The following is a 128,083-nucleotide window of genomic DNA, read 5'->3' as shown; positions in this document are numbered from 1 at the left end:
ATTCCAGTGATCCCAAGGGAATTCGAGGGATCCCAAGGGAATTCGAGGGATCCCAAGGGAATTCGAGGGATCCCCAGGGAATTCTGCTCACAGCGAGGGAGGAAAATGTCCCTGTGCTGTGTCCTGGCCGTGTCCTTCACCCCGACAAACAGAGATCCGGCACATCCCCGGAAAAGCCAATCCCATGGAAACGCTTCCCAAAAACCCTCGGAGATGCCCCCAAAAAGCGGAACAGGACCCAATCCCATGGAAATTCTCCTCAAAAAAAGCCGGACAGATCCCAAAACCCATGGAGATGTTTGGGGTGGGAATCCCACGTGGATTGGCGGGATTCCCAGCTGGAATGGTTTGGGAATTGTGGATTTTTATGGATCCCATTCCAGGGGGCTGGAAATCTCCAGGAGAAAACTCCCTGGAAATCCTAATCCAAATTTTGAGCCTCCAGGAGTTTTCCCTCTCCCCGCGTGGCTCCTGATTCCCGGCGTTATTCCAGAGGCAGATCCCGGTGGGATCCCAGGGAAAACCGGGAAAACCCCGCCAGCTCCGGGAAAAGCCGGAGTGGGGCCGAGCCTCGGGAAATGGGAATTTGATGCCGGTCTGGGAATCTGGTCCTGGAAAAACGAGCCAGAGGGGCGGGAATTCTGTGGGATTGGGGAATATCGGGGACAGGAGCGGGAACGAGGCCGCTGCAGCCTCGCGGTTGGATTTTATCCCATGAAAATTCCCGGCTCATCCCAGAGATGTCGGGCTTGGATCAGGGAATGGCTCCAGGCCGAGCTGGAGCCGGCACAGGCGGGGCCGCTCCGCCCTTTGAGCAGCGTCCGGGAATTCCAGCCTGGGATCGGGGATCTGGGAAAAACAAACCCGGGATCGGCTGGGGACACCCGGGATAGCCTGGGGACACTCCTGGGGACAGCCGGGATCACCTGGGGACACCCGGGATCACCTGGGGACAGCCGGGATCACCTGGGGACACTCCTGGGGACACCCGGGGACACCTGGGACACACCTGGGGACACCCGGGATCACCTGGGGACACCCGGGATAGCCTGGGGACACTCTTGGGGACACCCGGGATAGCCTGGGGACACTCTTGGGGACACCCGGGATCACCTGGGACACTCCTGGGGACATTCCCGGGGACACTCCTGGGGACACCCAGGATTTTCTGGGGACATTCCCGGGGACCCCTGGGATCTGCTGGGGACACTCCTGGGGACACCCGGGATCACCTGGGGACACTCCTGGGGATACCCGGGATTTTCTGGGGACACCCGGGATCACCTGGGGACACACCTGGGGACACCCAGGATCACCTGGGGACACTCCTGGGGACATCCAGGAGCTTCTGGCTCTCCTGGGACACTCCTGGATCTCCTGGGAACACTTGGGAACACCTGGGTCACTCCTGGGACACCCGGGATCTCCTGGATCTTCTGGGACACTCCTGGATCTCCTGGGAGCACTTGGGAACACCTGGTACACTCCTGGGGACACCGGGGACACTTCTGGGACACCCGGGATCTCCTGGATCTCCTGGGGACACTTGGGAACACCTGGGTCACTCCTGGGACACCCGGGATCTCCTGGGGACACTCCTGGTGACACCCAGGACCTCCTGGGGACACTCCTGGGGACACCCGGGATCTCCTGGGGACATCCAGGATCTTCTGGATCTTCTGGGACACTCCTGGATCTCCTGGGAACACCTGGGGACACCTGGGACACTCCTGGGACACCCGGGATCTCCTGGGGACACTTCTGGGGACATCCAGGAACTTCTGGATCTTCTGGGACACTCCTGGATTTCCTGGGAGCACCTGGGGACACCTGGGACACTCCTGGGGACACCTGGGATCTCCTGGATCTCCTGGGGACACCCGGGATCTCCTGGGGACATCCAGGATCTTCTGGATCTTCTGGGACACTCCTGGGGACACCTGGGTCACTCCTGGGACACCCGGGATCTCCTGGATCTCCTGGGACACTCCTGGATCTCCTGGGAGCACCTGGGGACACCTGGGACACTCCTGGGGACATCCAGGATCTTCTGGATCTTCTGGGACACTCCTGGGGACACCTGGGATCTCCTTGATCTTCTGGATCTCCTGGATCTTCTGGGACACTCCTGGGGACACCCAGGACCTCCTGGGGACACTCCTGGAACACCCGGGATCTCCTGGATCTCCTGGGGACACTCCTGGTGCCACCCTGGATTCCCAGATCCTGGCAAAGGAGAATCCATGTAATTAACTCATTAATTAATTAATTCCCTTTTCACCCATTTTCCCGCCGCTCTCGAGGTTCCTTCCCCCCTTTCCGGCTTTCCTGGGAAAACGAAGCCTCCCAGCTCCGCCTTTTTCCCGGTTTTTCCCCCCGATGGAGACTTTGGAAAAATGCGGAAGCCCCGCAGAAATATTTTCCTTTAAAATCCCCTTTTCCAAGGGGGATTTCTCTCCCTTTAAAGAGAGATTCCTTGGATAATCTCTTGGAAAAATAACGCTCATTACCTCGGGATCTCCCATGGAAAACCTTCCCACATCCATCATCTTCTTGGAATTGCAGGAGGATCCAATTTTTCATTAAATAAATTCATCCCCAGGCGCTTTTGGGGTTTTTTTTTGGGTTTTTTTCCCATCCTTGTGGTGAAAATCGGGATTAAATCCTTCAGGTTTTCCTCCTGAGCAGCCTCTGAGTGATTTTTTCCAAGGAAATTTCTCCTTCCTGGATGTGTCCCGCTCCAGAAATCCCTAAAAAAAAAAAAGAGATTTTTTAAAAAATAATTAAAATTAAAAAAGGACTTTTGGAGGAGAATCCCAAATAAATTATTTTTTTTTTTTTTTTTAAAAAGGACTTTTTGAGGAGAATCCTAATTAATAAAAATTGCTGATTGCGGCGATTTTCCAGACGGAGTTTCCATGGAGAAAATGGGATTTTTTTATCCTAAAAATCCGCTTTTTTTTGGGATGCTCCTACAAAAAAAAATCCCAAATAATCCCAGCGCTCATTCCCGAGGGAAATCGCGGCATTTATCGAGCGGGAACATTCCTTAGGAAACCATGGAGATACCCCTGGAAATTGAGGAGCGGAATTCCCACCGGGAAACCTTCGGGAAGCGGGATCGGTTTTTGTCCGCCAGGCAGAGCCGGGAAAAGATGGGAAAATTGGGGGAAAAATGGGAAAAATTCCCAATTTGACCCCAAAAAAGGGTTTGGATCCCTCCTGGAATGGGAATTTTGGGGTGATGGGTGGGGATAGAGAAGTTCCCTCACCCAGGACAGTCCCTGATCCATTACTACTACTATTATTATTATTATTATTATTATTATTATTATTATTATTATTATTATTATTATTATTATTATTATTATTATTATTATTATTATTATTATCATTATTATCATTATCATTATCATTATTATAATAATTCTAATTATATTTATTTATATTTATTATTGATAATAATAATCGTCATCATCACAACTATAACATAATAAACAGAATAATAAATAGAATAACTATATTAATATTATAATAAATATTATAATAAATATTATAATAAATATAAAAATTATCATGATAATTATAATAATGAAAATGGCAATAATAATGATAATGATAATGATAATGATAATGATAATGATAATAATAATAATAATAATAATAATAATAATAATAATAATAATAATAATAATAATAATAATAATAATAATAATAATAATAATAATAATAATAATAATAATAATAATAGTAGTGGAGCTCTTTGTGGTTTCACCGCCCAGAACTACAGGAAAAACTCAATTTTTTCCTATTTTTTTTAAATTTTTTTGCCCTAAAAGTGCCTAATCTCCCCCAATTCCAGGAGATCCAAAGGGGGGAAGGCGGGAAAACAAACGCGGGATTTTCCTGCGGGTTCAACTCCCGGATTTTCCCCTTCCCCCAGCACCGACAGAGCAGAAATATTCCATTTCCAACTTTATTCCCGTTCTCCTTCCCCCCAAATCCCGGGAAAAAATCAAATTACAGCGGCAGGAATGCGCTGCCGGGATTTCCCCCCCAAAAAAACTCCGGGAATTGGAATTTTCTGGGAAAGGAGGAGACTGATTTTAAACCGGGCTCAGAATCCGGGCTCAGCCTGAGGGCGGATTTTAAACTCGCTCCTTCCCCTCCTCACTTTTTCATTTTGGGGTGGATTTGAGGAGAAAAACCCCAAAACCAGCGGGGTTTAGGCGCGGCTTTAGGCCGAGCTCAGGGGGAGCCTGAAATTGGGCCGGGCTTTAAACAGCGGGGCGGGTGGGACGGGACGGGTTTTGGGGTGGGGGCTTCTCTTCCCGAGGGGTTTTGGGGTTTTTGGGGTGGGGGCGGCTCCTCCCGAGGGGTTTTGGGGTTTTTGGGGTGGGGGCTTCTCTTCCCGGGGGGTTTTGGGGTTGAGGCTTCTCCTCCCGAGGGGTTTTGGGGTTTTGGGGTGGGGGCTTCTCCTCCCGGGGATTTTGGGGTGGGGGCGGCTTCTCCCGGGGATTTTGGGGTGGGGCTTCTCCTCTCGGGGATTTTGGGGTTTTTGGGGTGGGGGCTTCTCCTCCCGAGGGGTTTTGGGGTTGAGGCTTCTCCTCCCGAGGGGTTTTGGGGTTTTGGGGTGGGGGCGGCTCCTCCAGGGGGATTTTGGGGTTTTGGGGTGGGGGCTTCTCCTCCCAAGGGGATTTTGAGGTGGGGGCTTCTTCCGAGGGGATTTTGGGGTGGGGGCTTCTCCTCCCGGGTGATTTTGGGGTTTTTGGGGTGGGGGCTTCTCCTCCCGAGGGACTTTGGGGTTTTGGGGTGGGGGCTTCTCCTCCAGAGGGATTTTGGGGTGGGGGCTTCTCCTCCCCGGGGATTTTGGGGTTTTTGGGGTGGGGGCTTCTCCTCCTGAGGGGTTTTTGGGTTTTTTGGGGTAGGGGCCTCTCCTCCCGGGGGCTTTTGGGGCCTTTTCCAGCCTCCAACAAAAGGCAGCGCTGGCGTCACGTCCCGCTGAGCTCCCGAAGCTTTTTAGGGAAAACCGGGAATTCTCGGCCCCAGAGCCCAGAGCCCGCCCGGTAATTAAGGGCTGGTGTTAATTAATGAGGGAGGCTGGGAGGGTCCCAGTCCCGACCCCACAGAACTCGGGGGGGGTCGGGATGAGCCCCCCGAGCCCCCCTTGGAGGGAAAATTGGGAAAAGCGGCTCCAAACCCCACGGAGGGATCGGGATGAGGCGTGGGGAGCGTTGAATTAATTAATTCACCTATTAATTGACTGATTTATGGCCTTTATTTTTTTTATTATCCCGTTGATTTCTCGATTAATTTGTCTGGGTTTTTAATTTCCCACATTAATTTTTGAAACTTCTGTTTTTCAATCTTCATCTCATTTTAGTTGTTATTTGCGTTCCTCTTTATTCCTTTACATCACGATTCATTTTGATCCGCGTTTCTTTTTATTTTTGTAATTAAATTTTTTCCCCCCCAATCCTATTTTACCTCCCATTTAATTAATTTTTGGGGGTAAATTTTATTTTATATTTTATTTTATATATTATTTTGTATTTTGTATTTTATTTTGTATTTTATTTTATTTTATATTTTATTTTGTGTTTTGTATTTTGTATTTTATTTTATTTTGTATTTTATTTTATTTTATATTTTATTTTTTATTTTTCCTTTTATAATTTTATTATTAGCATTATTTTATTTTAGTATTTTATTTTTTATTTTATTTTATTTCTCAACCCACTCCACAATCCCCCCACCCCGAGCCGGGCTCAGCCCATTCCTCACCCTCCTTTTCCCTCCTGGAATCCCCTTAGGGGCAAAAAAAACCCCCAAAAGACCCCAAAAAACCAAAAAAAAAAACCAAAAAAAAACCCCAAAAAAACAAAATAAACCAAAAAAACCAAAACCCCGCAATTCCCGCTCTGCTTCACCCCTCTCTCTTTTCCAGCCGCTCCCGGGGCACCCCAGAATTCCGTGAGGAGCCTGAGAAGGACTGAAACCATCCCAAAAAAAATCCCTGCGGGCAGGAGCGCGGCGCTGCGCTCCCATTGGAGCCGGAGCCGCCGCCGATCCCCTTCCCATCAAAGAGAGGAGCCGGAGCCTATCAGAGCCCGCCCGTCCTTCCCACCGCCCCAAGTTCCCCGCTGGAGCAACTTCCAGCCCCTTCCCTTCCTCCTCCTCCTCCTCCTCCTCCTCCTCCTCCTCCTCCTCCTCCATCCCTCCAGCGCTGCCACAACCGCGCCGCGAGGAGGAAGAACCGCAGCGCACGGAGCGAACCCGGGGGGCCGCGGCTCCCCCCGCTCTGCCCCCCTAAACCTGCCCTAAACCAGCCCTAAACCTGCCCTAAACCTGCCCTAAACCAGCCCTAAACCTGCCCTAAACCTGCCCTAAACCTGCCCTAAACCTGCCCTAAACCAGCCCTAAACCTGCCCCAAGCCCAGCCCTAAACCAACCTTAAACCAGCCCTAAACCAGCCCTAAACCAGCCCTAAACCAGCCCTAAACCAGCCCTAAACCAGCCCCAAGCCCAGCCCAGCTCCCAAGCAACTTTGTGCCCGCTCTTCCCGGGTGACATTCCAGCGGAGCGGCCGCTCGGGACGCAGCCCCCAAAAACTTTCCCTGGAATTTCTGGTGGGTGATTTTTCCTTCCCTCTATCCCCACCCTTTTCATTCCCAGCCTTGCAGCCTTCTGATTTTTTCCAATTTTATTTTTTTTTAATATCATTTTATATTTTTTTTGCCTTTTTTTTTTTTTTGATCCGCCCTTTCTTACCACCAGATTTTTTTTCTTTTTAATATTTTTTTTTGACGCTCGGATCTCAGATTTCTCCCTCGCTTTTTTTTTTTTTTTTTTTTTTTTAATTTTTGTATTTTTTTGCAGCCGCTGGAAAAAGGGCTGGGAAGGGCTGGGAAGAGGCTGCTCCCCCCCCTCCCCTCTCCCCGGTTGTGCCCCCCAAAAGCCCCGGAGCCCCCTCGGACGCCCCCCGACCATGGCAGCGCTGCCCGGGACGGTGCCGCGGATGATGCGCCCGGCGCCGGGGCAGAACTACCCCCGCACCGGCTTCCCGCTGGAAGGTAGGTCTGGAAAAGCTGGAAAAGCGCAGCTCCAACCCTCTGGAATTAAGGGGAGTCCTGAGATTTGGGAAAGAGCCGCTTCATCCCTCTGGAATTATCAGGGAGGGGGTCCCAAGGTTTGGGAAAGTGCAGCTCCAACCCTCTGGAATTATCGGGGGGAGTCCTTAGATTTGGGAAAGAGCCGCTTCATCCCTCTGGAATTATCAGGGAGGGGGTCCCAAGGTTTGGGAAAGTGCAGCTCCATCTCTTTGGAATTATCAGGTTTGGGAAAGCGCTGCTCCATCCCTTTGGAATTAAGGGGAGTCCTTAGATTTGGGAAAGTGTCGCTCCCAGCCTTTGGAATTATCAGGGGGTCCTAGGTTTGGGAAAGCGCCTCTCCAACCCTCTGGAATTATCAGGGAGGGGGTCCCAAGGTTTGGGAAAGAGCCGCTCCAACCCTCTGGAATTATCGGGGGGTGTCCTTAGATCTGGGAAAGAGCAGCTTCATCCCTTTGGAATTTTCAGGGGGTGTCCTTAGGTTTGGGAAAGCGCCTCTCCAACCCTCTGGAATTGTCAGGGAGGGGGTCCCAAGGTTTGGGAAAGAGCAGCTTCATCCCTTTGGAATTTTCAGAGGGTGTCCTTAGGTTTGGGAAAGCGCCTCTCCAACCCTCTGGAATTGTCAGGGAGGGGGTCCCAAGGTTTGGGAAAGCGCTTCTCCCAGCCTTTGAAATTATCGGGGGGTGTCCTTAGGTTTGGGAAAAGCTCCTCTCCAACCCTCTGGAATTATCAGGTTTGGGAAAAGCTCCTCTCCAACCCTCTGGAATCACCCCCGGGGGGCTCTTGGGCCGGGGGTTGCGGCTGAACTCCGCTCCTGGGGGGGTTCCCGAAATTCTCCCAACTCCTCAGCCCTTCCCCAGCCCCTTCCCTCCGCGCTCCCCGCCGGATTCCCGGGATTCGCTTTGCTCTTTTCCCGTGTTCCCAGCCTTCCCGGGCATCCCGCAGGATTTTTTTTGGGGCGTTTTCTCCCCCTTTAGGTTTTTTTTTTTTTAACATCCCGACAATTCCAGCGGGGCGGGGAGGGGGAAACAGCCGAACTGCTGGGATGGAACTTTTGGGAAAGGGGGAAAACGGGAATAAAAACCTTTATCCTGAGGGGCTCCTGGAGCAGCGGGAAGCCGGGATGTCCTTGGCCGGAGGAGCTGTCACCCATCCTCCCTCCTCCGTGCCTTTGTCGCGCGGGGGGCGATTATTTCCAGGCACATTCCCAAAAAAAAAAAAAAAAAAAAAAAAGAAAAAAAGGGAAAAAAAAAAAAAAAGCGAAAAAAAAATCAAATTTCTAAGCGGGACCCCTCTGGCTGCGTTTATTAAAAGCGGGGAAAATTTCATCCCGGCCGTGCTCAAGTGGAAAACGGCAAAGGCGAGGAAAACCACGCAGGCTGCAAAACACACAGGGCGCGGGGATTTGCTGAAGTGCTTTTCTGTAGCAAATGAAGTAAAACAGACGGCAAGGGAAAGGATCAAAGGATTACAACAATATTTGCACAACATGACTGGGAATAATGAAAGGAGAGAGCGGCCGGCGCTTTTAGCGGCTCTTGAATGTAAAATTGGCCACTCGAGTGTTATCTGGCGATAATGATACATCCAGGGAGCGCCGGGGAAAAGTGACTCGGAATTAGCGGTGCATGAGTCTGGATAAATCGCCAGGCGGGTTTTGGAATCGATTTTTTTTTTTTTCTTTGTAAGGGGGGGAAAATAATAAATGATATGTGTGGGGAAAAAATAATAATTAAAATAAATAGATATATATATATTAAATAATCGGGCCCCAGCGCAAATCACCCAGCTGAGTTCTGCTCTCCTCCTCTCCCTTCTCGGTTTGATTTCCAGCCTGTGAAATCGTATTAATCTGCCGGATCGGCGGCGCGAGGTGTTGGATAAATTGGGGAGGGGGGAGAAGGAGACGTCGCTGCCCCTCCGAGCCCGCAGAGGCAAAAAAACCCCTCAAAACCCACCCAAAAAATCCTAAAACCACCCCAAAAAAAACCCTAAAACCACCCCCAAAAAAACCCTCAAAACCCACCCAAAAAACCCTAAAACCACCCCCTAAAAAACCCTAAAACAACCCAAAAAATCCCCCTAAAACCACCCCCAAAAAATCCTAAAATCACCCCCAAAAAAAGCCCCCCGAGGGTGTTTCAGAGGTGAATCCCAAAACTTTGTTGGGAAGCGCAGCGCGGTGAATCGGGAAGCGCAGGGAGCTTTTTTTGGGGAGAAAAGGGAAGGTTTTGGGGTTTTTTGGGGAGAAAAGGGAAGTTTTTGGGGGTTTTTTTGGAGGGTTTTGTTTGGATCTTTAAAAGGTCGGGAGCGATTCGGAAACCGAGGTGTGAGATTCCCAAATCGCGGAGGAATTCCCGGGGATGCGCGCACGGCCCCGGGGGGATTTTATTATCCCGGTTTTCGTGGGAGGATCTCCCGAGAGGTGTCGGGATGGACACCGGGATAAACTCGGAGTAAACACCGGGATAAACTCGGGATGAACTCGGGGTAAACTCGGAATAAACACCGGGATAAACTCTGGGTAAACTCCGGGATAAATTCGGGATAAATTTGGGATAAACACCGGGATAGACTCGGGATAAACACTGGGATAAACACCGGGATAAATTCGGAGTAAACTCCGGGATAAACTTGGGGTAAACTCGGGATGATCTCGGGGTAAACTCTGGGATAAACACGGGATAAATTCGGAGTAAACACCGGGATAAACTCGGAATAAATACCGGGATGAAGTCCGGGTCAACACCGGGATAAACTCGGAATAAACTCGGGATGAACACCGGGATAAACTTGGGATACACGCCGGGATAAACACCGGGATAAACTCGGGATACACACCGGGATAAACTCGGAATAAACTCGGGATAAACACCGGGATGAACTCCGGGTAAACACCGGGATAAACTCAGGATAAACTCGGGATACACACCGGGATAAACACCGGGATAAACACCGGGATAAACACGAACCTCAGGGCACAGCCGAAGACTTTCCCCCTTCTTTCCAACCTCCAAATCCCTGGAGAGAATCGGGAAGCGCGGGGAAAACACTCACCGCCATTCTCCCCAATATTTTGACTTTCCCCGGCGATTTTTTTTAAATTAATTTATTTTTTTTCCTCTGGATTTTCCCCCTTTTTCCTCGCAGTGTCCACCCCGCTGGGCCAGGGCAGGGTGAACCAGCTCGGAGGGGTTTTTATCAACGGGCGTCCTCTTCCCAACCACATCCGTCACAAAATCGTGGAGATGGCTCACCACGGGATCCGGCCCTGCGTGATCTCCCGGCAGCTCCGCGTCTCCCACGGCTGCGTTTCCAAAATCCTCTGCCGCTACCAAGAGACCGGATCCATCCGGCCCGGCGCCATCGGAGGCAGCAAACCCAGGGTGAGTGAGCTCACCCCAAAATTCCGCTTTTTTTTTTTAGCCGGGAAGAGTTTTCCGTGTGGTTTTTAAGATGGAAAAAGGGTTTTGTTAAAGCTGAGGGGTTTTTTTTGGGAGAGTTGGAGGTTAATGGATTAAAGTGTTTGGTTTTTTTGTCGTTTCCACGTGCAACAAGTGGCGCGGGGTGTGGGGAGCAGGGAATTGGGATTTATTTGGGAATAGGAAATCCCTGCGTGTCCATAAACACCCCAAAAAGTGTCCCCGGAGCTCCCACCCTGCCCCAAACACCGCGCTTTTAGGATCTGGGGCCTTTCCCAGCTTTATTTCCCTGCTCCAAATCCCAATTTCCCACCCCAAACCTCGGGCTGAGCTGCTCCGCGCTTCTTTGGAATTAAAATTTGAATTACTTTTCCCCCCTCTCCCCTTTCCTCTCCCTTCCCTCCCCGTCTCTCCGTCCCCGCGGGGACACCCCGGGCGCTCCTTGCTCACAAAAGCAGGTCGCGACTCCCGACGTGGAGAAGAAAATCGAGGAATACAAGCGGGAGAATCCCGGGATGTTCAGCTGGGAAATCCGGGACCGGCTGCTCAAGGACGGGCACTGCGACCGCAGCACGGTGCCCTCAGGTGAGAAGGCAGCTTGGCCGCAACCCCTGGGACGCTGGACGGGAATGGTGATCCCGAGGGGAAAAAAGTTATCCCGAGGGAAAAAAGTTTTCCAGAGGGTTGGAAAACCCTCCTGGTTTTGTTTGGATGAAGGGGGAGAATGGTCCCAAGCAAACCCCGGGGTTTGGGGAGGGATTCGTGCCCCGCTTGCTGTGAACAAATCCCTTTTCCCAGGTTTTTCCGGCTCCCTGGAATGCCCGGGGGATGCTGGGGCAGGGGGAGACCCTCAGGGGGAAAGGGGAGCTCGGATTGTCCCGCTGGGATTTGAGCAGCACCGGGAGATCCCGGGATCCAGAGATCCAAGGCCGAGAGATCCATGAGATCCATGGGATCCCGGGAGATCTCGAGATCCCGATAAAGGCAGAGAGATCCATGAGATCCCGGGATCCCGGGAAATCCAGAGATGCTGGTAAAGGCTGAGAGATCCACGGGATCACGGGATCCTGGGAGATCCCAAGATCCTGATAAAGGCCAAGAGATCAATGAGATCATGGGATCCCGGGAGATCCAGAGATCCCGAGATCCCGATAACGGCTGAGAGATCCAAGAGATCCATGGGATCCCAGGAGATCCAGAGATCCAGAGATGCTGATAAAGGCCGAGAGATCCACGGGATCCTGGGAGATCCAGAGATCCTGATAAAGGCCGAGAGATCCACGGGATCCTGGGAGATCCAAAGATCACAAGATCCCAATAAAGGCAGAGAGATCCATGAGATCCCAGAAGATCCAGAGGTCCCGATAAAGGCCGAGAGATCCATGAGATCCCAGGAGATCCAGAGATGCCGATAAAGGCCGAGAGATCCATGAGATCCCAGGAGATCCAGAGATGCCGATAAAGGCTGAGTGATCCATGAGATCCCGGGATCCAGATCGGGGATCCATGGGGAGCGAGGCTGGATCCCAGGGAGGGGTTTGGGGGGCTCCGCAGGGCTCCCGGTGAGTTTTGGAGCCCGGAGCTCCATCCCAGCTGGGAAAAATTCAGGAATTTTGGGGGTGACAGAGAAATTCTGCCCCTGGGGATGCGCCAAGCCCGGGATTCCGGGAGATCCCAGCAGGTGCATTCCCAGGGGAAGAAGAGCGGCATTCCCGGCCGCTCCCACTTTTCCGCAGGCAGCTTATACTCGCCTTTCTGCCTTTGACTGTCCGAGGTTTAGTGAGTTCGATTAGCCGCGTGCTCCGCATCAAATTCGGCAAGAAGGAGGAGGACGAGGACTGCGACAAGAAGGAGGAGGACGGCGACAAGAAAGCCAAGCACAGCATCGACGGCATCCTGGGCGACAAAGGTAGCGCGCGTCCCCGGGGGGACATCGGGGGGGACGCCGAGGTGACACCGAGGGGACATCTCAGGGATATCTCAGGGACATCTTGGGGATATCTCGGGGATATCTCGGGGACATCGCGGTGAAATCGGGGGGGACACTGAGGTGACACCGAGGTGACACCGCGGGGACATCTCGGGGATATCTTGGCGACATCTCGGGGACATCGCGGTGAAATCGGGGGGGACACCGATGTGACACCGAGGGGACCTTGGTGGGGACATCGAGGTGATATCTTGGGGGACATCGCGGTGACATCGTGGTGGCATCGGGGGGGACACAGAGGTGACACCAAGGTGACACCAAGGTGACACCGAGGTGACATCGAGGGGACATTGAGGTGATATCTTGGGGGACATCGCGGTGACATCGTGGTGGCATTGGGGGGGACACGGAGGTGACACAAAGGTGACACCGAGGTGACATCACAGGGACATCGCGGGGACACCGAGGTGATATCTCGGGGGACATCTCAGGGATATCTTGGTGACATCGTGGTGGCATTGGGGGGGACACCGAGGTGACACAAAGGTGACACCGAGGTGACATCGTGGGGACATCGAGGGGACATCCAGGTGATATCTTGGGGGACATCTCGGGGATATCTCGGTGACATTGTGGTGGCATCAGGGGGGACACAGAGGTGACACCAAGGTGACACCGAGGTGACACCGCGGGGACCTCGGGGGGAACACCGAGGTGACATCTCGGGGACATCTCGGGGATATCTCGGGGATATCTCGGGGACATCGTGGTGGCATCGGGGGGGACACGGAGGTGACACCAAGGTGACACCGAGGTGACATCGCGGGGACATCAAGGGGACATCGAGGTGATATCTCAGGGACATCTCGGGGACATCATGGTGACATTGCAGGGGACACCGAGGTGATATCTCAGGGACATCTCGGGGACATCGTGGTGGCATCGGGGGGAACACCGAGGTGACATCTTGGCGACATCTCAGGGATATTTCAGGGACATCTCGGGGATATCTCAGGGATATCTCAGGGACATCTCAGGGACATCGCGGTGGCATCGGGGGGGACACGGAGGTGACCCCGAGGTGACACCCAGGTGACATCTCTGGCACATCGCCGACTCACTTCCAGAACCGCCCTCTTTGCGTTTCCCCCCCTAAAAAACTAAAATTAACCCCCGCGCTGCCAGCGGCGCTGGAGGGAGGAGGAGGAGGAGGAGGAGGAGGAGGAAGAAGAGCTGTCGGTGTTTTTTGCTCAGGATCAATTATCCATAAAAAAAAAAAGCCGGGAATGGCCGGAGGGGAGGGGAAGAGGAACCTCGGAGGCCGTAAATGAATTTGTTAAGCAGATTTCGCTGCCGCCGCCTAAGTGGTCCCCTGGAAGCGGCGCTGACAGGTGACCGATGGAAGCGGTCAATATCAATTAGGGACGGGAGCGCCGCCAGGCACCGGGGGGAGCCCCCGGAGAACCCCCTGAATTATCCCCGGGAAAAAAAAAAAATCCAGGGAAAAAAAAAATCCACAACCAAAAAAAAAAAAAATCACAAAAAAAAAATTACAACAAAAAGAAATCACAAAAAAAAATTACAATAAAAAAAAAAAAGACAACCAAAAAAAAAAAATCACCAAAAAAAATCACAACCAAAAAAAAAATCACAACCGAAAAACAAAATCACAACTAAAAATAAAAATATCTCCAGGAGAAATGATGCTGGAGGAGAGATCCAGGGGAAATTCCTGGAGAGGGAAAGGATCCCGGCCAGGCCCGGGGAGGTTTTGTTATCGCCTCGCCAAAGCGGAGGATGGAAAAGGTTTTTTTTCCAAGTTTTTCCAGCTGGGAATGAGGGGATTGGGGGTGGGAATTGGTGACAACAACAATAGAAAAGGAGGAAAAGGAAGGGAAAAAAAACAAAGTGGAATTTTGCGGGAGGATCGGTGGGATCCGTCCGGGATAAACGAGCTCGGTTTGGGCACGGAACGAGCGCCTGGCGCCGCTTTTTGGGGAGAAAAAAGCGATTTTGGGAGTCCCGGGATTTGGGATTTTGGCGATTTTCTCCCGATTTGGTGCAAAGCGAGGACGCGGCTGAGCCGGAGTTGGGGTTTTTGGGGGATTTGTGGGGTGAGGGGGATTCTCCCCCAATCCCGGCGTGGGAATCGCTTCCAAACTCTGCCCAGGGCTCCCAAATTCCCCCCAGTTTGGGGCTTTTGGGGCAGAAAGAGCCCTCATGGCGAGAGTTGGAAATGAAAGAGCAGAAAAGGGGATTTATTTTATTTATTTTTTATTATTTTATTTACCTATTTTATTATTTTTTAAAAAATTTTATTTTAATTTTTATTTATTTTTTATTTATTTTAAATTATTTTCTTTTTATTTAATTTCTATTATTTTATTATTTTATTTATTTTTATCATTTTTCTTTTATTTAATTTTTTAATTTAATTTTTATTGAATTTTTTATTATTTACTTTTTTATTATTTACTTTTTAATTTAATTTTTATTACTTTTATTTTTATTTTATTTTTATTTAATTTTTAATTGAATTTTTATTTAATTTTTATTTAATTTTTATTTTAATTTTATTTTATTTTTATTTAATTTTTATTTCATTTTTTATTTATTTTTTTATTTAAATTTAATTAATTTTTAATTCATTTTTATTATTTTAATTTTTATTTAATTATTTTAATTTTTATTTAATTATTATTATTTATTTTTTTAGGGACACACATTTTTTTTTTCCCCCCTCCTTTTCTTTCCCCCAACCTTGAAGATGAACTTCACTTACAAAGACCTTCGAGTCCATTGAAGCTTTGTAAGGAAAAAAAAAGATTCCCGACCACAAAAGCAAACAGAAAAAAAAAAACCCAAAATAAAAGAAAGAAAAAGGGGGCGAAAAAAAAAAATAAAAAGGGGAATAAAAAAAAAAGGGAAAAAAAACCCCAAGACTGCCTTAAAAATGAATTAAAGCGATGGGGGAGGGGAGGGATCCATTCTCATTCCAAATTCCGCCAGGAGGAGAAAAAAAACTTTTGGACAAAAGGGCCCCGAGGACGGGAAGAAAAGGAAATAAATTATTCAAAACTCCCCGCTGTTAGATAGTTTTGTAATATTATCGCAGCGGCTGCCGCAGAAAGGCTGAGCCGTTGGACGCTGCGAAAATGTTTTGCTGCGATTTGGGACAAGGGGAGCGATGCTCATTTGGAAATCGGGGTCATTGTGGGTTTTTTTTTTTATTATTTTTTAAGGTTTTAATTTGATTAAAATGTGCGGGAGGAAAAGGAGATTTTGGGGGGGAGGAAGCGGCGCGGTTGGGGGAAAAATATCTTTATTTTTTGGGGTGGTTTGGTGGGGTTTTTGGTGTTTTTTCGCTTAGAAAAAGAGATTAAAAATTAAAAAAAAAATGAAAGAATGAAGGAGAGGGGAGGTTTTTATCCCTGATTAGAGCGCAAAAAATGCGTGTCAAGAGGCAAAACAAAACGCTCCTTTCTCCCTTCATGGGTGAGGCTGCGGACAAATCAAACACGAGCCCCCGATCCTGGATAAAAAAGGGACAAATTTGGGCAAATTCCCTCGCTCGGAGCCTGGGGAGCGCCGCGATCCCCCCGAGAGTGCGGAAAAATCCCGATTTTTCCGCAATTCCCGGATTTTTATAGCCAGGAAAACGCTCCCTCCCTCCAAAAAAAATCAAATTAAATCGAGAATTTGGGGTTTTTTTGGGTCTGGGGGTTCTGCGGTGTCGAGGTTCTAAAAAGAGAGGTCAAAATTCGGAATTTTCCGCGGTGCGAGCGAGGGTTTTAACGCCTGGGAAAGTTTTAATGGGGCTAATTAAGATAATTGATGATTGCGATTGTAAAATAGAGGTTGGAAAACGGAGAGGTTTTTGCTTGGGGGGGAAAAAACCCAAAAAAAAAACCCCAAAAAACCCCAAAAATGTGATTTTTCTGGGGAAAAAATACCCAAAAAATAAACCCCCAAAGTGATTTTTGCTGGGGAAAAATAAAAAGAAAACCCCAAAGTGCGATTTTTGCTCGGTGAAAAATTGAAAAAAACCCCAAAAACGCCATTTTTAGTCGGAAAAACTAGAAAAAAAACCGCAATTTCTGCTGGAAAAAGTCTCGATTCCACACCCCGAGATTAAAACCTCTCCAGACTTTTCCCTCCCTCCACCCAAATTTTTAATTTCCAAGTGCCACCCTCTAAAACCAACCCAACCTCGCTGAATCGAGGAATTTTAATCAATTTTTCCCTCTTGGAACAACGAAAAGGTTGGAAAAAAACCGCGAAAAAACGCGGAAAAAAACTTAAATTTCGCTTTTTTTTAAAAAAAAATAATCTTTTTTTTTTCCTCTCCGTGGCGGGAAGCCAACATTAAACGCTTTTTCTTTTTTAAAGTATGAAGGAAAAAAAAAAAAAAAAAGATTCCACCCCTTGCGCCTGTTTCTTTCTATCGTCTGCTTGGCATTTAATAATGTTAAGACTTATTAGAGGTGGTAATGAAAAGTGTGGATGTTGAATAGGGAGCTGTGTTGGAGAAGGGTGTAATAGCTCCGAGGCATGCTAAGAAATGTATTTATCCCCAATCAGTACTCACTCTCTGAGTTCCCAGCACAAACGTTAAGTTGAAGGGTTTTAAGGCAGATTAAATTGAGCCTTTATTTCTTTGCACTTTCATCTTTAAACGGCTCACTCTGGTTAGCCCTGGGCGGATATTCATGAGGATTCGGGGGTTTTTTTTGGGTTTTTGGGGGTTTTTTTATTCTTTTATTTTTTCTTTTATTTTTTTTTAATTTTTTTTGTTTATTTTATATATATAAGATTATATGTATATTATTTATTAGTATTATTTATATATACTTGTATATATAAGTATATATAAAATTATATATATCTCTATATATAATTATATATAAAATTATATATATATTAATATATAATTATATATAAAAATTTATATATAATTATATACATAGTTATATAGAATTATATATATAATTATATATATAATTATATATCAAATTATATATATAATTATTTACATATACTTGTATATATAAGTATATGTAAAATTATATATATATACTAATACATAGAATTGTATATAAAAATTTATATATAATTTTATACATACTTATATATACTTATATATATACTTATATATATAATTATATATATAATTATATATATAAGTATATATAATTATATATTTAATTATATATATAATTAAATATACTATTATATATACAAATATATATAAAATTATATATAAAATTACATATAAAATTATATATATAATTATATATATAATTATATCTATAATTATATATACAATTGTATATAAAATTATATATATATTTATATTTACGCCTCCTTGTTGACAGTGAGTCTTTACTGCTTGTTGTTATCATTAGAGTTAGATATTATTATTATTATTATTATTATTATTATTATTATTATTATTATTATTATTATTATTATTATTATTATTATTATTATTATTATTATTATTATCTGGGGCTCCCTGCGGGGAATTTGGGGACCCCCAAATTTCGGGGGAGCCTCTGGGGGAGGGGAAGGGGGTCCTGAATGAATCGGATCAGAACCGGGGGGGTCTCTGGAGGGTCCCCCCACCCCCTGCGGGTCCTCGCAGGGACCCCCGGGTTCTGTTTTTGGGGGGAAAAGCGGAATTTGAGGGAATTCTCCACTCTGTGACACCCCTCAAGTTTGTGACCTCGGCTGATTTTGGGGGGAAAAGCGGCGGGATCGGGGCTGGGGTTTGGGGGGAGGTGAAAAAAGGAGAGAGGTGGGAACAGGGTTGGGATTTTGGGGGGAAAGGAGAGCGGTGGGATCGGGATTGGGATTTTGGGGTGGAAAGAAGGAGAACGGCAGCATCAGGGTTGGGATTTGGGGGGAAAGGAGAGCAGCAGGATCAGCGTTGGGATTTGGGGGGGAAAGAAGGAGAATGGCAGGATGGAGGCTCCGATTTTGGGGGGAAAGGAGAGCAGCAGGACCAGGGTTGGGATTTTGGGGAGAATGAAGGAGAATGGCAGGATCAGGGCTGGGATTTTGGGGTAAAAAGAGGGAGAGAGGCAGGATCAGGGTTGGGATTTTGGGGGGAAAAGCGTCAGGACCGGGGTTGGGATTTTTGGGGGGAAAAACGGCAGGATCAGGGTTTGGATCTGGGGAGAATGAAGGAGAACGGGAGGATCAGGGTTTGGATTTTGGGGGGAAAGGAGAACAGCAGGATCAGGGTTTGGATTTTGGGGGGAAAAGCTGCAGGACCAGGGTTGGGATTTGGGGGAAAAGAGGGAGAGCAGCAGGATCAGGGCTGGGATTTGGGGGGAAAGGAGAGCAGCAGCATCGGGGTTTGGATTTTGGGGGGGAAAAGCGGCAGGATCAGGGTTTGGATTTTGGGGGAAAGCGGCAGGATCAGGGTTTGGATTTTGGGGGAAAAGCGGCAGGATCAGGGTTTGGATTCTGGGGAAAGCGGCAGGATCAGGGTTTGGATTTTGGGGGAAAGCGGCAGGATCAGGGTTTGGATTTTGGGGGAAAAGAGGGAGAGCAGCAGGACCGGGGGTCCCCGGAGCTCGGGCACCGCGGGAGGGTCCCCAGGGCCAACCCCCGCTGCCAGCGCCGCTCCCGCCGCGTTTTTGGGGACGGATTTTGGAAGGTCCCGCCCGAACTGAGGGAGCTCGGGAGGAGCAAAAAGCAAATCGGGGACCCCCAGAGCTGGGCAGGAGCAAAACGCAAATCGGGGACCCCCAGAGCTGGGCAGGAGCAAAAAGCAAATCGGGGACCCACAAAGCTCGGGAGGAGCAAAAAGCAAACCGGGGACCCCCAGAGCTGGACAGGAGCAAAAAACAAATCGGGGACCCCCAAAGATGGGCAGGAGCAAAAAGCAAATCGGGGACCCCCAGAGCTCAGAAGGAGCAAAAAGCAAATCGGGGACCCCCAGAGCTGGGCAGGAGCAAAAAGCAAATCGGGAACCCCCAGAGCTCGGAAGGAGCAAAAAGCAAATCGGGGACCCCCAGAGCTCGGGAGGAGCAAAAAGCAAATCGGGGACCCCCAGAGCTGGGCAGGAGCAAAAAGCAAACCGGGGAACCCCAGAGCTGGGGAGGAGCAAAAAGCAAATCGGGGACCCCCAGAGCTCGGGAGGAGCAAAAAACAAACCGGGGACCCCCAGAGCTCAGAAGGAGCAAAAAGCAAATCGGGGACCCCCAGAGCTCGGGAGGAGCAAAAAACAAATCGGGGACCCCCAGAGCTGGGCAGGAGCTTTGTTCCCCGAGCAGGGCAGGGGGAGATGAGGAGCTGCGGGGCCGATTTATCAGCAAACAATCGGCGGAGGGTTTAAAAACCAACACGCGGCTCCTCTGTAAATGTGTGTTTAGAAGCGCGGGGGGGCCCCCAGAGCAGACACTTCATCAAATCAAGGGATTACCAAAGGTTGGCAATCTAATCAAACAGAGCCCAGGCGGGATTTGTGAGTGTTGCGAGCGGGATCAGCTCTAATAATGGGGGGCAGGAGAAGAGATAGGGGAGGTGTCAAGCAATTCATTGGCTTTAGGCTGAGTTATTCTGTGCATATTTCAGGCCGAGAGGAGAGGGGAGAGAGGGAAAGAGGAATGGGAAAAAATAATAAAAAATATAAAAAAAAAGAAAAAATCGAGGAGAAGGGAGAGGGAACGGGGAGGGGGGGGGCCGCGGGATGCGGGCGCACACGGAGCTTACATGTCACAAAAAAAAGCTGAGACAAATGAGGTACAACAATAAACACAGATAACAATTACAAAGGCAAACAGTGGCTTTTGGGGAACGAGAACCTGGGCTACATAAACAAAGTCGGCAAATGTTGGCAAGATAAACTCCTGCCTAAATCGAGTGTGACGGGGAGGAGAGAAGAGAGGAGGAGAGATAAGGCTGGAGAGGGGAATAAACGAGAATAATCGAACACGAGGCGTTTGAAAAAACAAACTTGAGAGGAGGATGCGGCTGGATGGCGCGGGAGGGAGAGAGGGAATATCAGGGAGATGCTGGAGATCCCGGGATTCTTTGGGGTTTGGGTTTTGGTTTTTTTTCCCCCCCCTCCCTTTTTTTGGGGGGGAGAAGAAAAGGATCCGTCCCTGGAGGGGGAGGGTGGGAAGGGAAATGTGGGGATCAGAGGCAGGTGGGGAGACCCGGACGGGAGAGGAAAGGCGACGGAGACTTTTTAATGTGGGATTTGGAGGTGATTTCATTCCCCAGGGCGGGGAGGAAGCAGATCTGGGGAGAAGAGGGGGGGAGATGGAGCCTCCATAGAGAGACCCAGGCAGGAAACGAGCGGGTCTCATCCTAATCCCAAATTTGGGCCCAAATTGGGCCGGGAAAGAGGGGACAGAGATGGAATTAAAGCAGAGAGGGACAGGAATGATCCAGAGGTTGCTGCAAACAAACAGATCCCCCTTTTCCCCCCCCAAAAAAACCCCGCTTTTAACCCGAAATCATCTCCGGGAGCAGCTCTGGGTCTCGCTCTCCCTTGGAGGAGCTTTTCCAAGCGGGAATTGCGCTCGGGAGAGAGGGGAGAGGGACGTGTCTGCAGCGTGGTTAAAGGAATTAGATATTTACCAGTTTGAAATAAGCCTGGGCACGGAATAAAAAAAAAAAAAAAAAAAAAAAAAAGAAAAAGCGGGGAGGGGGGGGGAAGAGAAAAAGAGAGAGAGAGGAGAGCGAAGATGAGACGGGAGAACACTTCAAACGAATTCATCATCTGGAGTGGCGAAGGGGAGATTTAGAGACAGTATTGGGAAGTTATTTAGATATTAATAACATATTTTCCTGAGGCGTCAGGAGTGCCTCCATACGCACTTTTCCCTCGCAGCTATTTGGCTGGGTGAAATATGGGAGACCCAAATGTTGGGGAGAGATAACACAATCAGCCGAGCCCTGGTCCTGCGACTGCATCACGGCGTTAAACCCGGATTAACCTCCCCTTCCTCCCCCGCCGCCCGTTTGGCACCCCCCATCCTCATCATCATCATCATCATCATCCTCATCATCATCATCAGCCCCAAAATTCCACCCCACCCCCGCCAAAAGGTTTTTTTTTCCCCCCCCGCGAATTTTTATTTTTATTTTAAAACCCTCGCGGTGGCGTTTTAAAACACAAATAGCAGCGGCCTTGAAGAGGGGAGGGAATTGCTCCGGCGTTAGGGTGAAGGGGATTTTTTGGGAAAATTGGCATAAAAAGGGGGGAAAAAAACGGAAAAATGCGAATTAAAGTCCCCTCTGCAGAGCTGGGATTTGAGGAGATTCTGTGTTTATGGGCTTGGTTCTGAAAAAGAAGAGGGGGTAAAATCAAAGCGCTTTAATCGGCTGACTCTTCCTCACTCGGTTTTAGTCGCTTCTTTTAATGGGGTTTTTGTTTGGGTTTTTAGGGAATCGGAACTTCAGCCCCGGTTTTTTGGGGCTCAGGAAAGGAGGGATCCGAGCTGAGGGGGGAAATCTCCCAGAATTGGGGTTTGGTTTTTTTGGGGGGGGTCTCCTCCTCCTCTTCCTCCCCGCTCATCCCAGGGAAACTCCGGGATGGAGGAGTTGGGAAGCGCGGGTGAAGCTCCGGGATGGGAGCGGAGCTCGGGAGGGGGAGGGAGGGTCGGGGTATCCCCGTTCCCAAAAAAAATCCTAAACCCCTCCCCATTCTCCTCCTCCTCCTCCTCCTCCTCCTCCTCCTCCTCCTCCTCCTCCTCCTCCTCCTCCTCCTCCTCCTCCTCCTCATTCCCGGCTCATCCCGGGGCCGCCGGGGCCACAAAAGGCTCTGGATGTCGCTAATGCCACTTTATGAAGACATTTGTCACCCGCCCTTGGGGACAACCGGGGAAGGAAGGGCCGGGGGGGCCTGGGGAGGGCGGGAGAGGCCAGGGGAGGTGATGATGATGAGGATGAGGATGGTGATGGTGGTGATGATGGTGGTGGTGATGTTCTGGCGGCAGCGTTTGAGACTGACCCGTGCACTTCAACGGCTCTCGGAGCTGTCGGGAGGGTTTGGAGTTCCTTGGAGAGGGTTTGGAGCTCCTCGGAGAGGTTTTGGAGCTCCTCAGGAAGGTTTGGAGCTCCTCAGAGAGGGTTTGGAGCTCCTCAGAAAGGTTTGGAGCTCCTCGGAGGGGGTTTGGAACTTCTCAGGGAAGGTTTGGAACTTCTCAGAGAGGGTTCAGAACTTCTCAGGAAGGTTTGATGCTCCCTGGAGAGGTTTAGAGCTCCTCAGAGGGGGTTTGGAGCTCCTCAGAGAGGGTTTGGAACTCCTTGGTGAGAGCTTGGAACCCCTTGGGGAGGGTTTGGAACTTCTTGAAAGGGGTTTGGAGCTCCTTGGAAGGGTTTGGAGCAACTCGGGGAGGGTTTTGAAGGTCCTCAGGGGAGCTGCATCCCCTCGGTCCCAAACTCCTCAGGAGGGTTTGGAGCTCCTCAGGAAGGTTTTGAAACTCCTCGGGAAGGTTTGGAGCTCCTCAGGAAGGTTTGGAGCTCCTCAGGAGGGTTTGGAGCTCCTCAGGAAGGTTTTGAAGCTCCTCAGAAGGGTTTGGAGCTCCTCGGGAAGGTTTGGAGCTCCTCGGGAGGGTTTGGAGCTCCTTGGCAAGGTTTGGAGCTCCTCAGGAAGGTTTGGAGCTCCTCGGGCGGGTTTGGAGCTCCTCAGAAGGGTTTGGAGCTCCTCAGGAAGGTTTGGAGCTCCTCAGGAAGGTTTGGAGCTCCTCGGGAGGGTTTGGAGCTCCTCAGGAAGGTTTGGAGCTCCTCGGGTGGGTTTGGAGCTCCTCAGAAGGGTTTGGAGCTCCTCAGGAAGGTTTGGAGCTCCTCAGGAAGGTTTGGAGCTCCTCAGGAAGGTTTGGAGCTCCTCAGGAAGGTTTGGAGCTCCTCGGGAAGGTTTGGAGCTCCTCGGGAAGGTTTGGAGCTCCTCAGAAGGGTTTGGAGCTCCTCAGAAGGGTTTGGAGCTCCTTGGCAAGGTTTGGAGCTCCTTGGCAAGGTTTGGAGCTCCTCGGGAGGGTTTGGAGCTCCTCGAGAAGGTTTGGAGCTCCTCAGGAAGGTTTGGAGCTCCTCAGGAAGGTTTGGAGCTCCTCGGGAAGGTTTGGAGCTCCTCGGGAAGGTTTGGAGCTCCTCAGAAAGGTTTTGAAGCTTCTCAGAAGGGTTTGGAGCTCCTCAGGAAGGGTTTGGAGCTCCTCAGGAAGGTTTGGAGCTCCTCGGGAGGGTTTGGAGCTCCTTGGAAAGGTTTGGAGCTCCTCAGAAGGGTTTGGAGCTCCTTGGGAAGGTTTGGAGCTCCTCGGGAAGGTTTGGAGCTCCTCGGGAGGGTTTGGAGCTCCTTGGCAAGGTTTGGAGCTCCTCGGGAGGGTTTGGAGCTCCTCGGGAAGGTTTGGAGCTCCTCAGGAAGGTTTGGAGCTCCTCGGGAAGGTTTGGAGCTCCTCAGGAAGGTTTGGAGCTCCTCAGGAAGGTTTGGAGCTCCTCGGGAAGGTTTGGAGCTCCTCAGGAAGGTTTGGAGCTCCTCGGGAAGGTTTGGAGCTCCTTGGCAAGGTTTGGAGCTCCTCGGGAAGGGTTTGGAGCTCCTCAGGAGGGTTTGGAGCTCCTCAGAAGGGTTTGAAGCTCCTCGAGGAGGGTTTGGGACATCCCAGGGGGAGCCGCAGGTCCTTGGGACAGTCGGGAAGGGTTTGGAGCGGGAAGGGGCTGGAAGGGAAGATCCCAAGAGCGGGAGAGGGCGGAAGGGTGAGGAAAAGCAGAGGGAGAAGGAGCAGCTCCAGCCCTCGGTCCCGGAGCCTCCCCCGGCACAGGGAGATCCTGGGAATGGGACAGGCGGGAAATCCATCGGGAACAGCATCGGGAATGGAGCTGGGAATGAATATTGGGAATGGAACTGGGAATGAACATCAGGAATGGAGCTGGGAGCAGCATCGGGAATGGAGCTGGGAATGAATATCGGGAATGGAGCTGGGAATGAACATTGGGAACAGGATTGGGAATAGAGCTGGGAATGAACATCGGGAACGGAACTGGGAATGAACATCAGGAATGGAGCTGGGAATGAACATCGGGAATGGAGCTGGGAATGAATATCGGGAATGGAGCTGGGAAGGAATATCGGGAATGGAGCTGGGAATGAACATTGGGAATGGAGCTGGGAATGAACATCGGGAACAGGATTGGGAATAGAGCTGGGAATTAACGTTGGGAATAGAGTTGGGAATGAATGTTGGGAATAGAGATGGGAATGAACATCGGGAATGGAGCTGGGAATAGAGTTGGGAACAGGATTTGGAACAGAGTTGGGAATGAACATCGGGAATGGAGTTGGGAATAGAGTTGGGAATGAACATTGGGAATTAACGTTGGGAATTAACGTTGAGAACAGCATTGGGAATAGAGTTGGGAATGAACATCAGGAATAGAGTTGGGAATAACTTTGGGAATGAATGTTGGGAATAGAGATGGGAATGAACATTGGGAATAACATTTGGAACGGGATTTGGAATAGAGTTGGGAATGAACATCGGGAAAAGTTTGGGATAGAGTTGGGCACAGGATTTGGAATAGAGTTGGGAATAGAGTTGGGAATTAACGTTGGGAATTAACCTTGGGAATAGCGTTGGGAGCAGCACTGGGAGAAGCGTTGGGAATAGAGTTGGGAATATCATTGGGGATATAATTTGGTAGGTAATTTGCGATATCATTTGGAATATCATTTGGGATATCACTGGAAGTACAGTTTGGGATGTAATTTGGGATATCATTTGGAATATCATTTGTGATGTAATTTGTGATATCATTTGGAATACCGCTTGGAATATCATTTGGAATTTCACCTCTCTGGAGCAGGGCAGGGAGATGAAATTTCGGCCGTCGAGAGATTTTGGGAGCGTGGCTTTTTCCGGGGAAAAGTTGGGAAAGAATTCCCAAAAGGAGCCGCCAGTTCTTCCTCGGGAGAGGGGGAGGAGGCGGAGGCAGAGAGGGATGGAGAGGATTTGGGAATGTCCCGGCCCCGGGATGGTCGGGAGCGATCCCGAGGGGATTTTGGGGAGCAGAGGGGAAGTTGGGGCTCCAAAGGGGTGGCGGGGAGGGCACAGGGGTGTCCCCGGCCCCATTGAGGTGTCCCCAGCCCCACAGAGCTGTCCCCAGCTCCACAGCGGTGTCCCCGGCCCCATTGAGGTGTCCCCAGCCCCATAGAGCTGTCCCCAGCCCCACAGAACTGTCCCCAGCCCCACAGAGCTGTTTCTGGCCCCATTGAGATGTCCCTGGCCCCATTGAGCTGTCCCTGGCCCCACAGCAGTGTTCTTGGCCCCACAGAGCTGTCCCTGGCCCCATTGAGCTGTCCCTGGCCCCACAGCAGTGTTCTTGGCCCCACAGAGCTGTCCCCAGCCCCACAGAGCTGTCCCCTGTCCCACAGAGCTGTCCCCAGCCCCACAGAGGTGTCCCCTGTCCCACAGAGCTGTCCCCGGCCCCACAGAGCTGTCCCCGGCCCCACAGAGCTGTCCCCAGCCCCACAGAGCTGTCCCCTGTCCCACAGAGCTGTCCCCTGCCCCACAGAAGTGTCCCCAGCCCCACAGAGCTGTCCCCTGTCCCACAGAGCTGTCCCCTGCCCCACAGAAGTGTCCCCAGCCCCACAGAGCTGTCCCCTGTCCCACAGAACTGTCCCCAGCCCCACAGAGGTGTCCCTGCCCCACAGAGGTGTCCCATAGAGAGAAAGGTGTCCCCAGCCCCACATTGGGGTGTCCCCAGCCCCACATTGGGGTGTCCCCAGCCCCACATTGGGGTGTCCCCTGCCCCACTGGGGGGTGTCCGGCTGCCCCAAAAGGATCCTCCTGTGCCCCATGCAGGGATTCTCCTTTGCCCCTCCCCAGGACGTTCCCTGATCCCAAAGGGCGCTCTCTGCCCCCAAAGGATTCTCCTTGATCCCAAAGGATGCTCCCTGATCCCAAAGGGTGTTCCTTGATCCCAAAGGATGATCTTTGATCCCAAAGGATGCTCCTTGGTCCCAAAGGATGATCCTTGATCCCAAGGGACACTCCTTGATCCCAAAAGATGCTCCTTGGTCCCAAAGGATTCTCCCTGATCCCAAAGGATGCTCCTTGATCCCAAAGGATTCTCCCTGATCCCAAAGGATGCTCCTTGGTCCCAAAGGATGCTCCTTGGTCCCAAAGGATGCTCCTTGGTCCCAAAGGATTCTCCCTGATCCCAAAGGATGCTCCTTGGTCCCAAAGGGCGCTCTCTGCCCCCAAAGGATTCTCCCTAATCCCAAAGAACTTTCCCTGCCCTAAAGAACTTTCTCTGCCCCTAAAGGACCCGCCCCACCCCCAAAGGACCCTCCCCACCCCCAGAGGACCCTCCCTGATCCCAAAGGACCCTCCTCGATCCCAAAGGACCCTCCCTGATCCCAAAGGATGATCCCTGATCCCAATGGACACTCTTTGATCCCAAGGGACTCCTCCTGATCCCAAAGGATACTCCTTGATCCCAAAGGACTCTCCCTGAGCCAAAAGACTTTCCCTGATCCCAAAGGACCCTCCCTGATCCCAAAGGACCCTCCTCGATCCCAAAGGACCTTCCCCGCCCCCAAAGGCCGCTCCTTGGCCCCAGGGATGTTCCGAAGGCACCCCGCTCCATCCCCCCTCCCTGCCCCGGGCCTGGCCCCGGCCGGGCCGGGGGAGGAAAAGGAAAATCCCAAAAATCCCCTCCTGGTCCCCAGCCCGCTGCCCTCGGCAGGTTTTTGTTGCTAAAATTGGAAGGAGCCCCCGGCTGACCCCGGGCGGCCGCCCCGGGCTCGGGGGAACCGCTCAGAGCCGCCTTTGTCCCCAGCCCCGGGATCAAAGCGAGCCGGGGACACCTCCGGGAGCGGGGGCGGGGGTGGGGACGCCTCTTTCCCCATTTTTTCCCCATTTTCCCCCATTTTTTCCCATTTCCCCCCATTTTTCCCCATTTTTTCCCATTTTTCCCCATTTTTCCCCATTTTTTCCCATTTTTCCCCCGTTTTTCCCCATTTTTCCCCGGGAATCGGAGGAAAGCGCCCCTGCCCCGCTGCCTTCCCCCCCCCAGCTCGGGGATTCCCGTCTTTTATTTCATTTCTTTTCATCCCATTCCCATTTTTGTTGGGAATTGGAGCAAAGTTGGTTGCGGCTCCTTTCGGAGAGGAGCTGAAAAGCACCCGCTTGGCTCCGGGCTGGCTCCGAGCTGGGGAGAAAACTCCTGAAAACCAGGAAAAGCTTCCACAACTCCGCAGGATTTGGGGTTTTTTTTTCCTCTCCCGGAGGGAAATAAACGGGAGCCCGAAGTTTGATTTAATCGCCATTAATTCCGAAAAAGTGGGGGCGTAAATGTCGGGGGACATCCAGGGGACATCCAGGGACATCCAGGGACATCCAGGGATATCCAGGGACATCCAGGGACATCCAGGGACATCCAGGGGACATCCAGGGGACATCAGGGACAGCGATCTTTAAACCTGAATAGACCAGGGGGGCCCTCAATTGATGCCCCCCAACTTCTTCAAGGCCCTAAACGATGCCGGGAGCGGATTTTAAAGCAATATTTCTATTTATTTCTATATCTTTATCTCGCTTTCAGCGCCTGGACTTTTCCAGAGGGACTCGTGATTTACTTTTTTTTATTATTTTTTAAAAAATTATTTTGAAATTCCATCCCCACTCCCGCTGTTTGATGCTAAAAAGCAGCAAATTGAGCTATTTGAAGCTTTTTTTTTTTCCCCCCCTTAACTTTCCATCCCTGAGAACGCGGATATTTGGGTTGTACCTGGTTTCTCCATTTTTTTGGTTTTGTTTTTGGGGTTTTTTTTCCCCTGGAGTTTTATTTTTTCCCCCTTAATCTCCTTCCAGCCTCAAACCCTCCCCCGCGCTGTGCTCGCAGCGGGATCGCGGCGATTTCCACGCCCGAAAAAACTTCGGCAAAAAGGAGGAGGAGGAGGAAAGTTTGTCGGCTTTTGACAAACGGTTTGTTTTTGGGTTTTTGGTGGTTTTGGTTTTTTTTTTGCCGGTTTGTTGTGGATTTTATTTGCTTTTTGTTATTTATTTTTGGGTTTATTTTTAACAAACAAACAAACAAACCCAACCGGGCGGGTTTTGCCATCCCGAATTCCCCGCGGGAGGAGATGTTGGGAAGAGGAAGAGAAGGCGCAGCCTGTGCTGAAAGCCAAGGGATGTTTTTAATTTTTGGGGGGAATAAATCAAAATAACCCCCGCGATTCCCAAGGGAAAACGCTCCCAACCTCACGGAGCAAAAAGGGAGAAATTCCCCAATTTTTGCCCTGCTCTGCCAGGGAATAAAGCGGGGATTCCTCGCTCGGGATCAACCCCAAGGGATAAAACAACCCCGAGGAGCAGAAAACATCCCCTCACCCTCAGATCCGCAGGGAACCCCAAATATTGGGATGATTTTTCCCCCCCTTGCCCGGCTGGGAAGGGAAAAATCGGCGCCACATCCTCGCTCCTCTGGCGCTCCGCGACTTTTCCCGGCGATTTTCAACTTTCCCCTCGCTTGAATTTGATTTTTTTTAAACTCTTTTGCCGTCCCACTCCTCTCTCCCCATTATTATTAATTTTTTTTTTTTTTATTATTTTCTTTTCCGCGGGTATTTTTTCCCCCCATCCCCGCTCTGTTTTCTCCCTCTTTAACCCCTCTCCTTTTTTTTTTTTTTGCCTCTCCCTCCTTTCACGGCGAGCGCTCCTTTCCATCTTGCTACACTTTCTAAGTGCCTCAATGCCTCACTTTAGAAATACAAACAACTTTTAGAGATAAAATAACCAAACCAGAATGGGACTTTCAATGGGGGAATAGTTGTTGTCCTTTACCATGGAGTGTGCAGCCGCCTCTGCCTAATCCAGCTTTCATTTTCACCGACAAATGCCAAGAATCTATATCTGTCTCCCAACCCCTCGGGAGCTTGATTACACCACAAAAGGCTGCCATTATCCGCCGCAGAAAACAGGGAGGGGACACGGGGGGCTCGGGCCTCTGAGGATGAGGGCATCTCCAAACTATTGACTTAGTGGATGAAGTCAAGAGCAAACACGCTGAGATCTGAAGGGAGGGGGGAACCGGCGCTCCGGGAGCGGGGAAAGGGGGGGGAGGATGCTCGGGGAAGCGGAAAAAAAGCGGCGGAAAGGATGGCAGAGAGGTTGGGGAGGGTGGGATCCATCTGGGGAAGGTTTTTCTCCTTTCTCGTCCCGGGTGATGCTCCCGTTCTGTCTCTCCGTTCGTCTTTAATTTATTTTTTTTTTTTTTGGTTTGGCCTCGCGTGGTGGTTTTATTTTTTTTTCCTTTATGGTGCGGTTTAATTGTTTTTAATCGAGCTTCCCTACCCGTCCCCCGTGGGGGAATTTGGCGTTTTCCCCACTCTGGGATGAGAGGGGAAAGAGGCAAAAAAACCCCAAACCGCGTTCCTTGGGCTGCTGGAATCCTCACCCCACCCCAAAAGAGCCTCACCCCAAAGTTTGGGGGGCCCGGGGGGAACCTCCAGGCTCCGGCTGCTGGATCCTGATTTTATCCCCGAACCGGGTCAAGGTCTCGGCCGCCGAGCCTCGGGATTTGGGGGGGTTCGGAGGATGAGGAAGGGCTGAACCCCCCCAGTGGGGCCGGCAGGGAGGAGAAGCCGCCCCACAGCGCTGTCCCCAAGCTCAGCCCGGCCCGGAGCCATCCCGGGGTCACCTGCGGATAAATCCCGCACCAAAGGAATCCCTTTAATTACTCCGCCATCCACCGCGCCTCGAAAAAGCCGCTTTTTGGGGGGCGAGAAGCCGCGTTTGGGCTGCTCCGGGCCGAGGAGCCCTAAAACCGCTCCGGTTTAAGGGATTTGGAGGTTTTGGAGCCCTGAGAGCCGAAAATCCCAGACAAAGGGAGAGGCTGGCGGGGAGGTGGGCAGAACCTGGAGGATCCGCTTTAAAACTACAAAAGAGCCTAAATTCTGGGGTTTTTTTAAGCGAAATTCATCCTGGCGGGGAGCGGGCTGAGTTTGCGGCTCTCGCATCTCCGCGCTCAGGGGATTTTCCTCCTTGTCATAAACGCAGCCGGAGAGCCGAGTTTAATTCATTTATTTTTTTTTTAAATTTTATTTTAAAATACGATTTGCGTTTCACGATGTGGAGGGAAAGGCGCTGAAGCCGCTGCCGGCAGCGGGGAGGCTGAGCTGGCATCGGGCTGGAAAAACCTTTTGGGTTTTCCCACCTTTGCTTTGGGAAAATCCGCCGCATTCCCGGTCCCGCGGCCAGTTCGGTGCCTTGGCAGGGAAAGAGCAGCTGCTGGAGAGAGAAAAAGTGTTTAAAAAAAAAAAAGGGGGGGGGAAAAAGAAAAAAAAAAAAAAAAAAAAAAAGAAGAAATCCTTGTAATCTTGGGACGTGCTTAATCTGCGTCTCCCCGAATCCCAAAAGGCAGCGGGCCCCGTCTCTCTGATTTATTTTTACGCTCGCCTCGTTTGCATCCCAAAGAAGTAAACTGCTATTTTTAACCGCCGGTTTAAAGCTTAATTAAAAGCCCCTAAACTGATTGTTTTGAAAATTGATTTAGAGGAATGGCCCCAGGGCTGAGACGCTATCGCAGCCAAGGCGCGGAGCTCGCTGCGGGTTTAACCCCGGAGCCGCCGGTGCGGGGGACACGCGGGGCCGGGGGGGGGTCCCCACGCCCTCGGTGCTCAAAAGCTCTTTGTTAGCTCACCCGGCCGCATCTCCGGCCGTTTCCTGGGGTGACGGCCTTTAATTGAATTAATTACATCGAGGGGAGCTCGGAGATGCCGCTGACATCACCCCGAGGTGCTCCCAAACCCGCTTGTGCTGACGGGTGTTGAGGATTTATTTCTTTTTTGGGGGGGTGCCCGAACCCCTCCATGCTTTTCCATACTCCCATTTTCCCCCAACCCTTGGGAAACTCCAGGAATGATCTTCCGGAGGGGCTTTACCTGCTGGAGAGGGAATTGGGGCTGGAATCTGGAGGAGAGGGAGGGTGGGAAGGGAAGTGGCGTTCCAGCGCCGTAATTAGATGTAAACAAGAATAGAGACGGGGCTCCGTGGTCAGACAACTCGATTGTGAGGGGATTAACACCTCGGTAAACCAATAAAGGCCCCGAGAGGCTGCGGGCCAGGCAGGACCAGCCGCGGCTGATGGGGACACGTCGGGAACTCCCCCCAAAAAACGGCCCCGACACGCGTGGGGCCGCCCCGGCAATTTGGGGAGGCCGGGTTTGAAGGCTCTTGGCGGAGGTTTGGGCTCCTGGCGGGGTTCCGCTGGTCGGGGGGTGATTCCCCGCCCTCCCTCGGGGTGCCCAGGGGCCTGGAATCGTTTCCCGGCACCCCTTGGCCCTGTTAATTAGGGCAATAAATGAGTTAAAGAGGATCTCCCGCCGGCCGAGCGGGGCAGAGCTCCCCCACCTCCACACGTGCCAGCGGGATGGTTCCTCTGGCACGAGGTTCCTGCAGCCCTTTAATTTCTCCATCCCTTCTTAATAACAGCTTAAAAATAATAAAATCCTCCGGAGCCTGCTCGAGCCAAGCCCTGGCGGGCTCAGCTCCACCAGGTTCGCCTCCAACCGGGCTTTTGTGGCCGCTCCTTTCCCTCCCGGCTCTCCCCAGCTCGGCTTTTCCCCCCCCCGACTTGGAGAGGACGGAACTAAATTTTATTTTAAGCAAAAATAAACCCCCCCCTGCTGGGGTGGGTCCGGCTCTGAGGGGCTCGGTGCTACCTGCGAGCCCGATTTCCTTGGATTTCTGCCCCGCTTTTGGGGTTGAGCGGGACGCGAAGGGCCGGGAGTCAAAGCGAGTTCAATAACCCGGTTCTCTTTTGTCCCCCCCGTGCCTTCCCCGGGCTCGGGGCTCTGCGGGCAGCGCCAATCTCGGCTCGCTCCGGGGGCTCGGCTATTTCTTCCTCCCCGATTGCAAATAAGCGCAAGATTAGCACCAGCAGCTGTTTGGAATTGGAACAATGGAGAGACCTAGGAAGTGGAGAAATTGAAAAAGGAGGAAAAAAAAACCAACAAAAAAAAAACACCCTTTTTTTTTCCCTCCCTCCCCTGCTCGCCCGGCTCAGAGTTCACCGAGTCAGACTGCCTGACTCGCCGTGACCTCCGCGGGGCTCTCCAGCACCGGGGGGAAAAGAGGGGGGAGAAAAAGGGGGGAGAGGGGTGCGCAGCGGGGGCTTTAATGAAATTTCCTCCAGAAATTTTGCCTCCAGAAATTTTGCCTCCAAAAATTTTTTCCACCAGAAATTTTGCCTCCAAAAATTTTTCCACCAAAAATTTTTCCTCCAGAAAATTTGAGTCCAAAAATTTTGCCTCCAGAAATTAAGGAGGAGGTTCCGCGAGGTTCTGGACGTTCTGGGGTTTTTTTTTTATAGGGATGAGTTTCACCCCTTCCCTCCTCCTCCTCCTCTTCCTCCTCCTCGGGGTTCCTCCCGGGGCAGCCGGGGAGGGTTCCCCGTTTCGGGGCGCTGCGCGAGGTTTCAGTGGGATCCCCTAATGGATTTGACTCGGAAATCTCGACTCGAGCAGTTTTTTCCTCTCTAAAACAAACTCATTAAACTTGTCAACACTCATTAGGGCCTCGGAGCGCTGAGCGGGAGCCGCCGGGGGCTGCCCGGGGAGGCAGCGCTGGGGAGGGGGCGGCTCGGCCCCGCTCCGAGGCGGCTCCGCGGGGAGGGAGAAGGCGCTGCCAGGAAAATCAACGCCTTAAAAGAGAAATCAAGGGAGGACAGAGGGAGCCGGCACGGGGAGGGGGCCGTGCCTTGGAAATCGGGGCAACCCCGAGCCCCCCCTGCTCGCCCGGGCTCCACAAAGGAGGCGCCGGCTTGAGGGGAGGGCTCCGGAGGGGACTCGGGGGGTTTGGGATCTTCCCGGGGGTTTTTGGGGGATGGATCCGCCGGGCTGCGATTCCTGCGAGTGCCGGGGGAAGGGGGAGAAGGAGGGGGAAAGGTTAGAGGCGGCTCCCGGCCCTAAATCCCCTGGAAATGAGGCTGCTCTCCGAAATTCCTTCCCAATCCCCCTGCCCGCAATATTTGCAGAGCTGTAAAATTAGTCGGGGATCGTCTCAATTCTGCCGGCAGGACGAAAATTGCTTTAGGGGGGGTGGGGTTTTTGGGGGTGGACAATTAAATGTTGCGCTTTTCGCCGTCCCTTTTCAGCAGCGGTTTTGTTTGGGGTGGACCCCGAGTTGGGTTTTTTTGGTTTTTTTTTTGTTCGGTGGGTTTGTTTTGTTTTGTTGTTTTGTTTTGTTGTGTTTTGTTTTGGTTTTTTTTTTTAACGGGTTTATTCCGACGCTTTTCAAGCCTCGCTTCTCCTTTAAGGGGCAAAAAAAAAAAACCAAAAAACAACAACCCCACCACCCCCACCTCGGTTAAAAATAAAAAAAAAATCCCAAAAAAAACCCGCCACCCCTCCTCCGAGCCCTTCTGTTCTTCCCCTTCCCTGAGAATGAGAACATCAGCTATTCAAGCGTATTGATGAACTCCCCCAAAAAGTTTATTAAGAGGGGCGAAAACAAAAGGACTAAAGGCCGCAGGCAACTGGACAGACAGTTTATAAACTGAGCTGCCATTGTCCCCCCGAGGCAGATGCATGAATACCTCTCAATGGGGCCCTTTGGAGTGACAAGATCAAGCCAGACAACAGCATGGTAAAAGGAAGGAGCGCTGCTTCTCCCTCCCCGAGCCCAAAGATCTGCTCCCCCTGCTCCTGCCGCATTCACGGACATCTGCAGGGGGAGGAATAAATAGCTGCTCGCAGCCCCGCGGCCCGGGGGGGTTCGCTGGGCACACCCCCCGGCTCGGCTCTCTGCGCCATATGCTGCGCTCGGCTCCCTCCGGCCAGCGCCGTGAGCCCCGCAAAGATCCAGCTTCCCTGCCCTTCTCTCCTCTGGCCTCCCTTCTGGCCTTTCCCTTCCCCTCTCTCCCTCTCCATCCTTCTCTCCCTTTCCATCCTTCTCTCCCTTTCCATCCTTCTCTCCCTTTCCTTCCCCTCTCTCCTTTCCATCCTTCTCTCCCTTTCCCTTCCCCTCTCTCCCTCTCCATCCTTCTCTCCCTCTCCATCCTTCTCTCCCTTTCCATCCTTCTCTCCCTTTCCTTCCCCTCTCTCCTTTCCCTTCCTTCTCTCCCTTTCCTTCCTTCTCTCCCTTTCCATCCTTCTCTCCCTTTCCCATCCTTCTCTCCCTTTCCCATCCTTCTCTCCCTTTCCTTCCCCTCTCTCCCTTTCCCTCCCTTCTCTCCCTTTCCCTTCCTTCTCTCCCTTTCCTTCTCTCCCTTTCCTTCCCCTCTCTCCTTTCCCTTCCTTCTCTCCCTTTCCTTCCCCTCTCCCTTTCCATCCTTCTCTCTCTTCCCATCCTTCTCTCCCTTTCCATCCTTCTCTCCCTTTCCCATCCTTCTCTCTTCCCATCCTTCTCTCCCTTTCCTTCCCCTCTCTCCCTTTCCCTTCCTTCTCTCCCTCTCCATCCTTCTCTCCCTTTCCATCCTTCTCTCCCTTTCCTTCCCCTCTCTCCTTTCCATCCTTCTCTCCCTTTCCCTTCCCCTCTCTCCCTCTCCATCCTTCTCTCCCTCTCCATCCTTCTCTCCCTTTCCATCCTTCTCTCCCTTTCCTTCCCCTCTCTCCTTTCCCTTCCTTCTCTCCCTTTCCTTCCTTCTCTCCCTTTCCATCCTTCTCTCCCTTTCCTTCCTTCTCTCCCTTTCCATCCTTCTCTCCCTTTCCATCCTTCCCTCCCTTTCCATCCTTCTCTCCCTTTCCTTCCTTCTCTCCCTTTCCCTTCCCCTCTCTCCTTTTCCTTCCCCTCTCTCCTTCCCCTTCCCCTCTCTCCTTTTCCTTCCCCTCTCTCCTTTCCTTCCTTCTCTCCCTTCCCCTTCCTTCTCTCCCTTCCCCTTCCTTCTCTTCCTTTCCATCCTTCTCTCCCTTTCCTTCCCCTCTCTCCTTTTCCTTCCCCTCTCATTTTCCCTCCCTCTCTCCTTCTCCTTTCCCTTCCCTTCATTCTTTTCCTTTCCCTCTCTCCTTTTCCCATTTTCCCACCCTCTCTCCTTCTCCTTCCCTTCACTCCTTTCCATTCCCTTCCCTTCTCTCCCTTCCCTTCCCTCTCTCCTTTTCCTTCCCTCTCTCCTTTTCCGTCCTTCTCTCCCTTCCCTTCGCTCCATTTCCTTTCCTCATCTCCTTTTCCTTTCCCTCTCTCTCCCTTTTCCTTCTTTTTTTCTCCTTTTCCTTTCCCCCATCCCTTTTCCTCCCCACCTTTTCCTTCCCCCTCTCCTTTTCCATCTCTCCAATTTTCCTTCCCTCTCTCTCTCTCTCCAGTTTCTTTCCTCCTCTCCCTTTCCCTTCCCTCTCTCATTTTCCTTCCTCCCATCCCCTTTTCCTTCCCCCTTTTCCTTTTTCCTTCCCCCTTTTCCATTTTCCTTCCCCCTTTTCCTTATTCCTTCCCTCCTGACCCTTTTAATTCCCCCTTTTTCCTTCCCCCTGTCCCTTTTCCTTCCCCCTTTTCCCTTTTCCCGATTTACAGCCCTGCCTGTCCCGGTGATCCCTCGTGGTCAATTAAGTTTGCACCGAGCAATTCCACTTAATGGGCTTTGATGGATTTATTTTATTTCAGGCTTTATTTTATTTCAGGATTTATTTTATTTCAGGATTTATTTTATTTCAGGATTTATTTTATTTCAGGATTTATTTTATTTGACTTTTCCCTCTCCTTTCCCTGGATCCCGGCCCTGTGCTGCCAGGACGAGGGGATGGGGGAGGAAAAACACCCTGAGCATCCCACGGAGAGGGGGCAGGGGATGAAAAACCCTGAAAAGTCCCCAAATCTCTCTTGGTTCCCCTCATTTTTGCCCCTCCAGACCCGGTCCCAGATGGAGGGAACGGGGCCGAGTAAATTTGGGTGGAACCGAGGAGCTTTGGCTTCTCCCAGGAAATTCCCAGGAGCTGTGCGAGCACCTCAGACCGAATTTGATGGAATTGATTGAACTGGGACAAAAAGGACGAAGCTTTGGGAGCTTTGGGAGCTTTGGGAGGTTCCGGTTCAGGATCTGGGGGGGTTTTGTTGCCTGGACAGAGGGAAAAGCAGGAAAAGGGTGACTTTGACACCCCCTTGTCCCTCGGAACGACTTCCAGGGGCGCGGATCCCAAACGGCACCGGGGCAGGGAGGGAATTGTGAAGGGGAGGACAGAGAATTCCCAGCTCGGTTCCCACAGCCAAATGTTCCCCGTGTTCCCATTCCTTCCCATGAATCCCATGGATCCCATGGATCCCATGGACCTCATCCCATCAATCCCATGGATCCTATCCCATGGATCCCATGGATCCCATCCCATTGATCCCATTGATCCCATGGATCCCATTTCATTGATCCCATGGATCCCATCCCATCAATCCCATGGATCCCATGGATCCCATCCATCCCATGGATCCCATCCCATGGATCCCATTGACCCCATCCCATCCCATGGATCCCATCCCATCAATCCCATGGATCCCATCCAATGGATCCCATCCCATGGATCCCATGGATCCCATTGACATCATCCCATGGATCCCATGGATCCCATGGATCCCATCCCATCCCATTGATCCCATGGATCCCATTTCATTGATCCCATGGATCCCATCCCACGGATCCCATGGATCCCATCCCATGGATCTCATTGATCCCATCCCATCCCATGGATCCCATCCCTGGGATTGACCTGGGGCTGGTCCAGGAATGCCCCAAATCCCCAAATTCCACCTTTTCCAGCCCCAGCTGCTGTCCCAGGGCCGATTCCACTCCCAACCCTCCAAATCCAGGTTGGATTTTCCCAAAGGAACTTTGGGAGCTCCTGGAGAGGGGCTGGAGCTGCAGGGGCAGAACCCATGGATTTAATAATCCCAAAAAACCCCAAAACGGCAGCAGGGAGGAGAAAACCACCCGGAAAAGGGGGGAAAATGCCAACCAAAGGGGAAAAAATACCAGGAAAAGGGAAATGTTGGGAATTGGGGAATCCCTGAGGGATCAGCTTTGTAGGGAATGCTGGGTTTGGGGGAGGCTCTGCCCTCCTGGTCCTTATCCCAAGGAGGAATTCCCACCGGAATTCAGGGGGGTTTTGGAAGCGGAGCCGTCTTCCCAAAGGGATGATGCCAAGGTTGGATCGCTCCGGGATAAAACCGAGCGCGTTCCCAACCCCTTATTTGGGGAGAAATGGGAAAATCTGGTTAATTCATGAATTAATCAATTATTAACCCTTCAAGCAAACGCATCCCGGATTTTCTGTGGGATCCTGCTGGCTTTACCGACCGGATTTTCCCGGTTTTTGGCAGCACGTGGGATCCTTCCCAGCCCTCCAAGAGCAGGAATATTTGGATTATTTCCCTCTGGAGTTTCCAGGAGGAAACAAAGAGGGGAAAACAGAAATGGCTGAGGTGACAAAAAACCCTGGATTTGGGGTTGTTCCCACTCCCACAGGGATAAAAAATCCCAAAAAAAGGAAATAGGAACTCCCCACAAAGATGGGAAGCATTTTCCAGGCTGATCCCACCATCCTGGATCCCATTTTGCCGCTCCAGGGATTATCACTTGTTGCCAATCCCAACCCAGCGGGGGTTGTCTGCTATTCCTGATGGTTGGGATTTATCCAGGAATCCCGGCCAGGCCGAGCCCCTGGGAAGATCCCAGACTAAATTAGGGATTAAATAACCTGGGGATGGGGAAAATACAAAATCAGGATTTTTTTTATTTAAAAAAAAAATCAGTATCTGGAGCTAACAGATGGAATTCCTTATTTAGCACAAGCTGAAGTAGATCCGTAAAATTCCCTGGTTACGGAAAAATCCCGGCTATGGAAAAATCCTGGCAGGCACGGGGATGAGGGGGAAAAGAGAACTTCCAATCCATGAAAATCATGGAATCTCCAGGCACCGAATCCCGGTGCCTTTGGCTTGGAAATTCCCGTTTTTAGAGGAAAAAAGAGAAAAAAAGAGGGAACAAATCCGTGTTTTTGCACTGAGAGAAGATGGATGGATGGATGGATGGATGGATGGATGGATGGATGGATGGATGGATGGATGGATGGATGGAAATTCCGTGGATTTTGGGGCTGAGGTTTGTGGCGTGCCCCGGAGCTGGGGATAACCCAAGGGCAGCGCCTTTCCCAAGGTTTTCCTGGAATTCCAGCAGCAAATCCAAAGGCGGAACCTCGTGCAGGAACCCCTGAAGCTCAGCTTTTCATTCTGCTCCAAAACCTGGCGCGTTTAGAGCGGCAAATTCCCGAATTCCCAAATTCCTGTGGCATATTCCCGAATTCCCAAATTCCCGCGGCATCCGCGGGAGTTTTACCTGAAGGCGGAGCGCGGGCTCGGAGATTTGGGAGGAAAATAAAGCCTGGCCTGCCAAGGCTTAGCTCTGTGGGCGGCTTTATCCCGAGGAGCCCCATCCCATCCCATCCCTGAGAGGATTCCCGATGTAAGCAGCATTTTGGGGATTCTCCTAAGAAGAATTCCGGGAATCAGCTCCGTGGAGCTCCCAAATCCTCCTCCAGCGGCGCCGGGAAGAGCCAAAAATCCCGGGAAAAGCCAAGGGAAACCCCCCAGAGGTGTCGGAAGGCGCTGAACTCCCCGGACTGGGATTTTTTGGGATGATTTGGGGTTTTTTTTTAAAGCAGGGCCTGGAGCTCGTTCCTGAATATTCCAAACAAGAGGCTGCTGCCCCCAGCTGGGTTCCAGCCCTGCGAGCAAAGCTCGGCTCGCTCTGCCCGTAATTAATTAATTAAGGACACAATTGAGGGCTCACCTCTGCTCCCGGGGAATGGATGGAGCCCTTCCATAAAGCCATTCCCAACTCCGGCCAACATTCCCGACGGGAAGAGCGAAGGGCCCTTATTTATTCCTTTTCCAGGACAATTTATGCCAAATTTGTTTTTCCCAGTTCCTCTTGGCAGCAAAAATTCCAATCAGGGGCGCAGAGAGGAGGAGGAAGGAATTTTATTCCCATTAAACCCGGAAATCAAAGCACATTCCCCCCCCAAAAATGCCTCAAAAACGCCACATCAGAGCTTTTGGAATCTCCTTTTCCCCCCCCAAAAAAAATATTTTAATTTATAAAAAAACTTTTTGAAGCTTTCCAGGTTCAACGAGCTTTGATGTTGGAAAAGGGCCCCAAAGAGCTCCAGGCCACATCCCAAAAATAACCCTAAAAAAATGGGATTGAATGCTGCTGGGACCACTGGGAATGCCTTGGGAGTGTTGAGGGTGTTCCCGGGTTTATTCCAGCTGGGAATGGGCAGTTTGTGGTTCGGGGCAGAAGGGGAAGACTTTGGGAAGGGTTCCAGGGAAACGGGAGCAGCTGGAAAATCTGGGAATGTCGGCAGCGCGTCCTCGGTGGGGTTTGGGGCGCCGCAACCCAGGGAAAAGGAAAAAAAATCGGGATTTTTATATGGGAGGGAATGAAAGTCCAGAGGTGCCACCTGGAGCTCCCAGTTCCGGAAGGAATTGTGTCTCCTGGAAGGAATTTTGTCTCCTGGAAGGAATTTTGTCTCCTCCACATTTCCAAACTGACTTTGGGCGGAGTCTCGGGGGTCAGAGGGTGAGAAATGGGCTCGTTTTGGGGAATTCTGGAAACTGAGGGAGGATTTGAGGAGGGATTTGGGATCTGGGATCCACAAGCTCTGCGTCTCCTGGGTTTTCCTGCTCTCCTGCATGCGGGATTTTGGTTATTTGGGAAATTATTCCTTTTCCATCTCTGAATCTCTCGTGGACGATGGAGAAATCCATGAAATCCCGGCGGGGAACGCGGGATATTCCATTGGAGATTTCCATGGATCAGAGCAGGGATCGGTTCCTGCGCCCCCCTTTCCTTCCCACATCCCCACATTTCTGGTCTGGGATTCATTGGGGTTGATCCATGGAAAATGGGTTTGTGTTTTCCTGGGGCACAGGAAAAGGCCGGTGCTCACAACCGCATCTCCCGATTAATCCGTGCGCTCCTGGGGGCCGGGAATTCCCCACTGGAAATTCGCTCCCGATTGTTTCGGCTCCCAAACCTGCAACCGCTTAGGTCCGGCTTTAATTCCCTCCATCTGAGCGGCCCCACGGTGGGAAAACCGGGAGATCCTTCCACTCCCACCTCCTGGAAAACTGGGAACAGCTGGGAAAAGGGAGCGTTGGCTCAGTGGGAATCCGCCTGTCCCTGGATTTGGGATCTCCCTGGATACTCTCGGAGCAGAGCTCACACTGGAGGGATTTGGCCATAAGGAGGGGATTTATGGAATTTAAGGAATTTCATCTCTTCAAATATGGATTTAAAAATCCCCGATTTTCCCCCATTCCCAGGTTATTTTATCCCAAACCCAACCCCTAACTCCAAACCCGACCCTGCTCCCTGTGTTCCCTCGGTTTTCCCTAAAAAATACGGAACCGAGTCATGGCTTTGAGGGCTGAAATTCTGGCTCTGCTGCCGGAATGTTCCGCAATCCCTGAGTCCAAGGCCTGGCCGGATGGGCCCTCCAAAGGGTTCCGTGTCCCCAAAGGGTTCCGTGTCCCCAAAGTGTTTGGTGTCCCCAAAGCAGTGTTTGGTGTCCCCAAAGAACTCTTGGTGTCCCCAAAGGGTTCGGTGTCTCCATAGGGTTTCATGTCCCCAAAGGTCTTGGTGTCCCCAAGGGGTTCTTGGTGTCCCCAAGGGGTTCTTGGTGTCCCCAAGGGGCTCTTGGTGTCCCCAGAGCTGCTCTCGGTGTCCCCAAAGGTCTTGGTGTCCCCAAAGGGTTCAGTGTCCCAAACTCAATGTCCCCAAAGGGTTCAATGTCCCTAAAGTGCTCTCGGTGTCCCCAAAGTGCTCAGTGTCCCCAAAGCTCTCTCAGAGTCCTCAAAGCTGCTCTTGGTGTCCCCAAAGCTCTCTCAGAGTCCTCAAAGCTGCTCTTGGTGTCCCCAAAGCTCTCTCAGAGTCCTCAAAGCTGCTCTTGGTGTCCCCAAAGGGTTCAATGTCCTCAAAGCTGCTCTTGGTGTCCCCAAAGGTCTCAATGTCCCCAAAGCTGCTCTTGGTGTCCCCAAAAGTCTGTGTCCCCAAAGCTGCTCTTGGTGTCCTCAAAGCTGTTGTGACTTCATGTCCCCAAAGGTCTTGATGTCCCCAGAGGGCTCATGGTGTCCCCAGAGGGCTCTTGGTGTCCCCAAAGGGTTCTTGGTGTCCCCAAAGGGTTCTTGGTGTCTCCAAAAGTCTCTCAGTGTCCCCAAAGGGCTCTCGGTGTCCCCAGAGGGTTCTCAGTGTCCCCAAAAGTCTCTCAGTGTCCCCAAAAGTCTCTCTGTGTCCTCAAAAGGTTCTCAGTGTCCCCAAAAGTCTCTCAGTGTCCCCAAAGGGTTCTTGGTGTCCCCAAAAGTCTCTCAGTGTCCCCAAAAGGTTCTCAGTGTCCCCAAAAGTCTCTCAGTGTTCCCAAAGGGCTCTTGGTGTCCCCAGAAGGCTCTTGGTGTCCCCAAAGGGCTCTCGGTGTCCCCAGAGGGCTCTCAGTGTCCCCAAAGCCACCGAGGCACCGAGGGAGCTGAATCAGGACAGGACAGATCCCAATCCCATTCCTTTTCCCGGATCCTCTTTGGGGCCGATTCCCCAAACCAGGGACCCCAAATCCCTCCAGCTCTGCCCTGATCCCGGGATTCCGGCCAGGACGGGAGCCAGGCAGGGCGGGATCGGCCGGAATTTTGGGAGCAGGGGCTGGCTGGGGGTGCAGCCACCTGGGAAGTGCTTCCAGAGGCTCTGGAAACCCTTTGGAAGCGGAGCCATTTGGTTGTGATTTGATCCCCCCCCTAGCGCTTCCCACCTCCAAAACTCTGGAGCAAATCCAGGCCTCTGGAAGGCAAAATTATTCCGAAGGGTTCAAAGGAAAAAGGGAAAAGAAAGGAGCCCGATTTTTGTGTTCTTTTTTTCCTGCCGTTGTTGCTTTTTTCCCTTTTCCCAAAGTTTGGAAAGAGCGCCCTGAGTTGTTCTCCAGCATTTTCGGGAGCGTGGCCAGCCCAGCATTGGGAATTTCCCAATAATTCCGTTTGTTCCCAGCAGTCTGGAGGGCAAATCCATTCCCAGGGAATGAAATTTCCCAGCTCCTCGACGAGGAATTTTTTTCTTTTCCGTTCTCTTTTTTATTTATTTTTTTTTTTTTGCGGGGAAGCGGAATTATCCGCTCCCAGAAATATCGGGAATTGCAATTCCCGTTGCAGTTCCACAGCTGGGGGGTTATGGAATAAATTGGGAAGGGATTTTGCTGAGGGAATTCTTGCACAGGGAGCTTTGGGATTGGGTTTTGTTGGAATGTGGGGAATAATCGGCTTCCACGGAGTAAAAGTGACCTGGCTGCACATCCAGAATTTGGATTTTTCCTGCCAAAACGGGAAGGATCCCATGGAGAGGGAGGCGTTGATTAAATCAAATTAAATCCAGGGATTCTTGGGAAGCTGTGGGCCTGCTCAGCCCAGCCCTCCAAGCTCCATATTCCCAAAAGTTTGGGAATTTTTATCGAGCTGATTATGAAATGTCTCATTCCTCTTTCCTGGGCTCCTCCAGGAAGAAAACTCCTGGAAAAAAACTCCGGGTTTGGAATTTTAGTGCCAGGACTGTTTCCTTTTAGGATTCCTGAACTTCTTGGTGCGCTGGGCAAAGGGAAGGGAGAGGCCGATATTTTGGGAATTTTATAGGGATTTCAGCCTGTGGAGCTGTTCCCACATGGAGCCGCATCCCAGGGAATTTTGGGGATCGAGGGGTGGGGGATGGATGGATCTGGGAACACCAGGAACTGCTCCAGGGCATGGAGCTGGACATGGAATATCGGGATTTTCTGGGGAAGGAGGGGTTGGAGTTCCTGAATCTGCAGGGAAAGGAGGGAATTGAAATCCTTTTGGGGTCGGCTTTGCCTTTTCCTGGTGTCCCCCAAGGAAAACCCTTCAATCCCAGCCCCTGGGGAAACCAGGATGCTTTGGGATTTGTGGGGCTGGTGTGGGGTTTTTGGAGCTGGTTTGGGATTTTGGGGCTGGTTTGGGATTTTTGGGACTGGTTTGGGATTTTCAGAACTGGTTTGGGATTTTTCAGGGCTGGTTTGGGATTTTTGGGGCTGGTTCGGTGTTTCTGGTGCTGCTTTGGGGTTTCTGAGGCTCCTTTGGGATTTGTGGAGCTGGTGTGGGGTTTTTGGAGCTGGTTTGGGATTTTTGGCACTGGTTTGGGATTTCCTGCACTGGTTTGGGAATTTTGGAGCTGGTTTGAGATTTTCAGGGCCAGTTTGGCTTTTTCAGGGCCAGTTTGGCTTTTTCGGGGCTGGTTTGGTTTTTTCGGGGTCAATTTGCATTTTTTCAGGACCACTTTGAGATTTTTGGGGCCGGCTTGGAATTCTCAGGACCCATTTGGAATTTCCAGGACCGATTTTGGCTTTTTGGGGCCGCTCCCGGTGCCCGCACGCCCCTGGCAGTGGCAGCCGCCACGAGACGTGGCAGCAATTAAGAACTGAGCGTCTTTCCCAGCAATCCTGGAGCTAAGGAACCACCATGGTCCAGTGCCTCAAAAATCCCCATTAGCCCACGCCACTTATGGCCATAAAATTCCTCGTTTTCTGCTTTTCATCGGCCTCACCCCGGAATCTTCGTTTTGCTTTATTTCTACATTTGCACTCCAACAATGGCAATCAGCCCGTGCCCAGAGTGTTGCAAATCAGAAATTTGTCCACATTTTTTCCACCACCTTCCCGGGCGAATCCGCCTTTTTCCCTGGGAACGGCCGGGAGCAGGCGGGGGAAGGGGCCGGAGATTGATCGGAGCCCTTGGAAATCGCCGGGATTGGGGCAGGGAGAGGGGGAGCAGCGGGAATTCTGCCGTTAAAAGGCAGCTCGTGGTGGCAGGAGCTCCTCTGGAAAACACGGAGCCACCAGGGAGTTTTCCCCAGCCCGCTCGGAGAGTTTGGATTTGGGGTTTTTTTGGGGGTTGGTTTGGGTTTAAAGCAGCCCGTGCTGGTTAAACTGGGAGAAAGACCCACCAGGTTCTGTCTGTGGAGTGAGGGAAAGGAAGATCCGAGGATGTTTTGTTCTGTTCATCGTGGCCTGGGAGGGTTTTGGGGTTTTGAGGTTTTGGGGTTTTGGCAGCTGAGCGCTGCTTTCAGCAGATTTGGGGGTCAGCCCCACAGATCAGTCCTGGGCTCTCTGCAGAGCTGGGAACACCTCCCAGTTCATGTCCTGGAGATGTGACCCCACCTGGGTTGTCCCCGTGGGGACAATTTTGGGGATCAGCCCCACAATTCCACACCCAGGGTCTCTGCAGAGCTGGGGACACCTCCCAGTTCATGTCCCAGAGCTGTGACCTGGGTTGTCCCCGTGGGGACAATTTTGGGGGTCAGCCCCACAAATCCACACCCAGGGTCTCGGCAGAGCTCAGACAGCTCCCAGTTCATGTCCTGGAGATGTGACCCCACCTGGGCTGTCCTTTGGGGACAATTTTGGGGATCAGCCCCACAGATCAATCCTGGGCTCTCTGCAGAGCTGGGGACACCTCCCAGTCCCCTCACTGTGACCCCACCTGGGCTGTCCCCGTGGGGACAATTTTGGGGATCAGCCCCACAGATCAGTCCTGGGCTCTCTGCAGAGCTCAGACAGCTCCCAGTTCATGTCCTGGAGATGTGACCCCACCTGGGCTGTCCCTGTGGGGACAATTTTGGGGGTCAGCCCCACAGATCCACACCCAGGATCTCTGCAGAGCTGGGAACAGCTCCCAGTTCATGTCCCAGAGCTGTGACCCCACCTGGGCTGTCCCTGTGGGGACAATTTTGGGGGTCAGCCCCACAAATCCACACCCAGGGTCTCTGCAGAGCTCAGACACCTCCCAGTTCATGTCCCAGAGCTGTGACCCCACCTGGGCTATCCCTGTGGGGACAATTTTGGGGATCAGCCCCACAGGTCAATCCTGGGCTCTCTGCAGAGCTGGGAACACCTCCCAGTTCATGTCCCAGAGCTGTGACCCACCTGGGCTGTCCCTGTGGGGACAATTTTGGGGATCAGCCCCACAGATCAGTCCTGGGCTCTCTGCAGAGCTGGGGGCACCTCCCAGTCCCCTCACTGTGACCCCACCTGGGCTGTCCCTGTGGGGACAATTTTGGGGATCAGCCCCACAGATCAGTCCTGGGCTCTCTGCAGAGCTCAGACAGCTCCCAGTTCATGTCCCCTCACTGTGACCCCACCTGGGCTGTCCCCGTGGGGATAATTTTGGGGATCAGCCCCACAGATCCACACCCAGGGTCTCTGCAGAGCTCAGACACCTCCCAGTTCATATCCCAGAGCTGTGACCCCACCTGGGCTGTCCTCTGGGGACTATTTTGGGGATCAGCCCCACAGATCAGTCCCGGGCTCTCTGCAGAGCTGGGAACAGCTCCCAGTTCATGTCCCAGAGCTGTGACCCACCTGGGCTGTCCCTGTGGGGACAATTTTGGGGATCAGCCCCACAGATCAATCCTGGGCTCTCTGCAGAGCTGGGACAGCTCCCAGTTCATGTCCTGGAGATGTGACCCTACCTGGGCTGTCCCTGCGAGGACAATTTTGGGGATCAGCCCCACAAATCCACACCCAGGGTCTCTGCAGAGCTCAGACAGCTCCCAGTTCATGTCCCCTCACTGTGACCCCACCTGGGCTGTCCTTTGGGGACAATTTTGGGGGTCAGCCCCACAGATCAATCCTGGGCTCTCTGCAGAGCTGGGAACAGCTCCCAGTCCCCTCACTGTGACCCCACCTGGGCTGTCCAGGTCCATCTCAGGACCAGGCTGTTCCAGGGCACCCAGAGCCCTTCATCCCAGCGGCTGATCCCGAATTCAGCCCCGTGGGGCTCATCCCGCGGGCCCATCCCGGTGTTTCCCGGGAGCGGGGAGCGCTGGCCGCGGCCGGAGCCAGCTGGCAGCAGGGACAGTCACCCCTGGTGACCTCTGAAGGCAGCTCTGAGCAAAGCCTTGTGCTCCGTGCCCTTCCCAGGGAGGTTTGTCGGAATCCAAAGAAACAGGAACAGAGGGAAAAAAAAAAATAAATAAAAAAAGAGGAGATTTTTAGGACTTAGCCGCGGCCTGCCTGGATTTCCCTCTCTGGCATTTGGATACTGGAGAAAAAAAAATGGCTGGGATTTAAAAAGGGCTTGGGGAGGAAAATTCTGGCTGGCGGGAGCAGCCTCGTGCGGCTGCCGGGGGCAGGGGTGACCTACTAAGGGCTTTTTATTCCTCGCCGGCCTCTGGGATATCGGGAGTTGTTCCGCTCAAATCCATCCTCTCGCCTTTCCTGAGCCATCCAAACCCGGCTCTTCCTGCTGGATCCGCCCCCGCTGTCACCTTCTGTCCTCTCCCTGTCCTGCTTTTTTCTGGGATCATGGGATGGGTTGGGCTGGAGGGACCTTTGAGCCCACCCGGTTCCACCCCAGGGATTCCTGCGGCTGCTCCAAGCCCCGTCCTACCCAGCCTTGGGCGCTTCCAGGGATGGAGAATACGCGGCTTTTCTTGGAAATCTATTCCAGGATTCCATTCCAGGCCTCTCTGCCCCCACAGGGAAGAATTTATCCCAAATGTCCCATCCAAACTTCCCCTGTTTCATCTCAAATCCTGTCATTCTCTCTCTTACCCCTCGTACCCCAAATCTCAGAGATCAATGCTGGAAAACACCTTTCATTAAAACTTTTCCCACTGGAGTTTATCCCTCCCTGTCAAGGCATTCCCAGCCCCTCTCCTGGAATATCCTGAGCAGGTTTGGGGGCCAAAACAGAAGGAAGGTGTGAAAATATCCAGGATATTTTCCCTTCCCTTCCCTTCCCTTCCCTTCCCTTCCCTTCCCTTCCCTTCCCTTCCCTTCCCTTCCCTTCCCTTCCCTTCCCTTCCCTTCCCTTCCCTTCCCTTCCCTTCCCTTCCCTTCCCTTCCCTTCCCTTCCCTTCCCTTCCCTTCCCTTCCCTTCCCTTCCCTTCCCTTCCCTTCCCTTCCCTTCCCTTCCCTTCCCTTCCCTTCCCTTCCCTTCCCTTCCCTTCCCTTCCCTTCCCTTCCCTTCCCTTCCCTTCCCTTCCCTTCCCTTCCCTTCCCTTCCCTTCCCTTCCCTTCCCTTCCCTTCCCTTCCCTTCCCTTCCCTTCCCTTCCCTTCCCTTCCCTTCCCTTCCCTTCCCTTCCCTTCCCTTCCCCCCTTTTCCCACATTTTCCCCCAAAATTTGGGGATTTGGGATAACAAGGAATTACTTTCATGTGTTTGCCGTGGGAATATTTTCGATCCAAACCTTAGTCCTGCGCTAAAAATTCCGGACTTTGGGAATACCGCTGAATTTTTTTAAATCCGTAAAACGCTCCCGAGCCGACCTTTTCCGTGGTTTTGATGGAATTTTGAGGGTTTGGAAAGGGAAACTTTGCTGCTGTGGGAATGAAATGGATCCAAGGGCTGCTCCGTGGGAATAAAAAAGGAGAGAAAAGTGGAATCTGGCTTCTCGGAGGGAATTCCATGCCATTCCCGCTTGATTTTTGGGAGTAATTTATGGATTCATCAAAATGAGGAGAATTTATGGATTTGTGGTTGTGGTGAACTGGACTGAACTCCAGAGGAATGTTTGGAGCCAGGCGTTGGAATTTCGGTGGATTTCAGGTTCTTTGCCTGTGGGTTGGGAACTTCCAGGGGTTTCCATGGCTCTGGAATGGTTGGGAATGGTGGGGAATGGAATGGCAGGGAATTCTGGCATTCCCAAACCATTCCCAACCATTCCCAACCATTTCCTGCCATTATAAACCATTCCAAACCACTCCCTGCTATTCCCAACCACTCCCTGCCATTCCCAACCATTCCCAGCCATTCCAAACAATTCCCAGCCATTCCAAACAATTCCCAACCATTCCCAGCCATTATAAACCATTCCAAACCACTCCCAGCTATTCCCAACCATTCCCAGCCATTCCAAACCATTCCCAACCCATTCCAAACAATTCCCAACCATTTCCTTCCATTATAAACCATTCCAAACCACTCCCTGCTATTCCCAACCACTCCCTGCCATTCCCAACCATTCCCAACCATCCCAAACCATTCCCTGCCATTCTAAACCATTCCCAACCACTCCCTGCCATTCCCAACCATTCCCAACCACTCCCCACAATTCCCTGCCATTCCCATCCATTCCAAGCCATTCCCAGGCATTCCCAGCCCGTTCCCTGTAATTCCCAACCGTTCCCTGCTATTCCCAGCCATTCCCATCTCCTGGAAGTTTCCCATTCGCCCCAAATTTCCCAGCTCCCTGTTGTCCCCATTCCCGGGGCAGCGGCGCATCCTCGATTCCCAGGCCGGGAGAGGAAGGAATTCCATCCTCCCAAACCGGGAGAGCCGCGGCGGAGCTCGGAGCCCCAAAGAACCGCGGGGATCCCGAACCCACGAAAACCACAACAAAAAACCCCAAAAACACGAAAACCCTGAACCGTCCACACCGCCGCATCCCCAACCCCGAGCCCTCCTCATCCCTCCCCTCCTCCCGCGGCATCCCGGGCTCCTTCCCGGTGGTTTTTAATATTCAGGCCGTACCTTCCACATGAGCAGTGCTGAAGGGCCGAGTGTCGGGGCTGTCAGCCGCACATTCAGCCGCCCGCGACCCCCTAAGGTGCGGCTCCAAAGGAACCCGCACAAAACAAAACCCCCCGGTTTTGTTCAGCCCAAGGTGAGACAATGCGGGCAGGGCCCTGCTCCAGATGACAGCGCTGATAAAGGAGCGCGGCGCAGGGATATCTTCCTTTCTTCGCGCTCCTCCATTCAATCCTTCTTTCTGTCACTCGCATTCTCTCTTCCCTACATTTCCCTTTCTTCTCTTTCTTCTGGCGGGGACGGGCCCGGGGGTTCAATCGCGGGCGAATGTCACAGCCCCGAGGGGCGCGTCCCGCCCGGGCCTTTCTCCCAAACGCGTCCCGGGGGGTTCCTGACATGAATGGAAAGCTGGGAGCGGGTTTTTTTTCTTGGAGAGGGGGAAAAGCGGGCAGGGGAGGGGGGGAAAAGTGGAGAGAAAGAGAGAGGAGGCGGCGGGAGCGCGGCAGGAGAAGCGGGATCGGCGGTGGGGTGGGAATATCCAGAGATAAACGTGGATTAATTTATAAATGTGTAGGAAGTGTAATGCCCAAATCAAAACGCGCAGGGACGCGGTGAGTGGGTGAGGGATAGAAATTCAGATATTCCAAAAGTCCTCCGTGAGTTTTGCTGCATCCCTGGTTTCCCAGATGGAGCACGAAGGGAGGGGAGGGAAGTGGTGGATTGGGGCCACTGGGATCTGTCCCTGGCACTGGGATCTGTCCCTGGCACTGGGATCTGTCCTTGGCACCGGGATCTCTCCCGGGATCAGGGATATGTCCCTGGCACTGGGATCTGTCCCTGGCATTGGGATCTGCCCCTGGCACTGGGATCTGTCCCTGGCACTGGGATCTCTCCCTGGGACTGGGATCCCTGCCTGGCATTGGGATCTCTCCCTGGATCAGGGATCTGTCCCTGGATCAGGGATCTCTCCCTGGCACTGGGATCTCTCCCTGGATCAGGGATCTCTCCCTGGGACTGGGATCTCTCCCTGGCATTGGGATCTGCCCCTGGCATTGGGATCTCTCACTGGCACTGGGATCTGTCCCTGGCACTGGGATCTCTCCCTGGATCAGGGATCTGTCTCTGGATCAGGGATCTCTCCCTGGATCAGGGATCTGCCCCTGGCATTGGGATCTCTCCCTGGATCAGGGATCTCTCCCTGGCACTGGGATCCCTGCCTGGCACTGGGATCTCTCCATGGCTGCCAGAGCTCTGGAATTGTCCAGCAGCCCCAGGAGCTCCCTCTCCCCGGGACTGGAATCTTTGGGAATCTCCAGGCCTGGAGGGAAGAGCTCCTCCTCCTTCAGGAACCCGAGGTGGGACCAAGGCAGGGGAGGCAGGGGTTGTCACTGATGGGAAACTCTGAGCCTGGATTTGTGGGATGGAGCCTCTGGGAAACTGAGCCTGGATTTGTGGGATGGAGCCTCTGGGAAACTGAGCCTGGATTTGTGGGATGAAGCCTCTGGGAAACTGAGCCTGGATCTGTGGGATGGAGCCTCTGGGAAACTGAGCCTGGATTTGTGGGATGGAGCCTCTGGGCACACGGGGTGGGAAGGAATGGGTCAGACCATGGACAATCCACCCCAAAATGCAGAAAAAACCTCAGCTGGGGCCTCCCCAGAAGCCAAAATGTGGCTGTGGGGCTCCAGCCCAGCCAGCTCTGGGAAAATTCCAGACTGAAAGGCGCTGGAATAGATCAGGGCTGCGGGATGGGATCTGGGGTGGAAGAACAGCCACGTTTCTCCAGAGAAGAACCGAGGTGTGAGGGTGAAACTCCAGGGTCCTTCCCTCCTTCCCTCGGTGGCTCAGAGTGGCTGCCTGGAAGAGAGGCGGGACAAGGCTAAGAGAATATAAGTATTTTCATATTTTAGTAATTTAGTACTTAATATTTAGTATTTCAGTATTTCTTTTATTTTTATAGCATTTTTATTTTAGTATTTAATTTGGTATTTATGGGTATTTTATTTTAGTATTTAATTGGGTATTTATGGGTATTTTTATTTTTATTTTAGTATTTAATTGGGTATTTATGGACATTTTTATTTTTATTTTAGTATTTAATTGGGTGTTGATGGGTATTTATTAAAGGCCTCCCACAGATGCCCCTGGGGCACTCAGGAGCCTCCCAGGCTCCCCCCGAGGTGGACGATGCTCACGGGTTTTTTACACAATTATAAATTTACTCCATTATCGGGGGTCAATCCCCCAATTACAGCTGCAGGTAATGAATTTATTAAAGTTTTAATAACTCATTTTGTTGATCCTTTGCGGGGCCTGGGGCTGTCAGGTGCCCTTGGGTTTGTTTTGTCTGAATAAAACGGGCGAGCAGCAGCTGACAGGCTGCGGGGTTCGGAGCTGGGGACTAGAACAGCGCAGGACCTGAAAAATTTAAGAGCTGAATCCTAGAGCATCGCCCTCCTTCCTTCCTTCCCTGCTTCCCTCCCTCTCTCCCGGGCTGGATCCTGCCACAGGCACGAGGCCATGAATATTGAAGTGCCAGAGGGGCTTTTATGGACTCCACAGATGTGCCGGGACTCGGGGCCGGCCCCAGCACCTCGGGCCGCTTGAAAAGGCCGAACAAAAGCCCGAAGAAAGAGGGCGAGGGGCGGAGGGGGCAGGGAGGCGAGGACCAGGAAAAAAAAAAAAAAAAAGTTGAAAGCGAAGAAAAGAGGGCCGGAGTTGATGGATATTCCATCTGTTTGTGCTCGGGGGATTCACAAAGGCTGCCGGGACGTGGCTCCCTCTTTGCCCTGCCTCCCTCCTGCTCCCGATGTTCGGGATGCGTTGGGTTTGCTCGGGAAGGAGAGGAAAGTTTTGGGGGTTTGGGATGTGTGTGGGGACTGGGCAGTGGGGCAGATCCTCACGAACAGCCCCGTGGATCCCTGCAGGGAATCCCTGGGATCGGATCAGCCCCGTGGATCCTGCTATTCCCACATGGAGCCTCTGGGATGGGATCTGGGATTGAATCTGCCCTGTGGATCCTGCTATTCCCACAGGGAACCTCTGGGATCTGATCTGGGATTGATTCTGCCCTGTGGATCCTGCTATTCCCACAGGGAATCTCTGGGATCTGATCTGGGAACAGATTGGCCCCGTGGATTCCGCTTTTCCTACAGGGAACCTCTGGGATCGGATCTGGAATTGAATCTGCCCTGTGGATTTCAGTATTCCCATGGGGAACCTCTGGGATCAGATTGGCCCCGTGGATTCCGCTTTTCCTACAGGGAACCTCTGGGATGGGATCTGGGATTGAATCTGCCCTGTGGATCCTGCTATTCCCACAGGGAACCTCTGGGATGGGATCTGGGATTGAATCTGCCCTGTGGATCCTGCTATTCCCACAGGGAATCTCTGGGATGGGATCTGGGATTGAATCTGCCCTGTGGATCCTGCTATTCCCACAGGGAATCTCTGGGATCGGATCTGGGATCAGATCCCCCCACCTCTGAAGGAGGACAAGTTTTGGGATATTCCCAGAGTTTTCTTGGGCTCCATGCGTGGCTTTGGGGAAGAGCAGCTGGGTAGGGAAGGAATTCCGTCTCCTTTGTGGGTTTGGAAAAGTTCTCCTGGCCTTCGGCTTCCCGGCCAAGGTGTCCCCTCCCAGCCCCACCCACTGTGGGGGTGAGCGGGGTTTGTTCCACACCTCTCCTTCCCCGGGAATTCAGGAATTCCAACTTTTCCATGGAGAGATGGACAAGGGAGTTCTGGAGGTTGTGCTGGGAAGAACAAAACGGTGGCAGGACAATTCTGCACCGCCTTTTCCGGCTCCCAATCCTGTTCCCTCCCCAGTCCCACACCATCCCCAATCTCACTCCCAATCCTGCTCCCGCCCCAATCCCTCTCCCTCCTCAATCCCGATCCCTCCCCAGTCCCGCTCTGTCCCCAATCCCAGTTTTTCCCATCAATCTTTCCCGGGATAAGATCCCGGAGGATCTGCCTGCCGGTCACCCTGCTGCTCCCCACCCTTCATCCTCCCCACCCAGGAAGGCGCTGCTGGAAATTTCTGCGCCTTCTCCTTTGCAGGCTGCCCGTGCTCAGCAAGGGTAAAACTCCACCAGGTCATTCCTGCCACAAAAATCCCTGGAAATTTGGGTCTCCCCCTGCTCCTGCTGCTGGCAGATTTGCCCACACAAGGACGGGCTGGAAAAAATGGTTTGAGTTTGGGACGAATCCTGGGATTCTCCACATCTTTGGAAAACCGGTGGCACGGGAGCTTTGGGGAGAGTGAGGGAACGGATTATCCGCGATATTCCATCCGGTTGGGAAGGGGAATGTGGGGCTGCGAGAGCGGCAGGTGAGGGAGCTGCTGGTGGGGTGTGCTGGATGTGCCGGGGAGCCCATCCCAGCTGGAAAACATTCCCTGTCCTTTCCCGCATCCCTGCCTGACAGCGGCAGCTGCTCCGGCTGCGAGCAGCTGGTCCCAGGAATTCCCTGGGAGTTTTCCTGCTCCTTCGCTTCCAGCTTTGAGGTCGGGCTCTTGGAGCCGGGCTCTTGGCACCGGGAGCTGTTCCCAGCCCTTCCCGGCCCCCAGGGTCACCGGGGGTGGATCCCGCCAGCTCCGGCGCGGCTGGAAATTTGGGATAACGCCCAGCAGGAGCATTGGGAAGCTTAGGAATGGAGGGGTTTATCCCGATTTTGGTTTTGATTATCTCGAGTCTTTTCAGCCCGAAATCAGCACCACGCTGCGGACAGAGGGTGACAACCCCTCCTCCTCTCCCAAAACCCCGTGGACAAATCAGGGATCCTTCAGCAGGAGCTGGGGAAGGAGGTTTGGGGCGGTTTTCCCTTCCCAGGTGAAGCGAGGGAGGTGAAATTTGGCTCAAATCCTTTCCCGGGTGGTTTTCCCTGTACCTCGGGAGCTCCGGATCGCGGGAGCGGGATGGGAGGAGCAGCCGAGCTCATGAATGATGGAGCAGCTCCGGCGAGGAGCTTCGGGGAATTTGCTGGAGCTTTCCAGATGTGCCTTTGCTCCTGCAAGGCCCAGATGTGCGGGCTCCTACCTGCCCCGCATCATCTGGGGCCCAGATGTGCAGCCCTGCTGCTCTCAGGCACAGATGTTCCTTCTCCTGGAGACTCCAGACCTTCCCTGGAAGCGGACAAATCCCAAAAATCTCCTTTTGAAACAAATTCTGGCTGCACCAGGGAGAACTTCCACATCTTTTAGGATTTTTTTTTAAGATCTTTAAAATGGGGGGCAGAGGGATGGTTCCAGAGGGAACCATCAGGGAATTTCTCACTGATTTTGGAGGAGAAATTCAGGAATTAGCTTTGGATCTAAAAGCTTTTAAGGCATTTAATGGGAATGCCAGAGCCTGAAGGAGGGAAAACCTCTCCAAAGGGTGTTTTTCCCCCCAAAACAACTCCTGGAGCAGAGCTTCCCCTGGCTCCAGCACCTTTTCCAAGATCCCACACTGCATCCTCCCCACAAGCCCCGGGACATAAATGGAATTTTGTTTGGAATGCAGAGGCTTTTTGTGGTGATCTCGGTACAAAGGAGGCGGCTCCGGGGGGATCCGCGCCTCCCACCCCTCAAACTCCCCGGCAGCTGTCGGGAGCCACAGCTGCAGCTCCCAGCGCTGCCAAGAAGAAAAGCAGATTTTTGGGTGATGATAATATAGGAGCCGAACGAAAAAAGGGTGGAAAAAAAAAAAAAAATCGGCTGGAAAACACGGTTAGAGACTTCAGGGAACTTTACGGTCAAGCTGAGCTTACGTAAACCCTGCTTTAATCCTGAATTAGCAAAGGTTGGCCCGAAAGGGAAAGGACTTTGCTGCGAGCACGATTTGGTTCTGGCTCTCAGAGAGGCTGGGTGGTTCCTGTGGAAAACAACAGCCAGGCTCGGAAAGGGAAAAAAATCAATTAATCCGGTGAATCCCTTGTTTTCTTGGGAAAGAGGGAAAAGGTGGCAGGGCTGGAGCTGTCCCCAGCTCAAAGGTTTCCTGTGTCCTGTTGTCCCTTCTCTGCTGCCCTGGACTGAGGGGACATTTTTGTGGTGTGGCTGAGACCCTCCAAAATCAACATCAGCACCCCATAAAACCCCACGTGGAACACCTCTGGAATCTGGGATTGCTCCAGCAGAGCCAACATTGGAGTCCCAGCTCCTCCAAAAGCCACTGAGCACCTGGGGAATATCCACGTGGGGCCTTCTGCTGGATCTCCATCCAAAACTGGGTTTATTTATTCCAGCTCTGCTCCTTCGGGTTCAGGAGAGCCCCAGGAGGCCACAGCTGGTGTCGGGATCAAGGCAGGGAGAAGGGAGAAGGGAAAAGTCCAGGGAAAGTCGAGGTGGAGGAATAAGTGACTGATTAAATATTGGGAGAGGACTGGATGGTGTCTGAATTCCGTAGGGAATCTGGGAGTTGAGGAGCTGAGCTGTCTCCTGCTGAAGCCGAGCTGGAAAGGTCTTTCCCCATCTGGAAAAATTCCCAATTGTTCCTTTTTTTTTTTTTTTTTAAACTTCCTAAGTTTTAAAAGCTGAAATCTCCAACCCCAGAACTTGATAAAACATGGGAGGAAATTGGGCAGCGCGAGTCAAAGCATCATTTGTTGCCAGCATTTCAGTTCCTGCCTTTTTCGGGGCAAAATGGGCAACTCTGAAACGGGAATTTCCAAGGAAAAATGGAATTTCTCCATTTTTCTTTTCTCTGTAACGATTTGAATTAGGGACTACGAGCTCCCCTTTTCCTGCGAGAAGTTTTGATTTCCAAGGTTTTCTTCGCAATGTGGGGAAAAATAATGGGAGGAAATGCCGTAAACAGCATAAAAACAGTGGATGCTTTATCCATGGGCAGCGTTTTTCCTTGTGAGGGTGGTGAGGCCCAGAAAAATTGGGAATTCCCCAGCCCTGGAAGCGCCCAAGGCTGGGTTGGGCTTGGAGCAACCTGGGGTAGTGGAAGGTGTCCCTGCCCATGGAAGGGGTGGAATGAGATGGGATTTAAGGTTCCTTTCAGCTCAAACCAGTCTGGGATTCTGGGATTCCCACAGCTGTGGAGAAAGCCAGACTTGAGGGACTCCTTTTCTTGGATATTGGGAAGAAATTCCTCCCTGGGAGGGGAATGGATTTCCCAGAGAAGCCGTGGCTGCCCCGGGACAGCGGGAGGTGTCCGTGCCCGTGGCAGGGTGTGGCACTGGATAAACTCCGAGGCCTTTCCAACCCAAACCGGAATATTCACAATTCCCAGCTTTATTCCGCCGACTTCTCCGGGCTCTTTAACCCTTCCAGTATTTTTCCCGGTGGGAAACCTCCCCTTGCTGACCTCCCAATTCTCCCTCTCCGCAGGGAACCGCCTGGACGAGGGCTCGGACGTGGAGTCGGAGCCGGACCTGCCGCTGAAGCGGAAGCAGCGCCGGAGCCGCACCACGTTCACGGCGGAGCAGCTGGAGGAGCTGGAGAAGGCCTTCGAGAGGACCCACTACCCCGACATCTACACCCGCGAGGAGCTGGCCCAGCGCACCAAGCTCACCGAGGCCCGCGTGCAGGTAAGGCCCGGCCTAACCATGGACGCCCCAGAGTAACCGCGCGCAGCCCAGCCTAACCCTGTTCATCCCAGTTTAACGCTGCACTCCCCGGCCTAACCCCGCACATTCCGGCCTAATTCTGCTCTCCCTGGCCTAACCCAGCACTCCCCAGCCTAATCCTGCATGTTCTGGCCTAACCGTGCACAGCCCAGCCTAACCCCACTCTCCCTGGCCTAACCCTGCTCTCCCTGGCCTAACCCCACTCTCCCTGACCTAACCCTGCTCTCCCTGGCCTAACCCTGCTCTCCCTGGCCTAACCCTGCTCTCCCTGGCTTAATCCCGCTCTCCCTGGCCTAACCCCACTCTCCCTGGTTTAACTCTGCTCTCCCTGGTTTAACTCTGCTGTCCCTGGTTTAACTCTGCTCTCCCTGGCCTAACCCCGCTCTCCCTGCTCAGAGGAAAACCTTTTCACAGGGGTTCGGACAATCAAACAGATTCTGAAGCAGATCTTTGTTGGAAGCTCCCAGCTGGGCGTGGACCCACCCAGCCATGGGATTCCTCTGGTTTGATAAGGGTGATTAATTAGGATTTCGGACAGGTACAGCCAGTAGGGTGTTCAGGAACTCACCCCACATCAGCCCCAAGGGATTCTTGGCCCCATTTTCTTCTCAGATGGTGGTTGGAAACCAAAATATCCTTCTCCTTGGAAATACAACCCAGCAGCGTTTCGGGGATGCGTTAGAAGCTTAATTATTGTCCTAAAAATCTGGGATAAAGTGTAGGAAAGCCACCAGGAGCTGCGTAACTCCGGGATGGCGTCCTACAGAGCTAAAGGGGGGAAAAACAAAGATCTCCAGGCATCACCTCCCATCGGAGAGGAGCTGGGAATGCTCCAAGGTGGGAGCCGAGGTCAAACCCAGCTCAGCCTCTCGGGCTCTGTGGGTGCCGTCCAACTCATCCACATTCCCACGGATTTTGAGACGCCCTCGGGATTTGGCCCCTCCAGCGGTACCAGCTGCAGGCTTTGCATCCCCGCTGGGAGCAGGAGCCAAACTTTGGCATTTTCTCTTGGAGGCGATCCCTCTGTTTGCCCGGGAGGACTCGGTGCGTGTTTATTCCCGGCTGGAGCGATCCCACGTTTCCCAGCTTTGCCCCGGGGAGCGGATCAGGTTTTGCAAAGTTTGCAAGTTCCCCGTGTGAATTTTCAGAGGAGTTTTGGGTTGTTTTGTCGGGTTTTTTTTTGCCCCCCTCCTTGGATCTCCGGAGAGCACAAGGATGGATGGGGGGTGGAGGGCAGGAGAGGGGAGGAGCGGGAAGGGAGGGTTTGGAGCCGGGAATTCTGACATGGACACGATTAATGGCCCTGGCGGGAGCTGCACACAGAGCCCCCTTATGTGTCCCACATAAAGGCTGGGTCAGCAGCCTGTGCAAACAGCACCGGGATCAGCAGATCCCGGGATAATGGAATCCCTCGGGAAAGACCGGGAAGGGGGAGGGATTGAGGATTGGGAGGGTTACAGCAGTGAAATGGAGACCCCCGCTGTCCATGCTCCCAGCAGGAATCCCGGGCACTGGGGGAGCAGGGAAAGGGCTCTCCAGGCTCTCTCCTGCCAGAGAAACGCTCCTGGAATGAGCTTTTCCAAAGGAAACCAGGCTGGGATTGCCTGTGGGTGTCGACATGAGGATGAGCTCACCCTGGAACCACAACTGGGTTTTGGGGTTTTCCTTTCTGATGTCTGGGAATGGGGGTGGCCCCACTCCTGGTTAAGGATTTTTCCCGAAGGATTGGGAATGGGGTTGGCCAATAGATGCTGTCTCCTTGCTCCAGCTTCCACCTGGGAAATCCTGGATTTCCTGGAGCTGTCACCTCCCTCCAGCTTCCTCCTGAGAAATCCTGGATTTCCTTGGAGCTGTCACCTCCCTCCAGCTTCCTCCTGAGAAATCCTGGATTTCCTTGGAGCTGTCACCTCCCTCCAGCTTCCACCTGGGAAATCCTGGATTTCCTGAAGCTGTCACCTCCCTCCAGCTTCCTCCTGGGAAATCCTGGATTTCCTTGGAGCTGTCACCTCCCTCCAGCTTCCTCCAGGGAAATCCTGGATTTCCTTGGAGCTGTCACCTCCTTCCAGCTTCCTCCTGGGAAATCCTGGATTTCCTGAAGCTGTCACTTCCCTCCAGCTTCCTCCTGAGAAATCCTGGATTTCCTTGGAGCTGTCACCTCCCTCCAGCTTCCTCCTGAGGAATCCTAGATTTCCTGGAGCCATCATCCCTCTAGACTTGGCTGTGGAGACTGGAAAAGGAAATCCAGAAAAATTTAAGCTGTTCTGGCTTTGATCTTGGCCCAGGGAGCTCAGAAGTGTTGGTTCGGTGGCCGTGGAGGATCAGGGATGTTTGGAGCCTGGGAAAGCGGCTCATGAAGGGAATGAAGCCACCGGGGGTCGGAATGTGGTGAATTCCCCCAGTTTTGTTTTGGATGTTTTGCCCAAAGTGCTCTTCCTCGTGTAGGTGGGCGCAAAGCTGGGGATGGAAAATGGATGTTCCCCTGGTAAAGAAGGGGGAAAAACAGAATTTCGAGGGAGAGCAGAGTTTAGGGAACACTGTGGGATGAGGTTGCATGGGGGATGCTGAGGAGGAAGGGAAGAACCCCAAGATTCCAGCGAGAGCACGAACCTTTTCCAAGGATCTGGGCGGGGGGAGGAGGGAAAATAATTAATTAGTTCATTAAAAAAGAACTTTTCCCTTGTCCCAAGCTGGGATCTCCCAATCCCTCCCTGCTCCCAGGCCCTCGGTGAGGAGGCTCCTGCCAGGGCTGTGCAGCAGCTGCTCTCCGAGGCACATTCCTGCTGCCTTTCTCATTCCGGCAGCCTGGCACGGGCGGCTTCTTCCCACCGCCTGGGAGGCTGCCGGCCCTTGGCAGATGTTCTGGATCTCGGGGCGGATCTCCCGCTGCCTCTCGGGGTCTGCAAACATCGCTCAGGCAAGATCCAGGGCAAAAAAAAAATTAAAAAAATAAAAAAATAGCCCCACACAGACATAAATCCACACGGACACATCCAGCAGGGAATCGTCCCCCACCTCGGGGGTTCTCTTCAGTCTCGGCTGAGGTTTTAAGCCAAGAGTTGAGTTTTGGGTTAAAAATGGCTCCAAAGCAGCGAGGTCAGCTCAGAGCAGGGGTTCTGGGGGTGTTCACACAGCACGGAGGGACAGGGCACAGGGAATGGCTCGGAATGAAAAGAGGGACGGTTTAGGTGGGATATCTGGGAGAAATTCCTCCCTGTGAGGAGGGGGAGTGCCCAAGGCCAGGCTGGACGGGGCTGGGAGCAGCCTGGGAAAGCGGGAGTGTCCCTGGCACTTTGAGGTCCCTCCAACCCAAACCACCCTGGGATTCATTCCATGATTCATTCCCATTCCATGATTCATTCCCATTCCATGATTCATTCCATGATTCCAGGAAGGGCCTCACCAACACCTGCCCATCCTCCTCATCCCTGAACTCCACATGTGGGGTGGGGGCAGAGGTGAGGAGGTGACCCAAAAGTGGGACTGGAGAGCAGCTGCCCCACATCTGGTCCTCGTTCCACTCATCCCCTGGATCGCAGTTCGGGGGTGGCTTTCTTTCTGCGTCCAATTCCTGTTCCTATTCCTATTGCTATTCCTATTGCTATTCCTATTGCTATTCCTATTGCTATTCCTATTGCTATTCCTATTCCTATTCCTATTCCTATTCCTATTCCTATTCCTATTCCTATTCCTATTCCTATTCCTGTTCCTGTTCCTATTCCTGTTCCTATTCCTATTCTTGTTCCTGCACCTCATTCCTATTCCTGCATCCAATTCCTATTCCTGTTCCTATTCTTTTTCCTGTATCCTATTCCTATTCCTATTCCTATTCCTATTCCTATTCCTATTCCTATTCCTATTCCTATTCCTATTCCTATTCCTATTCCTTATTCCTATTCCTATTCCTATTCCTGTTCCTGTTCCTGTTCCTATCCCTATTCCTGTTCCTGTTCCTGTTCCTATTCCTATTCCTATTCCTATTCCTATTCCTATTCCTATTCCTATTCCTATTCCTATTCCTGCTCTTCTTCCTCCCCCTACTCCTATTCCTGTTGCTCTTCCTGCATCTCCTCCCATGCTGGAATCCCCCTTTCCATACTCCCTGGCCATGTCCAGGGGGATTTTTCCCTCTCTCCGGGCTCCTCCAGGCGACCCCCTCCGAGTGCTGCTCCCTCTCCCCCATCCCTGCTCCCATTCCATGCCCTCCTCCCTGTGGGAAGCTGCGGGCTCTGGCAGCCCTTCCCGGCAGGGCTGGAGCCCGGCTGGGCGCGCAGCTGTCGGGATAACTGGAATTTTGACGCGTTGACAGCTCGCAAACCCCACGAGCCGAGCGAGCAGACAGGGCCGGGGGCGGCCGCTCCCGGCTCCGGTTTCTCGGCACATCCCGGGAGGCCGAGCGGGGTTTCGGAGGGGTCACGGCGGTGTTTGGCTGTTTGGGATGCAGATTCCAGCTCAGGCTTCCAGAGGGATGAGCTGTTAACAGGTTAATCCCAGTCTGAGCAGAGCCAGGGATGAGCCCGCGCCTGGATTTCCGCGGAATTGGGATGGCGGTGGAAATTCCGGGGATTTGTCCTTGAGCGAGGCGATGTCCGGACTCATGACCTGGTCTGAAGGAATTCTCACCCATCTGTGAGCTCCCCTTCCCACCTTCCCAGAAAACAACCCCTGAATGTCCCAACAGGAATTCACTCCCTTAATTTAGCGGGAGCTTTGATTTTGAACTTGGACATTTTCTGGGATTTTCCACCCGTTTTTGTAATTATCTCAGGGATGGTGTCAAAGTTTTGATGTGGGGAAAAAACCCAAAAAAACTTTAAAGCGATTCTGTGACTACTTTGAAGCTTTTCTCCCTGGCATTCCTGGTGGAGGGATTTTTTCCCAGAACAATCCATTTTCCATAAAAAATGGGGAATTTGTGGGGTGGTTCCCAGCAGGAAAATCCTTTTTCCAGGAGATTCTTCCGTAGGTGTAGAAATGACCTCTCCCAGGCAATGCTGGTGTCACAAAAGCCACCAGGGCCAGCAGCCACGGGGCTGGAAAGAATCCTTGGAAAATCCCAGTTGTGGACTGGTGTTCCCAAAGCTGTTCCATTTTTTAGGGCAGGTGACCAACAACCCTCGCTGCTTATTCCCGTTATTTCAGAAATGGAAATAACGAAACAAAATGTTTCGTTTTATGGAAAAATTCGAAATGGAAAGTGAAACAACACTGTCCAAATCGTCCACTTTCCACTTGGAAATTTCTCCACTGGGAATGTTTTCCACAAATATTCCCTGGTGCAGAGGTTCTCCTGGCTTTTTCTCCTGGAGCTGAGATTGAGCCAGTGATTGGAGACTCCAAAATTTTACAATCAAAAATCAGCCAAGATTTCCCCCCAAAAAACCCCAGCGGGTGTTTTTGGCTCCTCAGCATCACCTGGGGGTGACCCAGGTGGGCACAGCTGGGCATGGGATCCAGGTTTGGAGGATTCCAGGGAATACCGGAGGTGGGAGCACTGAGAGCCGATTTTTGATGGCGATTCCCGGGAAATTCCAGGCACTGAGGATCTCTGGTTCCAACCCCAGCCCAGTTCCTGGCTGTGAGGTGGGGAGATCCTGGGAGAGCAGCTGGGGCTGTCCCCAGATCCCTGGAAGGCCAGGTTGGAGCACCCCTCCATCCCATCCCATCCCATGGATCCCATCCCATCCCATCCCATCCCATCCCATCCCATCCCATCCCATCCCATCCCATCCCATCCCATCCCATCCCATCCCATCCCATCCCATCCCATCCCATCCCATGGATCCCATCCCATCCCATGGATCCCATCCCATGGATCCCATCCCATTCCCATTGTCCCATCCCATGGATCCCATCCCATTCCCATTGTCCCATCCCATCCCATCCCCTCACTCCCATCCACTTGAGGAATTCTTTAGGGAATGTTGGAGCCATGGAGGACCCAGTGTCCCAAAGGAACATTCCCCTGCTAACGAGGGCTTCTTTAACCCCGACCAAACCCCTCTCACCCGTTCACCAAAATCCTACAAACCTCCAGGAACCGGGAGGCGCCGGCAGAAAGCCGGACTGAATTCCTTGGATAATCTCATTTGCGAGGAGCCATTTGTTCTGCTCCACTAACCTGGTTTAATATTAATATTTAATATTTAACATTTATCACCACATCAGCCACCAGAGGAACAGGCTCAGCACAAAAGCCCCCAAACCTGTGCATCCTCCCGGGGTTTTTTGGTTTTCCTGTTCTGTCAGAAATTCTCTCGGTGATGCTCCGACATCCCCGGTGTTGCAGACAGCAAACATCACCTCTGGAGCGCTGGGTGTGGATTTACGGGATCCCACCGGCACATCCCGGCAGGATGGAGCAGGGAATACCCCGTGGCTCTTCCCAGCTCCGGTTCCTCTCTAAAACTCCTCTCCGTGCCCTAAATCCCAGTTTTTTTGGGGGGAATGGACAATGCCCTGCTCTGCTTCAGGAGAGCTGGAGAGGCCCCAGGCTGGGAATGCCGCCCCCATGGAATGTTTGGGCTGTCCTGAGGCCCTGACCCACCACAATCCCCTTTCTCCAGCTGGGAAGGGCCCTCAGCTGACCCTGCGGAACATTCTGGGTGTGCTGAGGCCATAAAAGAGCTTTTCCCACCTGGCTCCCTGAGCACAAACAGGTGCTGCAGCCCCCTTGGCTTTCCCAGCCCTGTTTCCATTTATTTTCTCATCCATCCCATCCATCTTTCTCCCACATCAAGTCCTGATTAGGAGGAGCAGGAGCACAACAAGCGGGGTTTTTTTTTATTTTTTTTTAATTTTTTTCCCTCCCACAGGAGGCTCTTTTTGACCTTCCTTTCCTCTCCTTGTCTGACAAATTGTGGGAGCTGATCCATGGCTGGGATAATTCGCTCCAGCCCCATCCTGGCAGGCAGCTGCTCCGGCAGGGATGAGCTGGGGAGCTTTTTCCTCTCCATCCGTGGGAGGCCTGAGGGATATTCAGGATATCCAGGAGTGGGATTGAGCAAGGTGCCCCTACCTGGGCCCTGGCAGTGATCAAGCCATGAAGAAATCCTTGGATTTCTTCTTCCCAGAGTTTTCCACCACGGCATCCCCATCTCTGCTGCAATGCCACGTGGTTTTTAGAACAGGTTTCTCTGTTTAAGGCGTGATTTTGGGGAAAACACCCCAAAAGCAGCAGGTTCAGAGTTCCCAATCCGTGCTGTGCTCCCATTCCCATGGAAAAGAGCCCACGGACACGGCCCAGGGCCCAGCTGGGTGTGGAAATCACCTCAGGGAGCTGCTCTGGGGAAGAACCAGCAGCTGCTCGTGTTCCTGCCCCAGCCCCTTCCCCAGTGCCAGCCCCAAATTCTGGGTTGGTTCTGCAGTTTCTGGGGAAGGAGTTTGGGGTCGGTTCTGCAGGATTTGGGGAAGGGAGTTTGGGGTTGGCTCCACAGGATTTGGGAAAGGAGTTTGGGGTCGGTTCTGCAGGATTTGGGGAAGAAGTTTTGGGTCGGTTCTGCAGGATTTGGGGAAGGAGTTTGGGGTTAGTTCTGCAGGATTTGGGGAAGGAGTTTGGGGTTGGTTCTGCAGGATTTGGGGAAGGAGTTTGGGGTTGTTCCTGCAGGATTTGGGGAAGGAGTTTGGGGTTGGTTCTGCAGGATTTGGGGAGGGGATTTTGGGGTCGGTTCTGCAGGATTTGGGGAAGGAGTTTGGGGTCAGTTCTGCAGGATTTGGGGAAGGAGTTTGGGGTTGGTTCTGCAGAATTTGGGGAGGGGATTTGGGGTTAGTTCTGCAGGATTTGGGGAAGGAGTTTGGGGTCAGTTCTGCAGGATTTGGGGAAGGACTTTGGGGTCTGTTCCTGGAGGATTTGGGGAGGGGATTTTGGGGTTGGCTCAGCAGGATTTGGGGAGGGGATTTTGGGGTCGGTTCTACAGGATTTGGGGAGGGGATTTTGGGGTCGGCTCTGCAGGATTTGGGGAAGGACTTTGGGGTTGCTCCCCAAGCTCTGCCAACCCTTTTGCAAGCCCAGCTTTGGAACAACCTCTCCGGCAGCTCCCAAACTTCCTCCTCTTCCTCCTCTTCCTCCTCCAGCGCGGTCGGAGCAGGCCCAGGCTCCACGCCAGGCTCGCCATGCTGTAACAGGATCCCGTGGCAGGGGAATCTTTCGGGGCTGATAAAGCCGGGAACTGAAGGCAGGTTCCCTTTGAAGTGCACCTCGCATTACAGCGAGCTGCTCCAGCCTCGGGATTTCAACCACCAATAAAATGATTTATGAGCATAAAAAGGCCCCAGCCACCTTTGAGGAGGGGGGAAGGGGAGGAATCGCAAACGTCATTAGCTGCAGAGGCTCCGCTTTTTCTTCTCCGGGTTAGAAAGGAGGGGCGGAATCGACCTGTTTGGGCCACAAAATGAGCGCGGGGAGATAAATCCCATCAGGGGTTTGGTGCGAGGGCTGCAGCCTCCAGCCGGGCTCGGGAGTGCTTTAAACTCCCGGGATTCTCTTTTGGTGCAGGTGGATTTGGGTTTTTTTTCAGTGTTATCGCGTCTCGTTCGTTCGGCTGCGCCGCTCCAACCAACGCCGGGATCGCCGGCACCTTCCCGAGCCTCAATCTCAGCTGGCTGAGTGTGGAAATCACCCAAAATGTGAAAAATGGGGGGTTTATCCTCAGTTTAACCCCGCTGTAAGGACTCAAATTGGTTGACTTCAATCCCAAAAGCAACAGTTTTCCTGGAGTCGCAGGAGGAGCGTAATTAGGAACTGGATTTCTTTGCTGATAATCCTCTCCCTTGGAGTTTATCTTCCCTTTCTTCTCAAACGCTGCAGAGCAAAAAGGCTCATCCCCAGGGTGGCTCTACCTGGCTGTAAAAGGATCCAGAGTATCCTTTTATCTCCACAGAAAACAAAGGAATTACAGCGGATGTGGGAAGCGGGACGGGAGGTGCCGCGCTGGCGCAGGTGGATTTTAATCCTGAACAGATTTAAAGTGTAAATGAGACAAAAATCGCCTCACACGGGGCATGAAACAGCACAAATCTGTTCCGAGTTGGGTTTTGATCACATAAATCCTCCTGTCCCATCCCAGAACATCTCACTCCGCGTCTCATCCCGGGTGGATTCGCAGCATCTGCCTCTTGGTTGGGATGAAAAATAAAAAAGGATCTTTCCCACCTTTGGGAAAATCAAGAATTGCATTCCTGGGTTCCATTTCTCTCTCTCTTCCCTGGATTCAGATCTGGGTGATGGTTTTGCTTCAGGTGTTGGAGCTTTTCTCTTCTCCACTCTGGGATCTCGATCTTTTGGGATCTGGGAGCTCTTCCGGCCTTTTCCTCTGCAAAGAAAGGTTTATTCCTCTGCAAAGGGAACATTTCCCTCCTTCTCCTCTGCAAAGAGAAGGTTCATTTCTCTCCTTTTCCACTGGAAAAAAAGGTTTATTCCTCTGCAAAGAGAAGATTTCTCCTTTTCCTCTGCAAAGAAAAAGGTTTATTCCTCAACTTTTCCTCCTCAAAGAGAGCATTTCCCTCCTTTTCCTCCAAAAAGACAAAGTTTGTTTCTCTCCTTTTCCTCTGCAGAGGGAACATTTCTTTCTCTCCTTTTCCTCCGCAAAGAGAAGGTTAATTTCTCTTTTTCCTCCACCAGGAGAAGGTTCATTTCTCTCCTTTTCCTCTGAAAAGGGAACATTTCTTTCCTTCCTTTTCCTCTGCAAAGGGAGCATTTCTTTCCCTCCTTTTCCTCTGCAAAGAGAAGTTTATTCCTCTCCTTTTCCTCCACAAAGAAAAGGTTCATTTCTCTCTTTTCCTCTGCAAAGACAAAGTTTATTCCTCTCCTTTTCCTCCTCAAAGAGAACATTTCCCTCTTTTTCCTCCACAAGGAGAAGGTTCATTTCTCTCCTTTTCCTCCACAAAGACAAAGTTTTTCCCTCTGCAAAGGGAGCATTTCTTTCCCTCCTTTTCCTCTGCAAAGAGAAGTTTATTCCTCTCCTTTTCCTCCACAAAGACAAGGTTCATTTCTCTCTTCTCCTCTGCAAAGACAAAGTTTGTTCCTCTCCTTTTCCTCTGCAAAGGGAACATTTCTTCCTCTCTTTTTCCTCCACAAGGAGAAGGTTCATTTTTCTCTTTTTCCTCCACAAGGAGAAGGTTCATTTTTCTCTTTTTCCTCCACAAGGAGAAGGTTCATTTTTCTCTTTTTCCTCCACAAGGAGAAGGTTCATTTCTCTCCTTTTCCCTCCACAAAGACAAAGTTTGTTCCTCTCCTTAATTACCAGAAACACTCAAGGTGTGGAAGTGGAAGGGAGGAGCAGAGCCAAGCCCACAGCCCCAGTTCTAGACTGGAATTGTGCAGGACAGGGAAAAAAAACCCAGGACAATGGATCCTCTTTGCGTGACCAGGCCAAATTTGGGTTATTTCGGTTATTTCGATGATTTCTTTATTCCTTTGTGCTGCTCTCTGCTCTTCCACGGGCTGGGCAGGATGAATTGCAAACCGGGGTTCATTCATTTGCTCTCCCCCTCCGCTCTGTCCCAGATTTGGGGGATGTGGGTGCCAGGAGCGGCCCCGGAGCTGCGGCCCCGCTGGGTGTGAGTGACCCATTTCTGTCACGGGAAGGAGGGGTTGGGTGCCAAGGACCTGCCAGGGCCCCAAAAAACCGCTCAGGGACTGCCTTGGCACCGGGGCCGCAAAGGGAACTGGGGGGGTTCTTGTTGGGGAAAAACCGGCGTGAAATGGGGGCCTGGAGGGGCCCCGTGAGTGGGGTTTGAGGAAACGGCACCCGTGAACTGGGAACAGAGCCAGGGAACCCCAAAACAACCCCAAAAGTGGGGTTTGATCAAATGGCACTCCAGGAAACTGGAAAGACATCCAGGAAACCCCAAAAGTGGGGTTTGAGCAAATGGCACCCCAGGAAACCGGGAAGAGATCCAGGGAACCCCAAAACAACCCCAAAAGTGGGGTTTGATCAAATGGCACCCCAGGAAACTGAGAACAGATCCAGGGAACCCCAAAACAACCCCAAAAGTGGGGTTTGATCAAATGGCACCCCAAGAAACTGGAAAGACATCCAGGGAACCCCAAAACAACCCCAAAAGTGGGGTTTGATGAAATGGCACCCCAGGAAACCGGGAACAGATCCAGGGAACCCCAAAACAACCCCAAAAGTGGGGTTTGATCAAATGGCACCCCAGGAAACTGGGAACAGATCCAGGGAACCCCAAAACAACCCCAAAAGTGGGGTTGGATCAAATGGCACCCCAAGAAACTGGAAAGACATCCAGGGAACCCCAAAACAATCCCAGGGGGAAGCTCAGGGGACACTTCATGGCAAGCTCAGAAGTCCCTGAATGGAAATTGCCTTTTCCAGTAGGAAAAATGTCCGGGAACAGGGAATCGTTTATAGGGAACTCGATAGGGAGGTGCTCACTTTGAGATCTGGATCCTGTTTGGGGCTTGTGGGACCATGGTTTTGTGGTGTTTAGGGAAGGAAGTTTGGGGTTGGTTCTGCAGGATTTGGGGAAGGGAGTTTGGGGTTGGTTCTGCAGGATTTGGGAAAGGAATTTGGGGTCAGTTCTGCTGGATTTGGGGAAGGAATTTGGGGTTGGTTCTGCAGGATTTGGGGAAGGAATTTGGGGTTGGTTCTGCAGGATTTGGGAAAGGAATTTGGGGTCAGTTCTGCAGGATTTGGGGAAGGAATTTGGGGTTGGTTCTGCAGGATTTGGGGAAGGAGTTTGGGGTCGGTTCTGCAGGATTTGGGGAAGGAATTTGGGGTTGTTCCTGCAGGATTTGGGGAAGGAACTTGGGGTTGTTCCTGCAGGATTTGGGAAAGGAATTTGGGGTTGGTTCTGCAGGATTTGGGGAAGGAATTTGGGGTCAGTTCTGCAGGATTTGGGGAAGGAGTTTGGAGCTGTTTTCACAGGACTGGGGAAGGACTTTGGGGCTGTCCCCAAAGGTGTGGGAACCCATTTTTAAGCCCAGCTCCTGCTCTGAGGCTGAGCAGCTTGGGAACCTGATGGAGAGGGAGGGGTTTCCCCCCCACTCTTGATTTTTGCTCCGGTTTTTTCCCATCGCTGTGAAATTCAATCGCGTTTTGCAGCTCTTGAGGCCTCCCAAAGCCCAGCAGCTGCGCTCTCATCTGGCTTGAAAGCTTATCCTCGTGAACCCCGAACAGAACCAGACCTGGGAGCCCTCTCTGAGGAAATGAAGCAAACCCAGCCTAGGAGAGACCCTTTTTTACCCTGATAAAACCCTTTTCCCCCCGATAAAACACTTAGGAATCCTTTTCTGGCTCTGCGGAAAGGAGATTTCCCCCGATAAAACACACCAGGGTGTCTGGAAAACTTTCTCTGGAGCCTGGCGGGTGAAGAGGCGCCTCGGCCGAGCTAAGCCCGGCTTTGCCGCGGAGTTTAGGCCGGGTTTATCGGATGGATCCGGGCTGGCTGCAGAGCTGCAGGCACTCCGAGGAGCTGAGGCTCCCCGAAACTCCCTGCGGGGCGGTTCTATCTCCCGAGCTCGTCTAAAACCGCCAGCTCGATGCTAATCTGGATATTTATCCCTCCTAACAGCGCCGCTATTATAGCGCTTAATCCTCCGGCAGCATTCCCAGCCCGGGCAGATAAGGAGGGACGGGCAGGTGGCAGCGGAGCATCTCCCTGGGATGGGCCCTGCCGGATCCCAGCTCCCCGGTGCCCCTCTCCCTGTGCCCCCAGCCGGGAGCGGCGTCTCCGGCCGCTGGAAATCCCGCGGGAGATGGATGGGCTCGGGGAAACTGAGGAATGGGGGTGAGGATCGGCCGGGGTACGGGTCCAGGAGCGGCTTGGGCCTGGTTTTGGCCAGGTGTTGGCATCTGTGTCACCCAGAGGTGTTTTCTGTCCCCCAGGTGTGACAGACACTGCTCAGATGTCACCCGGGGGTGTTTTCTGTCCCCAGGTGTTGCTCAGGTGTCACCCAGGGGTGTTTTCTGTCCCCCAGGTGTGACAGACACTGCTCAGGTGTCACTCAGAGATGTTTTCTGTCCCCCAGGTGTGGTCATCATGGCTCAGGTGTCACCTGAGGTGATCTCTGTCCCCCCAGGTGTTGCTCAGGTGTCACCCAGATGTGATTTCTGTTGCCAGGTGTTGCTCAGGTGTCACCCAGAGATGTTTTCTGCCCCCAAGTGTTGCTCAGGTGTCACCTGGGGGTATTTTCTGCCCCCAGGTGTTGCTCAGGTATCACCCAGATGTGATTTCTGTCCCCAGGTGTTGCTCAGGTGTCACCCGGGGGTGTTTTCTGCCCCCAGGCGTTGCTCAGGTGTCACCCAGGGGTATTTTCTGTCCCCCCCAGGTGTGGTTCAGCAACCGGCGGGCTCGCTGGCGCAAGCAGGCCGGAGCCAACCAGCTGGCGGCCTTCAACCACCTGCTGCCGGGGGGCTTCCCGCCCACGGGCATGCCGGCGCTGCCCCCGTACCAGCTGCCCGACTCCTCCTACCCCACCACCACCATCTCCCAAGGTGAGCCTTCCCTTCCCTGCTCCCCTTCCCACCTCCCCTGCGCCGGGCCGGCCGGTGTTGGAGCATCCCGGGCTCTGGGGTCCCTCCCAAACCATTCCTCGACGCTCTGCTCGGGCTTTTCTGGTCTCTGATACCCAGCCCGTGGATGATGGGAGAGTTGGGAGTCTCTTGTGGGTTTCTTTTCGTTGGGAAAATCAGGTTTTTCACTCAAAAAAACAAATGTTTTCTTCTCTGTCCCACGTCCCTTCTGCTGTGTGCTGTGGCTGGAGTTTTGAACAAGGGGCACATCCCCAGGAAATCGGGGGTTGTGTGGGTGACCCCTCAATCCACGTCCATTCCCCCGGCGGGAATATCCCAGTGGAAGGAACAGTTAATTCCAGCTGCCTTTGGCCTGGAATTTTTGCCTTTACCAAAGAATTCACGTTTTCTCTTTGCTGGGAGGGAAAACGAAGCAAAACCCAGACAAAACCCAGACATTTCCCGCTGGTTCCCGGCATGGCTGAGCCGCCATTCCCAGCAGTTTCCCGGGTGTTTCCCAGTGGTTTCCCGGGGTTTTCCTGGGGGTTTCCCGGGGTTTTCCTGGGGTTTTCCCGGGGAGATCCCAGCCCGTTGGTGTCCCCACAGACGGCGGCAGCACCGTGCACCGGCCGCAGCCGCTGCCGCCCTCCACCATGCACCAGGGCGGCCTGGCCGCCGCCGCCGACTCCGGCTCGGCCTACGGCGCCCGGCACAGCTTCTCCAGCTACTCCGAGAGCTTCATGAACGCCGCAGCCCCCGCCAACCACATGAACCCCGTCAGCAATGGCCTCTCCCCGCAGGTACGTGACCGTTTCCAGCCTTCTCCGGGTTCCGGGAGCGCGGAAACCGCCGGGATGCGGTGGCGGAACGCTGGTGGTTGTTGTTGGGGTTGTTGTTGTTGTTGTTGTGGTTGTTGTTGGGGTTGTTGTTGTCGGGAATTCCTGCTGGCAGCTCAATTAGCTCATTTGTTAATGAGCAGCAGCTCTGCCCTGAGCCCAGCGTTGGTCGTTCCCACGGCCAGGTTGGGATGAGGGGATCACCTGGAGCGCCTCCCAAAACCATCCCAGCCCCGCCGGTGGTGGGTTTGGTTCACACCTGAGGGATGACTCCAAAATTCATCTGTGGGGCTGATTTAGGCTCAGCCTGGAGCTTGGCCAGGTCTGGCACAGATCTGAGCTCAGAGATGGACATTTGGGGCGTCATTTTTAATATAATCCCGCTGATGCCAAGGCGTGGCTGAGCTGTGGAGGAGGAAAGGAGTTTCCAAGCTCACCTTCGTCTTCAGGTGGAGCTGGAAATGAGCAGCCAGGACTTGTCCTCATCCCGAGGGACACCAAATCCCGTTTTTTCCACTCTCAGTCGCTCGTGGGATACGGAGCTGTCGTTTCAGAGGGATCAGTTTATTTAGGACGGGAAACCGAAATAATTCGGAACTAGGAGGAGAAATGAGGAGGGCGCCGGAAATGGGAGATTCATTTTCCGGCGGTTTGGAGAGGAGTCCAACAAACAGGGACACCTGGGGGATGTTCAGGTGCAGGAGTTTGGGATTTCTTGAGTGTGAAAACAAAGGGGAAACGGGGAAATTTTACAACTTCTATGGAATGGTACAAATCCCCCGCTTTTGGCTTTGAATGGGGAAATATTGAAATGGGACTGGCACGAGGTGAAATGGGAAAATATTGAAATATTGACTGGCACGAAGTGAAATGGGAAAATATTGAAATGGGACTGGCACGAGGTGAAATGGGAAAATATTGAAATGGGACTGGCACGAGGTGAAATGGGAAAATATTGAAATGTTGACTGGCACGAGGTGAAATGGGAAAATATTGAAATGGGACTGGCATGAGGTGAAATGGGAAAATATTGAAATGGGACTGGCACGAGGTGAAATGGGAAAATATTGAAATATTGACTGGCATGAGGTGAAATGGGAAAATATTGAAATGGGACTGGCACGAGGTGAAATGGGAAAATATTGAAATATTGACTGGCACGGAGCTGGATGTTACTCCAAACAGGGAAATTGGGGGGGGAACAGGCAGATATCCCTCTGACAAGGGATTTCTGAGAGCCCTGGGCTCAGGCTCGGAGGATACAGCCTGGGATTCAAAGGCAGGCCTGGGTTAGCTGGGCCAGGGCCCGGGATTAACTCAGATGATCCCGAGTGCAATTTATCCCCACGGAATAAGGCGGGGATGAGATGCCTGGGATGAGCCTGAAGGCCATCCTGCAATTTCCATTTCCCTTCATCCTCTCCTGCCCAGTCCCGCAGAATCAGGGGCTCGTTGAAAGGACCAGACCGTGGCTTTTCCTCCGCTTATCCCAATCCCAAATTCCCCTGCCCCCAGGCTCAGGCTGGGGACAGATATCCCTGAGCCCATAAGCCCTTTGTATGGGAAAGAGAGGATCCTTTATCTGGCAGGCCTGAAGAAAAGAGAGCTTTGCACCCCCAGGAAGAGGAGATTCCCATTTTCCCGAAGCTTTTAATCATGTGAGGGCCAAGATATCAGCATGGAAATTCGCCCGTTCCCTTTGTGCGCTCAGAGCCTGACCCAGGTTATTTCCCGACTGCTTTGCATTCCCTGATCAAAAATTCCTGCCTTTCCCAGCCCTCTGCTGTTCCTAGTGGAAGGAGACGAGAAATGCTCCCAGTGGGATGAAGAACCCCTGGATTTGTCCTTTTTTTAGGGCAGTTTTGGGAGGGCTCTTTATGGGGCGCTCGGCCTCATTTATTAATCGCGTTGAGCGCGATCCCGCTCTGCTGCGGCATTCCAGGGAAATCCCAGCGGGATTCCACCCTCCTGGCTGCCCGAGGTTCCTCTCTGCAGGGAGAAGGAGGGAAAAAGGGAGTTCAGGAGGTTGGAAAAACCAGACTGGGGGCTGAGGATGATGGTGGTTTGACGAGGGTTTCTCATTTCCCCCCGGCGGCAGCGGGAGGAGATTTCTTGGCGCTTTCGATGGGAGAGGGGGCCGGGAGCTCCCGGCTTTTGCTCCCTATCCAGTTACCCCGGGATTGGATGTCCCGGCTGGAATCCACGGGCTGTGCTGGCAGCTGGAATCCGGGAGGAGAAGCACGGCGTTCCCGTTCCCAAAGAGAAAACGGGGATTTGGTGTGGCCACCGCGGCGTTCCCGTTCCCAAAGAGAAAATGGGGATTTGGTGTGGCCACCGTGGCGTTCCCATTCCCAAAGAGAAAACGGGAATTTGGTGTGGTCACTGCGGCGTTCCCATTCCCAAAGAGAAAAGGGGGATTTGGGGTGTTTTGGAGATATGGCGTTCCCATTCCCAAACAGAAAATGGGGATTGGAGTGTCTTGGAGATTTGGTGTCCCCATTCCCAAAGAGAAAACGGGAATTTGGTGTGGCCACCGCAGTGTTCCCGTTCCCAAAGAGAAAATGGGGATTTGGGGTGTTTTGGAGATTTGTTGTCCCCATTCCCAAAGAAAAAATGGGAATTAGAGTTTTTTGAGATTTGAAGTGATTTGGCATTCCCATTCCCAAACAGAAAATGGGAATTGGAGTGTCTTGGAGATTTGGTGTTCCCATTCCCAAAGAGAAAACGGGGATTTGGTGTGGCCACCACGGCATTCCCATTCCCAAAGAGAAAATGGGGATTGGAGAGTTTTGGAGATTCAAAGTTCCCATTCCCAAACAGAAAATGGGAATTGGAGTGTCTTGGAGATTTGGTGTTCCCATTCCCAAAGAGAAAACGGGGATTTGGTGTGGCCACCACGGCATTCCCATTCCCAAAGAGAAAATGGGGATTGGAGAGTTTTGGAGATTCAAAGTTCCCATTCCCAAAGAGAAAACAGGGATTGGAGTGTCTTGGTGATTTGAAGTGATTTGGCATTCCCATTCCCAAACAGAAAATGGGGATTTGGGGTGTCCACAGCCATGTTCCCATTCCCAAAGAGAAAACAGGGATTGGAGAGTTTTGGAGATTCGAAGTTCCCATTCCCAAAGAGAAAAGGGGGATTTGGGGTGGCCACCGCAGTGTTCCTGTTCCCAAAGAGAAAATGGGAATTGGAGTTTTTTGAGATTTGAGGTGATTTGGCATTCCCATTCCCAAGGAGAAAACAGGGATTGGAGTGTCTTGGAGATTTGGTGTTCCCATTCCCAAAGAGAAAATGGGAATTTGGGATGGAGCAGGGATTTGAGATAAAACAGGAATTTGGGATGGAGCAGGAGCTTGGGATGGAGCAGGAATTTAAGATAGATCAGGAATTTGGGATGGAGCAGGAATTTAGGATAGATCAGGGATTTGGGATGGAGCAGGAATTTGGGATGGAGCAGGAGTTTGGGATAGATCAGGGATTTGGGATGGAGCAGGAGTTTGGAGCCTCCCACCAGGCCAGCTTACCCCAAAGCCCACCCAGCCTGGCCTTAGGCTCGGTTTTAGGCGTGGTTTTAAGCTCAAGCAGGACCTGCCAACCCTTCAGGAGCTGCTGTGGGGGCTGAGGGGGGAAACGAGGGAATGATCCCGAGAATTACGGGACAAAACCACTTTGGCTGCTGCTGGGAGCAGAGAAATCCGCTTTTTTCCTCTATTTCCCGCTGTTTTTCCTCTCCATCCTCCCCCTCCCCATCTCTTCCACCTTTTCCAGCGTCTCCGTGGGTTTTTAGGAGGGTTCTGGAGCAGGGCCCAAACTCTTGCCACCGTTCCCGTGCTGGGAGCTTCTCCAGAGCCCAAAATTCTCCGTTTGGGGCAGGTGGAGCCGGGGAAAAGCTCAAAACTGAGCAGGAGTTCCAGGCTTTTCCCAGAATTTGTTATTCCTGAGACCTCGGAATCTCCCAACAGCCCCGCGGGATCTCCAGGGATTAAGACAATTCCAGAGATGCAAAGAGCCAAGAGAAACTTGTTCAGCTCCTCGGAGTTGTTGCTTTAATTTTCCCTGGGCTTTCCGTGGCTCTGAGGGAATTCATTCCCAGTGTCTGGAGCTCGGGGTCAGATTCCCAGTCCTGGCTTTGTCACTGGGTTTGGGATCCCTCCTGGCTCTGGGAATTCCTTCCCCGATTCCCAATGATCCCTCCTGGCTCTGGAAATCCCTCCTGGCTCTGGGAATTCCCTCCCCGATTCCCAATGATCCCTCCTGGCTCTGAGAATTCCTTCCCCGATTCCCAAGGATCCCTCCTGGCTCTGGAAATTCATTCCCTGATTCCCAAAGATCTCTTCTGGATCTGGGAATTTCTTCCCCAATTCCCGGGGATCCCTCCCGGCTCTGGAAATTCCTTCCCCGATTCCCAATGATCCCTCCTGGCTCTGGAAATCCCTCCTGGCTCCGGGAATCCCTCCTGGCTCTGGGAATTCCCTCCCCAATTCCCAAGGATCCCTCCTGGCTCTGGGAATTCATTCCCTGATTCCCAAGGATCTCTTCTGGATCTGGGAATTCCTTCCCCGATTCCCGGGGATCCCTCCCGGCTCTGGAAATTCCCTCCCCAATTCCCAATGATCCCTCCTGGCTCTGAGAATTCCTTCCCCGATTCCCAAGGATCCCTCCCGGCTCTGGAAATTCCTTCCCCGATTCCCAAGGATCCCTCCTGGCTCTGAGAATTCTTTCCCCAATTCCCAGGGATCCCTCCTGGCTCTGGGAATTCCTTCCCTGATTCCCAAGGATCCCTCCTGGCTCTGGAGAGGTTGCGTTTTCTCCCTTCCCTGATTCCAGGGATCCCTCCTGGCTCTGGAAATTCCTTCCCCAATTCCCAAGGATCCCTCCTGGCTCTGGAATCCCTCCTGGCCCTGGAGAGGTTGCGTTTTCTCCCTTCCCTGATTCCCAGTGACACCTCCCGGCTCTGGGAATTCCTTCCCCGATTTCCAGGGATCCCTCCCGGCTCTGGAGATGCCGCCCTCTCTCCCTTCCCTCGGTGCCACCAATTCCTTTCTCCCTTTTTTTTTCTTTTTTTCCCGTTTATTTTTTTTTGTCGGAGCCACCGCGCCTGTAATAACCATTCCAAATGAGTCTTGCTGGGCCAGGAGAAAGGGGAGGGGAAGGGGAAAAAAAAAAAGAAAAAGGGGGAGGAGAGGATGAGATTTGGGGGTTGGGAGAAAAGGGAGGAGGGGGTTTAAATAGCAAAGAATTAGGAGGGGGTAAAAAAAAAAAAATAAATAAAAATCTGATGCAAATCACTGGTGGAGAGAAAATTATGTGCAATTACCCGAGCGATACTGGGCAGCCGTGCCCACCCCAACCAACAAGATCTCATTAACAAGCAGAAAATAAGATTGAAATGGTGTGTAAAAGAGCTGAAAAATGAATTTGAATGCTGCATTTGTCCACAATTACCCCCTCGTTCACACATATTTTATTGCAATTTTTTTATTATTCTTAATCTTTCCATCCCTCAAAGCAGATTGGGAACATCCTGGCATTACGGTTGCTGAGGGAGGAAGCATTAAGGATTCCCCGTTTCCCTGAAAGGAGACCCTTCTCTCGCTCGAATTTTCCAGCCTCGCTTTTGGCCGGATCAGGATTCATTTCCCGGCTTATCCCGGTGTTCCTTCCTCATCCTTTAACACCGGCGCCTTCCTTTTCCCATCTCTCCTTCTCTCCATCCCCCCTCCAGGCTTTTCCTCCTCATCCTCCTCATTCCCGTTTCTCCAGAGGATCCCGATCCCTCCTCCTTTGCCCTTCAGGAGCGTCCCTCGCATCCCTCACGCCGCCTTCCTTCCCCTCCTCATCCTCCCCGCGACCTTGGAGCGGGATTCCCGATAAATCCTCGCCCAAAAAAGGGAAGCTCCGGCTTCCTCCGGGAAAAGCGGCTCCGCGTTCTCCCTAAACTTTTAACCCGCACATCCCAAGAAAACCACCCGGGGTTTTTTTTTTTCCCCCCCTCGCTGAAGTTTCTGGCATTTTTTTTTTTGGGGATATATTTCACCAAACAAAGCCCATCTGCTCTTGTCAGTTTGACGCCTCCGCTGCCGGCACCGGGAAAAGAAGGGAACATTTTTCCCGTGTGAAAACAGATCCCTCTCCTTTTTTTTTTTTTTTTAATTTTTTTTTTTTTCCTCCTGATTCCCGGCTCCGAGGAGGGTGGGAAGGGGGGAATTCACACCCGAGGGGCCTCTCCGTCCTGAGGTTCCCTGGATGGATTGGGGTGCTCTGATCCCGCTGGAAATCCCCCAAAAAAACAACAAAAAAACCTAAAAAAGCAGAATTTCCTCCCTTTAACCCGAATTCTGGGTTGGTCCCCGCGTGATTCCCGCTCCAGCCGTGCTGCTGAGATAGGAAAACACCGGGAGGGATTTGGGATTTGGGATTTGGGAGCTCCATTCCCCCGAGCCTGGAATCCCATGGGAATTTTGGCAGGATCGGCCCCCGAGGCTCCGCAAACTCCGGGACGCGAATTGGGGAGGAATAAGGAAGAAACAGGAGGAGAAAAGTGGGGATAAAAACCCTGGGGAGGAGAGCAGGAGCGATGGCAGCAGGAATGAGACGCGTGGAAGCTCCTGATAAGGCTCCAGATGTGGAATTTGAGGCACCCAGGGCTGAGACACCAAAATCTGTCCCCAAAATCTGTCCCCAAAATCTTCCAACCTCCCTCCCCAGCCAGACCCCGCTCCCCACCGCTGCGGCGAGGGGGGAAAAACCTCAGCGGGGCGGGTGGAATTCCTGAATTCCTGAATTCCTGCGGCAATCCCGGCGGGATTTGGCCGGGAGACGCGGCTCTGCCGATTCCTGCGGGAGCTCGGGACGCGGCGAGCGGCGCACGGGAGGGAAAATGAGCAATTAGCAATTAACGCCGCATTCCCGGCGACCTCCGGCACGCGGAGCCGCTGGAAAATCCCAGGGATCCGCTGGGAAAGGCAGCCCGGGAATGAGGGGAGCGAGATAGGAAGGGGAAGTTTAAAAAGCGAGGGGGGCAATAAAAGGAATAAAATAATTGGGATCGGGAGGGCGCGCGCCGCATTCCCGGGGCGCGCATTCCCGGCTGCTCCCGGTAAATCCAGCTGTGCTCCAGCTGTGCCCCGCCTGGGAAGAGCCAATCCCGGGCAGGAAAAATCTCCAGAGGCGCGTTCGGCCGAGGATCGGGATCCAGGGCTCATTGTGGGGTTCATTCCAGAGGGATGGGGAAGCTCGGGTGGATTTGGGGATTTTCTGCAGAGATCCCAGCCTGGAGCCGGGAATCTCCTCCTGGGAACCGGAGCTCTGCGGGTGTGGGAGAGGGATCAGCTCCCAGTTTTCCCTTTGCTTCGCCATCCCCGGGCGCGCTGAGGAAAATTCCCGTTCCCTCCCATCCCTGCTGGAGAGGCTGCGGCACACGGGGGATTTTGGGGGCTGTGTCCAGCCCTGGAGCATCCCCGGGAGCTGCTCAGGAGGGCTCTGCAGCCCCTCAGCCTCGGGAGAGGTTGATGGGATGAGAGGAATCCCAAAAGGATGCTGGGCTGAGCTTCGGTGTGAGAGTTTAGGGGAGAGTTTGGGGGTCCAGAGGGTCCGGAGCGACCCTCACACCACCCCGGGTGGGGAGCAGGAGCAGGGAATGGCTCTGGGATGTGGGATCGGACAGTTTGGGGTGCGGGAATGGCTCTGCAGGGACACTTCGGGGTGCGGGGAATGACTGTGATGTGGCCTCGGACATTCTGGGGTGCGGGAACGGCTCTGGGATGTGGGATCGGACATTTTGGGGTGTACGAATGGCTCTGGGATGCGGGGTCAGGCAGTTTGGGATGTGGGAATGGCTCTGCAGGGACACTTTGGGGTGCGGGAATGGCTCTGTGATGTGGCCTCGGACATTTTGGGGTGCGGGAATGGCTCTGGGATGTGGGGTCGGGCAGTTTGGGGTGCGGGAATGGCTCTGGGATGCGGGGTCAGGCAGTTTGGGATGCAGGGAATGGCTCTGCAGGGACACTTTGGGGTGCGGGGAATCCTTTGGGATGTGGGATCGGACACTCTGGAGTGCAAGGAATGGCTCTGGGATGTGGCCCCGGGCAGTTTGGGGTGCGGGAACGGCTCTGGGATGTGGGCTGGGACACTTTGGGGTGCGGGAATGGCTCTGCAGGGACACTTTGGGGTGCGGGAATGGCTGTGATGTGGCCCCGGACACTTTGGGGTGCGGGAATGGCTCTGCAGGGACATTTTGGGATGCCAGGGCCGGGCAGGACCCGCTGCGTGTCCAGGGAAGCGCAAGGAAGGACCAGGAGATCCAGGAGATCCAGGAGCAGCAGGGAAGGACCGGGCAGCTCCGGGCTCTGTTCCACACCGGGGTCCCCCCCTTTTCGGGGCGCTGGATTTGCGTGGAAACCCCCCGGTGCTGCGGGGCTGCCAAAATCCGAGCCCGGCATCATTTCACGGCGGGGACCGGAGATCTCCGACCCCGGAGGGCTCTGGGGGCGATCAAAGATGCGCGGGGTCCCAGCTCCGGACAGCCCCTGAAGCCCATCCAGAGGCCAATCCATCAGATTTCAGGGAATTGAGCACCTGAAAGGCGCTCCCGAGGCTCGGGGGGCACAGGGCGAGGAGCCTGGGGTGCGCATCCAGGGAAATCACCGGGTGCTGGAGGTGGGAGCGGGGGGAAAGGGGGAATGAAGGCATGGAGGGGCTGATTTGGGAAATCACAGGGAAATTGGGAAGTTACCCTGGATGAGGGGTCTGGGAAAAAGAGGGAATGCAGGCTTGGAGAGGCTGTTTTGAGGAAAATCAGGGGAAAATTGGGAAGTTACCCTGGCTGTGAGGTCGGGGAAAAAGAGGGAATATAGACCTGGAGAGGCTGATTTGGGAAATCACAGGGAAATTGGGAAGATACCCTGGATGTGGGGTCGGGGAAAAAGAGGGAATGCAGGCTTGGAGGGGCTGTTTTGAGGAAAATCATGGGAAAATCAGTGGTTTGCAGGACTGAGGGGAAAAAGAGGGAATGAAGGCATGGAGGGGCTGTTTTGGGAAATCACAGGGAATTTGGGAAGTTACCCTGGCTGTGAGGTCGGGGAAAAAGAGGGGATGTAGACCTGGAGAGGCTGTTTTGGGAAATCACAGGGAATTTGGGAAGTTACCCTGGCTGTGAGGTCGGGGAAAAAGAGGGAATGTAGACCTGGAGAGGCTGATTTGGGAAATCACAGGGAATTTGGGAAGTTACCCTGGATGTGGGGTCGGGGGGAAAGAGGGAATGCAGGCATGGAGGGGCTGTTCTGAGGAAAATCACGGGAAAATCAGTGGTTTGCAGGATTGAGAGGAAAAAGAGGGAATATAGACCTGGAGAGGCTGTTTTGGGAAATCACAGGGAATTTGGGAAGTTACCCTGGCTGTGAGGTCGGGGAAAAAGAGGGAATGCAGGCATGGAGGGGCTGTTCTGAGGAAAACCACGGGAAAATCAGTGGTTTGCAGGATTGAGAGGAAAAAGAGGGAATATAGACCTGGAGAGGCTGTTTTGGGAAATCACAGGGAATTTGGGAAGTTACCCTGGCTGTGAGGTCGGGGAAAAAGAGGGAATGCAGGCATGGAGGGGCTGTTCTGAGGAAAACCACGGGAAAATCAGTGGTTTGCAGGATTGAGAGGAAAAAGAGGGAATATAGACTTGGAGGGGTTGTTTGGGGAAATCACAGGGAATTTGGGAAGTTACCCTGGCTGTGAGGTCGGGGAAAAAGAGGGAATTCAGGGACTTTTGGGAATCCACAAGGAGCGGCTCTCGGGATTGAAGGGAGAGGCCAAAGCGCTGAGTTTTGGGAAGGAATTCATCCACCAAGCCAGCTCTGAGGTGACACCGAGCTGTCCCCATGGGTCACAGCTCCGCACGGGGACACAGCGAGGGGACACCGCCTCCCCCTGAATCCCTGGCTGCCTCCTCTCTCTCCCCGAGCCTCTCGCAGCTTTTCCTCTCCCTCTCCCGTCCCCGTGCTCCCTCTCCTCCATTTGATGTGGAGAGGAGCTGTCTGCCACTCGCGCGTCTGTTCCGAGAAGGGATCAGAAGTTTCAGCGAGCGCTCGGCGCCTCTCCTTTGATCCATGTCCTGAGGCCTGCTTGACAGCGAAAAAAAGCATGGAGACAAAACGACTCAGTCAAAGTGATTCCTGACAACTGTCTCCATGAGATAAGGAAGCTCTCTGTGTCTTGGTGGCTTTTTTTTTTTATTTTTTTTTCCCTTTTTTTTTTTTTTTTTTTATTTCTAATACCGCCTCTCCGTTTCCATAAGAAGCGGAGTCACTTTAAACCAGAGGAGCAGAGCCAAGCACGGAGCTGAGCTTTATCGCTCTTCCTGTCTCTCTTTTTTTGTTCGGTTGGGGTTTTTTTTCCCCTTTTTTCCTCTTTCTCCCCGTTTTTCCCCGTTTCGTGGATGAGGCTCTGGAGCTGTCCCGGTGCGGTGGCGGTGGCCAGGGGGACACGGAGACAATTCCCAGTGGGACAATTCCCAATTTTTGGAGAGGGAGGTCGGGTTTGGGCCGGCTCTGGCCACTCCAGCGCTCCTGGGAGCCGCTGCCGAGCCCTGGAAATTCCTTTGGGATCTTTCAGTTCCGCTTGGTGGGATCGAGACACGCAGGGAATGGGACACCCCTGCCCAGGGGGGTTCTGTGGGGCTGGGAGGGCTCAGGGACACCGGGAGAAGGGGTGGGAACGGGGATCCCAAAGACGGGGATTCCAAACAGGTATCCCAAACAGGGATCTCAAACACAGGGATCACAAACAAACAGGGATCCCAAAGACAGGGATCCCAAACACACACAGGGATCCCAAAGACACACAGGGATCCCAAACACACACAGGGATCCCAAACAAACAGGGATCCCAAAGACAGGGAACCCAAACAGGGATCTCAAACAAACAGGGATCCCAAAGACAGGGATCCCAAACACACACAGGGATCCCAAACAGGGATCCCAAAGAAACACAGGGATCCCAAAGACAGGGATCCAAAGAAACACAGGGATCCCAAAAAAGCACAGGGATCCCAAAGAAACACAGGGATCCCAAACAGGGATCCCAAAGACAGGGAACCCAAACAGGGATTTCAAACAAACAGGGATCCCAAACACACACAGGGATCCCAAACAAACAAACACAGGGATCCCAAAGACAGGGATCCAAACAAACACAGGGATCCCAAACACAGGGACCCCAAACACAGGGATCCACAGGGATCCACAGGGATCCCAAACCATCACAGGGATCCCTTGTTGATGGAGGGGACAGGGAGGTGCTGAGGGACACGGGGGGGGACAGGGCCACTCCAGCTGGGGGAGGAGCTGTGGGAATGCGGGATGGATCCCAGACTGCTCCATCCCAGCTCTGGAAAGCTGCAGGGGACCTCAGGGGACCTCAGGGGACCTCAGGAGACCTCAGGGGACCTCAGGGGACCTCAGGGGACCTCAGAGGACCTCAGGGGACTTCAGGGGACCTCAGAGGATCTCACAGAACCTCAGGGGACCTCAGGGGACCTCAGGGGACCTCAGGGGACCTCAGGGGATCTCAGAGGACCTCGGGGGACTTCAGAGGACCTCAGGGGACTTCAGGGGACCTCAGAGGACCTCAGGGGACCTCAGGGGACCTCAGGGGACCTCAGGAGACCTCAGGGGACCTCAGAGGACCTCAGGGGACCTCAGAGGACCTCAGGGGACCTCAGGAGACCTCAGGGGACCTCAGAGGACCTCAGGGGACCTCAGAGGACTTCAGGGGACCTCAGAGGACCTCAGAAGATCTCGGGGGACTTCAGGGGACCTCAGGGGACCTCAGGGGACTTCAGGGGACCTCAGAGGACCTCAGAGGACCTCAGGGGACCTCAGGTGACCGAACCTGGAGACGAGGAGGTGGCTCAGAGGTCCCTGGCAGGACAGGGGACAGAGCCACGCTCAGGGGATGGGGACAGGGATTGGAGGATCACGGAAGGGTTGGGGTTCACATTCCTCTGGTGGGCAGGGACCCCTCTGGTGGGCAGGGACCCCTCTGGTGGCCAGGGACCCCTCTGGTGGGCAGGGACCCCTCTGGTGGGCAGGGACCCCTCTGGTGGCCAGGGACCCCTCCCGTGGCCAGGGACCCCTCTGGTGGGCAGGGACCACTCCCGTGGCCAGGGACCCCTCCCACCACCCCAGGCCGCTCCAGGCCCGGAGCTGCAGGCTCAGGATCCCTCCCAGAACCTCCCGGCCGGGGATCTCCTCTCCCCCCCCGGCTCCAAATCGGGTTTTTTGCTGCTCCGGAGTGAAACTCCATCAGCGGCGGGGCCGGGGGGCGAGCGGGCCCCGCGGAGGGGGAGGGGGAGGGTCCCTTCCCCCCCAGAACTGCGCTGCGCCGCGCTGATAAACAGCAAATATCGGGGAACGGGATTTCCACATTATCTGAGCGCGGCAGAAAATCAAAATTTCAGTCTAAATCCGAGGAGACGAAGCTCATAAGCTCCTCCAGCTGATACAGACGCCGAGCCCAGCCGGCGAAGGCTCAGGAGGCACAAAATAGCGTTTTTCGTTCACAAAAAGAAAAAAAAAAAAAAAAAAAAAAAGTAGAAGAAGAAAAGGAGCGAAAGCAAAAGGAATGAAGGAGAAGGGAGAGGCAAGAAATCTCTTTGGGGGCTGCCCGCGGGGAGAGGCGGTGCGGAGAGGAGCGTGGTGTGATGCTGCAGCCCCTCGGTGGCGAGGGGAGAAACAGCCGGCGGTGCTGGGGAAGGGGCTGGGGGTCCCAGGAGGTCCCAAAGGGCGGCTCCGGTTCCGGTTCCCGCTGCTCCGGAGGTGCTGGAAGCGCTTCATGAGCGATCGCAGAGCGCAGCTGAGCCCCGAGCCCGCGTTGGGAGCCGTGTGGGGCTTTCCCCAGCCCAAAAAAGCGAGGCTGGGGTCGGCCGGGAGCTCCTCCGTGCCCCGCTCCAGCCTGGGGCCCGCGGGGAGGCGATGCCGAGGGGAGCGGGGAGATGCTCCTGGATGGGGCTCCCCAAAATCTGGAGCAGGTCCCAGTGAGGGAGGAATGCCCAGGGGAGCAGGGAGATGCTCCTGGATGGGGCTCCCCAAAATCTGGAGCAGGTCCCAGTGTGGGAGCGATGCTGAGGGGAGCGGGGAGATGCTCCTGGATGGGGCTCCCCAAATTCTGGAGCAGGTCTCAGTGTGGGAGCGATGCTGAAGGCAGTAATGAGATGCTCCTGGATGTTGATGGGGCTCCCCAAAATCCGGAGCAGGTCCCAGTGTGGGATCAGTGCTGAAGTCAGTAATGAGATGCTCCTGGACGGGGATGGATGGGGCTCCCCAAATTCTGGGAGCGGGTCCCAGTGCAGGTGTGATGCTGAGGGGAGCAGGGAGATGCTCCTGGATGGGGCTCCCCAAAATCTGGAGCAGGTCCCAGTGTGGGAGCGATGCCGAGGGGAGCAGGGAGATGCCCCTGGATGTTGATGGGGCTCCCCAAAATGTGGGAGCAGGTTTCAGTGTGGGAGCGATGCTGAAGGCAGTAATGAGATGCTCCTGGATGAGGATGGGGCTCCCCAAAATCCGGAGCAGGTCCCAGTGAGGGATCAGTGCTGAAGTCAGTAATGAGATGCTCCTGGACGGGGATGGATGGGGCTCCCCAAATTCTGGGAGTGGGTCCCAGTGGAGGTGTGATGCTGAGGGGAGCAGGGAGATCCTCCTGGATGGGGCTCCCCAAAATCTGCAGCGGGTCCCAGTGTGGGAGCAATGCTGACAGTAGCAGGAAGCTGCTCCTGGATGGGGCTCCCCAAAATCTCCTGGCTGTGCCCGGCCCCGCTGCCCAGAGATGTTCTGCAGCACCAAACCCCTCCCTCAGCAGCCAAACCCCACAGGAAAGGCTGAATGAACCCCGATTTGTCCTGGCGGAGGGCTCCAGCACCCCCCTCCCACCCCAAACCCCGTGCAGGGGTCACAGAGATGCTCCTGGAGTTGGTTTGGCTCTAAAATCCTTTTTGCTGCCCGATCTTTCTTTCCTCTGATCCCGGGCAGATCTCATCGTGCTCTCCCCACATCCCTGGACTCATTCCTGTTCTCCCAGGGCCTTCAGCAGCCTCTCGGTGCTGCCCCGGGATCACTCCTGCTCTCCCAGCCCCTCCAGCAGCCTCTCCCCACATCCCCGGGCTCATTCCTGCTCTCCCAACCCCTCCAGCATCCTCTCGGTGCTGCTCCAGGCTCATTCCTGCTCTCCCAGCCCCTCCAGCATCATCCCTGTGCTGCCCCAGGCTCATTCCTGCTCTCCCAAACCCCTCCAGCATCCTCTCCCTGCTGCTCCAGGCTCAATCCTGCTCTCCCAGCCCCTCCAGCATCCTCTCCCTGCTGCTCCAGGCTCAATCCTGCTCTCCCAGCCCCTCCAGCATCCTCTCCGTGCTGCCCCAGTCTCATTCCTGCTCTCTCAGCCCCTCCAGCATCCTCTCGGTGCTGCTCCAGTCTCATTCCTGCTCTCCCAGCCCCTCCAGCATCCTCCCGGTGCTGCCCCAGTCTCATTCCTGCTCTCCCAGCCCCTCCAGCAGCCTCTCCCCACATCCCCGGGCTCATTCCTGCTCTCCCAACCTCTCCTGCATCCTCCCGATGCTGCCCCGGGATCATTCCTGCTCTCCCAAACCCCTCCAGCATCCTCCCGATGCTGCTCCAGTCTCATTCCTGCTCTCCCACCCCTCCAGCATCCTCCCGATGCTGCTCCAGTCTCATTCCTGCTCTCCCACCCCTCCAGCATCCTCTCCCTGCTGTCCCAATCTCACTCCTGCTCTCCCAGCCCCTCCAGCAGCCTCTCCCTGCTGTCCCAGGCTCACTCCTGCTGTCCCAGCCCCTCCAGCATCCTCCTGGTGCTGCTCCAGTCTCATTCCTGCTCTCCCAGCCCCTCCAGCATCCTCTCCCCACATTCCCAGGCTCATTCCTGCTCTCCCAGCCCCTCCAGCATCCTCCCGGTGCTGCCCCAGGCTCCCAGCCCAGCCCGGGGGGCTCCGGGGTCTCGGGGCCAGGGGAGGTTTCCCCAAGCCCCGCTGGGGCCGGGAGGTCAAGGCGCAGCGAGTGTTTCTGTTTAGTTCCAGATACCAGCCTGACAGGTGGGTGCCTCTTGATTAATTCCCAGCTCCCCTAAAAGCTCCCGGGTTCCTGGGATGTGCCCCCGCTCCAATCCAGCCCAAATTAGGGGGGAAACCCTGGGAATGTTGGGGGGGTTCCGTGCGGCGCCTCCAGAGCTCCACAAACTCCCCCAGTGAGGGTCTTTGAACAGCCAGAAGACCCCAGCACGAGCTCCCAGTTCTCCCAGTTCCTCCCAGTTTGGCAGCTCTGACGGAACCTGCTGGAACCTGTGTCCGGGAGAAGGGGGATTTGGGGATTTGGGGTCCAGGAGAAGGGGGATTTGGGGATTTGGGGTCCAGGAGAAGGGGGATTTGGGGATTTGGGGTCCAGGAGAAGGGGGATTTGGGGATTTGGGGTCCAGGAGAAGGGGGATTTGGGGATTTGGGGTCCAGGAGAAGGGGGATTTGGGGATTTGGGGTCCAGGAGAAGGGGGATTTGGGGATTTGGGGTCCAGGAGAAGGGGGATTTGGGGTCCAGGAGAAGGGGGATTTGGGGATTTGGGGTCCAGGAGAAGGGGGATTTGGGGATTTGGAGTCCAGGAGAAGGGGAATTTGGGGATCCAGGGGGATCTGAGGGGGTCTCTGCGGGCTCTGTCACCAAATCTTCACCCAGCCCCTCCCACGGGAGAGACCAGAGACCCCCAGAGACCCCCCCAGAGCCCAGGAAAAGCGAATCCCTCTGGTGCTGCCCGTGGGGAGATTTGGGTTTTTTTGGGGTTTTTTTGGGCACATCCGTGGAGTCCAAACCTCGGGAATTCTTTGCCTCCCTCTCTCCCCCTTTTTCACCCACTCTGAGCGTCCAGAAATGCCCGAAATCCCCACTCGGCTGCCCAAAACCAGCGGGTTTCTCCCCAAAACATCCCCACAGGGGGAAATTCCCGAGGTTCCTGGAGCTGAGGGAGTTTCAGTGAATCCCAAGGTGCTGAAATTCCCAGGAGAGGCAGGGAAGGTGATTTCGTGCTCAGCTCCCTCCAACCCCGGCAAATCCCGGGGGATTTTCCCCATCCCTTTATCAGGGTGGATCCACCACCACAGGAATGTGGAGATTAAATCCCCAAAGGGCTCCGAGGAGCAGAGGGAAGGACAAATCCAGGATCCTTCGAGGTGCTGCAGCCTCCCGAGCTCGGAGGGAAGCATCCAATGCCTGAAAGTTTATGTTAAAAAAAAAAAAAATAAATAAAAATAGAGAAAAATAGAAAAAAAAAACCCGAATCAACTTATTAAAATTTCGCCCCGCTGCATCTCCTGCTTATTCAAACAGCGCCAATTTCCGTGGATCTCATATCAGCTCCCAGCATCTCCCAGCCTCAGCGCTTGGGTTATATGGGAAAAGAGAGAGAGGGAGAGGAGGGGGGAGGAAAAAAAAACTGCGAGCAAAATAAAAGCCGCTATCTGACAGAATCTCTCCTGGGGATCTCAGTTATTAAAAAAAAAAAAAAAGAAGAGGGGAAAAAAAAAAAAAAAGAATAATTTTTTTTCTCTCTTGGCTGCTGTTTGTTAAATGTGCAGGAGCCATAGGCAAATTTTTGCTAATTTTGTGCATGCTTTTATCATCGTGGTGATTCACTGGCAGCTTTATCCTCCGATAAGTGGATTAGTTGTTGAGCTAAACAAAAAGGTGTTTGACAAGCAGGAAGCTCTAAAGAACATATTTGTTTTCCGAAGAATGGAGCTGTGTTTGTTGCTCGGTGCAGTGCGGGGCGTTGTGGGGAATTTCATTAGCCCAAAGGAGAAGGAGAGGCCTCCGAGCTCTCCTGCTCTGCGCGGGGATGAGCCGGAGCCTCTCCCTCCTCTCGGGGGGGGTTTGGATGCTGAGGAGGGGTTTGGGGAGGTGTAGGAGGTCTTTGGGTTTATTTGGGAATATTACCCAGCATGTACATAATATATATATTTTAAAATATGTATTTATTTATTTATCTAGTTATTAATTTATTTACTTATTTATTTATTTATTTATTTATTTATTTATTTATTTAAATATATTTTTATATTTTTATATATATTTTTATATATATTTTATATATATTTTTATATATTTTATCTATTCGTATTTATATATATTATATTATATATTATATAATATATTATATATATTATATATTATATATTATATATTATATATTATATATTATATATTATATATTATATATTATATATTATATTATATAATGTATATATATATTTATATTTATATTTATGTTTATATTTATATCTATATTTATGTTTATGTTTATATTTATTTTTATATTTATGTTTATATTTATATTATTTATTTATATAGTCGCATATTTACATATTTCTATTTATATTTTAATATTTTTATATTTTATTTATATATTTATTTATCCCATCTCCTGTTCCATCCTGCTCTTCCAAACCCTTGTCCCATCTCCTGTTCTATCCCTCTCTTCCAAGCTCTTATTCCATTTTCTATCCCATCCCTTTCTTCCAAGCTCTTATCCCATCTCCTCCTCCATCCTGCTCTTCCAAGCCCTTATCCCATCTCCTGTTCCATCCCACTCTTCCAAACCCTTATCCCATCTCCTGCTCTGTTCTACTCTTCCAGGTTCTTATCCTGTTTTTGATCCCATCCCTCTATTCCAAGCTCTTATCCCATCTCCTGTTCCATCCTGCTCTTCCAAACCCTTATCCCATCTCTGTTTCCATCCTGCTCTTCCAAACCCTTATCCCATCTCCTGTTCCATCCTGCTCTTCCAAACCCTTATCCCATCTCCTGTTCCATCCCTCTCTTCCAAGTTCTTCTCCTGTTTTCGATCCCATCCCACTATTCCAAGCTCTTATCCCATCTCCCATCCTGCTCTTCCAAACCCTTATCCCATCTCTGTTTCCATCCCACTCTTCCAAACCCTTATCCCATCTCTGTTTCCATCCCACTCTTCCAAACCCTTATCCCATCTCCCATCCTGCTCTTCCAAGCCCTTATCCCGTCTCTTCTCCCACCCCTGGCCTCAGCATCCATCTCTTTCCGGGCAGGGACTCCAGGGTTGTTCTCTCCCGGTGTTTCCCTTCCTGCAGCCCCCCCACATCCCCCTTCCCTTCTCCTTCCAGCTTTTCCCGTCCTGCCAGGAGAGCCGGGATTGGGACCGGCTGATCCCCGTCCCCTTCTGGCAGTGACCTCTCGCTGGGGGCTGGGGGGTCGTGGAGCTGATTTTGGGGTGGTGGAGGACGGGATAAATCCCCCGGGATGGATCTCCCAGGGAAACGAGGCCTCTTCCCTCATCCCGCTGCCGCCCCGAAGGTTCCCGGTGTCCTTGGGAGCCAGGCTTGGCCACGGGAGCAGCGCATCCCATGGGATGGGATTGCCGGGAGCATCCTGGCATTCCCGGGAGCCCGCAGGGAGGGAGGGAGGGAGGGAGAGGCGGCCGCTCCATCCCCATCTCCATCCCCATCCCCATCCCCATCCCCATCCCCATCCCCATCCCCATCCCCATCACCCCCATCCCCATCCCCATCCCATCCCCATCCCCATCCCCATCCCCATCCCATCCCCATCCCATCCCCATCCCATCCCCATCCCCATCATCCCCATCATCCCCATCATCCCCATCATCCCCATCATCCCCATCATCCCCATCATCCCCATCATCCCCATCCCCATCATCCCCATCCCCATCCCCATCCCCATCCCCATCCCCATCCCATCCCATCCCCATCCCCATCCCCATCCCATCCCTATCCCATCCCCATCCCCATCCCCATCCCCATCCCATCCCCATCCCCATCCCCATCCCATCCCCATCCCCATCCCCATCCCCATCCCCGAGCCGCTCCCGGGGATGCTCCAAAGCCGCTTTTCCCCAGCGAGGGGCTGGAGCAGCGCGGTTTTCCCGGGATTTGGGGAGGAGGGCTGAGCTCAGAGCTGCGGCCGGCAGCTGAAAACGATACCGGAGAGGGAAGGAGGGAGGGGGAGAGGGAAGGAGGGAGGGAGAGAGGGAAGGAGGGAGGGAAAGGGGGACGCGGAGGAGCGAAAGGTCCCCAGCTGGCTGTGAGTGGCATCTGCGCGCGGAGCGCAGCCTCCAGCTGAGAGCTATTTCACTATTTATTTACATGTAATTATTGCTATGAGGTGCAGATATTAACACTGTCAAGAGCAATTTGCCCTGACATTTTTCACTTGCTCTGTTCCCTGACGTTCCGGGCTGGGTGGGATTTTTCCGCTGCCTCTCTTCTCCTCCCGCTCCCTCCTCCCGGCCCCGCTCCGCTGCGGGCACGGCGCTGCTTTAATCCCGCTCCCTTCGCAACTCATTAAACTTTGAAATTTAATTTTGGCCGGGGCGCGGGCAGCGGCTCCCGCCCCTGCCCAGCAGCCCGAGCATTTCCAGTGCGAACAAACCGAATTTACCGCTGGCCGCGTTTTCAATTGCGAGGCAATCTCGCCCTCAACCTTCGCTGCATCTCAAACACCCCAAAGGTGCTCGAGCGTTCATGGCGGGGACACTCAGAAAGCAAACGCAGAAAAGAGATTTTTATTTTTTTTTTCCCCAACGCAAAAAAAAAAATCACCTCCCGCCCCAAAACTGGCGGCTGCTTCCGACTTTTTCCGCCCCGTTTTTTTCCCCTTCTCTCCCCGGCCCGAACCACCTGATTCCGATGGTTGGTGACACTTTAAATTAAGATTTCCGGCCCGCGCCGGAGCCCTGATTTAATGAGACAGTTGTTGGATGTCATTTATTAAATCCCAGTTGTGCATCGGGGCTCGTTTGAGGCGCGACGTGACGGGCACAGCTCAGCCCAGCCCGGCTTGGCCCAGCAGCCAGGACGGGATTTGGGATCCCTGAGCAGCCAGGAGGGGATTTGGGATCCTTGAGCAGCCAGGAGATTCGGGATCCTTTTGTAATCAGGAGGAGATTTGGGATCCTTTTGCAATCAGGAGGGAATTTGGGATCCTTTGGCAGCCACGAGATTTGGGATCCTTTTGCAACCAGGAGGGGATTTGGGATCCTTTTGAAATCAAGAGGGGATTTGGGATCCTTTTGAAATCAAGAGGGGATTTGGGATCGTTGAGCAGCCAGGAGAGGATTTGGGATCCTTTTGCAACCAGGAGGGGATTTGGGATCCTTTTGAAATCAAGAGGGGATTTGGGATCGTTGAGCAGCCAGGAGAGGATTTGGGATCCTTTTGCAACCAGGAGGGGATTTGGGATCCTTTTGCAATCAGGAGGGGATTTGGGATCCTTGAGCAGCCAGGAGGGGATTTGGGATCCTTTTGCAACCAGGAGGAGATTTAGGATCCTTTTGCAATCAGGAGGGGATTTGGGATCCTTTTGCAATCAGGAGAGGATTTGTGATCCTTTTGCAATCAGGAGGGGATTTAGGATCCTTTGGCAATCAGGAGGGGATTTGGGATTCTTTTGCAGCCAGAAGGGAATTTGGGATCCTTCACCATCTCCTCGGTGTGCAATAAGCCTCCTCCTTCCTCCCTCCTCCCTCCACTGCCCCAAAATTCCCCATTCCCATCCCCTCGGGAGAATTCAGGAGAGGGTGACCACGCCAGGCTGTGTCGAGGCCGTTCTTGGAAGGGGAAAATCCCACAAATTCTGGTTATTCCTCAGAGCTTGAACCTGCCGGGGTTTTTGGGAGGGGTTTTAATGATCCCTCCGTTTTATCTACAGCACTTTTGCCCCCTTTTCTTGTCATTCTTAGGGTTGGGCCAGGCTTGGCTTCTGCTCCCTTGGCTTTGCAGGGAAAATATTTGGGAATCTGGCGCTTTCTCCCTGGTTTCTTCTGGATTCCTTGGGAAGGGCACAGCCAGAGAGCCGGGCCCAAGAGGAGAAGGGAAAACCGGGATGGCCGTGGATGATGGAAAGACCAAAACGGGGTCGTTGCCTTCAGCGCTCCCCGGTTTTCCCTCTTTGTGAACGGCGGGACGGAAATTATCGCGTTATCGCCAGCAGATCGTTGGTTTTGTGGGGTTTTCACCAAACCGCAGCGTTTTGCCTCATTTTGCAGGATTTTGGGGTTTTCCTCATCACTTCAGAAGTTTGTGTTCGCACTCGAAGCCCTCACCCTTTCCCATTTCCATGGATGCCGATGGAACGGGGATTTTTTTTCCCTCCTCTAAAAGAAAATGTTGTTTATCTTTCCCACAGCCTTCATCCGTCACCTGCTGACCCTTTGTCAATCTTTTCCAGGAGGAGCTGGGATTTCAAGCTGGGATTTCAAGCAGGAACTTCTCTTTTTTTTGTGGCTGCCGGGTGTGGGATTAAATCAGGGCCCGGTGTGGAAATTCCACATTTTTTAATCTCAGCTCTTCCTCCCCACCCCATTCCTGTGCGTGGGGCTGAAACAAAGCTGATAAAACCTTATCAAACCTTATCAAACCTTATCAAACCTTATCAAACTCCTTTACATCTCCCAGGGATGGGTCTAGGGAGACCCTGACCATGGTCTGAAGTTCTCCTTGTTTGTCTTGACTTATCCCAAGCCTGGCTGGAATGATCCCGTCACCGTTTGGGATGCTCAGATTCCTGCTCCCTGATAAATTCAGCACCAGCTTGAGTTTTAGCCTTTCTTGGGCTTGAGTTTCACCTTTTTTGGGCTGGAATTTTAGCGGTTTTGGGCTCAAGTTTTGGCCTTTCCTGGGCTTGAGTTTTAGCTTTTTAGGGCTTGAGTTTTGGCCTTTCCTGGGCTCAAATTTTGGCCTTTCTGGGGCTTGAATTTTGGCCTTTCTTGGGTTCACCTTTCAGCCTTTCTTGGGCTCAGGTTTTAGCTTTTATTGAGTTCAAGTTTTGGCCTTTCTTGGGCTCAGGTCTTTGCCTTCCTCAGACTCAAGTTTTGGCCTTTCTTGGGCTCAAGTTTTTACCTTTTATTTGGCTTGAGTTTTAGCCTTTATTGGGCTCAAGGTTTGGCCTTTCCTGGGCTTGAGTTTTTGCCTTCCTGGGCTTGAGTTTTGGCCTTTCCTGGGCTTGAGTTTTGGCCTTCCTGAGCTTGAGTTTTGGCCTTTCCTGAGCTCGAGTTTTGCCCTTCCCGGTTTTTCTGGGGAAAGGGACGAGCTGCCTCACCCTCTGCCAGTGATGAGCGCTTTAATCAGCTCAGCCCCCTCGGAAAAGGGCAGAACATTCCAGAAACGAGCCCCATTCCTGCTCCTGATGGCACTTCAGACCGCGCCTGCCGTGATTTGGGGGGTCTCTCCCCATCCAGGAGCTCCAGATTCCCTTTCCCTGCGCGGACAGGAGGTTTTTCCTCCTCCACATCATGACCAGGGCAGAATTAATCAGGCGGGGCTTTGCTGCTGACCCGCGGGCACCCGCAAAGCCCCGGCAGCAGCTGCTCCATACATTAACTCGGCTCGGCCTTAATCTCGGGTTTAAGACGAGAGGCGGGAACGGGAGCAGGCGGGACTCGGAGATTTCCCCAGCATCTCTCAGGTGCAAAGGCTGGCAGGGCTCAGGGCAGGTAAAACCCGGGCTGGGCTCTGGTTTTTGGGGTTCGGCTCTTCCCTGGAGTCCCAAAATTTGTGCAGAGGCACCCGCAAAGCCCCGGCAGCAGCTGCTCCACACATTGACTCTGCCCTGGCTTAATCTCGGGTTTAGGGCTGGCTCGTAGTGAGGCAGGGACAGGCTCAGGGCGGTAAAACCCGGGCTGGGCTCAGCTTTTCCCCAGTCCTGTGCCAAGGTCCCGGCTTCTCGCTGAGCCGGAGGGTGGGAGCAGAGCTGGGATCCGAGCCTGGAGCGGGATGGGAGAAGGATGGGATCAGTGGGATCAGTGAGATCAGTGGGATCAATGGGATCAATGGGATCAATGGGATCAGGATGGGATCAGGATGGGAGAAGGATGGGAGCAGTGGGATCAATGGGATCAATGGGATCAATGGGATCAATGGGATCAATGGGATCAGGATGGGAGCAGGATGGGATCAGTGGGATCAATGGGATCAGTGGGATCAGTGGGATCAATGGGATCAATGGGATCAGGATGTGACCAGAATGAGATCAGGATGGGAGCAGGATGGGATCAGTGGGATCAATGGGATCAGTGGGATCAATGGGATCAATGGGATCAATGGGATCAATGGGATCAGGATGTGACCGAGATGGGATCAGGATGGGATCACTCTGTGATCGGGCTGTGATCAGGATGGAATCAGGATAGGATCAGGATGTGACCGAGATGGGATCAGGATACAAACAGGATGGGTTCAGGATGTGACCAGGCTATGACCAGGCTGTGATCGGGCTGTGACCAGGCTGTGACCAAGATGTGATCAGGATGGGATCAGGATGTGACCAGGCTGTGACTGAGATGTGATCGGGCTGTGACCGGGATGCGATCAGGATGGGAGCACGCTGTGATCGGGCTGTGATCAGGATGAGATCGCTCTGTGATCGGGCTGTGACTGAGATGTGATTGGGCTGTGATCAGGCTGCGATCAGGATGGGATCACGCTGTGGTCGGGCTGTGATCAGGCTGTGATCGGGCTGCGATCAGGATGGGATCAGGATGTGATCACGCTGTGATCAGGATGTGATCAGGATGTGATCAAGCTGTGATCGGGCTGTGATCAGGATGGGACCACACTGTGATCGGGCTGTGCCCGAGCTCCGATCACACTGCGATCAGGCTGTGCCCGAGCTGCCATCACGCTGCGATCAGGCTGTGCCCGAGCTCCGATCACACTGCGATCGGGCTGTGCCCGAGCTCCGATCACACTGCGATCAGGCTGTGCCCGAGCTGCCATCAGGCCGGCAGCGATCAGCCTGGCCCGGAGCTCTGTCCCTGTCCCCCCGCCAGCAGCGGAGGCCCGGCGGTGACAAGCGCCAGCTGCGCGCGGGTGTCCCCCGCTTGTCACTGCCCGGCGCCTGCCGCAGCCAATCTGTGTCCTAATCGCCATCAATTAACACCAAACACTTTCTCCCCTCTCTCCCCCCGGCCCCGGCGCGGACACCCAGCCCGGAGCTCGGGATAAAGAGGGAAGAGCCCCCCCAGCCCCGACCCTCTCCCCCTTCTCTTCCCGCTAACTCAGCGCAACCAATTAGGCATCTGACACCCGCGCGGGCTGACAAATTGTTTCTGTCATCTGCTCTCTGTCTTTCATTAAACGGGAGGCGGAGGGGGGCTCGCGAGGGGAGGGGGCGGGAGATGTGATCTCCCATGCTTAGCGAGGCCAGATACATTAATTACAAAACGGCCATTTGCGGCATGAAAATGCATTAATTAAATTTATGCAATCATTATCTTTAAATAGTCGTATCTTTAAAATGATCGGCCCTTCCTGAGTCTTCCCTCTCCTCCGCTAAGTAGCTCTAATCCCTTTTCCGGCGTTTATCTTGGGATCGGCAGAGCCCTGCGTGCTTTTTTTTTTTTTGGAGATGCCTCCAAAACTCCGCTCGAGCCTTGGAGGGAGTGGCAGCTCCTGCCCTTGGCACCGCAGCCAGGACTGGCACAGAGAGAGGATTTGCCAATTTTTTTTTGGCGTGTTTTGGACCAAGAGATCCTCCTAAAAGATCTCAGCCGGGAGTTGTGGGGTTAAGGAATGAGGTCGGGATGTGAGCGGGAGGGCGAGGGATGCGCGGCGGATCCCGCCCGGTGGGCGCGGGGCTGTTTTCCTTGGGAAAGGTTTGATTTCCATGAGGTTCCAGCAGGGCATCTTCTTCCCCTCAAAAAAAAAATTTAAAAATCCTCGTTCGAGGCCGTCGATGGCGCCCGTGAGAAAAGAAAAAAAAAAACAACAAAAAACCAAAAAAGGTTTTAAAAGAGGCTTTTTGCTGTTCTGATGCTCCAGAGCGCTTCGTGGTGGCTTTGCTTTGTCACTCCAAAATCTTTTTTATTTCGGAGCACCTTCAGAGGTGGCCAGAGACTCAAAACGTGCCCTGAAAGGGCGGCGAGTGAGACTTTTAACCCAGGATCTTCTGCTTTCCTCCCTCGCTGTTCCAAGGTTTGTGATGAGCACACAAATAAATAATCACCAGGAATTCAGCCCAGGTAGGGCAGAGCCCAGAGAGGCGGGGATGGATTAATCTCATCCCCTGCTTAAGTAAGCACCTCGAACTCGGCAGGAAAACTCCATCCGAGCGGCTTTTTGGAGAGCCGGAGGACTCGGGGAGCGATAGCATCTAAACCCCGCTCCCCCGGGGCTTTCCTAGCGCTGCGGGGGAAAGATTTTGTTCTCTTCTTTGTGTGCCTGCGCCGTTTTTAACCGATCCTGGCGGGTTTTATTCCCACCATCCGCAATTCCTGGCCGGTCACACCGGGGTGTCTGGAGCCGAACCCCGCCTTGTGCTCGGATTTTAGGGCAGGGTAGAATTCGGGGTGGGGGGCAGCGAATCCTGCCGGGTTTCTCCCGTCTGAGGGGCGGGGATGAGCTCCGGGGTTTCAGAAAAAGCCTCGGGCAGTGCCTGTCCTGCCCAGAGATCCCCAAGTGTCCCCAAATGTCCCCAGGCTGCTCTTTGGGAAGCGCAGGATGGAGCTGGAGCTGTTGGGATCCGGCTGCGTGAAGGCAACGGAGAACACAAAAGGGCTTTTTTTCCCTCTTTTCCCTCTTTTCCCTCTTTTCCCTCTTTTCCCTCTTTTCCCTCTTTTCCCTCTTTTCCCTGGGAATGGATTTTTCTGGAGAGAAGGGAAAAGCCTGGCCAGGGAGCAGAGCGGGGGAAGCGGTGTTTGAGCTGGAACAGCTGAGCTCCAGGGCCGCCGCTCCCTCATCCCGGATTTCAGCAAGGATCCCGCTTCCCTCCCCGCTTTTTTCCCCACCGCATCCACCGGACTCTGCTCCGTGGTGGACGCAGCTCCTTCATCGGCGATTCCCGGTTTTCTGGGCTCGGAGGGCGATGTTTGGGGCGAGCCAGCAGCTCCTGGGAGCCGGCAGTGAGCAGAGAGGGCTCCGGAGGGAGAGCGCCGTGCAGGGCTGGGAAAGGCCTTTCCTTGGATTCGGGAGCTGGGATTTTCCTTCGGGTGAAGCGTCCCGGGGACTCTCCCTACTCCACCAGGGGGATTTTCCCACCGGGATTCTCCCTTCCAAAAGATTCACGGAGAAACGCAGGATTAAACACGCGGAGGATGGAGTTTGCTTCTGGTGACCCAAAAATCAGGAGGCCGGGGCAGCTCCTCTTGCTGAGCAGCGCCAAAAACCGGGGGAGGCCGGGCCCGATCCTGGTTTTTGTCCATAAAATATCTCTGAATCCCAATGAAATCCGGGAAAACGCTGGGAGCTGACGTGCCATGAGACAAATCGTGGTGCTCTGGGTGGCAAAGCACAAACTGCCCCCTTTTCTGAGGGGAGCTGTCCAGCAGCGCCTGGAAACCCGAGCCCTGTGAGAGTTTTGGGGTTCTGGGAGGGCTGAGCTCCTGTCTCCCAGGGTTTCCTGCTCGGTGGAATCCATCTCCATAACCTGGGACCCCGCTGGCCTCTCCCCTCGCCACGAAACATCTTTGTGTTTCCTCCCTGGTGATCCAGCCTGGGCAAGCCTTTGCTTCCTGCTTTTCTCCAGGGGACAGCGGAGTTTGGTGTCCCAAAGCCGGGGACAGTGGCTCGTGTTTGTGACCAGAGTTTGGTGTCCCAAACCAGGGACAGTGGCTCGTGTTTGTGACCAGAGTTTGGTGTCCCAAAGCCGGGGACAGTGGCTCGTGTTTGTGACCAGAGTTTGGTGTCTCATGGCTCGTGTTTTGGAGCAGTTTGGTGTCTCAAAGCACAGTTTGGTGTCTCAAAGCACAGTTTGGTGTCCCAGGGCACAGTTTGGTGTCCCATGGCTCATGTTTTGGAGCACAGTTTGGTGTCCCAGAGCACATTTTGGTGTCCCAGAGCAGAATTTGGTGTCCCAGACCAGAATCTGGTGTCCCAGGGCACAGTTTGGTGTCCCAGAAGACATTTTGGTGTCCCAGGGCACAGTTTGGCATCCCAGAGCAGAGTTTGGTGTCTCAAAGCACATTTTGGTGTCCCAGAGCACAGTTTGGTGTCCCAGGGCACAGTTTGGTGTCCCATGGCTCATGTTTTGGAGCACAGTTTGGTGTCCCAAAGCACAGTTTGGTGTCCCTGAGCATAATTTGGTGTCCCAGACCAGAATCTGGTGTCCCAGGGCACAGTTTGGTGTCCCAGAGCACCATTTGGTGTCTCAAAGCACAGTTTGGTGTCCCAGACCAGAATTTGGTGTCTCAAAGCACATTTTGGTGTCCCAGAGCAGAATCTGGTGTCCCAAAACACAGTTTGGTGTCCCAGAGCATAATTTGGTGTCCCAGACCAGAATCTGGTGTCCCAGGGCACAGTTTGGTGTCCCAGAGCAGAGTTTGGTGTCTCAAAGCACAGTTTGGTGTCCCAGAGCAGAATTTGGTGTCCCAGAGCACATTTTGGTGTCCCAGAGCAGAATCTGGTGTCCCAGAGCACAGTTTGGTGTCCCAGGGCTCATGTTTTGGAGCACAGTTTGGTGTCCCAGGGCACAGTCTGGTGTCTCAGAGCAGAATTTGGTGTCCCAGGGCACAGTCTGGTGTCCCAGAGCAGAATTTAGGGTCCCAGACCAGAATTTGGTGTCCCGGGGCACAGTCTGGTGTCCCAGAGCAGAATCTGGTGTCCCAGAGCAGAATTTAGGGTCCCAGAGCAGAATTTGGTGTCCCAGGGCACAGTTTTGTGTCCCAGAGCAGAATTTAGGGTCCCAGAGCAGAATTTAGGGTTCCAGAGCACATTTTGGTGTCCCAGGGCACAGTTTTGTGTCCCAAGCCAGGAACCACGGCTCGTGTCCCCCAACCAAGCAGCTTTGAGCGTGATTCCCGCTCTTCCCCTCCCAGCCCCGCGTCTCCCGCGGGATCTCTCAGAGCCCTCAGTGGACGCTTGACCCCGCGGCTCTTCCGTTTCCCTCCTGGGGTTCCCGCTGCTCCTTCCCGGCACCGAAGCCGTTCCTCTTCCCGCCGCAGCCGAGACCTTCCCGTTCTTTCTGCGTAGCTTAGAGCCTTCTCCTCAGACCTTGTCTGTGATTTGTACATCCCTACAGAAGCAGGGTGCCCAAAACAAGATGCAGTGCTCCCGCTGGAACCTCACCATAGCCCTGAACAATCAGGTAACAACTTCCCACCGCTCCTCCTCCTCCTCCTCCTCCTCCTCCTCTTCCTCCTCCTCTTTACCGCCGCTCCATCGCATTCCCGGCTCCATCCCACCCCCGGCACCTCCCCGAGCCCTCTCCATGGTCGGTGTGTGGTGGTTTCCCATCCATCCGGCGGAGCAGGGCTGTGTGAGGGCACAGGCGCTCATCTCCATGTCACCTGCCGTGTCCCCAGCCCCTTCCCCGCGCCCCCGGAACGCGCCCCGAGCTGGTGGAAGTAGCGGGAAGGCGCCGCTGGCATTCCTGGGTTGGTTGGTTGCTCTTTGGGACCGCTCTGGAAGGGTCTGGTAAATGTTGGGAATGTTGGGAATGCGGGATTCAGGCGCGTTCCCGGCTCTCCGCGCCTTTTCCAGCGGAGATTTGGGGTAGGAAATTGGGATTTTGTGACTCTGGAGGAGCCGCGGGGTTGTGGGAGCTCCTGGAGGGGGGATGAACACCCCGGGGGGGCCAGGCTGGGGAGCAGCTCCGGGTTCATCAACCTCAAATCCCCCCAAAATCCAACCGGAGGCTTCGCTCACGGCCTCGGTTACGGCAGAGAGAGCCAGGGCTGCGCTCCAGGTCACCTCAGGGGAGACTGAGGGAATGGCTGGGCTTGGAAAACACCTCCAGCACCCTCGGGATCATCCCCCCACCCACCAAACCCCATCACAAAGCTCCAGCGTGCTCCAAAACCCCTCCGGGAAAGCCGCTGGGTGCGAGGAGCCGCAGCCACCCCGCCCAGAGGTTTCCCAGGTGTGGGAAGCGCCAGAAACCCCCTGGATCCGCAAATTTAACGGGGTTTGGAATGTCGGGATCCAGCTCAGCCGGCTGCGGTGATTTAGAAAATATTCCGAAATTAATTGCTTGGTTTTGTGAGCGCAGTGTTAGTGATTGCTACACAAGTCATTTTAGTCCTACCTAGGGGCATATTTGCATATATTTATCCTCCTTTCAAGTGGAGATCTTTGGGGAAAGTGCATTTATCTCCTCCTAACTCTTTCTTCGGCTTTCAGCCGTCCTACAGTCACCTCTTCATTTTGTTCCCATTTAATGTATGGATGGAATAATCGACTCTCCCTCTTCCCGCCAAGTGGAAATGAATCCACAGAGATCAAAACGCATTAATGTGGCGAGGGGGTTTTTCCTTCTGCCGGGAGCAGCTGCACGGAGCAGGGGAAGACGGGGGAGACGGAGCTGGACCCCCCCAAAAATTGCCTGGGAGGGCAGGGCACGGTCTGGAGAGGAGCTGGAGCAGCCGGGGGTGGCAGGGACCGAGCTCTCTCCTGGAGGAACTTTGTCCTCTGTAAATCCCGGAGATCCAGCGGGTTTCCCAGCAGGCAGATTCTCCATGGCCGGGGAAGTGAAGTGGGAACGGCCCAGAAATCCAGGGAGATTTCAGCCTCCCCGGCAGAGAATTCCCGGGTGCTTCTTGCCTGGTGTGGCACCAAAGGGTCCAGTTGATCCCATTCCCACCTTTTTTCTGGAGAGGAAGGGATTCTGCCCATTCCCAAGTGATCCCATTCCCACCTTTTTTCGGGAGAGGGAGGGGTTCTGCCCATTCCCAGGAAAGCAGCACCACAGCCTGAGGAACAGGAGCTCCTTCCCTGGATGTCTCTGGGTGTCCCTGGATGTCCCTGGGTGTGTCTCTGGGTCACTCCAGGGATGTCCAGGAGTCGTGGTCACTCCAGGGATGTCCAGGAGCTGTGGTCACTCCAGGGATGTCCCACAGGGAAGGAGCTGTGGTCACTCCAGGGATGTCCAGGAGCTGTGGTCAATGGGGATGCTCAGGACCCGTGGTCACTCCAGGGATGCCCAGGACCGTGGTCACTCTGGGGATGTCCAGGACCCGTGGTCACTCTGGGGATGTCCCACAGGGAAGGAGCTGTGGTCACTCCAGGGATGTCCCACAGGGAAGGAGCCCTGGTCACTCCAGGGATGTCCAGGAGCTGTGGTCAATGGGGATGCCCAGGACCCGTGGTCACTCTGGGGATGCCCAGGACCTGTGGTCACTCCAGGGATGCCCAGGACCCGTGGTCACTCCAGGGATGTCCAGGACCTGTGGTCACTCCAGGGATGCCCCACAGGGAAGGAGCTGTGGTCACTCCAGGGATGCCCAGGACCCGTGGTCACTCCAGGGATGTCCAGGACCCGTGGTCACTCCAGGGATGTCCAGGACCTGTGGTCACTCTGGGGATGTCCCACGCTTCTCGGGAGCCACCAAGGAGCAGGCGCCAGCTCTGCCAGGGCAAGGCCACCAAAGTCGGCTTTGCCCTCCCCTTGTCCCTCCCTTATCTGTCCCCATCAGCCGGGTCCCCCCAGCCCCCCCAGCCCCAAAGCCGGACCCCGATTGCCCGGCTGGAAGGTCCTAATTGCGCTTCCCACCCCAAAGCCGCCTCCCTTTATCATAAAGGGTGCACATTTCCCCCGCCGCAGCTTCCATGGCCAGAGGCCCTGAGGGCCAGCTCAGAAATGGAGGGAATTAATTACATTTTTTTAACTCCCCTCCTTTTAAAGTAGGGGAGAGAGCGATGAAACGTCCCGGGGGGAGCGGGGGGAGCCGCCGAGGAGGGTGGGGAGGGAGAGAGGGAGGGAGGGAGGCAGCAGCAGGAGGTGAGGGGGGAGCTGCTGCTTTCATCCAGGAGGGTCTTTGTGCATCAACCCCCGACGCTCCAGGACCTCTCCCCGCTCGTCCCCACCCCAAAAAGTGACCTCGGGAAAGGCTCCTGGCCCCAAGATTTGGGCCAGGGGGAAAGGGGGAGGACAGGGAGGGAGGGAAAGGGACGGCTGCCAGTCCCGCTGATGGACAGCGAGCAGATTCCCCCGCAGATAAACCCCGGCAGATGTGCAGTGGGTATCGATTTTTAGTTAGCGATGATTAATGCACCAAGAAGTAATAAATTAGAAGCCGGCAAGGTCAGAGAGGAAAGGGAGAAGGACTTTGCATTCTTGAGGAGGGGATCTGGAGTTCAAAAGTGGCCTGGAAAATGAGTTTTTCCAGCTGAAAGAAGTCAGGGGAAGCAGGCCCGGGAGGGCTCTGCGGGGTTTTCCGTGCTGGGTGGCGAGGAGGGAACGAGAATCTCCGGTTCTCTCTGGTTATTCCAAACACCTTCGTGTCCTGGGGTGAGGAAATGGATCTGTCCTCGGCTGAACCTGTGCAGAGCTCAGGGAGCTCGGCCCCAAATCCTCCTCAGTCTCTTTGGGAAGGGCAGGGGCTCCTGGTCCCAAATCCTCCTCAGTCTCTTTGGGAAGGGCAGGGGCTCCTGGTCCCAAATCCTCCTCAGCCTCTTTGGGAAGGGCAGAGGTTCCCGGCCCCAAATCCCCTCAGCCTGTCCGGGAAGGGCAGGGGCTTCCCGTGGTTCTTGGAGAGGGACCAGAGAGCTTTGGGGCTCTGCTGAGCTCTCAGGGCCCCCTCGGCCACCCCAAATCCATGGGAACATCCAGCTGGGATGGATCCCCGACCTCTGCCCGGCCACGCAGCCGTTCCCCACGCCGGCAGGGCTGGGAGGGAATCCCAGTGATCCTGGTGGAATTCCAGAGGGAAAGTCAGCCCATCCTTTCCAGAGGGATCCCTCAGATCCCCTGCAGGAATTCCGGAGGGGGAGCAGGCACTGGGAACTCCCCAGGACCGGTCTGGAGTGACTCCAGGGCCAGAGGCGAGATCAGGAACCGCTCCTGCTTCCCCGCGATTAAATCCAGCTCCTTTTTCCAGCAGGGTTTGTGGAAGCATCTGCCCCGCTCCCTGAATTCGGAGTGCGAATCTGGCTTTCATTTTCCAGCCTTGCTTTACATCCCTTTTTTTTCCCCCAAAGGAAGTGTTAATGTGGCTCTCGCTGGCTTGGGGAGCCGCTCCTTTGCTCGGGGTAATAAAAAGCAGCCGAGGAGCTGCGGGGCCGTGGCCGGGAGGGAGAGAAGCACCAACCCCGCTGCTCCCTGAGTGATTCCAGTCTCCCTCCGCTTTCCAGGGAATCCTCCCTGCACCTGCAGGGCTCGGCTGGGCGGGCTCACATCCCCAGCCAGGCAGCACCTCCAGGCCTGGACAGCTCAGGAAGGGAGAGGAGAGAGCGCAGAGCATCCCAGGAATAACTCAGAATCCCCAGGGCTGCGTTTTCCGCGCGTGTTTATTGTTTTAAACACCCGGTTCTGGCGGTGAACTCACACCAGCCGTGTCCGGGGGCTCCCGGCTGTCCCTCGGGACGCGGACCCGGCTCCTCCAGCCCAGGGGATGCTCCAGCCCTCAACCGGGGGGATTCGGGGGTTCCACCCCCGGGACAGCTCAGCACCCCAAGCCCTGGATTGATCCATTCTCCTGAGGATTAAATTCCCTCTCCTCATCCCCCCAGTGCTGGCGCGGGAACATTTTTAGGGCTGAACATTTCCATGGAGGCACCTCGGGATTTAATCCCTGCCTCGAGCTGTGCCCGGAGGCTCTGGGGAGACCACCGAGGCTCTGGGGAGACCACCGAGGCTCTGGGGAGACCACCGAGGCTCTGGCTAAGCTCGCCAAGCAGCTGAGCCGGGTTTAACTTTTGGGGAGCAGCAGAAGAGTTTGAGCTCGGTGCAGGGTGGAAAGCCAGGAGGAGGAGGAGGAGGAGGAGGAGGAGGAGGAGGAGGAGAAGGGGTCAGTGAGCCCGGACTGGGGAGGAACGAGCCCTCCCCTCCCTCCCATTCCCGTGCCCCAGCCCCACACCCCGCGCTCGGGGTTCGATGGATTTTCCAGGGTTTTAACCAACCCCCTCCCCTCCTCGGCTGGGGCTCCTTCCATCCACCCCCAGCTCCCGAATTCTCGGACAAATTCTGCTCCGGGAGCCGAGCCGGGGGAGGATTTTCCATCCTGGCAGATGCTTTAGAGAGCAGAGGCAGCTCGTGGCTGGGCGCTCACCCCAGAGCCCGCTCGGGGAGGCAGGAGGGGTCGGGAAGGTGTCGGGGTGAGCAGGAAGGGGACCCTCGGCCCCATAAAACCCCCCCCGGTGTCCTTCCCGAGAATGCAGCCCAGGCACAAAAGCTCACCAGGCCGCTGCTGGCGGATAAAGGGCTCATTTTACCACTTGCCAGGCTCCAAATATTTCCAATTTGCCACTTTAATTGATGTCAATAAGGTTATGCTAAATTCGGAGATTTGGAGCCGCTCGGCATCTGAGCGCCGGCCGGGCCCCCCGAGGTGACCGTCCCTTGTCCCCTCTCCCCCCGCCCCAGCCCGCGGAGCCTCCGACACGACCGAGAGGCTTCAGGAACCTCTCGGCCCTTCCCCTGCGAGCCCTTTCCACCTTTAATTCGGAATTACCCGGGGGAAATTCTGCTGATCCCTGGCGGGGAAGGGCAGAGCCTCACCCCCGGGAACAAATCTGGCATTTTCGCTGCAAAAAAAACACATTAAAAAGTGAAAAAAAACCCAAAACACCAACAAAAAACCCAATTAGTTCATCTGGTTCAGGTCTCAAAGCAGGAAGATTTTTTTTTTTTGGTGTGTGTGTAAATTTAATTACATTTTCCAACCGAGCGCTGAAACGAGCCGGACCTGTTACCCTTTAACATTTGGGGGCAAAGAGAACTCGGACATTTCATCCCCTGAAGCGGCATCAAAGCCAGCGAGGGTTTGATCTGCTTTGCCTGGGGACCTTTGCAAACCCGACTTCCCAAGGACGGGGCTGTCCTCACCGTCCCTTTGGGAAAATTGTGATTTTTTTTTTTTTTCCCCGACCCCTTTGCTCATCCCTGGCAGGGCAGCGAAATATCCCCAAAACCCGCCAAGGTTCCGAGGGGCTGCCGGCGGGGTTTGGTGGGCTCAAAGCTGGGCTCTCCGCCCCGTTTGGGCCTCTGTCCATCCCAGAACTCCTCTTTCGTGTCCTCCCTGCATCCCCTGACGCTGCCCGCGCTGTCTCCGCAGGTGATGAGCATCCTGAGCAACCCCAGCGGGGTCCCACCGCAACCCCAGGCCGATTTCTCCATCTCTCCCCTCCACGGCGGCCTGGACAGCACCAACTCCATCTCGGCCAGCTGCAGCCAGCGCAGCGACTCCATCAAATCCGTGGAGAGCCTCCCGACCTCGCAGTCCTACTGTCCCCCCACCTACAGCACCACCAGCTACAGCGTGGACCCCGTGGCCGGCTACCAGTACGGCCAGTACGGCCAGAGTAAGTGCTGGGAGGAATTCCCCCTTCCCAGGGAGGGAATGAGGGATGGGATGAACCCGTTTATGGCTCCGAATTCTGTCTGTCTGTCTGTCTGCTGGGAGTTTGTCCGGCTGGAGGTGAAGAGGGGATGTGCTGTTGATGCTCGGCTCGCAGCCGGATCTGAGAGAGGCAGTGAAATGTTTTAGGTGGAAGATTTCTGTGGGCAAAGGGAGATCCCCCAGCCCCTTCCCGTTCCCCAGTTCTCGCTTCTCCAGGAATGCCAGGACTGGCTCACCCTGCTCTGCAGGGGGAAAGCTGGGATTTGTAAAGCCGAGCTCAGAGCGGCCCTGCCTGCCCTGCCCTCCCCAGGCCAGGGCTCGGAGCTTTTCCTACAGAATGCGTTTGTCAGCTGGGTTGGGGCTCTGGGAGAGCCGGGATTGGGATCTGGAGCCTGCCCTGAGAGCCGGGATGGGGATCCTGAGCCTGTCCCGGGAGCCGGGATGGGGACCCTGAGCCTGTCCCGGGAGCCGGGGTGGGGATCCTGAGCCTGTCCCGGGAGCCGGGATGGGGACCCTGAGCCTGTCCCGGGAGCCGGGATGGGGATCCTGAGCCTGTCCCGGGAGCCGGGATGGGGACCCTGAGCCTGTCCCGGGAGCCGGGATGGGGACCCTGAGCCTGTCCCGGGAGCCGGGATGGGGATCCGGAGCCTGTCCCGGGAGCCGGGATGGGGATCCTGAGCCTGTCCCGGGAGCCGGGATGGGGATCCGGAGCCTGTCCCGGGAGCCGGGATGGGGATCCGGAGCCTGTCCCTTGGACAGGGACAGCCTGGCCCGGGTGTTGTCCCCACTGGGTGACAGCCCAATCGGGGGTACCAGGACCAGCCCGGTTCGGGGGGTACCGGGACCAGCCGGGGATGTCAGGACCAGCCCGGTTCGGGGGGTACCGGCACCGGCCCGGTCCGGGGGGGTACCGGCACCGGCCCGGTTCGGGGGGGTACCGGCACCGGCACCGGCCCGGGGGGTACCGGCACCGGCCCGGTCCGGGGGGTACCGGCACCGGCCCGGTCCGGGGGGGTACCGGCACCGGCCCGGTCCGGGGGGTACCGGCACCGGCCCGGTCCGGGGGTACCGGCACCAGCGCTCAGTGCCGGGGCTGTTCTCACCTGCCGCGTTCCCCCGGGCCGAGCCCGCTCTGCGCTCCGCTGACCCCGCGAGGGTTAAAGGTGCATCCTCTTCCTGCGGGCGCGCTCCCGCTGCCCGCAGCGTGTCCTCGGTGACCTTTCCTCCCTCGGCCGCGGCTCCCGGGCCCTCGTCACAGCCCTTTAATGTCCTTAACGCCGCGGCCTCAATGAGAACCGGCTGTGGCGGCAGACGGGATCAATAGCGGCCCCCCCGCCCCTCCTCTTTTTGTTTGTCGGGAGTTTGATCTGTGACCCCTCGACCTTCCCCTCGCTTCTGGATGCGGGGCTGGACACACGTGCTATTGATAAAAATCTTAAACAAATTCCGATACCATGTATTTCCAATAAAGATTCCCTTGGGCGAGGCGTTAGTCACACCCATGTGTGTAAAAAAATAAAATAAGGGGGCGAGCTGCGCTGGGCAGAGAGGGGGAAGGAGAAAGGAGGGTTTGTCTGGCTCTGCTGCAGGAATTTTTGCTGGCGCAGGAGTTGTTTCCTGGGCCCCCCGATCCCGATTTCTCTCACCCCGTTGGTGACGAGCTCTCCGCGGTTTGCCTTGGTAATTAGTGCTGGCCTCACGCGCAGTTGACCTTGGAATAATGATATTTTTTTTTTTTTTCCTTTCCCTGTTGTGCTTTGCAATTCCAATTCCCTTTGGATTCTTCCCTTCAAATTCCGTTCAAGCTCCCGTCAGCGTGAGGTGACCCCCGGTTTGTTCAGATCAGGTGTTCTCTGATGTGGCACAAAAGCGCCAAAACCCTTTTTTTGGGTGATTAAAATATATTAATTGCACAATACAAAGTCTAGTTTGGATTATCTATGACGTAATGCTATGTGTGATATATTATGTAATTAATATTAATGATAATTAATTAATAATGAATGGGGTTTTGGGGTTGAGGCAGGCTCGGGACAGGGGACAAAGCCAGGATTTGGGAATCAGCTCCGTGGCTTTGGTGGCCTGCAGAGAATCCCTCTCCCCCCACTTCTCCTCATTCCCGGTTTTACAAAAACAAACCCGGCCTCGCTTTTCCTCTCACTCAAACAAACAAACACCCAGAGCACCTCCCGTAAACTTCTGGGTTTATTTTGGCTTCAGCCCCCCTAAACCAACAAACCCCATCCCTGAATCCCGGCCTGGGATCCCCCTGGGAGCCCCTCCGGGCTCCTCCCACCGGCACAAAAAGGAATATTTGGGTTTTTTTTCGGGGGGGAGGATGGGATTGCCATCGAATTCCCAACCTGGCAGGAGGTTGGAGCTGGGGAATGTCGGGCTCTGCTCCGAGGGGACAAAAGGAAACGGCCGCAAACACAAGAAAATGAAATTTCCTCCACCGAGGGAGGAAATTCCTGCGGGGAAAAGGTGCTCAGGCAGCAGGGAGATGCCATCCCTGGAATTGTCCCCAAAAATGCATCCGGTGCTCGGAGAACAGGCTTTGCCCGTGGGCAGCGCTGGGTTAAGGGCAGGACCCGGTGATCCCAGGGGGGCTTTTCCAACCTCCGTAACAACCCCAGGGTTTTGTGGGCTCCAGCTGCTCATCCCCCAGGAAAGTTCTGGATCAGCATTCCCGCTGGCTTATCCCGGGATCCCTCCCGCTTCCAGAGCCGCTTCCAGAGCCGCTCCATCCCTCCCGGAGGAGGCTCCCAGAGGCCGGGGCCGCGTTAATGATGCCGGTGATGGAACGCGGGAGCGTGAAGGGAATTCTAATGGATCTGCCAAGTCTAATCAGGATTGGTGCGTGGAAGGGGCTCCTCTGGGGCCCGCCGCTGACAGGACCTTGATGGCTGAGATTTGTTTACTCATTGGCAGCCATCGGGCAGCTCCTGCCAGCTCCTGATTAATCTAATTGGGGCCATTAGAGGCGGCGAGGGGCGCTTTGAGTGAAGCCCGGCTAATGAGCGGTGTCATCCTGTCCCAGCCCTGTCCCAGCTCAGCCCGGGGCAGCCGCAGGAGCTGGGACCTCCCGTCCCCTCCGGGGATGGAGCTGCTCTCCCTTCCCAGGTGGAGGCGAGGGAAGAGGTTCTCCGAGCTCGCAGCCGGGAGTCAGCAGCGGGAGAGGCAGACCCCAGACCTGGGGAGCTCCCAGCGAAACCTCTGGAATCGCTTCCAGCAGCATCACCGAGGGGCTGGAAGGTTTATCCCAAAATTTCAGGCTCGGCTCCCTCAGAACTCCCGTTTTCCATGGCAGAATTTCAGCTCTTTTCAGGTGTTCAAGGGCAGAGTCGAGGGCCTCCCCTCCCCTCGGTTGTGCTGAGCTCCAGCAGGGCTTGTCCTGCTTCTGGCAGCTTCATCCCTGCTCTGAGCCTTTCCTGGGAGATCCCTGGTGTGTGTGACAGCTCCATCCCGGCTCTGAACCTTTCCAGCAGGTCCTGGGTGTCTGTGACAGCCTCATCCCAGCTCTGAGCCCTTCCCAGGAGTTCCCTGGTGTGTGTCACAGCCCCATTCCGACTCAGAGTCCTTCCTGGGAGATTTCTGGTGTGTGTGACAGTTCCATCCCAGCTCTGAACCTTTCCTGGGAGAGCAGGGGGGTGTGCCAGCCCCATCCTCGTTTTGAACCCTTCCCAGGAGTTCCCTGGTGTGAGTGACAGCCCCATCCCGGTTCTGAGCCCTTCCTGGGAGATCCCTGGTGTGTGTGACAGCCCCATTCCATCTCTGAGCCCTTCCAGCAGGTCCTGGGTGTGTGTGACAGCCCCATCCCGATTCAGAGTCCTTCCTGGGAGATTCCTGGTGTGTGTGCCAGCCCCATCCCGGTTCTGAGCCCTTCCTGGGAGATTTCTGGTGTGTGCCAGCCCCATCCCAGCTCTGAACCCTTCTCAGAGAATTCCCTGGTGTGTGTGCCAGCCCCATCCCATCTCTGAACCCTTCGAACAGCTCCCTGGTGTGTGTGCCAGCCCTGGGCTGTCCCTGCAGGGCTGGCAGTCCTGTTCCCCGGCTGTCCCCCGTGTCCTGACTGTCCCTTTTCCGCTGCAGCCGCCGTGGATTACCTGGCCAAGAACGTCAGCCTGTCCACGCAGCGCCGCATGAAGCTGGGCGAGCACTCGGCCGTGCTGGGGCTGCTGCCGGTGGAGACGGGCCAGGCCTACTGAGAGCCCCGGCAGCGGAGAGACCTCTGGAGAACCCCACCGGCTTCCAGGGATCCTCCCTGAGCCCATCCACCCCAGCTGCCCAGGAGATGGGAGAGAAGGGGGGAGCTCTCCCGGGATCCGGCTCCTCCAGAGCATTCCAGAGGCGAGTCCAGCCCGTGGGGTCTGACTCCTCCTGTGGCCAGAGACAACGGCTTGGGTGCATTTATCGACCCCCAGCCCTCCCTCCAAACCTCCTGGCCATGCCATTCCCTCACACTCCAGAACTTTCCATTCCCTAGGTAGCTGGAAAAGCCGAAGCCAAATTGAACGTGGTTTTTTTTTTTCTTTTTTTTTTTTTTTTCCTCTGTAAAGAAAAAAAAAGAAAAAAGGAAAAAAAAAAAGAAACTTTTCATTTTGTTTCCTTTTCTTTCCGTTGCTGTAAATTTGGTGAATGTTGTATAGGAAGGAATAACCAAGCTGAGCGTTAAGGGTGATGGAAATCGGGACCACAGAAGACCCATGGACCAAATACAAGGACTTGTTTAAAGAAACAAACGAACAAACCAACCGCAAAGACGAACGAAAAGCAGAAAAACATTTCTTCAAGGGACAGCAAATTTCCCCAGCCCAGCCCTACCCTCCCTTTTCAGCGGTGGCTTCCCACAGCGGGGCTGGACGGGCCGGATCGCCGCTAAGCGGGAGCAGGATGGAATTCCAGCCAGCCTGGGACCTCTGGAAAACGTAAACGGCGGCAGGAGGAGCGGAGACGAAGGGCACGGGCGATGTTCACTTCTCCGAGGGACCATTCCCAATCCTGAGGGACCATTCCCAATCCTGAGGGACCATTCCCAATCCTGAGGGACCAATCCAGAGCCGATTGTCACCGCCGGAGCACGGCAGCAGCGGGGACAGCGCTGGCCTGGCACCAGGAGGATACACCCGGACACCCTGGGGACACGGGGCACGGCTCCTGGTGGCCCTGCTGGCCCTGAGCTGGCCACGGGAGCAAAGACAAGAGGGCAGGGCCAGGAACTCAGTGAGCAGAGCCACGGGAGTCACCTGGAAGGGAACGGAGCTGGATCTGGAGGTGCTGCCCTGCCCGGGGTGGACGTGGAGCCAGGACAGAGGAGCTGAGGGGTTTCTGCAGCAGCCAGGATGGGAAGAGGCTCCCAGCTGCCGCTCTCCGCTCTGCAGGGATGGGATTCACCTTCCTGAGGCATTCCCTGCTCTCACTGTCCCCGCAGCCACCTGGACCAGTTCCCCTGTCCTGGATCCTCACCAGAGGTGGCTCCCACCAGCTTTGCTTCCCGGCTTTCCCAGAGGGATTTTCCTGCACCTCTCTCGTGCGGGAGCTGAATCCAGGTGACTGCTGCATCCAGAGGCTCAGTGCTCCAGAAATCCCCGTTCTTCTCGTGCCACACACGGAGCCCAGACATTCCCTGGATCACAGAGCTCGGAAGAAATTCCATTCCCACCTCCTCTCCCGGGACAGCGTGTGGCACCTGTGGCTGGGACAGAATTCCAGAGGGGACAGAGGAGCCCCAACGCCCTGGACTGGTCGGGTGATCCCGAGGCCTCGCCCTGCTCCGCTCCAGAAACCTCAGGGAGCAGCAAAGCCTCTGCTGCTTTGTGGTGTTTGTGCTCCAGAGCTCTAAAGGAAGGGGGAAACCCCGTGGAATTCCAGTCCTGGCATTCCCAGCAGGAATTCCCGGCATGTCTCCATGCAGTGATGGAAGCACCTGCCGGAATTCCTCCCGGCACCGCCACAAAAAACAGAGATTTCCTGATATTTAACAATATTTCAGAGGCCAAACGCTGACCATCCCCGGCTGGGAGCGCCTTCCTGCCTTCGTCCTCCTCGCCGCCGGAATTCCATCCCGTGCCCATCCACAGCTGGAATTCCATCCCGTGCCCATTCCCAGCTGGAATTCCATCCCGTGCCCATCCACAGCTGGAATTCCATCCCGTGCCCATCCACAGCTGGAATTCCATCCTGTGACCATCCCCAGCTGGAATTCCATCCCGTGCTCATCCCTGCTCCTCGCCGCCGGAATTCCATCCCGTGCCCATCCACAGCTGGAATTCCATCCTGTGACCATCCACAGCTGGAATTCCATCCTGTGACCATCCACAGCTGGAATTCCATCCTGTGCTCATCCCCAGCTGGAATTCCATCCCATGCCCATCCACAGCTGGAATTCCTTCCCTTGCCCATCCACAGCTGGAGTTCCATCCCTTGCTCATCCCTGTTCCTCACCACCGGAATTCCATCCCGTGCCCATCCACAGCTGGAATTCCATCCTGTGCCCATCCCCAGTTGGAATTCCATCCCGTGACCATCCACAGCTGTAATTCCATCCTGTGTCCATCCCTGTTCTTCACTGCTGTAATTCCATCCCCTGCCCATCCACAGCTGGAATTCCATCCCGTGCTCATCCCCAGCTGTAATTCCATCCTGTGCCCATCCACAGCTGGAATTCCATCCCCTGCCCATCCCCAGCTGGAATTCCATCCCGTGCCCATCCCCAGCTGGAATTCCATCCCGTGCCCATCCCCAGCTGGAATTCCATCCCGTGTCCATCCACAGCTGGAATTCCATCCTGTGCCCATCCACAGCTGGAATTCCATCCCGTGCCCATTCCCAGCTGGAATTCCATCCCGTGCCCATCCCCAGCTGGAATTCCATCCCGTGCCCATCCCCAGCTGGAATTCCATCCCGTGTCCATCCACAGCTGGAATTCCATCCTGTGCCCATCCACAGCTGGAATTCCATCCCGTGTCCATCCCCAGCTGGAATTCCCACCCGTGTCCATCCCTGTTCCTCACCACCGGAATTCCATCCTGTGTCCATCCACAGCTGGAATTCCATCCTGTGCTCATCCCCAGCTGGAATTCCATCCTGTGACCATCCACAGCTGGAATTCCATCCCGTGCCCATCCTCAGCTGGAATTCCATCCCGTGCCCATCCCCAGCTGGAATTCCATCCCCTGCCCATCCCCAGCTGGAATTCCATCCCGTGCCCATCCCCAGCTGGAATTCCATCCTGTGCCCATCCACAGCTGGAATTCCATCCCATGCCCATCCACAGCTGGAATTCCATCCCGTGCTCATCCCTGCTCCTCGCCGCTGGAATTCCATCCTGTGTCCATCCACAGCTGGAATTCCATCCCGTGCCCATCCCTGTTCCTCACCGCTGGAATTCCATCCCGTGCCCATCCACAGCTGGAATTCCCACCTGTGTCCATCCCTGCTCCTCGCCACTGGAATTCCATCCCGTGCTCATCCCCAACTGGAATTCCATCCCGTGCCCATCCACAGCTGGAATTCCATCCCCTGCCCATCCCCAGCTGGAATTCTTGACCCAACGCCCTCCTCGCCGCCAAGGAAAAGCTCCATCGCTCCACGGAATCCCTCGGCTGCTGCTCCCGCTCTTCTCCCCTCTCCTCACCCATGGACAGCCGGGCCTGGCCGCCTCCCCCGAGGGGCAGGAACCCCCCCGGAAAATAAAACAAAACCCCAAAATTAAAAAGAGGGAGCGCTGCGGAATCCTCTCTGCCAATCCCCCCCCCCCAAAAAAAAAGGTCCGTGGGCAGCCGGGCACTGCTGTAAATAGAATTCCTAGAGGAACAAAATAGCTCTTCTCTGACCTTCCCCTTGTGGTCGCACTTTGTACATTTAGTTGGAAAATTTGGTCACGTGCTGTATGTTTATAGAAAGTTGACTTTTTTTTTTTATATGTATATCTATATATACTAAAAAAAAAAAAACAACAAAAAACACCCCACAGTGAGTGCCGTGCTAGTAAATAAACTTTAAAAAAAAAGAAAAAAAAAAAAAAGAAAAATGAAGAAAAAATATAAAAAATAAATGAAGAAGATGAAGGAAAAAAAAAAAGGGGGATGGGAGGGGGGATGAACTGTAGAAATTTGCCTATTGTGTGTTTTCAAAAGACATTCCAGAATCTTCGGGGTGGGATGGGGTTGATTTGGGGCTTTTTTTTTGTTTTGTTTTGTTTTGATTTGTTTCTTCCTTTTGTTCATGTATGAAAGTCAGAAGTAACTTTTGGTTTTGTTCTGTTGGTTCAGTTTTGTTTCATGGATTGCCAAGCTCAGCTCTGCTGACGAGAGACAAACTCGAGGGGTGGGGTGGGGTGGGACGGGGGGGACGCGGCAGGGGGAGAGCCTGGAGCTGGGACAGGACGGAGCGTGGACAGTGGGAACCTGGCTGTGGCCACCAACGGCCACCAATGGCCACCAACAAGCACCAAGCCTGGAGAGCCGGACAGCAGGAACCTGGCTGTGGCCACCAACGGCCACCAATGGCCACCAATGTCCACCAATGTTCACCAATGGGCACTGAGCCTCCTGGAGAGCAGGAACCTGGCTGTGGCCACCAATGGCCACCAACGGCCACCAACAAGCACCGAGCCTGGAGAGCCGGACAGCAGGAACCTGGCTGTGGCCACCAACGGCCACCAATGGCCACCAGCGGGAATTGAGACTGAGAGACGGACAGCAGGAACCTGGCTGTGGCCACCAACGGCCACCAATGGCCACCAATGTCCACCAATGGGCACTGAGTCTCCTGGACAGCAGGAACCTGGCTGTGGCCACCAAGCCTGGAGAGCCGGACAGTGAGAACCTGGCTGTGGCCACCAACGGCCACCAACGGCCACCAACGAGCATGGAGACTGGAGAGACAGCGAGAACCTGGCTGTGGCCACCTGTGGCCAGCCGAGAGTGGTCGAGCGGATCCTCAGCTGCTGCTGACTTTGAGGGACCAAAAATCGCCCAACGCCTCGTCCAGAGCAACAGTGACCAAGGGACATGGCCAGAGATGGACACAGGAGAGGTGGACACAGCAGAGGTGGACACAGATGGACACAGCAGAGGTGGACACAGCCAGAGATGGACACAGATGGACACAGCCAGAGATGGACACAGATGGACACAGCCAGAGGTGGACACAGCAGAGGTGGACACATCAGACATGGACATGTCAGAGGTGGACACAGCAGAGATGGACACAGCCAGAGGTGGACACAGCCAGAAGTGGACACAGAGGTGGACACAACAGAGGTGGACACAGCCAGAGGTGGACACATCAGACATGGACATGTCAGAGGTGGACACAGCAGAGATGGACACAGCCAGAGGTGGACACAGCTGGAAGTGGACACAGAGGTGGACACAGCAGAGGTGGACACAGCCAGAGGTGGACACAGCCAGAAGTGGACACATCAGACATGGACATGTCAGAGGTGGACACAGCCAGAGATGGACACAGATGGACACAGCAGAGGTGGACACAGCCAGAGATGGACACAGATGGACACACCCACAGCTGGCCACATCCAGGGACGCTCCCCCAGCTCCACCGCTCTCCCAGGCCTGCCGCTGACCCCTGCCACCCCCGGGGGGACATTCACGACCTCGAGGGGCTTCCTTTGTCCCCCGCAGCCCCGTCCCACCCCAGCAGGGCCATCCTCGGCCTCGCTGCCGCAGCAGATCGGCCCCTTTGTGTATTTAACGCTTCTAACCCGCCCTCCCCGGCACCCCGCGGGTCCCCAATAGCTCCGTAGGGCATTCCCCGTCCCCCGATTCCTGCGGGATTGTCGCTTCTGTGTTTGCCTCATCGCCATCTGCTCCGGGCCGCGGGCGCGTGTGCGAGCGCCGGGTGTGTAAATACGGAACCGCGCCATAATTTATTCAGCTATATGGAGTAGATTTAGTAGGAAAGAGAAACTGGTTTTGCTTTAACTACCTGCTGCCTGTAGGTGTCTTTCTGTAACTCAGGCATAACTGTTATACATTAAAAGGAAAAAAAAGGAGAAAAAAAAAAAAAAGGAAAAAAAAAAAAAAAATTGATTCCAAGTGTCTTCGTACCGGGAGTCGGGGGGGAGAGGAGCCTTGGGGATATCCAAGACAAGCAGGCAAATTCCAGCTGTTTTACCTCAGAAAAAATGGGCAAAAAACACAGCACAAGGTGTAAAAGCCGGGCAGATAAATCAAAGTTTTAATTTTGCCGCGGCTCTGCGCGGGACGGGGACGATCTGAGGGACAACCGAGCCTTTATCCATTGATTCGGAGCAGCCCTGGGCGCGTTAAGAGAAAAATTATTCCCAAAGTGTGTGTCCAGAGGAATAAAGGTTGGGAACAAAGGGCTGGAGAGGTTTTGGCTCCCTGGAACGGGAGCTGAGCTCCAGCCAAGCCGCGCTGGGGTGATCAGAACGGAGCCCGAGCGGTCCTGGCGGTGTTTGGGGCTGTTCTTCCTCAGAGGGGTCAGTCCCGGAGCTGCCCGGCCACCAAAGCCAGGAGAGGTCACCCCTGGATGGGGAACAGCAAGTGTGGGGTGGGAAACAGCAAATTTGGGGTGAGGAACACCAAATATGGGGTGAGAAACACCAAACGTGGGGTGGGAAACACCAAACGTGGGGTGAGAAACACCAAATATGGAATGGGTAACACCAAATATGGGGTGAGAAACACCAAATGTGGGATGGGAGACACCAAATATGGGGTGAGAAACACCAAATGTGGGATGGGTGACACCAAACATGGGGTGGGAAACACCAAATATGGAATGGGTAACACCAAATATGGGGTGAGAAACACCAAATGTGGGATGAGAGACACCAAATATGGGGTAGGAAACACCAAATGTGGGATGGGTAACACCAAATATGGGGTGAGAAACACCAAATATGGGATGGGTACAAAATATGGGATAGGAAACACCAAGTGTGGGGATAGGAAACACCAAATATGGGATGGGAAACAAGTGTGGGGCGGGAAACACCAAATATGGGATGGGAAACACCAAACATGGGGTGGGAAACACCAAATGTGGGATGGGAGACACCAAATATGGGGTGAGAAACACCAAATGTGGGATGGGTGACACCAAATATGGGATGGGAAACATCAAATATGGGATGGGTAACACCAAGTATGGGGTGAGAAACACCAAATATGGGACTGGAAACAAGTGTGTGGTGGGAAACACCAAATTTGGGGTGAGGAACACCAAATATGGGATGGGAAACACCGAACGTGGGGTGGGAAACACCAAATTTGGAATGGGTACAAAATACGGGATAGGAAACAACAAGTGTGGGGTGGAAAACACCAAATATGGGATGGGAAACATCCAATATGGGATGGGGAACAAGTGTGGGGTGGGAAACACCGAATTTGGAATGGGTAACACCAAATATGGGGTGAGAAACACCAAACGTGGGATGGGAAACACCAAATATGGGATGGGAAACAAGTGTGGGGTGGGAAAAAACAAGTGTGGGGTGGGAAACACCAAATATGGGGTGAGATACACCAAATATGGGATGGGAAACACCAAACGTGGGATGGGAAACACCAAATTTGGAATGAGTACAAAATATGGGATAGGAAACACCAAAAATGGAATTGGTAAAACCAAGAGTGGGGTGGGAAACATCAAATATGGGATAGGAAACAAGTGTGGGGTGGGAAACACCGAATTTGGAATGGGTACAAAATATGGGATAGGAAACACCAAAAATGGAATTGGTAAAACCAAGAGTGGGGTGGGAAACACCAAATACGGGGTGGGAAACACCACGTGTGGGGTGGGATAATCCACATTTCTTTTAAATTTTCTTTATTAATTAAAATTAAAATTTATTTAAACCAGGGAACCCCTGAGCCAAGGGCTGCTCACCCCAGGTGGGGCTGGGGATCCTCTGGGCAGGATTTTGGGGGGCTCTGGGGGGGCTTGATGGGGATCCACATTTTGTTCCCATCCCATATTTCCCATCCCACAGCTGATGGTTTGTTTTGGTGGTTTTTAGCTGGTTTACGTTGGGATTTTCTCAGGGATTTTATTTTAATTTAAACATTTATTATTTTATTGTATTATATATATTATAATACAATAAATTATAAATATTAATTATATATAAAATTATGTATATTATAATATTATCTATAGGGATGTTTTAGGGCAGCCCAGGATTATTCCCAGCTCCTGCCCCATATCCAGATCCCAATCCCTGATCCCGAGGGTGTTTTAGGGCAGATCATTCCCAGCTCTATTCCCATATCCAGGTCCCAGTCTTGGATCCCAGGGATGTTTTAGGGCAGCCCAGGATCATTCCCAGCTCCTGCCCCAGATCCCACAGCCCTGAAGCCATTCCTATCTCCTGCCCCGTATCCAGATCCCAATCCCTGATCCTGGGGGTGTTTTAGGGCAGTTCATTCCCAGCCCCATTCCCACATCCAGATCCCAATCCCTGATCCCGGGGGTGTTTTAGGGCAGATTATTCCGATCTCCTGCCCCGTATCCAGATCCCAATCCCTGATCCTGGAGATGTTTTAGGGCAGACCATTCCCAGCCCCATTCCCACATCCAGATCCTGATCCCTGATCCCAGGGATGTTTTAGGGCAGACCATTCCCAGCCCCATTCCCACATCCAGATCCTGATCCCTGATCCCAGGGATGTTTTAGGGCAGATCATTCCCAGCCCCATTCCCACATCCAGATCCTGATCCCGGGGGTGTTTTAGGGCAGATCATTCCCAGCCCCATTCCCACATCCAGATCCTGATCCCGGGGGTGTTTTATGGCAGATTATTCCCAGCCCCATTCCCACATCCAGATCCTGATTCCAGGGGTGTTTTAGGGCAGATCATTCCTATCTCCTGCCCCATATCCAGATCCCAATCCCTGATCCTGGGGGTGTTTTAGGGCAGATCATTCCCAGCCCCATTCCCATATCCAGATCCTGATCCCAGGGATGTTTTAGGGCTGATCATTCCCAGCTCCATTCCCACATCCAGATCCTGATCCCGGGGGTGTTTTAGGGCAGATTATTCCTATCTCCTGCCCTGTATCCAGATCCCAATCCCTGATCCCGAGGGTGTTTTAGGGCAGATCATTCCCAGCCCCATTCCCATATCCAGGTCCCAGTCTTGGATCCCAGGGATGTTTTAAGGCAGCCCAGGATCATTCCCAGCTCCTGCCCCAGATCCCAATCCCAGATCCCACAGCCCTGGAGCCATTCCTATCTCCTGCCCCATATCCAGATCCCAATCCCTGATCCCAGGGGTGTTTTATGGCAACCCAGGCTCATTCCCAGCCCCATTCCCACATCCAGATCCCAATCCCTGATCCTGGGGGTGTTTTATGGCAGATTATTCCTATCTCCTGCCCCATATCCATATCCCAATCCCTGATCCTGGAGACGTTTTAGGGCAGATCATTCCCAGCCCCATTCCCACATCCAGATCCTGATCCCGGGGGTGTTTTAGGGCAGATCATTCCCAGCCCCATTCCCACATCCAGATCCCAATCCCGGGGGTGTTTTAGGGCAGATCATTCCCAGCCCCATTCCCACATCCAGATCCTGATCCCGGGGGTGTTTTAGGGCAGATCATTCCCAGCCCCATTCCCACATCCAGATCCCAATCCCAGAGGTGTTTTAGGGCAGATCATTCCCAGCCCCATTCCCACATCCAGATCCTGATCCCGGGGATGTTTTAGGGCAGATCATTCCTATCTCCTGCCCCATATCCAGATCCTGATCCCAGGGATGTTTTAGGGCAGATCATTCCCAGCCCCATTCCCACATCCAGATCCTGATTCCAGGGGTGTTTTAAGGCAGATCATTCCTATCTCCTGCCCCATATCCAGATCCTGATCCCAGGGATGTTTTAGGGCAGATTATTCCGATCTCCTGCCCCGTATCCATATCCCAATCCCCGATCCCGGGGGTGTTTTATGGCAACCCAGGCTCATTCCCAGCCCCATTCCCACATCCAGATCCCAATCCCTGATCCTGGAGATGTTTTAGGGCAGATCATTCCCAGCCCCATTCCCATATCCAGATCCTGATCCCCGATCCCAGGGATGTTTTAGGGCAGATTATTCCTATCTCCTGCCCCATATCCAGATCCCAATCCCTGATCCCGAGGGTGTTTTAGGGCCGATCATTCCCAGCTCCATTCCCACATCCAGATCCTGATCCCGGGGATGTTTTAGGGCAGATCATTCCCAGCCCCATTCCCACATCCAGATCCTGATTCCAGGGGTGTTTTGGGGCAGATCATTCCCAGCCCCATTCCCACATCCAGATCCCAATCCCTGATCCTGAGGGTGTTTTAGGGCAGATCATTCCTATCTCCTGCCCCATATCCAGATCCCAATCCCTGATCCTGGAGATGTTTCAGGGCAGATCATTCCCAGCTCCATTCCCACATCCAGATCCTGATCCCGGGGATGTTTTAGGGCAGATCATTCCCAGCCCCATTCCCACATCCAGATCCTGATTCCAGGGGTGTTTTAGGGCAGCTCATTCCCAGCCCCATTCCCACATCCAGATCCTGATCCCAGGGGTGTTTTAGGGCAGATCATTCCCAGCCCCATTCCCACATCCAGATCCCAATCCCAGAGGTGTTTTAGGGCAGATCATTCCCAGCCCCATTCCCACATCCAGATCCCAATCCCAGGGGTGTTTTAGGGCAGATCATTCCCAGCCCCATTCCCACATCCCCGCTGCTGATCCCTGAGGACGCGGCTCCCCCCGAGCCGCAGCTCTCGGCTCTTCCCGAGCTGTTCCAGCTCCCGGAGCTGATTAAACCGGGCTGTGGCCCTGCATAAAATCAGGGAGTTCTGAGCAGGGACACGGGAGGGAATTAAATCCCTCAGGAAGGATTTCTGTGCCAGGCCCATTCCTTTCTTTTTTCGGGATTAATTGTAATTAAGATCCCGGCCCAGCCAGGCCTCGCGCTCACCTGCTGCGCACCAGCCCGGAATTTTAACACGGGAGCTCATCCTGCATTCCCAGAACATCCCTTCCCTCATCCCTGCGCCAGCATTCCCGGCTTTTCTGCTCCAGCCTGACTCCTTTCGGGGTTTTTTTGGGGTTTTCCTGGGAAAGGGGGGCTGGGGGAAAGGTTGGAGGGGAAGGGTGAGGTGTGGCATTCCCAAATCCACATTCCCTGGAAAAAGCAGCCTGGGAGAGCAGGAATTCCCCCTCTGGAGTCTTCCAGGTCCTTCCAAACCCTCTGGGGATGTCTTCCAGTCTTCCAAATCCCCTCTGGGGGTGCAGCGGGCCCAGTTTGGGGCTCTGTGGTTCCAATTCCCTCTTGGAATTCTCTGGGAACGGGGTGGGATGGGGAGCGGGAGGAGATCCCGGTTTTTCCCAGTGCTGGGGGGATCCCGGACACCAAAATTCCCGAATTTCCCCCAAATTCCTCAGGCTCTGTTTCCCCTCCAGCACCCCCTGGGCGTCCCCAAAAACCCCACAGGGAGTAAATCGGATTCCAGGGGAGGCGCCAATGGAAAATATTGGGAATATTCTCCCAAAACCAAGGAAGCAAAGCGCCCTCCTCCCTCCCAAATCTCCCAAATCCCGAAAAATTTGACTTCAATCCCTCTCCCTGCTCCTGCCATCCTTTGGGATGGAATTTTCCCTCCTGGAGCTTCCTCCCCCCTCATCCTCACCTTCCTCTCCTTCCTCTTTTCCCTCCTCTCATCCCTTAATTTTTATTTTTTATTTTTGCAGGAGCTGGAAAGAAATAAATGAAGGAAAGAAATCAATATAAATAGGTTTATTTAATACTAAAAATAGAAATATATAATAAATAATTAAGAAATAGAAATAGAAATATATAATAAAGAATAAAGAATAAAGAAATAGAAATATATAATAAAGAATAAAGAAATAGAAATTGAAGTATATAATGAATAGATATAGATATGGATATAGATATAGATATAAATCTTGATATTGATATTGATATAAATATAGATATAGATATAAATATAGATATAGATATAAATCTTGATCTTGATCTTGATATAAATATAGATATAAATATAGATATAGATATAGATATAGATATAGATATAAAAATAAAAATAAAAATAAAAATAAATATAAAAATAAATATAAATATAAATATAAATATAAATATAAATATAAATATAAATATAAATATAAATATAAATATAAATATAAATATAAATATAAATATAAATATAAATATAAATATAAATATAAATATCCAGGAATTCCAGTTGATACCTGTACATTCCTCACCCCGAATTCCACCCAGGATTGCTTTTTGTAGCGAGCTGGGCTAATTATTCTCATTCTTATCCTTATCCTTATCCTTAGTCTTAGTCTTAGTCTAGTTTTTTTTTTATTATTATTATTATTATTATTATTATTATTATTATTATTATTATTATTATTATTATTATTATTATTATTATTATTATTATTATTATTATTTTCGGCAGGTTTGGGTTTATTTCAACCAGAAAAAAAAAAAAAAAAAATAAATAAAAAATCCGAGGGGGAAGAAGGGGAGGGAGGATGAGGATGGGAGGGAAGAGGAGGAGGGGGTGGGAGTTAAAAAAAAAAGGGAAAAAAGGGAGAGAAGAAACCCAGAAGAAACTGTTCACATTTCCCGAGACACGGACAAAGCTTTTATGAATATAACTGGATTTGTAACAAGCATTGCAGCTGCATATAAGGCATTCAGACATGGAGACAATTTTACTAGATAATAGACTATCACGCAGGATACAATTTAAATTAAAAAATGCAATTTTCACCTTGAAATGAACAAATGATTACAATTTCTATACAAATTAAGGCATTCAGGCTCTCTTTCAGTAGTGGCATCAGCCCATGAAATATGACATAATTACCATGAAATACATTTTCAAATATTTTGATTTTTTTGTCCGCCGCTTTTTTTTTAAAAAGAAAAAAAAAAATAAAACCCAGCCCGGGCTCTTCTCTGTGGAGGGGGGAGAGCGGCTCCCATTATCCCACCTTCTGGGGAAAAACACATTAAAAAGAAAAGAAAAACTAGCCAAAGATTAAACCTTCCCCCGCCTTCCCCCTCCTCTCGACTGGCGAGATAAAAATTGAAAAAAAAAAAAATCAGACAGAAAGAAAAGGGACGCGAGCGAAAAGGCTCCAAAGCCGGCAGATTTATCTAAATTACTACGCTTATCTGCAAAAATCACATCTGCCCGTTTATCTCCCCGCTTTGGATTCCTCTCCTTTTGGTTTTTAATTATTTTATGCTCTTTTTATTCTTTTTATTATTATTTTATTTATTATTTTTGATTATTTTATTATTTTCTATTATTTTATTTATTATTTTCTATTATTTTATTTATTATTTTCTATTATTTTATTTATTTTTTCTATTATTTTCTTTATTATTTTCTATTATTTTATTTCTTCTCTTATTTTCTTTTTATTTCTTTTTATTATTTTATTTTTTATTATTTTTTTATTATTTTTTCTATTTCTTTTCATTATTATATTTAGTTTTTATTATTTTATTGTTTATTTATTTATTAAAATATGGAAATTATTTTGGGGGTAAAATATGGGAATTATAGGGGGAATTTTGGGGTAAAATATGGGAATTATAGAGGGAATTTTGGGGGTAAAATATGGGAATTATGGGGGGAAATTTGGGGATGAAATATGGGAATTATGGGGGGAATTTTGGGGGTAAAATATGGGAATTATGGGGGGAATTTTGGGGTAAAATATGGGAATTATAGGAGGAATTTTGGGGTAAAATATGGGAATTATAGGAGGAATTTTGGGGGTAAAACATGGGAATTATAGGAGGAATTTTGGGGGTAAAATATGGGAATTATGGGGGGAATTTTGGGGGTAAAATACGGGAATTATAGGAGGAATTTTGGGGTAAAATATGGGAATTATGGGGGGAATTCTGGGGTTAAAATATGGGAATTATAGGGGGAATTTTGGGGGTAAAATATGGGAATTATAGGAGGAATTTTGGGGGTAAAATACGGGAATTATAGGTGGAATTTTGGGGGTAAAAGATGGGAATTATGGGGGGAAATTTGGGGTAAAATATGGGAATTATAGGAGGAATTTTGGGGTAAAATATGGGAATTATAGGAGGAATTTTAGGGGTAAAATATGGGAATTATGGGGGGAATTCTGGGGGTAAAACATGGGAATTATAGGGGGAATTTTGGGGGTAAAATATGGGAATTATAGGAGGAATTTTGGGGGTAAAACATGGGAATTATAGGTGGAATTTTGGGGGTAAAATATGGGAATTATAGGTGGAATTTTGGGGGTAAAATACGGGAATTATAGGTGGAATTTTGGGGGTAAAAGATGGGAATTATAAGGGGAATTTTAGGGGTAAAATATGGGAATTATGGGGGGAAATTTGGGGTAAAATATGGGAATTATAGGAGGAATTTTAGGGGTAAAATATGGGAATTATGGGGGGAATTTTGGGGGTAAAATATGGGAATTATAGGAGGAATTTTAGGAGTAAAATATGGGAATTATAAGGGGAATTTTGGGGGTAAAATATGGGAATTATAGGAGGAATTTTGGGGTAAAATATGGGAATTATAGGGGGAGTTTTGGGGTAAAATATGGGAATTATAGGGGGAATTTTGGGGTAAAATATGGGAATTATAGGTGGAATTTTGGGGGTAAAATATGGGAATTATAGGGGGAATTTTGGGGGTAAAATATGGGAATTATAGGGGGAATTTTGGGGGTAAAATATGGGCATTATAGGGGGAATTTTGGGGTTAAAACATAATTTTTCAGGAGCCTCCAGTGAATTTTTCCCGCCTGGATCGGGAGAACGGGAGGTGCCGCCGTGCCAGACTTGGAATTTTTGGAATTCCTCCAGAAAATGGCTCCAGCTCCATCATGGGAAAGGATTGGGCTGGGATTTTGGGAAGGAACTCCCGCCTGTGCTGGAATTCCCGGAGAACCGGGAGATTCCAAGGCCAGGTTGGATGGGTTGGGACCCGGGATGGGCTTTCAGGTCCTTCCAAGTCAACCCATTCCAGGATTCCCGGTGTTTTCCCAGAATTCCGAGCTGGGAAATTCCCTCTTCCTTTTGGTTCCCGGTGTTTTCCCGGAATTCCGAGCTGGGAAATTCCCTCTTCCTTTTGGTTCCCTGTGTTTTCCCGGAATTCCGAGCTGGGAAATTCCCTCTTCCTTTTGGTTCCCGGTGTTTTCCCAGAATTCCAAGCTGGGAAATTCCCTCTTCCTTTTGGGGCGCTTCCTGAGTTTAACACATTTCAATCCTGGAAATGTGGAGCGGGATAATCCCGGATTTTGGGCTCATTCCTGGCAACATTCCCAGGATTTTTTGTCCCACTTTCCGCTGGATTTTTGGGAAAGCTCGGGCGGGGTTTGTCCCTCCTCCAGAATCCAGGGCGGGTTTCTCCAGAACAGCAGCTCCCACCCTTGTTTTTCATGGAATAAAATCCCTTTTCCCTGTGATTTCCATCCCTCCCTCTCTCCAAATCCCACAAGGAATTTGGGTTGGGATCGCTCCGGCCTTGGTTCCCTCAAGGTTTATTGATCTCCGCCCCCATTTCTCAGCTTTCGCTCCCAAAATTTGGAGCTTTCCCTCCAAATTCCCGCTCTGGGATCCGTGTCCTGCCCAGCAGCACATCGGGAATGGAATGTGAAGGATCCGTTCCCTTTCAGTTTGGAAATTCAGAGGAGTTTTGGGGCCAAAAAATCGTTTTTTTGGTGGCGGTGAGCGGCCCCTGTGGCTCCCGAAGGGAATTTTAACCCAAAACCTGGAATTCCAGCGAGCTATCCACGAGAAAATCCTCGTTCTGGGCCCGGATGCTCTCAGAGAATCCGGGAATGATTTCACGTGGATCCCTGCAGCCCTGGCAGAGGAATCAACCCCCTCTAGAAATAATTTCATTTTTAATTAACATATTCCTCCAGGTTTGCCCACCTCCATCTGGAAAAGCCGGGTATCCGATAACAGATATTGATTTTGGGCTGGAGAGCGGCGCCGGGGCACAGGAGTGCTCCGAGCAGCGCTTTCCAGGCGATCGATGATTTCAGCTGAGAAATTATTCAGAATTCGGGGAGGGAAAAAAAAAAAAAAGAGCATTTTTAGCAGAAGCTGGAGCTGCTGGGACTGCGCTCGATAAATGAAATAAAAATAAAAATGTGTTTTGTTTTTTTCTTTTATTGAAAAGGAGGAGGGGATGTGGGATGGGCCGGCCCTTCCTTCTCCAAGATGGGAATTCGGGAATGAGTTCCAGGAGAGGTTGGAGAACACCGAGAGCGTTCCCAGCTCAGGGCTGGGGTTTTTGTTGGGTTTTGGTGTTTTATTGGTGTTTGGGTTTTATTTTCTTTAACTCAAACTGTGCCCGGCCTCACCGGGAAGGTTTCCCGTTCCCGTTCCCATTCTCACCGGATTTTAACCCAAATTAAGCCGGGTGTGTCTCCATCGAGCCAATCCCGGGAGCCAGAGTGCCCTTGGGATGGGATGTGGGAAAAGCGGATCCGTGTCCACTGCGGGTGTGGGGACAGACCCTGTCCCTGTCCCAGCCCTGTCCCTGTCCCTGTCCCCAGAGCTGTCCCCAGAGCTGTCCCTGTCCTTGTCCTTGTCCCTGTCCTTGTCCTTGTCCCTGTCCTTGTCCCCAGCTCCAGAGCTGTCCTCATCCTTGTCCCTGTCCCATCCCTGTCCCCATCCCTATCCCCAGAGCTGTCCCTGTCCTTGTCCTTGTCCTTGCCCCTGTCCCTGTCCCTTTCCCCTGTCCCTGTCCCGTGTCCCTGTCCCCATCCCTGTCCCGTGTCCCCATCCCTGTCCCGTGTCCCTGTCCCCATCCCGGTCCCTGTCCCTTTCCCCTTTCCCTGTCCCGTGTCCCTGTCCCCATCCCTGTCCTGTGTCCCCATCCTGGTCCCGTGTCCCCATCCCTGTCCCTGTCCCGTGTCCCTGTCCCCATCCCTGTCCCTGTCCCATGTCCCTGTCCCTGTCCCATCCCTGTCCCGTGTCCCTGTCCCATGTCCCTGTCCCTGTCCCCAGCCCCTTCTGTCCCAGCTCGGGGACAGCTCATCCCAGCCCCGCTCCCATTCCCATTCCCATTCCCGAGCCCATTCCCAACCAGCGCTGGAGCTCGGAGCCACCCCCGGCTCTGCTGGGGACCCTCTGGGCGCTTCCCGAGGGATTCCCAGTGCTGGGAGGATCCATCCTCACCCCGCTGAGGCCCGGGAGCCTCGGGAACATCGGGATGCAGCTCGTTCTCCAGGTGGAAGGTGATGATCCCTCCAGCTCGCTTGTGGCCAGCCTGGGAAGAGCTGGGGCTGCCCAGAGCCGGCTCCTTCCCAAACCTCCCAATTCCCGACCCTCCCAATTCCCAAACCTCCCATTTCCCAAATCTCCCATTTCCCAAATCTCCCATTTCCCAAATCTCCCAATTCCCAAATCTCCCAATTCCCAAACCTCCCAATTCCCAAACCTCCCATTTCCCAAATCTCCCAATTCCCAACCCTCCCATTTCCCAAACCTCCCAATTCCCAACCCTCCCATTTCCCAACCCTCCCATTTCCCAAACCTCCCAATTCCCAAATCTCCCAATTCCCAAATCTCCCATTTCCCAAACCTCCCAATTCCTGACTCTCCCAATTCCTGACCCTCCCATTTCCCAAATCTCCCATTTCCCAAATCTTCCAATTCCCAAATCTCCCATTTCCCAAACCTCCCAATTCCCAAATCTCCCATTTCCCAAACCTCCCATTTCCCAAATCTCCCATTTCCCAAATCTCCCATTTCCCAAATCTCCCATTTCCCAAATCTCCCAATTCCCAACCCTCCCAATTCCCAAATCTCCCAATTCCCAAATCTCCCAATTCCCAAATCTCCCATTTCCCAACCCTCCCAATTCCTGACCCTCCCAATTCCTGAACCTCCCAATTCCCAAACCTCCCAATTCCCAACCCTCCCAATTCCCAAATCTCCCAATTCCCAACCCTCCCAATTCCCAAATCTCCCATTTCCCAAACCTCCCAATTCCCAAATCTCCCAATTCCCAAACCTCCCAATTCCCGACCCTCCCATTTCCAAATCTCCCAATTCCCAAACCTCCCATTTCCCAAATCTCCATTTCCCAAATCTCCCATTTCCCAAATCTCCCATTTCCCAAATCTCCCATTTCCCAAATCTCCCAATTCCCAAATCTCCCATTTCCCAAATCTCCCATTTCCCAAATCTCCCAATTCCCAAATCTCCCAATTCCCAAATCTCCCATTTCCAAATCTCCCAATTCCCAAATCTCCCATTTCCCAAGCCAAATGACGTCATTACCCGAGGCTGGAATTGCAGGATTAACCCCCAACGTGCAAATGAAACAAATTACCCAAAGTTTCCCCAAAAGTGTGAGAAGCCAAAGTGAGCCGTGGAACATTTGGGTGCAGCCCCTGGGGGGCTTCATCTGCTCGAAACGCACCTGAGGCCCTTCAGTAAATAAATAAAATAATACTAATAATAATGCTAATAATACTACTAATAATGCTAATAATACTAATAATACCAAGAATACCAATAGTACCAATAATACCAATAATGCTAATACTAATAATACTAATAATACTAATAATGCCAAGAATACCAATTATACCAACAATACCAATAATACTAATACTAATCATACTAATAATACTATAATACTGCTAATACCAAGCATACCAATAGTACCAACAATACCAATAATACTAATACTAATCATGCTAATAATACTAATAATGTTTCTAATACCAAGCATACCAATAGTACCAATAATACCAATAATACTAATACTAATCATACTAATAATACTAATAATACTAATAATACCAAGCATACCAATAGTACCAATAATACCAATATACTAATATTAATACAAATAATACTAATAATACTAATAAATAAATAATTAAACAAATGAATAAATGACATTTTTTATTTTTTTTTCCCTTGGTTTTATCCGCCCTCCCCCGTTTTTAGGGAGCGGCATCACCTGC

At 53.0% G+C, this 128,083-nt stretch overlaps 2 protein-coding genes across 4 annotated transcripts; both read left to right on the top strand.

The window, feature by feature from the left end:
* Positions 1–6,927: 6,927 nt before the first annotated feature.
* On the top strand, positions 6,928–109,560 carry PAX7 (paired box 7). Of its 3 annotated transcripts, none has more exons than XM_058855162.1 (9): positions 6,928–7,073; positions 10,260–10,495; positions 10,987–11,116; positions 12,312–12,440; positions 56,223–56,422; positions 69,750–69,915; positions 70,540–70,733; positions 104,779–105,025; positions 109,156–109,560. In XM_058855162.1, exons 1-9 carry the CDS (start codon positions 6,989–6,991, stop codon positions 109,269–109,271), a joined length of 1,503 nt encoding a protein of 500 aa, XP_058711145.1. In that variant the 5' UTR covers positions 6,928–6,988; the 3' UTR covers positions 109,272–109,560. The 3 variants fall into 3 exon arrangements, with proteins under 3 accessions (XP_058711145.1, XP_058711144.1, XP_058711143.1); XM_058855161.1 differs by having other exon boundaries at positions 6,989–7,073; positions 10,990–11,116; positions 12,306–12,440; XM_058855160.1 differs by having other exon boundaries at positions 6,989–7,073; positions 12,306–12,440.
* A 3,880-nt stretch (positions 109,561–113,440) lies between these two features.
* Positions 113,441–114,824, top strand: LOC131587520 (uncharacterized). Its single transcript, XM_058855457.1, has 3 exons — positions 113,441–114,142; positions 114,195–114,314; positions 114,640–114,824. The coding sequence occupies exons 1-3, from the start codon at positions 113,647–113,649 to the stop codon at positions 114,822–114,824; spliced, it is 801 nt and encodes a 266-aa protein (XP_058711440.1). The 5' UTR covers positions 113,441–113,646.
* The last annotated feature ends 13,259 nt before the right edge of the window (positions 114,825–128,083 follow it).

The sequence above is a fragment of the Poecile atricapillus genome, chromosome 22, assembly GCF_030490865.1.
Source record: "Poecile atricapillus isolate bPoeAtr1 chromosome 22, bPoeAtr1.hap1, whole genome shotgun sequence".
Taxonomy (NCBI): Eukaryota; Metazoa; Chordata; class Aves; order Passeriformes; family Paridae; genus Poecile; species Poecile atricapillus.
This window is presented reverse-complemented; position numbering and strand designations above follow the sequence as displayed.

Coding starts and splice junctions, on each gene's coding strand:
- PAX7 (XM_058855160.1), top strand. CDS start 6,989: ATGGCAGCGCTGCCCGGGACGGTGCCGCGGATGATGCGCCCGGCGCCG. Junction 11,117..12,305: donor CCGCAGCACGGTGCCCTCAG/GTGAGAAGGCAG, acceptor TGACTGTCCGAG/GTTTAGTGAGTTCGATTAGC. Junction 56,423..69,749: donor TCACCGAGGCCCGCGTGCAG/GTAAGGCCCGGC, acceptor TGTCCCCCCCAG/GTGTGGTTCAGCAACCGGCG.
- LOC131587520 (XM_058855457.1), top strand. CDS start 113,647: ATGGCCACCAACGGCCACCAACAAGCACCGAGCCTGGAGAGCCGGACA. Junction 114,143..114,194: donor CACAGATGGACACAGCAGAG/GTGGACACAGCC, acceptor AGATGGACACAG/ATGGACACAGCCAGAGGTGG. Junction 114,315..114,639: donor AGCCAGAAGTGGACACAGAG/GTGGACACAACA, acceptor CCGCTCTCCCAG/GCCTGCCGCTGACCCCTGCC.